At 44.5% G+C, this 144,179-nt stretch overlaps 3 protein-coding genes across 13 annotated transcripts; all 3 read right to left on the bottom strand.

Annotated features, from left to right (window-relative positions):
* Window positions 1–33,322: 33,322 nt before the first annotated feature.
* Window positions 33,323–42,156, bottom strand: eif5a2 (eukaryotic translation initiation factor 5A2). 4 transcript variants are annotated; one of them, XM_048253036.1, is made up of 5 exons: window positions 42,083–42,156; window positions 40,654–40,846; window positions 40,411–40,515; window positions 38,351–38,482; window positions 33,323–33,573 (listed from the first exon to the last, which is right to left on the bottom strand). In XM_048253036.1, exons 2-5 carry the CDS (start codon window positions 40,819–40,821, stop codon window positions 33,511–33,513), a joined length of 468 nt encoding a protein of 155 aa, XP_048108993.1. In that variant the 5' UTR covers window positions 40,822–40,846; window positions 42,083–42,156; the 3' UTR covers window positions 33,323–33,510. The 4 variants fall into 4 exon arrangements, with proteins under 4 accessions (XP_048108993.1, XP_048108996.1, XP_048109004.1 ...); XM_048253039.1 differs by having other exon boundaries at window positions 40,654–40,843; window positions 42,083–42,154; XM_048253047.1 differs by lacking the exon at window positions 42,083–42,156 and adding an exon at window positions 41,906–42,009.
* Window positions 42,157–42,841: 685 nt separating this feature from the next.
* Window positions 42,842–54,106, bottom strand: slc2a2 (solute carrier family 2 member 2). The gene is made up of 11 exons (XM_048256528.1): window positions 54,019–54,106; window positions 52,743–52,838; window positions 48,986–49,191; window positions 48,569–48,693; window positions 48,195–48,310; window positions 47,744–47,906; window positions 46,989–47,176; window positions 46,694–46,798; window positions 45,971–46,072; window positions 45,428–45,631; window positions 42,842–44,258 (listed from the first exon to the last, which is right to left on the bottom strand). The coding sequence occupies exons 1-11, from the start codon at window positions 54,031–54,033 to the stop codon at window positions 44,055–44,057; spliced, it is 1,524 nt and encodes a 507-aa protein (XP_048112485.1). The 5' UTR covers window positions 54,034–54,106; the 3' UTR covers window positions 42,842–44,054.
* Window positions 54,107–54,625: 519 nt separating this feature from the next.
* Window positions 54,626–138,215, bottom strand: tnika (TRAF2 and NCK interacting kinase a). 8 transcript variants are annotated; one of them, XM_048256456.1, is made up of 34 exons: window positions 137,826–138,215; window positions 130,108–130,173; window positions 101,177–101,233; window positions 99,067–99,192; window positions 94,247–94,357; window positions 93,299–93,389; window positions 91,645–91,775; window positions 89,354–89,408; window positions 86,876–86,954; window positions 85,610–85,785; window positions 83,869–83,935; window positions 82,917–83,115; window positions 81,774–81,890; window positions 77,992–78,078; window positions 76,333–76,542; window positions 75,327–75,716; window positions 71,783–71,947; window positions 71,147–71,380; window positions 70,502–70,614; window positions 70,156–70,283; window positions 69,466–69,563; window positions 68,227–68,250; window positions 66,777–66,946; window positions 66,526–66,619; window positions 66,240–66,410; window positions 65,101–65,203; window positions 64,473–64,643; window positions 63,883–64,026; window positions 63,072–63,206; window positions 61,945–62,045; window positions 61,432–61,581; window positions 60,410–60,569; window positions 58,844–58,983; window positions 54,626–57,264 (listed from the first exon to the last, which is right to left on the bottom strand). In XM_048256456.1, the coding sequence occupies exons 1-34, from the start codon at window positions 137,880–137,882 to the stop codon at window positions 57,181–57,183; spliced, it is 4,404 nt and encodes a 1,467-aa protein (XP_048112413.1). In that variant the 5' UTR covers window positions 137,883–138,215; the 3' UTR covers window positions 54,626–57,180. The 8 variants fall into 8 exon arrangements, with proteins under 8 accessions (XP_048112413.1, XP_048112422.1, XP_048112439.1 ...); XM_048256465.1 differs by lacking the exon at window positions 68,227–68,250; XM_048256482.1 differs by lacking the exon at window positions 75,327–75,716.
* Between the last annotated feature and the right edge of the window lie 5,964 nt (window positions 138,216–144,179).

Below are 144,179 nucleotides of genomic sequence, written 5' to 3'. Positions count from 1 at the left end.
CGAACACACCACACAAAAATACATCAAGTATTTTATTGTAAATAAGTATCATTATTTTTGGATTAATGACACTGTTACAATACAACGTCCACTTAACGTTATATCTCGAGACATTGGGTGTTGCATGATTCCCACTGACAGTAAATGATGCTAGGCTTTCCAGCTAGCTCAGAACCCTCCCTCTGGACACTGTACACGTGCATTTGTTTTGGAGCCGAAAGACTAGCAGCAGGCAAAGACAATCTCCAAAGAGCCATATCTGACCAGGTAATGTTTCACGGTTCTGGCCATCAGCCAAATTGTAAGGCTGGTTTTCCCCCTGCGAGGCGCTGCCAGCTACAGTATGCTAGCTGCAGGATTCTCCCCATTACAAGTTTGTTTACCATCATAATCAATTCCAAGCTGTTATATTTAAAAACTTCCAAGGTGCTGCTTTAATACCATGGACAAGATCCTAAGCACAGACACCAGTGGGTAAGCTCAATTCTCCTACACGCCACAACATGGCTTAAGTTGCACAACATGCACAACATTATTCTCAGTGAGAGCTCCTTGCCCACTATAATTTAAAATTAGGCCCCACTGTTTTCTTGTTACTCAAATTCAACAAGTTAGGCAGTGCTTTCAATCGTCAGTGCTTCCAATGCTTCCAATGGTCAGGCCAAAACCTGCTGGAAGTCTTTGACGGGGGATGGCGGTCCGACTGTGCTTGTCCACATTGTTGGAGACATCTAGAGGCGCTCCTCTTGACTCCAGCATATCTCAAGGACACCCGAATCCGTCCACCCCTTCTGGCTCCGACTCACCACAGCCCAACTCATTCTCAGGCGTCCACACCACACAGTGGCCTTCACACATGCAAACTCCCATGGACAGGAAGAAAAAAAAAAAACATCTTGTTTTTCCCCATCCCACACAACCTGTTAAACACTCCCCTGTTATCTGTGAGGGCCCTTGAACAATAGTGATGGCATGTGAAAGGAAATAAATACAGAAAGGGTCAGAGTCAACAGTCCAGTGCAGGAGTTGTTTGGGCTGTGTGTGTCTGTGTGTGTAACTGGGGGCTCTGTCAGGACAGCGGGAGCCATGGCCTGTAACAGCAGAGAGACGAACGGGCAGCTCAAAGAACTGACTGGCCCCTGACTGAGGGGGCAGGGTAATGAGTGTGTAAACGAATTAGACTTTAACAATGGAGATGAGCTGCTGAAGAGGGCTTCAACACACACACACACACACACACATACAGTGTATGCATACACACACACACACACACACACACAGACACATGCCCACCCCATGCTGAGCAGATGGAGGCTTCTGCCTTGCTCTTATATGTTCTCTCTCTCTTTTTCCGTCCATCTTTCTCTCTCAACACCCTGGCTAAGGCTAATTATAGAAGAAAGGGAGAGCAATAGAAAGGGTCTCCATTGAATCTCATTATCCCCAGTGTGTCTGTTTGTGCATATGTCTGGGAGGCAGGTGTGACAGACAGAAAATGGGACAGAAATGATTACATCTGACAAGGAAAGACAGCCTCTCTTTTTTTGTTAACCATAGATTTCAGAGCACTGTGGTCTATGTGAAAGTGTACACAGACTATTAAATGAAAAACTGACAGACTATGTTTATCTTAAAGAAAACAAGCTGGTATCTATTTTGTGATAAAATGTCCTTCATCCTCATTGTAAATAGGCATAATTATGCACCTACACATTCCAGTTTGAGCCTTGAGAACAGAACATCTTGGCTCAGAGTATGGGCTCTCTTTTTCTCATGTTTATTATTCACACATAACCGACAAGACAGATGGAATCAAGAGTTCTCCGAGGCAAGGTAGTGGTTCGTTTTCTTGGAGGAAACCCAACTTCAAAAGCTACACAGAACAAGCCTCCATCTTGATAAGGCCTGTTATCTTGCCGCACTATCAGCTGTGGACAGAGAAATGAAAGGGAGCACCTGTGCTGAGCAAACACGGCGCCATAGAAACAACAACGCCCATGACAGTGTGGAGAGGAGTGGACAGGAAATTAAACTTCCAGGGCAAATAAAGCCACACAGGAGCTCAGGCCAGCCAGCGTGATGCAATTAGCCACATCTCAACCAGTCTCCACTGACGCTGCGCAACTGGACACAGTGAAGCACCCACAGCATCCATATACACACACACCTCAGTTTACATGTTAACACAGCCGGAAAAGGCTGACTCTAGGGCTTGTATTTGGTCTCATGGACAAAATAGGGTTGCTTTAAATAATCACACTGTAAAAATAGAACTTGCCTTTTGTTCTGCTCAAATAATAAAAAAAAGACGTGGTAAACTAGATAGAACACTTATCTCAACTATTTTTCATCTGGCAAACTTGTAAAACTCAACTGACTCAATTTAAATATTTAATTATTTGCATCAGTGCAAGAATCCCAAAGTTCACTAGAAGAATCATCAAGTATTTCCTTCAGTTACTTCAACTTAAAAACACATTTTCAGAGTATTGTCAGGATTACCATTGAGGAGAAGACCGTTATTAAAATATATGGACATATTAGAGAGTTGATATCTACCCCCTTGGCGCTGTCACAAAGTTGGGCACTCAATGCATATTTGCATTATGTGTCTGCAGGGGCACTGCTAGAGAATTTGAACTCTATGACGAACTATAATTCTGCCCCCCACCTCCACCCCCCAACCAACCACGGGGCAGCTGTGGCCCACTGGTTAGCACTCTGGACTTGTAACCGGAGGGTTGCCGGTTCGAGCCCCGACCAATGGGCCGCGGCTGAAGTGCCCTTGAGCAAGGCAGGCAGCTCACTGCGCCGGGATTAGTGTGTGCTTCACCTCACTGTGTGTTCACTGTGTGCTGTTTGTGTTTCACTAATTCACCGATTGGGTAAAATGCAGAGACCAAATTTCCCTCACGGGATCAAAAAAGTATATATACTTATACTTAACCACTTGCTCAGTTATTTGTCAGAAGATATATCATTTGGGTATAGAAGACAAAATGTATCCATAAAAGCAACAAAGACTGAAACAGAATCTCAAACCATCTAAATAAAGTCTGTCATGGCCCTGAATAGCTGTTTCTGTCCCTGAATCATCTAAAGAAAACCAGAGAGCCAGAGTTTTCATCACCCTCTTTATCACATTCTTCACTGCTGCCTCTCTGGGGTCTGGTGGCCAGAGGTTGCTTTGATAGAGTTCAGGGACTGAGAGCGGTGTGCTGCTGTCAGCTCTGCTTCATCCAGAATGCTGGCGGACAGTCCTGGGGTTGCTCCTGTATACAGGACACTGTGGGTGGGACTGCACCGAATTGACCTAATAGTTTCCTTAAAAGACATTCATAAATGTGATGAGTCACGTCCTATGGGTGCTGACAAGGTCAGATGAAAACAAAGGGAGTCAGAAGCAATGGATAATGAGATGACCACTGCAAGACCACACCCACTGCATGCCACTGGCATGGCATGCCCCATGAAACAGGAAAACATTAAGCATTCACAAGGCCAAACAGTCCCTGTGATGTGTCAGACAATAAGAGGCTCAAAGACAAGCCATTTACAATGTACACTGTAAAACATAGTGTGGCAATTGCTCTGTCGCTAGCCTTGCCACTTTTTAGAGTTTATCGCGGTTTTAAACTCGTGTTAGACTAATACGTCACGTGACTTCTTACTCCCCATTGCTGTGTCATCAGCGCCTCTGGTTTAATCAAAGTCCTTTAAGGCAAGTCTATCCACTCAACGGCCATATGAATACGAAACGGCAAACCTTTGCAAGATGTGTCCCTTGCGGTCCACAACTTCAGCTGCTGGCTGGTAATAGGGGCAGTCTGAAGCTGTTTTAGCATGTCAGCTCGGCTGGTCTGTTTGTCTCCTTGTGCCTTTCTGGAAGGGGAAGTCTGCTGAGACCATCAGCATTTGCAATGGCAAATAGTTCTTTTCAGCTGGCAAAAATGAGTGGAAGGCAAAACAGGCAGGTCTCTCAGAGTCGTCCATCCTATGTGATAAAACCACTCCTACTCCATATGGAGATGAATCACAAGTTACAATTAAGGTTGGATGAGGAGCGCTGACGCTGACAGCAAGTCTTTTGACCTCTCATAGCACCACTTACAACAAGTCTTGCTAATCCTAGCACTCACCAGCCGTCTTGAACTGACGCGTAACTGTTAAAAACAGCACTCACTGATGCACTTATTCTTACTTTACCGTTTTTTAAATTGTCCTAAAATTGTTGAGAATTACTTTAAAACTTAAACTGTTTACCATGTTGTTAGTCGCTTTGGCTAAAAATGCGTCAGCCAAATGTAATGTAATGTAATGTAATGACCTCTGGAATGCTACATGTTGCTGAGAACCCCACCCCCACTTTACCCCAGCCTTTAAGTGGCCATGCAAGGGGCCAACACTGGACAAATCAGGAAGGAATCGGCCATAGTAATTGATCGTTCCCAGGTAAGCACGCAGTTCGGTAACATTTTTGAGCTCTGGTGCCTCCCTTATAGCTCTTACTTTCTTTTCCAAGGGTTGGAGACCGGCGGCAGATACCCGATGTCCTAAATATTCAACTGCTGGAGCCATGAATTCACACTTAGGGGCCGTTTATACGAGAACGATTGCGAAGGAAGACGACAAAATATTTTATCATAAGTGCCTTTCGCTTTTACCGCGGCGACCCGCCATCGGGCTTGAAGACGAAAAAATCTGAAGACTCCTTCCAGAGTGTAGAGATTTGAAGACGACCCAGGTTGCGTCTCCGTCTAAACGGCTAAACCAAAGATCCTTGGTTACCTCTCTGGCTAAACTGTCAAATTAGAATGCACCCCACCACACAGCGGTCTGGAATGCATATCCAATCGAATATCACATACTCTTGCGTCTTCATATAAACAAAGATTTCCCCCTGAGAATGCTCGTCTAAATGCGAAAAAAAAAATGAAGACGAGACACCACTTCTGGGTCTTCTCTTTTCATCGTCACCGTATAAACGTAGCCTTAGACCTTTTTAGTCTGAGATCTGCTTCCTCAAATCGTGTCAGAACCTGACTGAGCGTTTATATGGGCTTCTTCTGATGGTCCTGTCACAAGGATATCATCCAGATAAACAGTTGTGTGTGGAATCCCTGCCAATTAATTCTCCATGGTCCTCTGAAAAATTGCACAAGCTGAAGCAACTCCAAAAGAGAGACGTGTGTACTGGAATAACACCTTATGAGTGTTAATTGTCACCAGTTTACGCAAATCTTCAGCTAGAACCAACTGTTGGTAGGCATAGGACATGTCTAGAGTAGCTTGTGCCCTCAGCCAGTGTAGCAAAATGCTCCTCTATTCGTGTTCTAGTCTTGAAGCTACATTTGTGGTTAACTCGTCTCCACAAATCCTAACAGTACTGTCCGGTTTCATCACAGCCACGATGGGCGTTGACCACTCAGAGTGTGTAACAGGTTCAATGACCCCTGCTGCTTGTAGTCTGTCTAACTCCACTTCAATCTTAGATCGCATAGCGAAAGGCACAGGCCTGGCCTTACAGTTGCGAGACTTGACAGATGGGTTAACATGGAAACGCACTTCCATACCTTTTAAGGTCCCCAGCTCATCTCTGAAGATCTCATTATGTTTTGAAAGGACGTGTTGCAGCACGTTATCTGCGCTATCTGTGTAATTTATGTTGATGCATCACACCATCAAGTAGATGACTATCCAAAACCATAGACAAACACACTAATCCTTTGAGTAACACACAGTCTGAAACAGTTGCAGAAAGATACACCTGTAATATATCCAGTAAACATGTCAACAGATATACTGTCTCTGCTAAATTACTGACATTAAGCAGGTGTGGGCTTGGTTAGTATTTGGTTGGGAGACCTCCCTGGAAAATTAAGTTGCTGTTGGTAGTGGCTGAACAGGTAATGGCACTCTTCTGTATGGTGAAAAAAATCAATAAAAAATATTGCAATGGAGTTACTGCGACACTGAAGGAGGCTGCAGGAGGTACAGTATGAAGTATACATTCATTTTAGGCAAGTAATCTCAAAAGACAAAATCAACAAAAGACACAGACTGAGTTATACTTATAAATATTTATGTAAGGATAGATGATAGATTTTACAGTGTATATGTCAAATGAATCACACTGTAGGGAAAAATGTTTGAGGTGACCATGTAACAGGCTCTTTGAGATAGATTTTTCCTTTGCCTTTTTAAAAGCAACAACAACGGCAAAAAACAAACAACAGCACACAAAACCCCAAACTCCTCAGCTTGCATGGTATTTATGATATATTACATTTATTCATTTAGCAGACACCTCGAATCCATCCAAAACGACTTACAGAAAGAGAATAACATTCAAGCTAACATTAGCAGTTTTATGTAGTCTTGCACGCTCGCTCTTATACTGATGACAATTGCGCTGCGTAGATGTCATCAGAGGCCCAGCTCTGAGACATATCAAAAGCCCTACTGTGTGTGTGGAGACCTAAGATGACCCCATCCGCTTCTGATGTCTGTGTAGACTGTAACACTTACATATACCCTCTCTCTCTCTCTCTCTCTCATTCTTTCTCTCTCTCCTCTCTCTCTGTCTCTCATTCTCTGTGAGTGTGAGGGATCTCTTTGAGAACATGTGGAGCTCATCGGTATGCATTATAAACTCCTCTTTGTTAGTTAGCTGAGACAGAAGCGCTGTCACCCGGCGGAAGGTGAGAGGAGGAGGTCCCGAACAAAAAGCAAACACAGAGCTTCTCTGACAGCTGGACAGACAGAGACTGTGGGAAAAAGACCTTGGACATGTGCAGGGCGAGAGGCATGTAGGCGTGGGAGCGATGCCAGGGACCGCCGTAGAGGACCATCAAGGAGCTCACTCTCACAACATCAGCCTGCTATTGATGAGTCAAAGAGAGAAAACAAGTTGTTCCCAAAAAGGAAGGTATACGACTGTGCAGAGATTCCTGGTTAGAAATGTTATTCTAACAAAGATGAACGGAAACCTTTACAAAGACCTGGCCAATTGTTTAGCATTGAAGAATCATTGGTAATTTTACATAACTTAACATTTACATAACAAATATACCCTTGATATGAACCACAACCATAGACCAAATAGGGACACGCAATCCTAGATGCACACAAATCACACCGAGTATTAGTACACCACACATCTGGTCAGGAGCTCTTGTGGAAGTGAGAGCTCCCCGTAGTGTGCTCGTGTAGGGGGGAGAAAGGCTTGTGTGTCCTGTTTGCCTGAACTAAACACACACCCTCATTTCACCAGGGGCTTACACACACACACAAGTGGAATCTAACAAGCCAGCTGATTGAAGCTGAGATTTACAATACTTCTCAGAAACAATGAATGGATTCCCCATATTGATTAAAAAGGGGGAATTAGTTATGGGCGTCTTTTATTTCTGTGTCTTTAAAACATGGTGCTCCCACAGCAAGATGTAAGGTAATTGTTTTTTTGGCAAGACAGCAAGACTTCCTCAACTGTTGGCAACGCATACTGAGAAGCATAACCGATCCTGTCAATACTCTTAAGTTAACCGGGCTGCCGTCCAAAAAATACTCAAGTGCATCAAGACAGCACATGATTCCTTTATCATTGATCAGCATAACAAATCAGACTCTCATCAGCGCGGCAGCATCTCCTCTCATATATCACAGCACATCCCTGTAGAGTAGTTAGTTACTCAGGAGATTTGTGTGTCTTCTTCACTACAGTATGTTTACAGTAAGCACAGAGAACTCTTCTGTTCCTACTGATAGATAAGCCCTGCAGCATATGGACATCTTCCATGTAGAAGATGATTCCAGCAAAGTAGATTTCTTTGATATGTGATTGTAAAACCTTCACTCAATGATCTGATTAATAACTAGATGAATATTTAGGATTTAATAAACACTAATCAGTATTTTCAGTCAGATTCAAATTTAATGCACTGTTATGAATTTGATACTTGGACAATGGACCAGGGGGAATTGCTGTATTTACACAGTCCAATAAAAGTTTGACACAAGTATCTTGAGGCCGGCACATCTCTGGCTTCAGCTTTGTTCAGTTTTATAACCATGTACACGGTGTGCCAAGCTCAGGTCTGTAGTCATAGTGAGGAGTTGTATAACAGAGAGCAGTATGGTCTTCTGATGCAACCGTAGCTATTCTATTTCCACACAAACCCTTCCCTTATAGATCACTCCAGCACCATCGGTTACGAGTGCTCCAGTGTGCCTCCGCAATGCTGCAGCCTACACACAAGCACAGTCAGGTATTTCTGACAGTTTGGAAGGATGCATAGAAGAAAGCTGGGAACATACTGATGCCCCTTTCAAGCATGCAAAATATGATAAATTACCACCAAGTTTCAGTAAAATAGTATTAAAGATAGAATTATAGTGCTATCATGTGATTTCAGTAAAATAGTATTAAAGTACACTAGTGCTATCATGTGATAACATCTGTGTGAGGAGCAAATGCATTGTCAGGACAGCATGAAATCCTTATAAGGGCTCAGGTTTCTGATGTTTCTTCTTCTAACATCACTTCATTTACTGTGGATATTATTGTGCCCTCCATGTAGGAGTTGCCACTTAAGAGCCCAGGTCAAGGAAGAAGTCTGCACAATGCTTAGCAACTCAGCTCAGCACCTTCTGGACTTGATCTTTTCTGAAGAAATAAAGATAGTTTGATTCACAACAGTTATCAAATGTAACGGATTAACACAAAAAAAACGTTTTTCACACTCCCCTGCCTGCATTGGATTGTATATCTTTCCTTGCATGGTTTGTAGCCCTTTAATTGTCCACACACACACTGAAACGCTGATGCTGCACTTTTGGATCGCGCCGGCCCGCGAACCTTCATTTGCAGCTTGCCAACAAAAACAGACAGGACAGAGCCTTGCGGGCAGTGACATAACAAATACCTCGTAAAGGTGGGCCTGCCTGAGAGATGCATCATGAGAGATGGAATTCAATACCTTACACATGAGGACAGAAGGGCCTGCCAGTATCATAAAACAGCCATCCATGATAAATTATGAGAAGATCTACAGTTTTTGAGGACAATTGATCTTGACATAGGCATATGGACTGACTCCTACAGGGCGTAGGACGCCATGTTGGATATGCATGTATGGATGAGCCCTGATGCTCCCCTGTCTCTGTGCATCATGATGGAAACAGAGATAAATGTTGAGTGAGACATCTGCCATAAATCACTGACCAGGGAAGGCTGCACGTGTGTGTGTAAGGACAGTCCACTGAACAAGGAGGTGTGTGTGTGTGTGTGTGTGTGTAAGCCCACTGACCAGGGAGGGTTGAACATCAGTGAGGTGTTGACTTTTGGGAGTACTGTGGGAGTGATATGGCAGTGCATCTGGAAAAAGCCTCTGCCTTTCTCGGAGTCTTTCTCTCTCCAATAAATAACTGTGTCCTGAGACAGAGGTTTGCTGAAAGCACACTAGACATAACACATAACTCAGATCTAATCCGAGATTTCTATGTCTGAAAAAAAAATGGAGAACAAGTAAGCCTGATCTGATTTCACAAGTACATATTCACACATGGCACACACACACTCACATGCATCCCCACATCCATTCTCTCTCTCTCTCTCTCTATGTAGCATTTATCTATGAGACTCAAAATCAAATACTTTAATATTTGATCATATTGAATTACTTCCAATGAATTCAAATGCAAATCTGATAATGAAACCCAAACAAAGCAGCCTCCCATTAACATTTTTGGATCATCCATGTAATGTGACCCCTCAGTGAGACGGATGGGGATCTCTGCCGTGTCTAGACAGCTCTGCTCTGGATGCCTCTAGGCTGCCTCGCTGGTTTAGTCTAGGCCATTCTAGCCAGCCACCCGACTTCCCTTCTCCACACTCCTCCTCCTCCCCCTCTCTCCACACCCCCCTTTTCCTCCTACTCCCTCTCCACACTCCTCTTCCTCCCCCTCCTCCTCCATCTCCTACTCCAATTGACTTGTTGGTGTGGCTATTTTTCTCAGACTATTTGAGACCAACATCTGATTAGATGAGGCCCAGTGCTATTTTTCTCTCTGCAGAACTGCTGACCATTCTGTCTGACTCACAGCCATTGGCAGGTGTTGACATGTGGAATACGCAAGAGCAATACATAAGATAAGAAGTGAGAAATAGCCTGGTCATGGTCGATTAGTCTCAACTTTTGGGCGATTTCAACAGAATGTCTTTTGGACCCTCAAGACAGGATGTTTACATAATCTCACCACCACAACCTGAATTACCTGCAGATAAATGGTATTGAGAATGGACAAATACCTGCCTCCCTTCTGTGTCAGATTCTGCAGAAATGGCCATCGTACCTTTGGCTTGAGCTTCTCAAACAGAATGTGAATTGACTGTAGAGAAATCTCCTAATAGGGCCGTGCACTCTAGCTTGTCACCAGTGTTATTTCACATTTGGGATCTTAATCAGTAATCCAATTTCTGAAATCTGGAAATGGTATGGCAGGAAATGATTAAACTGATAAGGTCAAACCTCCATTCTCTGACTGCATTCTGGGATGTCAGTATCTGGAAGCTTGTGCAACTTTGTGTTAGTGAATTCAATAGGGGGCAAAATTCAGACCATATGAAGACTATCATATTCTGCTAGTGTAGGCGTTAGGGCCATTTGGTCTCTAAAAACAAAGGCATTTAAAGCAATTAATCGTGGACTCTTGTTTTGGCCTGGGAGAAGTTGTTGGGACAACCCCAAGCTAGCAGAGGTTATGACCACTTTAATGGACCATCACATTATGGAAAGAATTTGCAGAGAGAGAAGGAACAGAATTTATTGCTCAGTGGTCTGATACAAAAGAGTGAACTGCTGGTATGTACTTCCAATGTTTTTATTCTGAGGACTTAATATCAAAATATGACTAGGTATTTGCAAGTGGCAACAAGCAGTGTAGATTATGATTATCAGAGACAATCTTAGATCGTTTTTTACAGAGCACCAGAACTCAAAGATTGAGCCATGCATGTGTGGGCAAATTCTGCATCATTACCAGATGCAAAATCAAAGCGACATTGTTCTCTCAAAGAATCACAAGAATCATTCCACCTGGGTGAATCTCTCAAACAAGCATGCTTCAGAGGAAAGCAGTCTTCGAATGCTGTCCACCTTGTGTGAAAGAACGGTCCTTTTAATCTTCCCCTGGGCCTGATTCTCTCCCATCGGTCCTTGCACATCACAAGGGAAAGAACAGAAGAGTGCCGGAGCTGGACTGAGTATTGTTCACAGAGGTGAACTGAGCCGTTGTTATTAATGACATGCTGGAGATGGTAATTCAAAAAGATATGAAAAAGGGCAAACAAAGATTGTGCTGAGAGGGCAAATAGCTATTTTCCCTGTTCTGATCGCAAGGTGAGATTAAATCTTCTCCAGAACGTTGGTTTAGGCTTAGGAAGGAAATATTAATCACCTCTCTCAGAGGGCTCCGTTTTGTTTGAACGATAACATTTGGATTTGACACAATCTCTGCACTGGGCTGTACTTGAGTCATTGGACAGCCAGCGGAGATTGACGGACAGCCTGCTTTTAGCATAACACAGTGTGTTTTAAACCCATCCACAGAAATTGCACCAATTACAGAAATCACATAATCACAGCAATTGATGGGAGAGTGAGAAGAACACGCTGTCCTCCTCTGCAACTGGCACCGACTACTTGCAGGCTGATCAGTGATGGTAACTTAAGTGTGAAAAAATTACATAACCTACGCAAAGCCTGAGGGGCTCTGAGACGTGCAGTTGAGTCACTCTTACAGGAATATTTTCCCACCGGTGAGTCGATAAGCTCCGTAGATGAAGTCTAGGCGGACAGAGTGATGCGCAAGGGCACATTTAATTTCCAGCGCAAAACAAACACTACACGGCGCAGCTGGGGGGTATTTGGACATGACCTGGCGCATGAAAGGGAGCACGTTGTGGGAGGGAAAGGCAGCATCACGCACATGGATCAATGCGTTCCGCCAATGCCAGCAGAACACTCACAAACTAACATTCCTTCTAAAAATACGCACCACGGAGGTGGACGATGACTGGCCGCTCACCAAGTAACTCTAAGATCCCAACGGTGACGTGTCCACATTATAAAGGCAAGGAAAGAAAGAAAGAAAGAAAGAAAGAAAGAAAGAAAGACACACACACACACACACACACACACACACACACACCACCACCAAAGAAAAAAAAAACATATACTGTTCATCCGGTTACAAAGCGAGAAAAATCAAAACAAGAGTTGAAAGAGTTTATTTTATAGCAACAGAAAATTCAATCTATCTCAGTCATCAGCTCGAGAGGGGGCCAGCTTTGAAGTTGGGGCTGGGGTTGTTGCAGTGGAGATAGCCCACAGTGAGGGATAACAGAAGACGGCAGCGTAGGGGCCAGGAAAAGCTCAAGCACTGGAAGGCTGAGCAGGATCCCAGCTGTCCTCCAGGGCTCGGCGTCCCAACCCCTCTCCTACTTCAACTGCCAGACTGTTTTCTTTGCACATGCACACACCTTCCAGGTATGTCAAACATGTTTTGGAAGGGAGAGGGGTGCACACAGTGCCTTATCCCATGCTGAAACCCCCAGTGGACAGGCAGGCCTCCCACCAGAGGCGCAAACAACTGATAGAAAACATAAAAAAGGCCTTGTTCCCAAAAAAAAGCTTTTCCTGTCTCCTTATGCGTGTTCACACCATGTTAGCCTTGTCCAACAGCCATTTTAGTACATCAGATGTAAATGGCAGTGTGGAGGCTTGGGATATGTTGCCTGAGTAATGTCCAAGCCTCCACCACCCACTCACCTAGATAAAGTCCTGAGGCCAAAGTTTTATCACATATAGCCACTGATTTAGTGAGCTGGCCCATTGTAACCTGATACATTACTCCAGCCTTGCAACAGGTGCAATGTATGGGATAAAAACTAGCAGCACCTTTACCATTGGATATATTCTCTTCTCTCTCTCCCTCTCTCTCTTTCTCCTTTTCTTTACTCATTTCTTCTCCTTTTCCCCCCAGAGTTATCACACACGTCCTTTTCTTGCTTGAATTTCCCCTGGGGATCAATAAAGTATCTATCTATCTATCTATCTATCTATCTATCTATCTATCTTTACAGGCCTTTTTGTTTTTCCTCCTCTCCTCTCTCTATCCTTCTCTTTCAGGCCCAGGCAGTACTGGCTTTCTGGCGATCATAAATCCTTTGGTAAATGTAATGTCCCTGTCAATGGCAAAAGTGAAGTCACAGCTGCAGAAATGAAAGCAATATTTAAGACCTGCAATGAAACTGTCATATATGCTAATTTGCAAATGAAGAACACAATCAGCTTTTCTCCTTTCAGGGGACTTCAGGCGACCAAAGTGGCAAAAACTGCATTCTGTTTCCTCATAGTAATTGTCCAGAGAACTGTTGTGTGTCACATTTGTGTGCAGATGAGAACAGAAGCAGTGAGTTTTTGAATGCAAACATTGTTGACTTATCTTGACTTGAAGGAAGTCTACGGAGGTGTAACGAGCTCAAGGCCACTGAAATTCCTTCACTCACACCGAGGAGGGTTTCTTGATCATGACAAAAGTGCTGTCTCGACTCCACTGGACACAGGCTCAGATCAGCGACACCCCTCTACATGACCGCGTCCTCCTCCCTAGCAGCAAAGCCTCTTCCTTCAGCTTCCTGTGCCAACCCCTCATCCCCTCCACCCCCAGCTTGGAAACTCTCTCCCCTGAAGCTCTATCAGGATGTGGAGACAGAGGGATGGAAAAAAGGAGTGGGAGAGAAAGAGAGAGGAGACGAGCCTGGCAAAGCGCTCAGCAGCAAAGGCTGTGTGTGTTGGATGGATGGATGGTCAAGGCAGCATGGGGCAGACTTCCTGTTTCTGCCTTCCATGGTAATACTGTGGTACTTGACTCCCAGCTACATCAAGATTGGTCATGCGGTAAGGCCATAATTCACTCAGCAGGAAGCCTCCTTCTGGACGTGGTGTCATTCTGTTCTGTAACACCAGGCGTGATTTCTGGGGAAAGAGAGAATGATTTGGCCACACCATGCGATGTGGGGAAGTGTGGCAAGAGTGATATCAAAACAAGAGCCCATAAAACATGTTAGGGCAGAGACAACTTCCTGCTCACCCACTGCTGCCAAACCAAATACCAGGCAAAGCACGAGCTACTTCATCAGGGCTAATGTATGTTGGCACGGCCAGTCCACATAGACCTGGGAAATAACTGTTCCTCCAACAAGTTTTTGGCAGTGACCTCACTGTTTAGAGTTGGATCAATAGTTCATTTCTGAAACTCCACTACAGTTATTACAAAGAATTTGTCTGAGAGGAGGAACCATAGAGTTTGACTTTTATGACACCAATATGAGTAAGTTAGTATACTGCTTACTTTCCATTTGACAACTGACGGCTGACATCCACATTGTGTTTCAGTAGACCAGCCAAAGAGTATCCTCTCTCCAAAAATCACTTTTGAAATGGATCTGATAGCTGTGGCCAAATGCGGGAGTGACACAGAGTGTCTAGCCTATTTCCATCAGTCTTCAAAAGAAATCACTGATGGAGTCAATCTATTCTTGGCTTTGCATCTATGGCAATGCTTTGGAGGTTCTTGCAAACAATTTAGCAGTATGGTTAGCTTCAAGTTGATAATGTGAAACAGTCACGTCAGTACTGAAGAAATGCTTGTGCAACGAAGTGGACAACTAGGTCCCTTTCAATTCATTAGTCCAATCTAATGCAGTATTATATAATCTAATACTCAACAGTATTAAGGCCCACTAGAACATATCAGCATACACACAGGCAAGGACGTGTATAAACATCAGTGAAGACTATTCAGAGGTGCAAGTGATCATTGTTATCCCTCTAACATTCAGACTGATCAGTACATGCACAGGTTGTGAGCTCTATTTCCTGATAAACTAGATATAAATATAAACTGCTATAAACTTCTGATATAAGCCAGCTCAAACAGCTTGTATTATCGCAACTGAATACATCTTTTTTTACATGTATAGAAAAATACAGACAGAACGAAAGAAAGAAGGAATGAAAGAATGCAAGGAACAGGAGCGATTCCATCTACCCATGCTGCTCTGAGGGCTCATTCATGAGGACTTTCGTGCGCCTCACCAAGAAGACGGACCAGATTTCACCCCAATTCAAATTAATTCATGACATGTCTAATTCAATTAAGCCTCCCAGGTTTCTTGGAATGGGTATGACTCATATTCTCTCTCTCTCTCTCTCTCTGTTCAATAGGAGCCTTTCTCTCTGAGGAGGAAAGTCACCCTGACTCTAATGCAGGGCCTTCAGTAGTTTGCACGCTCTAGTGATGACTGCTGGCCAATCCTTTGCACAACTCAGTCCCCACACCTCCTTCACACATCACCGCCTGCTCACACACACACACATGCACACACACATGCACACACACACACACACACACGCACGCACATACATGCACACACACACACACACACACACACACACACACACACACACACACACACACACACACACACACACACACACAAAGACGGAGGCATGCATGCACAAACACACAGTATAGACCTATCTCTCATCTAAACATGCATACCAGTTGATTCAAATCTGAAATATTTCAGAAGTAAAAAAATCTTCTTGTGGATATAATTACACAATGTTTGGTAACAATGTGTAGAATGAGAACTGGAAGGAAGGGCAGAGAGCCCCTCATCAGGAGAAAGGCAGAGAGAACGCCACTGATTGAATCTACTGACAAGACCGGTGAAGGAAAAGGGGGTTCAAAACTGTATCAATTTACTCGGCTTTCAGGCCCGTCCCCCTGTCCCTCTAATGCAGAGCTGTTGATGCAGCAGATGTTTTGGGAACAAGGCCTGAGAGAGAGGGCAAATGGTCCAATACCTCAATCAAGAATCTGAACGTGTTCCTTCTCTTCCGCACACGCACTGACAGGAAATACTGAAGTTTCCCATTCCCACCTTCTGTAACCCTCTAAGATGTTGTATAAACATGAAAGAGAGCTGATGGACTGTTTTGACATTTGACTTGGCCTTTATTATTTGACACAGGCAGTGATGAGGCCTACTAAACAATAGTAAGATCAGCGAGAGGGCCTTAATCAGCACATGGCAGCTGCTGGATGGAATATTCCATCTGGACTTGTTTTCCCCTCGGCAAAATATTATCACCGCTTTTTTCTTTTTTTTCAAATAGGATGCACTGACCTCACACTCACAAGGCTGAGTGATAAGCAAACTCACAGGCTCTGTGACCTTTTACTATGCATGTGTGTGCGTGCATGTGTGCGCGAGCAAAGAACAATGTCCTGGCGGGCGTCTAAAGGAAAGCATGTCTAAAGTGCCATGCTCATATGGATGTTACCGCACCTTTGGTGTTAGCTGGCACCCTCTTGACAGCGGACATCCTTTATGACTTCACTTGAAGTGGGTAGAAATGAGTATGGAGACTGCACTGTGGAGTAGTGTAGATGAAGTAATACACAATACAGAAGTACTGATTAGCAAAGCCATAACCATGGAGTCAACATGGTCAACAATGTTAATGTCCCAATAACTGTCCCAATAACTGATGGACAGTAGCAGACAGTAGTATACTGAACTGCAATCAGTAGAGAATACTAGATGGACAACACAGCTGGGTAGAACATATTTTTTGTAAATAACAAACACATTATTTGTTACAAAACACACATACATGCTAAAGAGTGCTTGCTGATTTTCATTCAGTCTTGATTCTGACTCCAGACCTTCATCATACCTTTATTGCAAAAGGTTCTGGTTGATTGAACCATGCAAAAATACTATGCCTAACAAATTAAACAACTTGCCACTTTTTGAAATGTGCTTTTATCCTGCAAGTAGTTTTGGTATCTCCTTCAAATTAATTGTGATGATGGTTATGTAAAGGTTAAATAAACACAAGTGTCTCCCAGCTCCTATCAGCAATCCAGGATCTGCACTATGCAGTTCTGTGTTTCAGGTAGAGACAAAGGTAGAACCAAAAAGTAAAAAAACATTCCACAGCATGACTTGCTTACTATATTGTCAAAAAACACCAGTTATGTTAGCAACCCTCTAGGAGTGCCAGCAAGGCTCTGTATGGTGTTCATAAGGTTTTACAAGTCTTTTGGGTAGCTAGCTCACTAGCTTTAGACTAAAACTCACATTGTGCTGCTTTAAGGACTATCATACCCACCTCTGGAGCTCTCCCAGTGTCTAGAATGGTTCAAGCGCTTACAGGTGCTGATGAGCCCTGGGTGTTTACAGCCCGAGAGAGCTGTCCTGGCGGCTGTGCGTTGACAGGTGGGCGCCAGATGTGAGTGTCGGAGTGCTGTGCACTGTTTGATTTCTCAGGGCAACCAATTGTTTTTAGATTACTGTTTTAGGTTTTTCAGTCATACTTAGGCCAGCCATTAGAATGTGATTCCTTATCCATGCACACCCTAGCACCACTAGTGAAACATACTAATGATGGGCCTGTTTACTTCAAAGCTTGTGTCAAAATAGATCTATTTTACCAATCCCATACAAAAAATGTAGTCAGACATTGTCAACTGTCTGCCTGACTGTCTGCTCTCCTGTGTGAGAAGTGAGAAGTATGCCATCTACTGCGGGAGGTGCAGATTACACATCTACTGCAGCGGGAGCTGATAACTCAGATAATCACAGACTATTGAACCTGTTTATCTGTGTTATTTACTTCTTAAATGACAGTCAGTCATACTCTAAAACACAGACCTTATTTGACTTGGGTGTGGCTGAAAATGAGTTCTCTTTTTAACTTAATTGGTGAATTAAGAGAGAGCTATCGAGGCCCACTTTCACTAGACTAGAGGCCGTTGAAAATGTCACTCTGACAGTCTTGAATTTCCCCTTGAGGATCAGTAAAGTATCTATCTATCTATCTATCTATCTCTATCTGAAGGGCTCATCATCTGTCTATGCGTATGCGGAGCATCCGATTCACAGGAAAGGCAAACAAACTCCCTGTGTAACAGTGAAATCAGATCTAATTGAAACATCATGTCAGGCTTGAGTCACGAATTACACTTCAAACGGCTTGCTAGGACTGCCGTTTCTCCCAGCGCCTGCTTTTTGCTGCTTTGCTGATGACGCGCTCTCCTTGTCATCCGCTCCCCACCGTGAAAAGCAAAAAAACGCCAATACCACACCCATGGGGGCATCGACCTTTGACCTCTACGTACTGTACTTTGAGGTTGCGCTATTTTCTTAACTTCACCGTGACTGAGCCTTTCAAAACAAGCATGTTGCTTGCACATGTGTGCTTAATTTCGCCTGAAGTATGTTTCATTCAGTCAGGCGGGGCGAGGCAGCCCAAACTGGTCCGAACAGACAAATATTCCCCACGTATGCACTTATGTAACAGAATTCTGCTTCACCTGTAAGCTTTAACAATATCGTGTCCTTGGAGTACAGAGTTATATACACTAGAAAGTTTGAAAATATGAATGAAAGTTTATTATTTACAACTGAGGTAAGAATAGTCTTAAGAAAATTAACCATTTGAGATGGGACAATGCCACACATCTCATTAAACAGACTGACGATCTCTAGAAAGCCATCAGAACATAACTTTTAACATATTGGACAGCCATCCAATTGATCACTTGAAAACTAATGTAGCAATATTTTATGACTGTGACATGGACAGGGATTTCAAACCCATTATTCACAGTAACAGCATATTGCATTTTCCCTCAGTACAACCACAGGCATGTCTGTACTATAGAGCCCTTGAGCAAAGCCCATCCAGCAAAATGGGCATTGATGTAACTGTTGGATCTGAAACTAAAGGTGCTTTAATCTTTAATAGAAATGCCTCAGCAGCAGGAACAAACCCCCTCATCTGTAATAGGTTCTTCATACCTCCTCTGCACACATGATGGCATTTTTTACAAGGTTTGCCATGACTACTCAATGAAATGGTAAATGACAACTATGAAAAAACTATGAACTATGAAAACTATGAAAAAACTATGAAAAAAAAAAACTATGAGTTGCAGTTTGTACAATTCCACTATTTGAGCTGCTTGGATGCTAATGAATGTAATACACCCTTCTCAGAAATGTTGAAACTTGAGCACAACAGTGGTAAGAGCAAGCCAGCTGTCTACCTAGTGACTGCTCGACAACTTTTCAAACCATGTGTAAGCCTTTACACAGGAGGCAAAATGCCCAAAAAGCATCTCCTCGCATGTGTAACTAAACAGGAAAATGTGGAGAAAAGAGGAGTTGTGTAGTCTTAGCCTGCTTAGAACTGTCAGCTAAACCAGCTAATATCATTGCTCCATACATCTTAACAGATTTCAACTATTAGCACTAGAAGCGTTACACTGGAAGGTTATATAGGAGGCTCATGCTGGAACTGAAATACACTGTTTCAGTTTTATCATAAGTACTCTCTCGGCCGTTAACTCACAGACATGAATAGACCCTGGAGTATCCCTGCAGTAGCCGTAGCCTAATTGAAGAGGCCTCTAAATCTGTCATCAACAGTTTCCACTATCCCTGGCTACTCCTCCTTTTCCGTCTGCAACTGGCCCTGATGTCGGACGGAGTGTTTCCTTTTGTCAGCTCATCAGCTCAGCCCGTGATTACAGTCATTATACCGGTCTTTAGCATTGAGCTCGGTGGTGTGATGGAGATGTCACTCAAGAGCTATCAAGGCCCACTTTCACTAGACTAGAGGCCGTTGAAACTGTCACTCTGACAGTCTTGGATAGTGCATGAATAACACAAACATAAGAGGAAAGCTAAACGACCAAAGGAAACCGCCTTTCCTTCATGAAAGGATTGTTGACATAAAAACAAGAGGTTTAATAGCAAAGCAAGCAAGCATTAGATATATGCTGACTGTAGGGATTATTTGGATATTAGATTTGGAAGCATATTTTTGGATGGCATTTTGCCTTTATTTGAATAGGACAGTGAAGTTTGACAGGAAGTACTGTAAGTGGGAGAGAGGAAGCGGGATGGGGCGGGATCGGGAAATGACCGCAGGTCGGATTCGAACACCTTTGACCTTGACCCGAACATGGTATGGGCGCTGTAGCCAGTAGCGTACATTGTAGGTACACACAAACAGACTAAGCAATTCCTGCACACACACACACACACACACACACACACGCACGTATACGCACACACAGAGAGAGAGACACACACACACAGACATGTATGTATGCACACATATGTAAACACACACACACACACAGAACACAGCAACAGAGAGAGCATTCTATCGCTACAACAATCTGTTTTCAATCTTGCCACACCTCCCCTTGACCTGAAAGGGCTCTCTCCTTCTACCTATCTTTGCTCTCTCTCTCTCTCTCTCTCTCTCTCCTCTCGTTGATTTTGATCCAGAGGACGGACTGAAAGCCAGATGTGGCCAGGCTCCTCCTCAGCTAGAGCGCCTGAGGGGATCTGTGGGAGACTCCCTGCTGGGGACAGCCGGGCCCGCAGACGTTGCGTTAGCCGCTGGGCCGCAGGTGTGCTAATGTGGACACTCATCTGTAGCTCATCAGCCCCCATAAACTGGGCTGGGGGAGACGCCTTTGGGGACAAATGGATACACGGAAAGATCTGATTAGTTTATTTTCATGGGCTAGAGGAGAGGTTTCTATGAAAGGTAACTGAGTGGGCTAATTAGTGTGCGGACCTAAGAGGGGGCCTGCTCTCAGTAGTGACATGACATATCACTTAGAAGCCAGAGACAGACCGCTATGGCAAGGTGAAGTTTACAATTAGGTTAGCTTGGACAGTTTTATTCAACATGTCATATCTACCATTCACATGATTAGGCAATTGAGACATTGTAGAAGTTGGGCTGCTGTCAAGAGAATTTGCAGCTGTTGGAATCATTTGTGGTAAATACTCATGATGAGTCACCACATGTGGATGCACAGTATCTCATTAGCTGTGTTCACAATATCCACTCATTCACTACATAGTGCACTATAGTGAATAAAATACAGTATAGTGCCATATGTATTGCGCAGCTATTGTCTACATCATCATAGTGTTTTCTAGAGAAGATGTATTCCATAAGTCCTATTATGCCAAGCTAAGCACAGCTCAAGAGAGGACTCACTTCTCTCCCATATGTTAAAGCTGCTGGTGTAGGAATACTGCTGTAAGGGCCTCTGGAACATTCTCTGAGAAAGAAAGAATATGCATACACCGGTCACAGTCATTGGGACTATTTCTCAGTGATTTACATTCCCAGGTGCTATTTAAAATGTATTATCGGTTACCAAAAATGTATGTACCCTGTAAATACAGTCTCTTCAGCACTTGATCTACTTGTGCACATTAAATAGATGTTAAACTGCTTTTCGATGTACTGGTAGGTTACTTGTACAATGACAATAAAGTTGCATCTAATCTAATCAAATCTCACCAAATTAAGCAGATCAAAGCAGACGGCGCTTGTCTTTTGTAAAAGAGAGCAACTACAGACAGAGGTGATGTTTCTTAAGAAAAAAGAACAACAGCAACTCAGCAGTAATTGGAAGTGAGAGCAAAAATCTCACAGCCAACAAGGAGGGTAGCAAGTCAACTCTGACACAGGCTCAAAGCTCCAGGCTCAGGAAATGTCTGGATGGTGTTAAATGGGAAGGAATGCGATGTGTTCTGGGGCCCAGAACTCCGTCTACCCAGGAGCCTGAGCCCTGGGGCACTATGGCAACAGGCGAGACGAGAGGAGAGGAAAGCAAGCTTCTGGATGCATGCAGAGCAGAGGTCGTCTGTGATCTAGCACTGTACGGGGCCGCAAGGCCCGACACATATCCCAAACTAGAGACTGGTGTCAGGATACTCCCCAGTTGACACCCAACAGCAGCAGCAAAGAGGTGGCAAATTCCACATACTATAGTGCAATTTGATGCTGATTTTAACACAAAATCAGATGCTCTACCACAGTTCTCGGTGAAAAGACACAGTCCTGAATATTACACAGTGTTGTCTTTCTGACAACAAAACAAATCTGTATATTTCAAAAGTCTCCCAAAAGTCCAGAAAAGGTCCAGTGAGGTTGCCTAGGAACCATAGCCTGACGAGCCAGACCCACATTAAAATGTAGGGTCTGAGCACTCACCGTTCGTAGTGCTCAGTCCGAGGGGCGGGATAATCGGTTGTCTTTCAAATTCCCTCTGCACACAATAAGACAGTGCTGAGTCTTATGCGTTTTCCCACCAGCGGAGCTAGTTGGCTAGTTCAAACTTTTGCCAACTTAAAACAAGCTTAACTCGTGTCACACACATCCATCTTCTTTGTTTTCAAGTAGCAGGGAATTCAAGCCAAAATGTTGCAACTCTGCCATCAATCATTATGTTAAGCCCGCCTAACGATTTGATTGGCCTGATAGAAGTTAAATTTTTCGAGCTCACAAGCCAACGGAGAGTTGCTAGACTAGCCCTGGAAGCAAATGTAATATGCTGCCGCTAGGGTGCGTCTAGATTTCTAGGCTATAGGAACCAGTGAGGTAACACTATCTGAATGTCCTACTTTCCTCATGTGGCAGTGTGGTCATCGCTGAGACCTGGCTGAGAGCCAAGCCTTTGTTGAACCACCCTACACCACCTACACACACACACAGCTGTACTGCATCAGTGGGGTCTCCAGTTCAGGTCCAGGCCCTGTTTTTACAAATCTATTTCTAAAAGCATGCAGCCCTGAGGCCCTACTGCTGCTTTCATTTTAGCCTCCGAGTGGAACTAGGCCAGGGAACATCGTTCTCTACACCTTTAAAGGAACAGGATGGGGGGATTCCCCTTTTCACCCATTTTTAACATACTGGGTGGGTACCCATTTAACACTAAAGGGGTACCCAATGCTAGCCTGGTATCACCAGACCATTCACTTTGTGAAGACGGTCTGGACACTCTCCATTGGGAAATGTTTCCAATCCAAGTAACATAATGTGCGTAGACTTTGAAATCATCAGTCCAGCCTGATAATAAAGTTACCACATCGCCAATGAGGAAACAATTTAGATACTTTTGCTGTATAAACTCACACATTTTTCTCACTGCAATCCTTTGAGGTTTGCCATTTACCACTGGCACTTTTGATTTCAAACCTGACGCCATCCCCTCTGGACGCTGATTGGTCTGACATCCTGGTGGCTACAAAAACAATCATGCTCCTAGTCGGGAAAACACAAAGACAGCCATGCTCCTAGTCGGGACAACACAAAAACAACCATGCTCCTAGTCGGGACAACACAAAAACAATCATGCTCCTAGTCGGGACAACACAAAGACAATCATGCTCCTAGTTGGGACAACAACTTCGGAATAGATATTGTAAGTCAGTGTGGCATCAGAATGAACTGTTACTTTAAGGTAAAAGAACTTCCTTGTGTTGCCTAAAAACCGATGAGAGCTCATTGTACTTCAGTTGTTTTCTCTCTAGGCTAGTCAGTCTCCCTCCCCATCATATCTGACTGAGCCCCTTCTCAGAAAAGGGGGGGGGGGTTAACCCGTGACTTCTGCAGTGTTTGCCTGGTCACACTCTGTATGCTGACTTCAAATAGTTCGCACACAGTGGGGAGGGAGAAGGAAGCCCAGGAGCTGTTATTAAGCTTCAGGGACATGCTGCTCCATACTCCCTACAACCTCCCCCGCCTCAGCACACACACACACACACACTGAATCAGATACTTTTTGGACTGGATGCGGGGAAGCTGACCTTGGACACAAAGCTGAGGCACAGACTTGTGAACGCGTGGGGGGTCATCCTTAGCCACATTGAGAAGGCTAAGGTTGACCAGTCACAGGACTGTCCCTAAGACAAAAATAACTAACAGAGCTTAACTAAAATGTACTGATAGAAGGCACTGTTCAGGACATCACAAAGAAACCTGGACGCACAAATTACCCAATGAGTTGGTCATCCATGTATTGCTGGTGAATCTGTCTATAGGTCATTTTTTGTATACTTGCAAATATTTTGGGGCTCATACACCTGTAGGCCACAACGAGAGGTTACATAAACACAGTCGATGTACGGTACTTAAGCTTTATTTTTAAACAAAATATCTTTCATGCTAAACTGGTTCGCTGTTGAGCTTATATGTGCTGCTACCTTCTTGTGCAGCTTATGTAATTTTACATAACACTCCCGAAGTCGCTATGAGAATGTCTCCCTATGTCTCTCACCACCAAACCTGAAACGTGAACACTGACAGTTTCTATGTCTGGGAAAACAAAGTCCCGAAGGCAGAGAAATAACTCCTTCAATTACCCACCTGGTCCTTTAAAGGAAAGCGTCTGATCCCCGAGAAATCTGTGCAGAGCTGCGGAGGCCTAGCGAAACTGGCCCCCAGACAGGCTCCCCAGGGCCCAGCGTACGGGGGCGTGCACGCAGGCACAGATCTGCGCGGGATCGCAATGTAATCCCGCCGTGAGGTCCATTTTATTAAACACAGCGTTTTCATATGCGGCCACGCTGTGATTTCTTTACCCCCGCTCAGGTGTAGTGTGCAAACTTCAAACACTGTGGGGATTTGCGCAAAGCAGCCCTCTGGTGTATGGGGAGGCCATGGATAAACCACAGGTCTACCCCCCAACCCCATGTGGCTGTAAAACACTCTGGCTCACGAGACGCATGTTGTTTTTGTTTTTGAAATACTCATGACATTCTTTCAGGCCACAGGAAAAGTGTTTCACATACTCTTGAACACACTATAACTGGCCTACTATTTACTGGAAATAGGCTACTTTCAGTGAAGGTCAAAACACTCCATGAACACGTCAACAGTTTTCGAGGGACGGTGGACACACCGCTGATGACAACAGGCTGATGAAACGGAAAAGCTGAGGCAGCTGTGACCTGTGGGAAACTCAAACAGCCCTTTGAGCGGCCCGACGCAGCCCAGCCCACTTCCTCTACAGCCACCAGGACAGGAGAGCCGCCCAGCCTGCCAGGCACGTTTCACCAGCACAGAGAGATAAACTTTAATGTTTATAAAGAAAAGGCAAAAAAAAAAACGGGAGCCACATGTGACTTATTGTCTTTGTGTAATTTGGCCAAAAACGACCATCCCAGAATAGGTGAAAGGCTAAAGAACTGGACTTCCCACCTGCGTTTGTTCTGGATGAGTCAACGCGTTGTGGTCTGTTAGGAGGTTCAGATAAAGCCAGGGCAAAACAACCTTAACGGAAACATGGGAGACTGCTCCAAGGGCTTGCTTTCTCCAATCTTATGCAGATGCTGCTCCAGTTAGGGGAGCACCTCCAAGAGCTGATGTTTGGAGCCAACCACCCCCCACCCGAGGTCATAGGTCCCTCCGTCAGGAGCCAGGGGGGCCACAGGTGGTCCCGTGAGCAGAGGTCAAGGGCAGGCAGCCTGGGCTTCAGGATCTACGTGAGGGTCCTGTCTGTCAGTCAAACAACTCAGGAATGTTATGTTTTATCATGCAGCTGCATTTTAGAAAGCTTCCTTTTGTACTGACAAAATTAACTGTTTTTCTTTCTTCAGTGTAGATCACCTGATGACCTAGACTGTAAGATATTTTTCTGGACAAATCTGCAATAAAACTAGACCCTTTGTTTTGAAAAGAACATCTGTGGTTATACTGTGCTTCACTGCTTAAGATATAAGTGAAACTTTGTGTTTCAAATACGTAGTGTGTAGCCATTTACTCTGGCTAGAGAACACCGATTGCATTCCTCACTGACATCCTTTAGAACTTTCAGACATTTCTCCGATCCCCGACCAGTGGGCAGCGGCTGAAGTGCCCTTGAGCAAGGCACCTAACCCCTCACTGCTCCCCGAGCGCCGCCATTGTAGCAGGCAGCTCACTGCGCCGGGATTAGTGTGTGCTTCACCTCACTGTGTGCTGTTTGTGTTTCACTAATTCACTGATTGGGTTAAATGCAGAGACCAAATTTCCCTCACGGGATCAAAAAAGTATATATACTATACTACTATACTTACCAATGCTGGGATGGGTGAGTGTGCTAAAGCAGGGTACTCCGTATGGACCCTTTCAAGAGAGTTCCATTATCAGCATCATAGTTGGCCCCACAAGACTTCCTTTTTAACATTACATATGTTATCTTAATGCAGAGGAAGTAGATTGGGGCCCAAATAGAACGTTCAAGCATTGTTTTTGTTTTTATTATTGAAAGGGTCCACACGGCCTGCGAGGGTAACATACAACCCTCCCTCTGCACTCCACCCAGCCTGCCTGCCTGCTGCTCTGCTCCAAATGAGGGAACTGATCTCAGAGTACAAAAATGTCAAATCATATGTGTATGGAGCCCCTCCCTGGCCTCAACAAAACTACATGGGACCCCAGTGGCCTCAATGACTATCAGAACCGCCGGCCACCAACATGCACTTGCACACACACACTTGCTTGAATCTCATACTGAGAACAACCCCACAGGTACCACCTATGCTGTGTCGGCAAATGCAGAAAAGCACGTCTGTGCATTCTTAGAACATGGAAGGCTGTGCTATTCTGACACCTAGTGTTCATATAGCACAATGCAATGAACTAGGCATACTAGCTGCAATGCATTTAGGGGGAAATTTAGCTTTTAGAGTTTCTTTTATTTTTCATAACATAATTTCTTACTCACCATAGTGTCTGTGGCCTTTTGCGTGCCCGTGAGCAGCTTGCATGTCATCTGTGGAGAGATACTGCACTACTGCTGAATGATCGTCTCGGGGTGGCCTATACTGTATCTAATCCTGTTCTCACACACAGGCATTAGTATTTTAGCCTGGAAAAATCCAAACTCATTCACCAAGTGACTGGAGTCTGGTGACTCATGATTGGGATTATTTTCCATTGCACTTGCATCGCGACGGGCACCAACTTTGAAATCATTGGTCCAGCCTTACCAAGCAGATTGATCAGATTCCTGACGTTACTTCCTACATCGCCTTAACTTTACAAACTGACAATGAACAGCATCAACAGTCAGGAAACAATGCATGTGGGTCTACATTTGATGTAAGTATTTTTGCAGGTATTGCTGCTACTGTTTAGCACAATACATTTTGGTTTCGTCTTCCCCTCTCGTCGCTGATTGACCTGACATTTTTCTTGTCTGAGGGAAACGTTATAGTGAATTATCGTGTCCCAGACTACAATCTCCCTGAAAGAAAATCTAGAAAGGGCAGGGCCAGGCCAGGCTATTAGTATCTAGCAAATGGTCAAATTGATCAGCACATCCCATGCAGTCAGACACCAGATGACAGTAGCTCTGACTAGCAGTGAAACAGAGGTCTATTCAGCGCATCCTCGTATCCTAAAATTCAATTACGCAGGATTTCCCTGAAATGGCTTGTGGGGTTTATTTTCTGCTGTTAACATGTGCCTGAACCTCCTGCTGGTCCTCTCTCTGGACCCAGACTGCCTCAAGGCCAACAATCAAGAGTCCCTACTCTCTGGTTTTTAATGGGTTTCAGACCAGAAAGAAAACTAACAAGAATCTGTGTCCAACTGCTAATTGTCCCACACACCAGACTTTTTCTAAGGCCACCCTCTACTTTCAAACCTTAATTTACATTTAATTTAAAAAAGGAAATCTCTTTCTCCTAGTCGGCTTTTCCCTTTCAGGCAATGGAACCTTAGGATGGCGAAAGGCGTTGCATAATTTAAATTATTTGTTGTGGAAGCACATTTTTAAGGTTTCTCTCCATTATTGAAACAAATATATTATTCCACATTTTTTTGTTTGATTTTGATGCATTGAAGTATGCCTTCCAAATATGAAAATCTAATCTAAACGTGCCGTGCTGTGAATTTTTTTTATTTTTCCTTTATTTAACCAGGGGGGTCATATTGAGACTAGCCTGGGTGCCATTGAGACTAGTCTCTTTTTCAAATGGTAATGCTGAATTAATTAAACATATAATTTATTACATAAGCCTTGTAAGATGTTCAAGTCTGTGGGACCCATTTTCAATGTTTGCTTAAAGAATAAATATGCTTTATTATATCATTTATATATATATTATTTCTCCTAACTCAAACTCATTGGCCTTGGCTCATTTTCTGTGAGGAACACAAAACACAACTTATTTTCAATGACTGCACACACAGTACACCTCCCCGACACACATAACCATTAGATAGATGTTTGGGTCTACTAGGTGCTATTTACCTTTACTGTGTCCTCCAACTAACTGGGCCTGCAGTGTATGTGGGTGTCTGAGTGTAGGTGTGCTGAAATGTTTTTTTTGCACCTGCTATACCAAAATTGTTACATTTCAAGCACTTACACCTCTTCTGATTAAGTTCTAAGAAATAAGCACCAATAATGAATACATTTTGTTTCTATTTTACTTTTTTTTTTATAATGGAATTTCCTCATTTTATCACAATAAACAAAAATTATAATATGATCATAAATGTGATCTCCCAGGGGGAAATGGCAAATATGAACCATAAATGATGTCTATATCACTGGGAATTGAGCTAAAGTAAACATTTGTTGAGTATTTTTACATACATTGTTATGGCTGTATTGATCTAAAAGCCTATAATGTGGTGGGTCCACCAGCCCCAGGCTGAGTAACAAAAATATGAACACCTTACAAGGGTTAAACAGGTTTCTAAAACATGATCCAAGCCATTTGTAATGCCCTTAAACAGGGTATAAAAAGGTGCTTTTGTTTGACAGTAAGATACCCTGTTTATCACTAATACATTTTTCTTGATATGAATTATCAGTGTCCCTTTACTTCAGTTTAGACTATGAGGGACCTTCCTTTTGGCAGTTACACCCACATTTCCTTGACTTCCAAAAAATGAGACAGTACGTCAACCAAAACAGACAAAAAAAATTTTCCCAGTACGTTTATTGCTAATTAATTCCTTTTTACCCTCCTATCCCACCTGGGGCATGTAAAATAACAATGTTCATCTTTATTACAAAATTGCAACCAACCAACAGTCTCACTGTAACTGTACTAGCAGGTCCAATTTGAATCTAGTCATCTGACACCTGGGCACAACTTCTGCCTAGTCTCATCAGATCAGTTGACTGCCAGTGGAGCTCTCTGCCATCACCTCGCAGGGTAGAGAGGGTGGGAAGGGGCCCTCATCTTGGAGGTGTGGTTATGACATGATCAGAATTTTGACATGATCAGGGCTTAAAAAGCAAGGAAAATGTCTGACTAAAATCAGAAATCTTCAAAGTCGTCTTGTATAGTTACCTATTTTGAAATCTTAAAAAGTCGGTCTGGCCCACGCCTAATTTCAGGCACAGCATCTGACAACTTTAAGCCCTGATGGGCACAGGGGTAACAACTGGCTCCCCCTGCAAGCACCATTATCATTGGAAGATCAATGAAGTAGTTTCAAATGGTTACATGGATGGGAATAAGTCCATGTTAGGAGGGAAGATAGGAAACCAAACACAACCATCACAGTAGAGGGTACCAAGGAAGAGCAGAGAGCTCCATAGGCATCAGCTGGTTTGAAATGATAACGGACAATCATTGAACCAAACATCCACATTATTGATTTACAAGGATTTGAGCTGCTGTTAAAAGAAATGCATGTCCAGTGATATCTACTGCCATATGTACATCTACATAGTAAACCTGAGACAACCAGGATGCTCAGCGGGAGAAAATAAAACATTTCGTTTTTTTTAATCTTCATTTTTATAAGGTAAGTCTCATGCAATACTGCCAGTAGTGGGCTATTGCCAACGTGATTAGAAGCAGTCATTCCAATTAATAAGATCAATTACCTATACATGTTGTTGCCATAGTCATCCTGATCTAACAAAGTTTGTATTCAGTTCAAACAGGTGTACAAGATGAAGGAAATAAGGCAGGACACTCTGAAAAGATCTGGTAAAAAAAATTAAATAACAAAAAAATTAACAAAAAACCTCAATCAAATCTATGAAACCAAGTAGGGCAGTTGCCTTCCCTCACCTTATTCAAGAACATTAATGAACCAGACCATTTGAAACACCACACTGGGTGTATTTTTCTTGTTTGAGTCAAAGGTGCAGCATGTAGGATTTAGTGGCAACTAGTGGTGAGGCTGAATATTGAAACCAACTGCATACTAGTCCACGTCCAAATGCGTAGAGGCAGTGGCGGCCAACAGGGCCATAGAAAGTCCCTCTAATGCAACTGGGGAAGGAGACCTGTTCCCTATGCTTAGACAAAGGGCCCCCTTTTAAAGAGACAAAAACACCATTCGTAGTCACCAATGATTATACACTACAGAACATAATTATAAAATCCTACATACTGCACCTGTACCATATACAAACTCTCATCATGATATAGCAGGTCCAAACACGGGGAATCGGTTGATTTTTTAATGAATGGTTGTGGTCAGGAAATGCAAGCACACCCATACTTTCCAATGACTAAACAAGAAATGACTTGCTGGGACCTAAGGTGAAGAAGAAACCATCTGCCCTCAAGGTCACAAAACCAAAGTCTTCACAGAGGAACACGCCAGGAATGGAAACTGATTGGAAAACCAAATGATTTGTCCTTAGTGTCAGTCTTGGAGAAGAGAGAAAAAAAAATGGCAGCAGACACGCATACAAACATTGTCATGTCCATCAAAAGCAAGCGCAAAGGAATTTCAGTCAATGAGCATCTCCGACAAACCTCTCGATATTGTAGTGTTAATGCTCTCAGGATGAGTAATTTAAGTATTTACAAGTTAAGATCCTACAGTGCTATGAAAGGGCCAAAATGTGTCCCAAGATGCGATACAGGCCACAGAACATACATCAGATAAATAAGGGCCATCAATGACGGCAGTGAAATCTATGCCCATCCTCACAGAAGCTTGCTTAGATCCCAACTCTACATTTTGCACAGCCCATGTGAGTTTCAAAAACCTTATCAAGTGGAACATTCCAGGTCCTTACGCAACACTCCATGCTAGGATATCTGCGATGTACGCCTTATATTTGATTTTTCTTCATGCAAACCATGTAAATACTAATGTTACAACAAAAGTGGAGGGGGGAAAGTTCCATGGGGTACAGTGTGAATTAGAAAGAAAAAAAAAAATCCAGACGGAATTGGTCACTGGAAGCAATCTGCAAAAATGTGGGGTTTTAACCAAAAATAATAATAATAAAGAAAGCCAAACAGCTACTTATCTACCTGTTAATACCCCAATGGTAAATGGGTGATGGTGTATTTTGTTGGTGCAGTGTCTTGCCAGATCGAGGGGGAAAAACAAATAAAAGATAAAAGACAGTTAAGCTCTATAGCAGAGTGCAAGCTTTGACCTCAGTGGTTTAACTGAGAGCTCTACTTCTATGGCTCCACCTAAGATATGCAGTGACGGGGTAAGGAATGCTTGATAAGGCTTCTGAAGTTGTGAGTGCCATTAGTTTTCAGCTTGTGCTTAACCAGTGGCTTCCCAAGACAAGAGGACGCACTCTGCAAATCACAGTGGAATGAAAACGTACAGTTTTGGTTGGGGCAGCAATCAGATTTACTATTCAACATTTTAAAACAGCAACTTTCAGAATCTCCTAATATACATCCTTCTACAGGTGCAGAAAATAAAACATGTTGACGCTCTACATACAGTACATGTTGAGCTATGTTTAGTTTTTTGGGAGCTACACACTTGCATACAACAAAGCAAGAAACTAAGGTACCAAACTGAGCTCTCAAAAAAAAAAAAAAAAAAAAAAAAAAAAAATTAAATGTTCCTTTTGAACATCAAGTGCTCACAAAATGAATACGACCACAATTTAAACTTGAGCTACAGGACTTCAATATTACACATGAACTGAAGATACCATTGCTTCAGTGTAATTTTAATATACAGTCTATCGGCCACTACAGGAAGGAAAAAAGAAGAGTTTACACATTAACCTCCAAAAAGAGCCAGGCTAATGAAGTGCTAAGTGTTTATGACATTGAAGTATGGCTTAGGGCACACTGCTTAAGTGTAGTGGTCCTGCAGGGTCAACCCATTGCAAATGGGAGCACTGTTGCCTCAAGACTGGTCAAGTGAATCCCAATCAATAAAAAGAAAAAATGCAATTCCTCTATATTCTGACAGGTAAGGAGGGGGATGCAATTATCACAACTGTAACGTAATTACTGCAATCTAAGAAACAATCCCCACTTCTGTAAAAGCCCAAGATTCCAGGGGCCAATTGAGTAGTCCTTGGACTGCTCTAGTGGGACAAACATCAAATACTGAACTCATGAACGTAAACAAGGCGACTTGCATCGCCTCAATTTCTCAATCAACGTGGAAAAAAAAATTGAAATACTTTTTGAAATAGTATATTTTTTTGGAGGGGAAGGAGGGGGTTTACAGTTAACGTTAACTCTCCTTAGTCTGGTGACAAAAGGCCTCGAGTGAGAACAAAAATGCAAATATTCATTTCTCCTGGCTGCCTTCTCCTCAAGCCCATAACAAGGTGCCAGTGCAACATTCAAAATAAAAAAGAGCCTAGCTACCTAGATGACCGATACAGGCTTTGAGCATGGTGGTGGTAGGTTTTGTTATAGTTTTTTTTTTTTCAAATACAGACCGCCACACCAACTTTTTTCGTTGTCGTAAATCAGAGGTAAATTGTGCATGGGGCAAGCTCATCCGTGGCTGTTTCTTAGGTTTCGTTTTCTCCTTCATTTTATTGATCTAGACTAAGAATCTGTTTAAGGCAGACTGGACCGTGGGGGAAACACTGCTGCCAATCAGGTGGAACACACTGGCAAGGTGATCACTGCACCGTTGCGTCTGCTTCAGAAAGCTTGCTACCTATGACCAAAATCAGTGATGGAGGTAGGTTTGGGGAATGTGTCGGGGAAGGTGGTAGCTCGGTGGCATAGGCCACGGGGCAGGACTGATCTGAGCAAACATGCCGGGACTGAAGCCTGCCATGACAACAGAGATGCATCCGCTGGATGAAGTGCTCTCGCAGCATTTCACAGCTTCCGAAACCAAGCATGCTCCCCACCGAAACAAGGAATGACAACACGGCAAAGAAGGAAAGGAATGATAACACGGCAAAGAAGGAAAGGATACACATTTCATGTACGTTAATTTGTGTTTTTCAAAGGGAATGTTGACGCGGGGAGGGGTGGGGGGGGGGGTAGGGGTGCAGTGGATATTAAATGATTGGAGTGGAACAGAATGGGAAGGGTGGTGGTGATGTATGTGTGTGTGTGTGTGTGTGTGTGTGTGTGTGTGTGTGTGTGTGTGTGTGTGGTGGGGGTGTGTGTGTGTGTGTGGTGGGGGGTGTTGATGAGGTGAGAAGGGGTTTGGGGGTTCTGGAGATAACCAATTCGCCATCAGATTAGGAGACGGTATGGGAGAGGGTCCAACGCGGTTTTGGGTTTGAACTGAAATGATTCAAGGTTGTTTATCCAAGGCCGTAGCTTTGGTGCCACTTCAAAACCAACACTTTATACTTTCTGGTTATAGGCGTTAGCCCAATTAGCCTGCCCCTGCCTGGTTACTTGGTCATGGCCTTGACCGCAACAGCACACTCCTCTCCCATGGCAGACAGGACAGAGATCTAGAGAGAGAGGGAGAGAGAGAGAAAGGGAGAGAGCGCAAGACAGATTAACAATCAAAGATAAGCAAATTTCACAATTTCTGACTAAACTTCATAAATTTGATTGCCATTCTTTCAGTGTTATGTTGGTAAATACATTAATAAATTGACTTAGATTTGGCAGTTGGTGGTCACATCTGGGGACATTTAAAGATTGAGAACAATCAGCTCAAGAGTCTAGTAAACTGAATCAACAAAATCTATATATTACTCCGGGGCAGATAACAGAACGAGTGGTTTAGATTTAGACAACCTTCTTAACAACTAACATCGATAGGCGAGATGGATTCCAATGAGATCTGTTGCTCCATGACTGAATTACATCAGAAATGGTTAAAGTTGGCATTAGTAATCAGCTCATAGCAGACAAGTGACAAATGTCCCAGGCTTCTGCTTGGACTAGTGAGTCATTGGAGGATACTAGTCAGGCCCCATATGAAGAACATAAAGGAAAAAGAAATCAGTCACGCAGGAATTTGTCACATATGCTCAGTATTCTGTGCACACCTGACAAAGGGAGTAAGTGGAGGCAAAGGATTGTGGTCAAATAGTCTTTCAGCTAACATTATATAAAATAGACAAGGCTTTAATTTGACATAATTAAACATAGACCAGGCAACTGAACGTTTCTTAAAGGCAGAATCATGATATCAATCGTAACCGCTTTTGTCTCTGAACACGACAAAACGCACCAGCCCAGTTTAGGAGCAATTCATTCAACTGTTCAGTTATTCACATTAGCCTTTGCTATACCAGGGCTCTACACGAACATTTTCTTCCAGGAGCACTTGTGCACCCAAGTTAAAAAATTTAGGAGCACAGACAAAAATTTGGGCGCACAGTCAGTTCTGTACTTAACCTACACATAATCTAACATTACACATGTACGTTACACGTTAAACATGCCAGTGCACCAATTGCAAATATTAAGAATGACTGACAACATTTAGGCTACAGGACACAGGATTTTAAAGATCAGTGCCCATTTTATTTTCAGTCTGTTCCATTTTCCTACATTTTGTTAATGTAAAAATAATACATTGCCATATTTGCCTTTAGCCTGTATATCAAGTATCCTGCCAAATGTAGGCCAATTTATTTATTTGTGAATCCATCTGTAGCTAATCAAAATATGCCCATGGTGACCTATCTGACTGCATACTGCCTAATCCTACTACTAAAACAGTCCATTTTCTCTTCCACAAAACCCAACATAGGCTAATCAAGGATTTATTTTTATATATATATATATATATATATATATATATATATATATATATATATATATATATATATATGCTTTTTTATTTGAAATATCTGCATTGATGGGGGCAGTAGGCAAACATCAGAGCTACTTTCGTTTTGAACTTCAGCTTGTATTCGGCGTAAACAAGCATGCGTGGAAGCCTGGAGTTGTCAGTAGCGTTCTACCTTTGAATAAAATAGGAGTATTATGGGAGGCTACTTTTGTGCCCGTCTGTACAGCTATATTTTGCATATTGCAGCCAATACGTCAACTGGGCTAAAAGGCATGTTAGGTTACCTTTCCTTCCCTCACTGCATTCTCAGAATCTCATCCTGTTCCTCCTATATCCTATGACTTCAGTGGATAAGAACAACTAATTTCTTCAATCTTTGCATCTTGGCTGGCTAGTCTAACTTTCTGCTTTTCCTGCGCGCTCTTGGATTTGATAGAAGCGACTACTAGCGATGTTGCGGTGTATTTTGTAGACAAACATTAACATGGTTAGAAGTCATTCGCACCAGTGCGCCTAAATATTTTTTTGCACTCGCACGCCATTATTTTTACTCGCATGTGCGAGTGAAATGGGCGCACTGTAGAGCCCTGTATACTGATTAAGTCTGCCTATTTGCTCCATCTTTTGCCGATCTAAATGTTTCAAACTGCATGTATATATCTATAAATGACAGAAAGGAAGTAAGGAAGGTCCGTGCGTCATTTGCATCCCTCTCAAACCGTTAGTCCGATTGACTTGAACGTGGCCGGTGTCTTGCTACAGGCATGAGTAAATGCAGTGCCAAGTTTGACGTTGTTTGGATAAGTAATGCAAAAGATGGAGCCTTTCTCCGCTCTACTGTAGCCACTCTCCCGCTCACACAGCACAGGGCAGGGTCAGAGACAGAGAGGGTAGGTGGAGTTTCAGCAGCACGGATTCAGGGCACAGCGTGGGTCAAGATGCAAGATATTTGGATGATCATCATGTCTGACCTCAACAATACAGACTCCATGCAGTTTGCTTACAAAAATGGTTTCTGCGGATTTTGCAACACGCCAACAAACACGGGTATGCAGTGGTTATTCAAAATGACGTAAAAATGATGTGCAATAAACTGACACTTTGAATAGGCCAGGCTACATTGGACTTGAGACTTTGAATAAAGAAACGACAATTCCGACTGCAAGGTCCCAAATTGAAACGAGCGTTAGGCTAATGGTCCCGAATTTAATGACGTTAAAGAATGCCACACAGCTAGACAAGTGGCAAACAGAGCGACATGTCACTTATGCTACCAAAGACTTTTGAGTGACATCGTTGCAAATCTCATGATGCATCTTTCTACATAATGGTTTGTCTTCTATATCATTAAAGGACAATATCTTTATATTGTGCATACTGTACACTTTACTACACTACAATATTACTGTTACTACTCTGCACATATCTGTCTATACTTTTCATACTGAATATCTATATTTAGTCTGTTTTATAAAATTAATATACTCATAAATCATATACAGTATCCTCCAGAATTATTGGCACCCCATACTAAAGTTGACTAAAATCTGGTATAAAAAATAATCTGTTGGTGATTTATTGTAATCTCACAATGAAAACAAATAGGAAAAATACAACCTTGAAGGGAAGCAAATTTGTTTTGAGAAAAGGAAAATATCATAAAGAAATAAATATTTTTAACAAAAACACGTTGCTCACAATTATTGGCACCCCTGCTTATAATACCTTCTTAAGCCTCCCTTTTCCAATAAAACAGCTTGTAATATTCATCTATGACACCCCATACAGTTGGAGAATACAAAGCAAGAGATTTAAGACTGTTGGTCTTTACAAAATCTCCCCAGATCATCCAGATTTCTAGGTCCACACTTGTGCATTCTCCTCTTTGACTGACCCCACTGTTTTTCTATGGAGTTTAGATCAGGGGGCTGAGATGGCAATGGCCGAAGCTTGATTTTGCGTTCAGTAAACCATATTTGTTTTGGTTCATTGACCTGATGAATGATCCAATCATGACCAACGTTTAGTATCTTGGCAGAGATTGACAGATTTCCTTTAAAAATGTTCAGGTTTTTTTATGTTGTTTGTGATACCATGCACCTTAATTAGATTCCCAAGGCCTTTGGGAATAAAAACAGCCGCACAATAGCACAGCCTCTCCACCACAGCAAACACACGTAAAGTGTTCCTAGCCAAAGAGCACAATTCTCATGTCATCTGACAATAGACCACATTTCCAGACAAAGTCACTGTACCATTCAGTAACTCCTGCCGTTTACATTGGTAATTAAATGACTGGACAGGCGTTTACCTAGCATGCCCTCTAAATAAGCTATTAGCAGTGAGGTCACTTTTGAAGATTGTTTGGGGGACTTGGTGACCCCAAGATGACACATTTGTCTGTAACTTTCCAATAGTGGTCCTTATGGAATTTTTTGCCTATCTTACCATCCTCCATACTGTATGTGGGGGTAAGATAACCTTGGGTCTTTGTCAAAGCATGTTTGTTACATTTCCAGTTGATTAGAACCTTTTAATCATTGTTTTAACTGTAAATATAGGCATTTTCAACAAAGTACCTAGTTTTTATAGACATTCACTGACTTACAAATGTCCACACTTTCTTTTTATTTAAATTTAATGTATTCTCTTGTCTTTGATGTTCAAAAATGACAAGAGGATTTAGCCTCCGTTTCACTTTATTTTCATACCTTAGTGAAAAACAAAGTAACGAACTACCTCTGAAAGTTCAGACACTCTGATTAACTTAAATAAGTTGAAATTAGATAGGGAAATGCTTCTGTTTTATATGTAAGATTTTCTAGGGGTGCCAATAATTGTGAGCAATATTTATTTCTTTATGAGATTTTCTTTTTTCTCAGAATACATTTTCTTCCCTTCAAGGGTGGATTTATCCTTGTTGTTTTCATTGTGAGAGTACAATGAATCAAAAGATTATTTTTTTATGCCTGTTTTTAGTCAACATTACTAAAGGTGCCAATAATTCTGGAGGGTACTGTATACACTTTTATAATGTTACTGCTACTACACTGTCCCATATCTGTACATGATGTTCAAACATTGTTCATACTACATATCCATATCTATTTTGCGCTTATAAGGTTACTGCTAATACACTGCAGATATTATATTTAATGTATATTACTGTAAACCATACCACTTTAACTGCATACTACTGTCTTCACTGCACTATGTTTTATACTGTTTATACTGCACCACCTGTCTATACTGTGTATATCACATTGCACTTTTTTGCACTTCTGGTTAGATGCAAACTGCATTTCATTGTCTCTGTACTTGTACTCTGCACAATGACAACAAAGTTGAATCCAATCTAATCGTGAAATTACCGACATGGCAAACACTCACTTACTACTGGCTTCACAATACAAGAGTTTGAAGTAGGTGTTTGAGGCAAACACGAAACAAAACCTTTAGAACAGACGAGAACTGCTCACCATAATGTCTTCATTAGCTTCGAATTTGCTCTCAATCTCTTTTCCCAGGTCACCTTCTGGCAGTCTAAGGTCCTCACGAAGATCTCCGTTGTCTTTCAGGAGGGTGAGGAACCCATCGGAAATGTTGACCAGCTGTGTGAAAGAGCACATGGGTGAAGCTCTAATCTTATTCTTACCTATATTATATTCTTGGCTACATGGGTATCCTGTGTTGGCCATGCAAACCTTTAGGGCTACATTTTCATTGTCCGTTAAAAGTACTCATTCTAAATTTTTGCTCACATGTGGCACAGTTCACATGTGTATTATGGACGTATAAAACAAGAAAGAAAAAAAAAAAAAAGAAAAAAAAAACATGGATTTGGATGCTCTCAGATCAATTTCAGGTCTCATTCATACCTGGAAATAAATCAGATCAGTCAGACAGATATTCCCCTCTCATTTAGACTGGCATGTCATTGGAAAAAAGCCCAGTCTTCTACCTTTACACATTTAAATTACTTGATATGTTATTCATGTGCACAACTGGCAGAATTTTGAAATTCAAATGAAGATGGAAACTGCACTAAGTAAGGACCAATTTGTATTTACTTAAATTGTGACCTTCTACAGCTACGTGAGATTAAAGTAAACAACCAGCCATTATTATAGCACAATAATGCAAGCCTGCATTATTTCCTGCGTTTGCTTTCATTTTTGTAACAATTCTTGTATGCATGCGAGCTGTCAAGTCTTGTAAACACACATATTGCTGATAGTAACTTCTGAAAGTAAATGTATACGTGTGTGTGGGGATCTGTGCAACCGCTGCCAGTGTAAATGCATCCTTAAACCAAGACATCAGGCTTAAAATGGGGTGTTCTAAAACAAAGGGTACCCTCTTGCAGCCCTGCAATGTCAGCTTAATGCATTCCAAAGGGAGAACAAATCTCCAGTCCACTAATGAATATATGTGAGGTGTCTGAGAGCTGAATTCTCTTGAGGAACGGCCCCAACTCGGTCAGCAGCACAACTGACAGGTGTGGAGGCGAAGTCATTAAGACTTGTATTTGTAACAAATCACTCAACAGACATCACCAAAAAAAAATGTCTAACATCACATTATCTTAAACTTGTGCAAGCTGTGAAGACTGATGCAGACTACAAAACTGAAACAAGCTCTTCCTCCAGAATGTCAACATACATTTCCACCCAAGCACAGCACCTTAAAAATAGACAGCTGGTACATACATGTTACGATTATTGCTACACATTTCCCTGTCTGGTCCTACAGCACAAAAGTGTCAAGTCTTGTGTTTTGAGAACCAACCACTTACTTCTCTTTGAGCAGAGGCCAAATGTCAAATTACCCATAGTTTCCACAATGTGATAAGGTCTACATGGTTATACATTGACAGGCTGAACAGCAGGAAAAACTTGTGTTATCAAAAGTTATTTTAGGCTATTATAGGTAAACATTTTCAAATCTTTAACAACCTGGCCTACACCTGGCAGTGTACCCCCCTGCAAGTGGGGTCGGTAAACATTTTGACCTGATTAAATGTTGTTGATGGTCCGCATATCAATATTAAGGACATTTTTGCCGCACCTAAAGACATCTTTTCCTAAAGTTTTAGGGAGTAAGCCTATTTTATATTTCAATCACCAAAAATGATAGTTATTATAATAATAGTTATTAAAATTATTATTGGAAGATAATAGTAAAGATGTGCTTTTCCTTGACGATAGGCATCACATCTATGAAAAATACCAACTAAACCACTGGAAACTACAATAGAAAGAGGTAATGTGTCATCAGGGTGTAATGTACACTTGTCAGCGTGTTTGAGTAATTACCTCCCACCAAACACACACACACACACACACACCTTAGATCTGGCCCTGGGATATGCTTGCTTTTTGACCAAGCGTCACATCCGTTCCCATACACAACCAGCCGTGTTGTGAACCTGTGCTACGTTACTATGTAGGCACAACATGAGTTTCCGGGAGGGCTCCACTGGAGATCAGACCGCAGAATTCAGACCCAGTCATGAACAAAACTGGTCTTGCATGCTTACCTGGTAATCAACCCTTTTAATATTAGGAACATCCATGTTGTGGGTGGAGGGGCAAATATCTTCATTTTTCTTGCCAGTGAAGATATCAATTCCAACCATATGGACCTAACAAATTCCAAACACATAATTAACCATCATTATTAATGGACAGCCATTTCAGGTCCAGTTATCATTCACATTCTGGGCCAACTGCCCATCATCTCACCTGGCCTCTGAAATCACAAGCACAATTTCAGTGTTTACCTTGGCATGACCATGCTTGCCAGTCTTGGAGGTTGACATTTCCACTATCTTGCATGGACGTCCTTTGAGAACGACAAAGCCGTTCTTGCGCAGGGCGCTGCATTGCATGGGGTAAGTTGTGGAAGCCCCAGAGTCTCCACTGGTGAAGTCATGATCATGATCTGCCATGATGGTAGGCTAGGTGTCTGGGCTTCTGAAATCAACAAAACTAAATTAGTCACGTGCTTTCAGCCGCATTAACCCAGTGTCAAGTCATGTCAAAACCTCACACATTCTTGCAACGTTTACAGATGGTGGTGCCAACTAAACTCTATTTGGAATACAATGTTGACACATAAGCGTATGTAGTGTTCTAGTGGTGCAGTCAGACGCATGGCAACGGTTCTGACCGTATCCTGGAGGAAGCTGCTGATTTAGCTAACCTATGCATGACAAACAGCGAAAGACCAGGACACAGCAAGGATAGGTGAACTGAAATTAAGCTGTCAAACTAAACAAGGCTAAGGTTAGTTCGCGAAACTAGAAACTTGCAGATGACGTCAGACCAACATGTCAGCTGAACATGTCAAAACTTTGCCAAATGTCATGCAGGGCAAACCGCTAAATTGAGTCCATCTGCCGAGTTGACAAGCAAGAAGGCGAACGTAGCAGGAATGTTACAGCTAGCGAGGGGGGCGATTCCAGGATTTAACGTTACCAAGCCGATTGATGGGTTAACGTTATGCTAACTTAGTCACGCGGCCTTCATTTAACACATATCTTCGACAACACTTCTACTCCACACCATTTAATTTCATGACTCATACAGAGACTTGCTAAATGCACTGCAAGTTGATGTAACAAGTTATCTTATCAACCAACTTAATTACAGTGCTACATTTGACATGGCAAACAGCTAACGTCGAAAGCTAGAATGTTCAACGTTAGCTCGGAGGCAAGTCAACTGCAACATAGTTTGCTAACTGATAACGTTAGCATGTTAGCGCAAAGTAAATCCCCTCTTAAACAGTTAGCTAGCAGTTGCAGAATAAGTGCAAAATACAGACGTCTTGTAGCTCAACAGCTTTGCGGGTTCAGGCTGATCAATCAGACAACTGTGTAGAAAAGTGCAATGGCTCATTTCAGTTTCAAACTAAATATTAAAGTGTTTTCGAAAAAGATTAACGTTAGAAGGCCGCATGCCCGTTTTTCACTTCATCAGCTCGAGGGAGACAAATAATAGCTAGCAAGTTAGCACGACTCCACACCCTACCGCGTTCTTCGGACAAGCTGCGTGGACTGGGGACAGGCGACAGTTGTTTGCATCGGTAAACTCGCACTTTTGTGTTGGAAAACTTCACTTCTCTGCATAGCAAATGTTTAAATGAAGATTTCAATGATAGCAATAACATAAAATGCAAAGGGAGGCATGCGCCATGCCATTTCTTACCTTCCAACAAAAGGGGTCCTTCAATGCGTAGACTCGTCTACTTTTACTGCGGCAGGTTTTTCAAGAGGGCGGGGTTTCGCTTAGGATTCACTTCCGGTACATGACGTAGCTGGAAAGAAAAGCTCCCAAGTCTATTTTGAGTTTTGAACCAACTTGCCACTAACAAAAAAAATCAACTTTATATAGTCTATGTGTGTTTGTTGGCCACTTGTAAGTCTATGTTTTGTTAGTAAAGCCAACATGCCAGGTTTGGAAATTGCACAAATTTCATTTTGTAGACTAATTTTCAACCTCCAGCAAGCATTGATCTTACAGACATGAAGCAAACCCAGACCAACCTGGGGTGTTTCCCAAAACCATTAGCAACTTTGTTGGTTGCAATGCAATTTCCCATTGCCAACCAACTAAGTTGCTAACAGGTTAGCATCTATGGTTTTGGTTAACACACGATTATTATTTCACCAATATAACATGTTAATATTGTCTATTATTTTCTAATATTATTGTTTATTTTCATTATTGATCAATGGTATTGCATTGACATGTGCACTTTGGGTTGCACTCTGTAGCCTACATAGAAAAATGTGCTATATAAATAAACGTGACTTGACTTGACATAATTGTTATTTTTCTTAATGTAGCCTTACCAACTTTCAGTCAAGTGTCTGCTAAATTCCATAACCATGATATTATTTTATAGGCCTTTATAGAGGACAGTAAAACGTAGCCTAGGAAAATGTGCAAAGACTAATCACAATCTAATTTTCCTTAGACCTTTTTTTATTTAGTAATTTTCATTCAAGTTACGTAAACTCAGAGTTTCATTCATAAATCATTTTAACAATTTACCCTTCATTAATTTTGAATGTTAATTCAGTGCTACCACATTTGACATCTTTGCTTTCACAAATAACCTGTCTTGAAAACATTTGGGATATCAAATGAATATTCTCAGAAACCTCACATGACAAGCTAGGCTATGTGTGCAAGAATTATTGAAGATTCAGCTAATTTATTAGCATTTTCCATTCCCATAACAGGATCTTTGAATACTGCATTGGCAATCATGAAATTTCCTTCCAGTTATATTAACAAGATGGTACTGATGCTGTCGCAAACTTACTTAACTTTTAGATGGAAAATGCTGGTTTTAATAGGCCAACTGATCTCAAAAATAACAAAATAATGAAATAGCAATACAAGTTTATGGCATACATGTAAATCACCTCTCTTCCTGTAAACATTAATGAAATTGTCTGCTTGCTCTGAAATGCCTTGTATAAATACACAGTCACACCAACTTATATTGCCTACATTGCAACATGTACATTTAAGCTTGGACAGAAATCCACATGATTGACATCAATCATTACAGTTACATATGAAAACATCAGTCAGGGGCATCCCACAATATTAAAAACAGCACACTTAAAGGTACAGACAGCAATTCTGCAGGAAGTTGCATTTGTTTATGTTAACCAAGGACCAAACAAAACACACCAGAAAGGTAGCTCACCCCTCCCTATAGTATTCCCAGAGAAACTGCACAGGGTTTCGTTTTGTTTGGGGGACAGGCTGCCCCCACTTCGTTTCCAGTTTTAGAAGCCTGGGCTGCCTACAGAGACCAGGTTTTTTACAGTGTACTTTCAGAATGGGCAACTAGCGGATCATGAGTGATCATTGACTGCGCCTTTAAAATGATAAGGCAAACATGTTGAGCTAAATATTGAAATAAAAATATTAACATAAATTTAAAATATATAGAGGTCTTTAGTCTCTCTCCAGACCATTATTAGGTTTTGCTTTCATCTCACTCACATTTAGCTGTAGAAATGCATAATAGTATTGTTATGTAGATGCATAACATTTATATTTATGCCAATGGTAGCAGGCAAAAATTCCACCAAGCTTATTTAAAGTTACAGTAACAGCCTGCATTCTCAATATGCAAGAGGATTCACTGTTTCCATCCTCAGGCCTCTGCAGAAGACTTGAGCTGCTCTAATTCCGTCGTTACACTGGCTCCTGCTGGTGAGCCTTTCCGCTTCCGCTGGAACACGGCAGCAATCTCCTCAAAGGTCTTGCCCTTGGTCTCAGGGACACGAAAGTATGTGAAGAGTGTGAAGATGGAAAGAAACCCAGCAAACAGGATGAACACATAATTCCCAAGCAGAACCTAAAACGGCAAAGTCAAATGGTATGGCAGTGAGCAGAGCCGGACAGCAACGGATTACATTTACTTGAGTACAGTTAGTACTTGAGTAAAATTTTGAGGGATCTGTACTTTACTCGAGTATCATTTTTGGGGAGTACTCATGACTTTAATCAAGTACATTTGAGAGGCAAATATTGTTCTCTTTACTCCACTACATTTCTATCCTTAACCATGAGTACCCGTTACTACTTCTAAAAAAAAAGGAAAAAAGAAAAATCTCGGAAACCCTCAATTTGTTGTTTCCCTCTCAAACGTGATTGGATTGTGCAGGCGCCACTGATTGGGACAGCCTATCAGCAATCACCTTCAGCTTTCCCACCAAAGTCAACTCCATGGTCAGATTTAGATAAGAGACGAAACCATGGACGAAACAATGGATGAAGACGCAGCAGGTCCATCCCGGGAATGTGCCAACCTGTGGCCCCACCTCGCCAGACTATTTCAATTTTAATGATAAAAAAAGTTTATAATAGTTTTCACTTCAAGTGTTTCAATTACAAAATAGTATTTTGTATTTTAAATACATATATTAGAAATACTGCCCATCCCTAGCAACGTGGTAAAAAGATGAAAATGACTTGATTTTACTTCCAATTCCTTTTACATTCTCCAAGGTATTAACATTAACATTTTTCATAACTCCATGTAGGATGTTTCTGTACATAAATGTAAGCACTGTGGCAGTAGTAATGCAAAAATGTAGGCTACTCTTGTACTCTTGATACTCAAGTACTTTTAAAAACAAGTACTTCAGTACTTTTACTTAAGTAGACATCTGACTGTTGTACTTTTACTTGTACATGTACTTGAGTAAAATTTAGCAAAGGGTATCTGTACTTTTACTCAAGTAATGAAGCTGTGTACTCTGTCCGCCTCTGGCAGTGAGACACTACAGTCACTACAAGTCCACTAGAGTCATTCCACATGTCTATGTCTTCAGGATGTCTTATTTCCAACTCTCACCTCTACAAACAGTATACGTTGACAAGAGCCATAGCACCTGTCTGTGTCTTCAGACACAAACATAACAGATTCTTACCTCTAAAAATAGTGGAAGTTGACAAAGGCCATTTTGCAAATATATGTCTGTGTCAGACATGAACGTACAGTATCTGCATCTTCAATATTACCTCTACATAGGGGAAAAACATGCCAACGATGAAGTTGCTTGTCCAGTTGCAGCAGCCAGCCAGTGCAATAGCAGCTGGACGGGGACCCTGGCTGAAGAGCTCAGCCACTATAAACCATGGGATAGGTCCAGGCCCTATCTCAAAGAAGCTGACAAAAAGGAATATGGCTGCCATGCTCACGATGCTCATCCAAGAATAAGTGTGCTGTGAAGACAGGTGGATGGAGATATCAAACACTGAATTCAGTCAGTGTATCAGATAATGAAAGTCAGATAACTGCAATCAATTTTATTACACTTTAGTCTATCGCCTACTAGCCTGATTCTCAAAAGAGAGTTGGTCTGGGAATGGTTTGTTCACTTTAGATTTCCAAGGGCCATAGCCAACAGTGAAATTAAACTTTAACAGTGCTAATTCCAATAAAATTGGTGAAATCTGAAATCAAATTCCATGACCATCTGTGTTAGGCTTGGACTACCTTATCAAGACACTGCATGTGAGAGTTAACATCATATTGAAATGTATTGTTCACAATATACTTACCAAGTAAACTAGGCCCACTGTCATGGCTATGGCACACAAACACATTCCTGCCAATCCAATCAATGTTAGTGTCCGTCTACCAGCCCTGTCCACCATAGCCACCTACACAGACCACAGATGTACAGGCACACACACACACACACACACACACACACACACACAATTGTGTTATTATACAATTTCACAACCATCTTATGCGATTCATACTTCACCTTGACATTTGGATTAGTTTAATCCTGTTAAGATCAGTAGCTGCAGCTCTCTCGCTGGTCAGAGTTGTGTACATTTGTCAGTTTAGTTTGTCCTTGAACAGGGAGATAAATGGGCCTCAGTTTCCTGATAAAACCTGGCAACAATCCATGGACCGCTAGACAACACTGCAACACTTTTTGAGACTAAGCATAGGGCGAGTCTGCAGTGGGTTACAAAACCCTCACATATTTTATTCTCACCCCTCAAGTGGCTGAGATATAAACAATCAGCAATCAACACCCTACAGTTCTGAGACTATGCATACAAAACAGGTCAAAACCTATGCTGCATAGGGTGGCAGATGCAGCACTTTGTAACTCAGATTAAGGAAAGAGTGTGTGTGTGTGTGTGTGTGTGTGTGTGGTGGACGTGGGGGGGGGGGGTGTGGAGCTGAGTGAACAAACTTCTGTGTAACCTAGAGATGAGGGCATGCATGTATTATGCTCCATGTTTGACTAGAGGCTTGCTTACCGAGACCATAGTGAAGACTAGGTTTATGACTCCAACACCGATTGTAGCATACACAGGCTGTGTGACTCCTGCTTTGTAAAAGATTGCTGTGGAGTAATAAAAGATCTGAAGTAGACAGACAGACAGACAGGTGGATAGATATGATAGAGAGGGTGAGGCACACCAACCAAAAGAAGGGAAAGGCAACACAAACATTATTGTTGAATGAGAGAAAATGGAGGCCATAAAAAAGACAATCAAAATGATAGGCACTGTAAAACAAAATTGTGCCTGTATAAAGAGAATGATTTCTTACGGCGTTGATTCCAGAGAACTGCTGGGACAGATGCATCATCAGGGCCACAAAGAGCTGCTGGCGGTGCGCAGAGGAACGCAGCAGGCCCAGAATGGTCACAGGTCTCTCCTTCATCAACTCATCCTTCTCTGCCTTCATCTCCGCTATGTCTTTGGAGGTGTCGTACTCACCCTTAAACCTCTTCAGTGCTATGGCATACAAAGCATCAGCCGATCACTAAGGGGCCAGAATCAACTAGTGTGCCACTGCAATACATCTGATTATGATCCACAAGTTTTACAGGTCTACTACTTTGTCATCACAAGCCTTTGTACTTCAAAGACTCACTGATGCACTTATTCTTACTGTACTCTAGCGTTTTTAAAATTGCTTTAAAACTTAAACTGTTTACCATGTTGTTAATCGCTTTGGTTAAAAATGCGTCAGCAAAATCTAATGTAATGTAAATGTAATGTAATGTAAAATAGACCCCAAATAACTCCAATCCAAATATGTAACCTTTTGCCCCTAAGGAAGTAGTGTAAAGGGCCATGCTCCCACCCCTGCCAACAACGTTACATAGTGCAATACCAGGGTTCTGAGCATACATCGTTCCATTATCCATATTGTAAATCAGTATAGCATACAAATTAGTTTGGAGCCATTATTCTAAGGGAAAATAAATACATTGTGTTGATACTAGAGCTGTATCCTTCTGTTTGAAATGCCTTCAGAGTTATGGATATATGTAGTATAATATATGCATGGCTGCATACATTTGCAGGCCTCCTGCTCCTTGCCCTGTTTGATATAGAGGTAGCGTGGACTCTCTGGACACAGAGGGAGCAGTAATGTCTGCAGGATGGCTGGGGCACCAGACAGGCCAAGCAGCAGGGGCCAGTAGTCATCATTACCCAGCAGGAAGTCCAGGCCAATGACCTATGGACCAAGCAGAGAATACTTAGATGAATTAATCTGGATTAACTAACACTCCACCAGTGGGGTAACATTTCAGTTAGTGTCACATGAATTAAAATATGCTGTGATAGATTATTCTTTTGATCAGGTTAGTAGAATTTGTGTTACTTTAGAAACAGTCCAACACAATCATAATATTGTAAAGTTGGCAAGCAGATAGCCAAAAAAGCATTTATGTACTGGGTAAATAGTTGATGGATTGTTGGATGTGATACAGCTGTTTGAAAATCTTTTCATTCCAATTCCCACCTGACTGAGGAGAATGCCTGTTACTATGGCCAGTTGGTGAAGTGTTCCTAAAGCACCTCGGTATGCTACAGGAGAAATCTCTCCAACATACATGGGGACCAGTCCAGATGAGAGACCTGAGCGGTTAAAGAATCATCAATAACTTAGTTACTTTATGCAATCAATGGAGCTGATAAGTAAGATGCAATTACTTTATGCGGTCAAAATAGAATATGTTAGATAGCTCTAACACTCAACCTATGTGTTCTCTATGTGACTATCGATTTTAAGGCACAGGCTCAAAAATATGTGGTAGATAATGGGCCTATAGAGTAGTATCTTTAGGACATTCTAGTGTGGAAAAAAACCAAAATGTACTTTGCATAACTTCTTACCGCAGTAGAAGCCCATGACGGCACGGCCTGAGAGGACCATGATGTGGGCTTTCCCCATTTTAGCCAGGCCCATCAGAAGGCCTGCAGCAATAGCCAGGACGTTCACAACTAGCATGCCTTTAATCCTGGTGGGCAGGGAACGGAGGAGGCGTTAGCATCCTGAAAAACTGGTGAGGGTGTGTCTCGTCCCACCATTCATCTCACTGCTGGGGTGATTATGCATGGCAGTGTGTTTTTTAAATTATTATTAATTTATTTCATCCTCATTATTCCACTCTAGGTTTGAGTGCTAACACATCCCAGCAGATGAAGATATTCACGTGATATGACATGTAACAAAGATGGACTAGAAAAAACAAACCAACAATATCAGATTCTAGTTCTGGGATGGATTTCCCACTAATAACCAGTGCTCACCTTCCTCGGAAGTCGGCCACAAAGCCAACCAAGAAGGAGGAGAATATTCCACCGACAGAGAAAATGGCCACCGATAAAGACCAGTACATGACCACGGAGGGGTGGACCTCCTCTGGCTCGGTGGTGTTGCCAAGCACTATGCGGTTACTGGCCAAGTCATCATCAGGCACCACGCCAAGGGAGCGGCCATAGTGCCTCTCGATCACCTGCCAACACACAGAGAACACCACACTCTGAATACATTCACAACCCATATCCACATCAAACCTATGCTTTGGACAACTAGATGTACCGCATAGCGGTACAAAATATGACCGCCGCTCAGTCCTGTACATCCGTTCCGCGAAAATAAATCACACTTCAATTTGTCTCCATATTTTACTCCACCCCCCACTCTTGAAACTTTTGTGTATGCTTGTTTGGCATGCCTGAGTGTGTGTGTGCGGCTGCACAGAAAGTACCCTACTGGTGCTGAAAAGGTGAATAGATTGTAGAATAGCCAAAGAAGATGTAGAATTGTTATAAAACCTTTAAAATCTCTAAACAATCACAAGTAGGGCAGTTCATCACAGTTCATCCATTGCAACTGGATTGATGAAAGGTCACTTACACCTGTAGGCTACATTGTATTTGGGAAAAGCAAAAGGTATCAGCATAATGTTATTTATTTATTTATTTTTTATGTATTTATAAACAAAAACATCTCTGTCAGTTCCATGCCGTTTTCAACAGCTATCAAAAAACAAAGGTCATTTTTGGATGGATGGATTTTTTTGTGAATGTTTCTTCTTCTACATAAGATTTTAGTCATCTTTAGTTCATGTAATACTTTTATTGTCAATGCACAAATTAAGTAACAGTAGTCTGAAACGTTATTGTTAATGCACAAATTAAGTAACAGTAGCCTAGTCTGAAACGAAATGCTGTTTTACATCTAACCAGTGGTGCAAATAACTGACATGTCCAAATGGGCCTTGATGAAATGCGTCATAGACTGTTCATACACATTTTAACGGGCCAAAGTTGAAAAGCTTTTGTCCGCTATTGTTAGTGCAAATATAGGCTGATTCATGTTCCCTTGCATTGTTTAACTGAGGTCCATGGCTAGTCTGGCTTTCATCAGACCAAGCTCAATCTTTTAAGAAATCAAAAAATAAATAGCGGGCAGATCAGGCTGGGTTCACCCAGCCTAGTCCATAGGCACCGATATTGTTTAATTTTCCCGATTGAGATCTACACGCTCTGGCTATTCTAAATGCAAAATGCATCAGGGAGTTATGACAAAACGGTAACTAACAAACTAGATCCTAATAGAAAGTTGTTAGCTTCCCTAAGCTACAGGTAGGATTATAAGGTAGGCCTATTGACAACATAAATTGTCAATAGGCTATGCTGGCGACACAAATAAAATCTCCTTTGAAACCAATGGCTTACGCCTTACAGTATCAAGCCGGACTTAAACTGTCATATCGCGGGCGAAAAGTTGTAATAACATTCACGCAGCTCCATGAGTCAAGGAAAGCGCCAATGAAGTAGCCACTTCTAAATGGGACCCACTACACAGTAGCTTAAGGTGTTTTGCTAAAGCAGCCATAATGAAATGAAGGTGTCATTGTTTGGATACTTCACACACACGTGCTTTTTAATTTCACAGACTACAACTACCAAGCTGTAATCAAAGCACATCGATTCCCCTCTCACCCTGCACGCACTTAAAACAAAAATAAACAGGCGCCTCAGTCTCACGCGATGTATAGGCAAAACTGTATCAGACCGGTGTAACGTTGGTAAATCTTCCATTGCACAGAATGATTTTGTAGCACGTGCAATAAATGACAGTCGAAAAGATACAAACAGTGCTGCTATCAATTTGCTTGGTATAACCGCATTTATAGTTTTCTACAAATGCAATCAATCAAATGCCTCCATCACTCAACCAACGCTTAACGGTAACATTACCTAGGTCCTTATTGATATTACAAGATTAACGTTACCTGCAGTAAAACCAAGCATGTCCGAGAAACATCCTTAGATTTATTTCGCTTCAAGAAGAAATGGAATTACACTTCATGTGAACATCGTCCTATCCTTATTAGATGTTCGCTGCGGTAAATTACAGTCCTTGTATGAAGCGTCCATTGTTTTTTCCAACCCACTTTTAACTTCCAACAAAATTACGTCTCACTGCAACTATGCGCCATCTAGTGGACAAACGACTACTTCGCCAATACTGAAAATGCAGCCATGATGATGATGATGAATATTTATTTTGGCTTTCTTTTAATCCTACTGATTTTCATTTTTTACCGGGGCAAATCACAAATGAGTGATTATGAGCCAGGTTGATGTGGGCCCTTGAGACCAACATACCATAAAAGATTCATAGAGAACTGTGTCTGCCCTACCCTCCTTTCGGGGTCCAGTCCAGCCGGGGCTGCAGATGAAAACGAAAAATGACGGTTCCATGCTATCCATGTGGGGTACATGCTCACCAAGTTTTGTGTACCCGGTCTTTCAGTGTCCCGAATCCTTGTTGGTGTAATGCCACTAAATGTACACATAAATTATTTTATTGTAAGGCCCCCATGAACGAAAGTACACAAAACTTGGCATGCATTCAGAGGGTGTCATAATGATCCTACTCTTTTAATTTCGTGCAGTTTTGACCTTGTCAGCCAGAGATATTGAGATGAAAACACCTCATTTTTTTTTTTTTAATTTTTTAACTAGGTGGCGCTATACATGAAATAAGTGGTAATGGGATGGGTTGACATGCCCCCCTTAAGACCAACATACAAAAAAAGGTGGACCTCCTAGGCCCTACGGTTCTCGAGATATTCACAGAAAACTGTCTCCGGCCACCTACAGGCCAGTTGGTGTATAGTAACATAAATTAATTTATTGTGTGGCCCCCATGAACGGAATTCCACAAAACTTGGCGTGCATACATAGGGTGTCATAATGATCCTACACTTCCAATTTTGTGCAGTTTTGACTATGTTAGGTCACAGATACCTTCAATTACACCACCTCATTTTTACTTTTTTTGTGTTTAACTAGGGTGGCGCTATACATGAAATGAGTGGTTATGGAATGGGTTGACATGGCCCCCTTGAGATCAACATACAAAAAAAAAATGGTCCTCCTAAACCCTACGGTTTTCGAGATATTCACAGAAAACTGTGTCTGCCCTACCCTCCTTTTCGGGGTCCAATTCAGCGGGGGGGCTACAGATCAAAACGAAAAACGATGGTTCCATGCTATCCATGTGGGGTTACATGTCCACCAAGTTTCGTGTACCCCGGTCTTTCAGTGTCCCGGGAATCATTGACGGAAATTTGGGCATGCGAAAAAAAAAAAAAAAAAAAAAAAAAAAAAAATCTGACTAAACCTATATGACCGCCGCTTCGCTGCGCGGCGGTCATAATAATGTACTTCGTCAATACATTAAGAATTTTAATTTAGCATTTTACATGATAGATAACAATAGAACATTCCCTTTCTAATTTATCTGATGAGTAAACGTAATCATCTGATGCCCGTTTTATTTTGCGTAACTACTGTACAGTGCGTCATAACGACTGTATTATCAACAGTTTATCTAATTGAGGCAAAGTGTAACCGGTGTCCATTCTCTGGCCTGAGGATGGGAGGACCATATAAATACTGATTGCATATTGCATAAAAGTTGAAAGGTCCGGATGCAAGGGTGTAACAGTTCAGATATCATGTATTTAAGGAGTTCATCTCGGTTCACCTTCTGAGGAGCGTTGATGACCCCCAGGCTGTAGCCATACTGCAGTGATCCCAGCACCGCAGTGAACACGGCCAGGACCAGAGTCCCTGTGAGCTGCTGCAGAGGGAGTCCAGCAGCAATGCAGAGTGGTTATGCACAGACACACACACACACGGTCGAGAGATTGCATACGGCTATATACAGTAAATACGAGACAAAGGGGCGAGGCTGGGGTTATTATGCCACGTTTGAGGAATAGCAAAGTAAAACCTGAATTCAAGAGTGCATCATGTTAAGCACAGTCAAATGTATGTGCCATTGTTCTCAATAGAAATTAAAATGTCCTTTTGATTTATAGGAGCCTTCTCCAAAACACTCTTTTATATTTTTAATAGTAAAATCTAAGTCTGTAATCACCCCCCCCCCCCCCCAAAAAAAAAAAAAAAACACAACAACAAGTGATATGAATTTAAATTCAAACAATTTTAAAAATGTGACTATCTATTCATAAAACACTGGTAAAAGGCCATGAAGCCAAGTTAATATATAGAGTTTGGTTCAAAAACGCTATATCCTCCATTTTAATGAATTTTCATAAACAATTGTTTTACATTTTTTTTCCCAAGTACTTTCAGTGGAAATGTTTTTTTTTATCTTTACTTAATCAAAACAACAGAACTGCAATTTTATTTACACAATTAAATAACATGACTCATAATGTTATCAAAAATGGATTTATAGCGTTTTGGAACCAAACTCATATATATTAACTAAAAAACAGAACACAGCTCAATGTATTATTGCATACTGTCTATTTTCTGACTTCCTATGTAAATTACATATGTTCTGTATAGCCTATGCACATGCTCATTTATGCAATACAAAATGATCATAGACCAACACATGGAAGAGCTATGTAACAGTTCTAAGACAAAAAGACAGAAAATACAATACAATATATACTCTATAATTATACTCCTTCTGAGCACTGCAAATGGGCATATCACACTCTCAAACATTCTTAGACTTATTTTTTTGCTTTGTTTGATGTTTTTGGCAATTGAAAATCACCAAGTATATTGTATAAACATCTCTAAAATCCTAATTATATTTGTCTGGACACCAAAATAATTTTGACAAAGGTTTCAAGTCTTGATATAGATATTTAGAAACAATATATATTAAAATAAAAGAATGTACTTTGAATTGATTGTTTAAATTATTAATAATTATTGAACCAACTTCAAGGTCGGGTGTTTATGAAAGTCAAAATAGGGATATTCCGTGAGCACTTTACCTTGCCAGAATCCATTATGGGTATAGCTCCCTGTCCGAGCAGGACTACATGCTGCTTTTCCAGGTAAATAATCAATCATGTGAGTTCATGCGGTGGTCACACTCCCAACAGAAGGGACTGTGTCCCCCCCACCTCATGTCCAACCCCCAACATTCACATGCTAGTTTACATTGCTAGTGTTGCACTCATCACTGGATATTACACATTTACTATGATTGGCAAATCAGTCCGCAACCAATCTTGGCATTAACATAATTTTGCAGGAAAGATAATAGCAATTACAAGTGAGCGTGGGAGGATATTGAATATACAAAATATGCTGGGTGCTTATGATATTGGTATAGCATTGGTATTTGGTTATGGTATTGTATATAACTCTGTTGTGGTTTTCAAAATCTATCTGAAATTTGCAGGTGGAGGCAAACATGCTGAAATAACAAGGTTAATGATACACAGCTACAAGGGGGGGACGGTCAAAGTCTGAGGGTCAATTAACACGAGTGATGAGACAAGGCCTGCAAAACACACACACACACGACACACATGCAAAAGCTGCTGTGTCTGTTTTTCATCTCACACAATAGGACAAGAGGACAGGACAAAGTAATACTTATTGATCTTATCTTTATTCTTTAAAATAAAAAAACCTAACCAACAAAATGCTAGACAACCATTTATGCCTCATGTGGGTGGAAAACATGACAATCTCCTTGGGGAAAATGTCAAAAAGTAAAACACTACCCAACCAATGTTTGAAGTGATTAAAGTGTCAATGCCACCAGAGCTGAAAGTAAAACGTGACAAAGCATAGTGACGTGAGAGTCAGAGTCTCTTTAAAACTCTCAAGCACAGGCTAGCACAGTGTTTCTCCCAAACATTAACTCACTCATCACTCATCTCTCTCTCTCTCTCTCACACACACACACACACACGCACACACACACAGCAGGACATCATTATTGCTAGAACTCTTTATCAGGAGTGCAATCACTCATGTCTCTGCAAAACTTTTCTCTTTGTCCATTTAAATGAATGTCTGAAATACAAATATGTACAGTGTGCAAAAATGAAAGATGACCCCAAGAGATGTGCAATGGCAGATGTTTTCAGGGCTTGTGATTGCACACAGGGGACAAAGACAATTTAAGTGTATGTGAAAACAATAAACAGATGGGATAGATGCATTATGAATGTATCAGAAGGAAAACGGACACCGCTCGCTTCAACAAGCGCTCACTTGATGGTGTGAAATATCTATGAAATATTCCAGAGATGTCAAAAAAAGGAAGAAAAGGTTGCCCTTCCCTCCTCCTAAACAGTAGAAAAGAACAAAATCCAGTTGTAGGATTTCTGCAACTCAGGGTTCCTCCTCGTTCGGTTGAACACACTACTACAGCCACAAGATGGATCGAGGAGGTGGAACACACCAGATCTGACCATCTGACCGACACTAGAGGAAGTGGGGCTCTGTGCCTGTGGTCAAGGCCTGAGTGCGAACCTCTCACTCTCTCCCTCCCATCCCAAGGACACTTTCTTTACATGGTCTGGCTAAGCTGCCCATTTTCCACAAGCTCTCTGATCAAACAGTGATGAATGGCTACAGTAGTTTCAACCCCACAAGCAGACCAACACATATCTGCTTGTTGCATTTTGTTATTTAATCAGACTTGACATTTGTCTACTTACATTTTAAAAGTAAAAACACAGTTACTGTCATATAATCTTAGGACACATTCACAATGTTAAAACAAGGTTAATGTTTTTTTTCCTCAGTAAACATGTATAAGAAGGAATTCTTTAGACTATTTTAGTTGGTTTCCACCATACCAGGTGATATATCATCAATCTGCTGAGGACACTGAGAATGCAAAATTATTTCAAAAGGTACCTGTAACAGAAAATATACAATTTTTTTCCCTGCTCAAATCAGAATAACAAATGATCATCTGGATGATGGTATAAGCATTAATGAAAATTAGCTGTAATGTAAGGTCTCTTTCTCAGCCTCTGCGATACTGAAAAGAAATAACCAGACACATGATTACGAGGTAGGTCAATTACAGTCCCAATGTGTACACTAGTTGTTAAGATTCAGCAGCGCACAAGAGGCAGCCGATGTTGACATCTGAGGCTTCTATTGGTGGATTAGTTGTGGAGACACTGGCATTTATGAAGGGGTGGACGACTAAAACATGATTGTCCGAGATACAATCAGGGGCTTGGGAGGTGACTAGGTCAGACTCAGACACGTGGTGGTGCGTCAGGAGGAGTTCCACTCCAGAGACTGGCCTGAGCCCAAAACAGCAGTAGTGATATGAAGGCTGAGAGAAGGATGGGCACAGAAAGAGCACCAGCACCGAAAAAGACCACAGCCTTGAATACAATGTGGGGATTGTGCTCATGTTCACCACAACCACCTGCTGGACTCCTCTCCTTCCTACAACAATGTATCGCAGGAGCTGTGTGCGAGCGAATAACAATCGAAAAACAAACAAACAAACATAAAAACAACCTGATTTGACTGTAGATGAAAACATCAAAGGTCTAGAAGTTTCCCTCAGTCTGAGGTTGCTTTTTTTCTTTTTTAAATCTTTTCACATCTTCCCGACCACCCAACACACACACACACACACACACACACACACACACACACACACATATTTTCTGTACAGCTTGCTGTGATCCTCTCTGCCCCTCTGCAGCTGCAGAAGACAGAAAACAGCGCTTTCTCCCGGAGTCCCCAGGTGTAGAGTCCCGTTGTAAGGTGTGTGGGTGGAACAGCACACAGAGAAGGGGAGAGTCACCACAGAGGAGGCTCCATGGCCAAAGTCTGGTTTCACAGCAGCAAGCCCCTCTGGCTCCCCCTGCTGGAAATGTGGGGAACAGGAGCTCAGGAGTCACTGCTCCAGTTCCCCAAAGCCACTTCTATGGCTTCTTAATCTAAACGCATGATACGAGGCCATCCTGGATGTCTTGAGATCACAGTCTTACACTTTTAAGTGTATCTAAAACTGTAGTTTTTTTTTTCTTTTTCATTTTTATTGTTTTGAACCAGTGTTAAATGTACCTAAAGAAAAAAATAAATCACAGACGCCATCTTGACTCCTGGTGAGTGGGGTTGCCTGCCTCAGTGTTGTGGACCATGACTGGACGTTCACAGCTTCACCAGTTCATCATGGAGTTCCTGTTGAGCGTCATGAAGAACACCTGACTGCTGCCGCCTGTGCGGACTGAGGCAAAGAACACCTGGAGGGGGTCAAATAGCAGTATGGTGAGCAGAGGTTAAATAAAGAGCTAAACTGCAAAGCTCCAGGGATCATGAAATGGAAGCACCTGGGGAAAAACAAAACCTTCTATGGGTTGGTTGAAATGCATTTTTGCGTAGGAAGTCACCTGTACAACAAGTTCAGTAGCATCACACAGCAGGTATTATTACCAAGCCTAGTGTAGATAGATAGATAGATAGATAGATAGATAGATACTTTATTGATCCCCAGGGGAAATTCAAGGTGTATCATTATGGTCTGTACATACAAAGGATTGACCAATAAGTGTCAATCCAAACCTGATGGTGAATGAGTAACCTCCATAATTCCATAATGTGTGTGTCACAGTATGGTATGGCAACTGCTCTGCCTCCGACCGTAAAGCACTTAAGAGGGTGGTAAAAACTGCCTAACCCATCACTGGTTTCTCACTCCCCTCCATTGAGGCCATCCAGGGAAAGCAATGCTTCAGGAGTTGTTACAGGTCTCTCCGCACCTGAACCAGCAGCTTGCCTGTGCCTGTTGAGGTGTCCACGACCATGGCAATATTGACAGGGACAATTAGGACGCGGACATTTTGCCCCTCAACAGCCCCCTCCCCCCAGACAATTGCACTACCCCATCCCACCCATAGTGTTCTATTTATATTTATAAATGTACATACTGTAATTACACTTATACAGGTACAGTACATAGCCATACTCTACTGTTCTTTGTACTATTCATCTTGCATAAACACTTATTTTTACTACTCTTATAATGGTACTGTTCCTACACTGCAATGGTATTGTTACTATACTGCACATAACTGTACATAGCCTACTGTACATATCTGTCTATATGGTTCATACTGAATATCCATATTTATACTGTTTTTCTTATAATATATTACTGTTAATACACTGCATATATCTATATTATTTCTAGTACTCTTATAATGTTACTGCTACTACACTGCACATATCGGTACATGTTGTTCATATATTGTTCATACTGCATATCCATATCTATTCTGCTAATAAACTGCACATATTCATAGTTAATTTATATCACTGTAAACCATTGCACCTTCTTAAATGTATACTATTTGTACACTGTACTATCTTATACGGTTTATGCACCACCTGCCTATACTGTGTATATCACATTGCACTTTTTTGCACTTGTGGTTAGACGCAAACTGCATTTCGTTGTCTCTGTACTTCTACTCTGCACAATGACAATGAAGTTTAATCTAATCTAAAATATTAAATATGAAATTTAGGTTAGCAGTACCTACAGGCTCACCGTACCGAAAATTAACTTCAAAACGTAGGTACGTGTCCGTTACACCCCTAATAATCATCGAAGTAATTCAGAATTCCAGTGAAAATGGAGTTGACATTATAGTCTGACAGTGCCAGCCAGATAAGCCTTTACGGTCTGGTCTGCATGCAACCAACAGACCATAACAGTCTGTGGCCACTCCCAACTACCTGGAACTTTGCACGTGTGCTGCTCTGACCACAGGGACAGCTTTCGGTTCTGCATGAGAGAGCAAGAACAAGGATGGCAGCTACCTTGTCATTCCTCTCGCAGAGGAACTTCAGACGCTGTGCTCGCTTGTGCATGAAGACCCCGTCCAAGTGGCCAGTCTCCACGGAGCGGATCTCGATGGCCTTCTCTCCCCAGCCCATGATCTGGTTGGAGTGGATGTAAGCTGCAAAAAAAACCCCACAAGCAGCCTAAGTCCTGCATCACCAATTTATAGCACAGTGCAGCTTAGGTATTTTTAGCCATTTATTGGATTGGATTGATTTTTTTATCAGTGACTCCTCTTCACGGAGAACCCATAACAGAGAATTGCTCTGCTTTTCTGATAGGGTATGTTATGACAGCTGATGAGTTCATTAATAGTAAACCTCGTTTAGTAATAGTAATACTCATTAATGTCATTATTAATATCATCATTAATAATAACGCTGAAATACAAACCCCAACTGTAAACGTGAGCTGATTTGTTCAGATGTTGATATCCAACTGTAGCATTGATCCATAGTCTAGAGGCCACAGCTAATGGCTAACAAGGCAGATAATTAGCACTACTGCTGGGGTACTAAGCCCTTATGAATTAATAATCCTAATGAAACCATCTGATTCTTAAATTAATTATTCATCTTAGTTTCAACCAGACAACATATCTAAATTCTAAATTCTCTTTTTCTCTAGATTCTCCTATGTGCAATTAACATCAATATACTAGGTCTCTCTCTCCCACACAGACACGCACACACACACGCACGCACGCATGCACGCACACACGGGTGCGCGCACACACACATTCACTTCACAGAGATCCATCACAACAGAGTGAGAGTTGAGCTGGAGTTGGAATGATATTAAACTCAGACTGAACCCCCAGTAATCTGGTCCCACACGGCCTCTGGCTGCCATGTGTTTGGGCTCGCTCGTTTGAGTCCCTCCCATCGGCGAGGTGTTTGAACACTCCCTCGCACAGCCAAGCAGGAATGCACAGTGGACGCACCAAAGACAGAAGGAACGGGAGATGCCTAAACACTATGGTCTTTATCATCCTACCATATCTCTGCCCACAAACTGAATCTGACTTAAACATCTGTTAACTCCAATGGTGTAAACAAGGAGGGAAACAGAGCAAGATTGCATCGCTACAGTTGAAGTTCTTATGTAACTTGGCAGCAATATCCAGGTCAGCTCCAGAGGTGCTGCATGACCCTCTGCTGACCTGCATTGGGACTCTGTTCAGACCTCCACTGGACTGTGTTTGGGGACCATAAGCGGGAAAAGTGGAACAGCGTTCTTTTTTTTAGGTATCATTTTTGGGGCTTTTAGTTTTTTATTTAGACAGGACAGTGAATATCGACAGGAAGTGAGTGGGGCAGAGAGATGGGCTGGGACCGGCTGGGACCGATTCAAACCGGAGTCCCCGTGGGCACTTTTTGTCCCTGTTGTAGCTGTGTGTGGATGTGGACGCGACTACGTCCATGTTGTCCCTGTTGTGGCTGTTGTGGACGCGACTACGTCCCTGTTGTCCTGTTGTGGCTGTGTGTGGCTGTTGTGGACTTGACTATGTCCATGTTGTAGACTGCGACTGAGTCCTCACTCACCGACAGAGGTGGGCATCTCTCCCCACTGCAGCACCACGTCCTTGGTGATGCGGCCGTACGTGTTGACGTAGACGCCCTCGTCCTCGTAGCACAGCAGCATCTCCATGCCGTCCGTCTTGGGGAGCACCACGATGGCGTGGGGCATCACTGTGCTCTGGATCTGAGAGAGGGATAGAGAAATCAGAGGAAAGGGGAGAGGAGGAAAGAGAGGGAGCGGAGGACAGAAAGAAAGAGTTGCCATTAGCTGGGCAGTGAGCAGGTTCTGGCAGTGCTTCATGTAGGCCACCTGATGGCAGTACAACCCCCATCAGAAACGGGAGAAGTCTCATGCTGACACACACACACACACACACACACACACACACACACACTGCAGAGGGTCTTGTCAGCTCAGTCATTCATCTTAAGCCTTGCTTTGCTCACCTTCACAGCACTGCTAGCACTAATAGTTCAATGGGGAATGTGAGATTATCACATGCATACAGTACATACATGCGTAATACAAAAAGGCAGTTCACCAAACTGCTCACTTTTACAGAGCAGGACTAAGGACCTCTTACTGCTTTATGTCAGTGTTTCTGTTTTGTTCGTCTAGAAGAACCGCACTGAGGCAAAAATGTGTTGTGAGGCAAAAATGTGTTGACAATGAGTACAGAATTGAATTGTGTTGAATTGTATTGAATTGCTACTCAACACAAAGGACCCTGTGTGTGTTTGTGTGTGTGTGTTTTCTGCCAAAGGCAATGTGGCTGCCAGCCAGCACTGGGGTAGGAGCCGGCTGCCTCAGCAGAAAGCAGCCGCTCCTCATCAGTCACACAGGCTGCTGTGCTGTACTGTGCTGTACTGTGCTAATGTGCTCCTCATCAGTCACACAGGCTGCTGTGCTGTACTGTGCTGTACTGTGCTAATGTGCTCCTCATCAGTCACACAGGCTGCTGTGCTGTGCTTTGCTGTGCTGTACTGTGCTCCTCATCATTCGCACAGGCTGCTGTGCTGTACTGTTCTGCTCTGGGATGGCTTACATGGGAGGGGATATAGATGTCGTAGGGGTTTCCAGAGTCCACGTCAATGACGTGGAAGCCCACGCTGGAACCGTAGATGACCTTGAGCCTCTGACCTTCCTCCACCGTCAGGTCCACGAGCTGCGGCCTCTGAGGAAGGTCCGTGAAAGACTAGCAGAGAGGGGAGAGAGAGAGAGAGAGAGAGAGAGAGAGAAAGACAGAAAGAAAGAATGAGTGATACAAGGTAGAAGACAAATGGCAAAAGGCAGACAGAAATGTTTGCATGAAGCTTTCAAGCTGAAGATTCAGGTATTAAACTGCTATTACAACCCCCGAACTTGATAAAAAGCAACTTTGCATGGTAATGTCAGGCGCTCAGACATCACCATATTGCTCTGATGATTTATTCATGCTTTTGTTCATTTTACGGCAATTTCCATTTTATAGTCACATCAAAATATGAATGAAAAACAGTGTGATTATGTGAATCAGAATATGAGAGGAGAAGGGAAAAAGTCACAGGACTGTTGTTACCTTGAAAGCCATGAATTTATGGTAGGGCTTGGGGGCCCAGGCGTAAATCTCCACGGAGTTCTTCAGAGCAATAACCAGGAATTTGATTCGCTCATATTTCACTGGGGAGGCAGAAGAAGAAAATCATCAAATCAGAAGCCCCTTTCAATTAAGGGCAGTCTTCCGCTTCCCCAACACTGCCTCAACCAGCTCAGTCACACGCCTGCCCTCTGACACACAGGATCACTGAGATATGGCACGACAGCACAACACAAAGCAGCGCACCGCACTGCACAGCACAGCACAACACAACACAGCAAGGCACTCTGACCTTTACATCACTGACTCACTAACCAAACTGAGGGACAGACTAAAATGTTCCTCCATTGCTTAAATCCTGCCAATAACTAACAATCAGAGGGCTTAACAAAGTCCAGTCTGTGACAGCAGGCTTGTAATGCTTCCTGAAACCTGTCCCGGGGCCAGTCTCAAACAAAGCTTGCACTAAACAAGCTCACTCAGCCCAGCTCACTGAAGCACTCGCTTACAGGACCAATTCATCAGAAACATGTTAGAACCAAAACCACAAGGTTATATGACAGATTATTTCCTAATGATATTGGGCTCTCATTTATTTGGCACAGTATGTGCAATGCAATGTGTTAACACTGACCCACACAAATTGATGCTAATTCAATTAACTGGGCAAAACATTTTAGTGTAACATCATGTAACATACATATATCATTAATAATTAGATATTTATTACCACCGGCAATCTTACAACAATAAGGTTCAGAGCAGTGCTGACACCTACTATAATATATTAACAAATATATGCACTAAAAGCAAGAAGCACATCTCAATGTGTGGTGAAGTGATTTCTGCTAAGAAATATATTATTAAATATTTATCTGCCAGTGCGTTGAGCAAATTTGTCTTGATAAGACTCCTTAAAATAAGTTAAAGTCTTCTTAAATGAAGTCAAAATGATTTTTTGAGAGGGCGCTAGGTAAATCTTTTCATACTAAAAACAATACCAAATAGATTTTTTAATCTTAATATAAGATCAATAACACTTGGTTAGAATTCATTTTTTGCAGTGTAAGTTCCACCCTACAGAGGTTCAGTGAGCACGTGGGACGTACCAACTTTATAGTGCACGCAGCCCTCCAGTTCCCCCACGGTGATCCAGCCCTGCTTCTTCTCCACCTCTGGGTCGTTGTGCAGGATGCGGTTCCTGAGCCAGGACAGGTAGTACACACGCAGCTTGTTCTTCTTGCCTGTGTGCAAAATGAGGATTAAAGAGCATGAGACCAATGGGGGAGGTGTTTCAAAGAGCCGGCGGTGATGGAAGTGACTGAGAGACGGACAGACTGAAGGCCTCTGCACACCAGCGCCGACACAAACACGAGTGTGCCGTCACTTGCCACGCTGACAGGTTGGGGGTTAACTACCTGAGATGTCTGCACCTTCACATGTAATTATGTGCGTTTCATCTTTTAATCTGCTCTTTAGCTTTTTTTTACAATCTACACACAAGCCAATCCCAAACATTCATCACTTTTAATTATTATTATTATTACAGGGTAATAATAAACCCTATAATAAAGTGTTGCATGTCATAACATCCACACCTGTTGTGCACACCTGCAGCACACCTAACTGGCCCCTCCTCAGGTGACTCATTACTCCTAACATCAGCGTGCCGTCACTTGCCACGCAGCACCACCAGCGCTGGCGTTTTTAACTGGCAAACACTGGACAAACAATGGATTTCATGGAGCAGCTCCAAAAACAATAGAACTGAATCATACTCTACGACGGCAAAGTGCGATGCTGGTGAGCGGAGTTGCATTGAGAACAATGAAATCTAATGGAATCGAATGTGGAGCGCGCCGCACTCATGTCAGTGCCAGCAGTGCAGAGGCCTTTACCGATGGTTTTGAGGAGACAGACCTGATATGGTGACCAGCACGTTGAGACCCTCCAGCACGTCCATCTGCTGGAAGCGGCGGCGTGTGATCAGGTTGTAGACCTTGCCCTGGCCACTGCGGTCCAGGAGCATCAGGCCATTCTCTGTACCCACCAGAAGGTTGACCCCTGGGGAGAGACAGGATATTCAGCATCTCACATTGCCCTCAGAGGTTCACTCATCAATACATACAATGCGTCACACACACACACACACACACACACACGCACGCACGCACCCCCGCACACACACCCCCTCTCTCTCTTTCTTCCTCACATACACACATGCACACACACACACACACAAATAACGATATGCTTTCATAGGCAAGATGATCCATACAGACACCAAATATCTCATTTCATGTACAGTACATCTCCCATACGTACACTATAGTCTCACTGTAAAGGGCTTGCTTCTATTTCAGAGAGAAACTGTGCTGAGAAATCACATAAAACAACGTGCTGTTTGGGAAATGAGAAATAGAACAAAAGATCACAGATAATAAAAGGGAGAAACGGAGGTGGGTGTTGGTGGGGGGGGGGGGTTCTTGTGCGGCGGACTGAAGGCTCACCCCACAGAGCGGCGCACAGGATCTCAGAGTTGAAGCGCTTCTTGTACTTGCGGATCTCCGGTGTGTCACTGTGCGGGCGGATGTTGGTGGGGTTGACGTTGACCACGGAGATCTTCCTGGCCTCGCTCAGTTTGGCCTGTTCCTGCCTCAGCAGCTCGTTCGCAAACAGGGCTGCGAGAGAGAGAGAGAGAGAGAAAAAAAGAAAGAAGAGAGTGAGTCATCATTGCCACCACATTCCTCACATGACATTATTATGTGACATGACGCATGACTCCAGGGTCATGTGATCACATTCATCCCACAGTGAGACCAAATCACTCCAGCCCAGTCTTCAGTTTGGCACTGTTTAGGGTTCACACCCCAACACACATTCTCACTTCAGTGCTGCATGATGTTCTGAAGATGTCACTGAGTGGAAGCTTATGTCCATGTGAATTACTGCGGATTATTTATTGCACGGGAAACACTGCTGATTCCATGTGAAATACTGCCAACATTTTTTTCTTAAGCCTTTCTGTTTTCTGTGCCTTAAATTGGTATGCTTTTCCATGCTTTGTATCGAGAAAAGCTGGCTGAATGATTGATTAGTGGATTGATTGACGATGATATGGGTGATGAAGGTCTGTACCTGCGGCTGAGTTCTCACTGTCGTCATCGGAGGGAGAGGTGGGGTAGACCCGCGGATCCACAAAGGGTGTGAAGGAGGACTTAGAACCGCCACCCTTTGCAAACTGCAGGTAAGAGCACACAAGCAGAGTAGAGTGAGAAGGCAAAGGAGGAGAACATCACACTTGAGGGGGTTCTGCAGAGCTCAATCAGTGTCAGCAGGCAAGCTGACAACCCCAGATCATTAGCTGTGTGTCTTGTGCCTCCTGGGCACGTTGGGGGTTAACCACCTGAGACGTCTGCACCTTCACATGGAATTATGTGCGTTTTATCTTTTAACCTGCTCCTTAGCTTTTTTTTACAATCTACACACAAGCCCACCCCAAACATTCACATACACATTTCCAAGTTCCGAGGAAATCTTCACTTCTTAATCTTAATTAGCCTGCTTAAGCATAAAGGAGACGTTTCCCATACATTGACTTATTTGTGGCGGCCCACTACAATATCAACATTGACCACCACACAATGATTTTCCAGGTTGTGCTAAATTGTGCTTAAATCTGGTTAGCATCATATCCACGCTGTGCTAATTTGTTAAAAATTGTTGCATTCAAGTTAATTCTGCAAACCTACCACCACAAATAGAATTCAATTCTGTGGGAAACACTGGGAGATAAGATACCTTGCCAACATACTGACAACTCAACCCATCAGCATTGCATGCCATACACAACCACACCCTCAAGTTCTGACGAAATCATGATTCATCATTTCTAATCACCCTGCTTATGCATTTTAGAGTGTACATCAAAGGCAGGACATAGATCTCAGACACTGCTCTAGGCATGAGAAGGGAAGGATGGGCCTCTGTTCTAGACATGAGAAGGGAAGGATTGGCCTCTGCTCGCCAGAAAATCAACAAACTGTTGACACTCAGTTAACTACAATTTCTGGTTAAGGGTGAGGTTAGGGTTTGGATTTGGTTAAGGTGATGTTCAGCAATTTTACATACTGAACTTGAATCTAGAGGATCAGAGGATCTTTTAAGTGTCTGTGGGTGATCTGACCAAGTCAAGTGTTACCCAAAACCCTTCATGAGGACACCAGCAGGTTTATAGCGCTAGCCTGGGTGTCCCACAGAGCCACTTCTCCACCCACCTCCTCCATGGCACTCATGTCTGGAGCGTGCAGGCCAGCGAGGCGGCCCAGGCCCAAGCCCTCCGTGGGCGTCCCGGCCGGGGAGTGGCTCTGCTGGACCAGGTCCGGCAGGTTCCCGTGGCCAGCAAAACCGTTGCTCTCCGAGTGAGCGGAGCGCTTCCTCTCACGAGTCTGCGGAGGTACACCAGATCAGACGACAGGTGTGTTATGGGAGTAGTGGGTCCAGAGGCATCAGACTGGATATTAGTGGTGGAGGCTCTTACAGAGCAGCACAGTGGCGTCTTACCTCTCCCAGCATCAGGGTGTCATCTTTGGAACCATTATTGAGTGAATCATCATGGCTAACTCCGTAGGACTCATTATTACCCTGAGCTGAAGGCCTGAGGGGAGTGAAAACACACACGCACACACATGTACACACACACCACTCCTTTCAGATCACTCCTGATACATGAGCACACCTGTTTGCGTCTGTCCTGAAAGTAAAGTGTGTGTATGTTTCCATATGCATATGTGTGTGTGTGTGTTGATGCTCACATGATGCGTGGGATGTCACTGACGGGCACGGTGCCATCGTGGGCCCCGTCCTCCTCCCCGCTGCTCTCCGACTCATCGCTGGAGGATGAGTAGTCTGTCACCTTTATGGGGGGACGGGGCGCCTCGTCCACACGCAGCTCACGCAACTCCCTGGCCAACGCAGTCAGGTCCTGGGACAGAGAGGGAGAGACAGAGACAGAGACAGAGACAGAGACAGAGACAGAGAGAGACAGAGACAGAGACAGAGAGAGAGAGAGAGAGAGAGAGAGAGAGAGAGAGAGAGCTGTTAGAACAAATGGGGTAGACAAAAAACTACAAATAAAGTAGGATCAGTCAAGGTCATGCACAACACCAGCTAGTTTTAAGGCATTCACACACAATCAAGGAATCTAACATCATTACAAAATCATTACAGACAAGACTAAAGACCTTCGGCTACACTAAACTACAGACTGTTTTTGTACACTAAACTACAGACCCCATATCTAAACTACAGTCTTCTACACTAAACTACAGACTGCTCCTCTACACTAAACTACAGACTGCTCCTCTACACTAAACTACAGACCACATCTCTAAACTACGGATTGCTCTTTTACACTAAACTACAGACTGCTCTTCTACACTAAACTACAGACTGCTCCTCTACACTAAACTACAGAATGTTCTTCTACACTAAACTACAGACTGCTCCTCTACACTAAACTAGCTACACACTATGGAGGAAATTGTCTCCCACACTAAACACTCTGTGGTCATTACAAGGCTGGAGACCTGTCTTTGGTGTTAGACTGTTCATTTATACACAGACTGAATGCCATCCAAGGTATGTGGAGCAACAGATACCATTTCTTTTTCTGGCAACAAGAGATGGAGACAGAAAAAGGGAGAGAATGCATGTGTGTGTGTGAGTGTGTGTGTGTGTGTCAGTGTGTGTGTGCGTGTGTGTGTATAAGGGTGTGTGTGTGTGTGTGTGTATAAGGGTGTGTGTGTGTGTAAGGGTGTGTGTGAGTGAGTGAGTGAGTGAGTGAGAGTGTGAGTGTGAGTGAGAGAGAGAGACAGTCAGAGACTTTGATTAGCTGTGGCGAATGGGGGGAGTGACAAGAACTATTAACAAAGACTGGACTGATTCAGCCTGGTGAGAAAGTTTGCTGAGTGAAAGAGGAGAGGATTTTCTCAAGCTTAACACAAGAACACTCATGGCCAATCTGCCAAGAGACTCCAGCAAGGTCACAGAGAGAGAGAGAGAGAGAGAGAGAGAGAGAGAGAGAGACACACAAAACACAAAGAGAGAGAGAGAGAGAGAGAGAGAGACACACAAAAAACACAAAGAGAGAGAGAGAGAGAGACTCAGAGACATAACAATAAAAACAGAACAAATAAAAACAGAGAAAAACAAAGACAATTTTATAAAAAGCAAGAGAGCAGAAGGGACAGCTTTGACACTAACCTCGTCTACGGCTTTCTTATAGCTCTGTGTGAAGTCGAAAAGCAGAGACCCGAGTTAAGAGAGAAGGAGGGATAAAGAGAGGTAGAGAAAGACAGAGGGAGAGAAAGAAAGAGGGAGATAGTTAGAGAAAAGAAGAGACACTGAGGGATTGTTAGTGTAGTGTAAAACGGAGAGAGTCAGGGAAGTCCATTTGCATGGGACACGCGTTCAAACATTCATCACGCCACAACAGTTTCCCAGCCCTCTCTGGCTCCACTTAGCGTCCAGCTCGCTAGCGGGGGCTCAAGGAGGCCCACCGGGCAGGGCCAGGGACAGCCACATAGAGTTGATTAGCTGCAGCTCATTGAGGCGTCCGGTCTTGGCAACCCGCTCTTAATGCCAGCCGGGTGAAACTAATCCTTAGATGTCTCCCCAACCAGAAAAAAGGAAGAGAGAGAGAGAGAGAGAGAGAGAGAGAGAGAAAGAGAAAGAGAAAGAGAGGGAGAGGGGGTAGGACAAGATCTCTTGAGTTTCTGAGTCCACAGAGCAAATGTGCACTGAGAGAGTGGGGGAGGGGACAGAGGGAGAAAGAGTGAATGACAAGAAGGATAAAAAAGAAAGGAGAAAAAAAAGAAAGAAAGAAAGAAAGAAAGAAAGAAAGAAAGAAAGAAAGAAAGAAAGAAAGAAAGAAAAAAAAAAAAAAAAGGAAGAAACACTAATGCAGAATATCAGCCGTTACATTCATAACCTTATGAGAGAGTTGGACCCCCTCCAAAATCACCATGGTGACATTTGCAAGGGTCATTTGACGGACAGGACAGCAAGCAAGTACAACCCGGCCTCCGAGACTCTCAATAACAACTTGAGTGCAGGAGCCCAAGAGTCTGACCATTACTGTACCAAATCAGCGCCACCAAACCGAAGTGGACTATGACTAATCATGAGAGGGAAGCCTTGGGCCCGAGCGTGATGCAGTGGACGTTAGTGAGAGTATAACTGGTTTAGCGGAGACTGACGGCATAATCCAGTTTAGTTCTAATGAAGCGGGATCAGAAACCCTCATCCAATCTGCTGCACAACCGCACAATCATGTACTAATGACTGAATACAAATAACAACTTATGTGCGTGTGTGTGTGTGTGTGTGTGTGTGTATGTGTGTGTGTGTAAGAGAGAGAGAGAGAGAGAGAGAAAGAAAGAAAGAAAGAAAGAAAGAAAGAAAGAAAGAAAGAAAGAAAGAGAGATGGAGAGACTGACTTACAGCTGGTCTGCTGGGTCTAGGTGTTTCGCGGGCCTCCTCTTGCTTGGGCTTGGGGCTTTCCTGGGATGCTGTGGGTGACGTCTCCGTCTTGGCTGTATCTATGACCACAACAAAAATAGCGTTCAACTTTTTGCCACCAATGGCATTAGAAAACAATCCCCGATCTGACAAGTCTCATTCACCATCCTTCTCTTCATATCTCTATTTTTTTTCTCTCTCTCTCTCTCTCTCTCTGAGGTAAGGGTAATGAGATCAAACTGAACAGACAGCGAGGAGTCCAGTGGACCTGAATGAATCAGAGTGTAGGTCAGTTCTTCTCAGTCTGGCCCCAGTCCTAGACAGACCCACACTGGACTTACTGGATTAATAATAAGCTCTGTGTGCGGACAAATAAATAATGTCCTCTAAAAATAAATGCCCGAGCAAATCACGAGAACTGCAGACAGAAGTGCCTGGCTCAACAGAACAGAGTGAAACTTCTATGTGGAATTGTCTGGAGTGAATCATTCAATCTGGCTCACAAGCACTGCAGTGAGTAAGAAATAATGAAACAAAACAAAACAAAAAAAAAACATTGAGAGATGCGTGGCACAGATAGCCACACATCCCCCTCTGGCAGCCCAAATCTTCTGTGTGTTGCGCCTGGATCTGGTGTGGTGCAGGGCATGGGGGAGGAGGGAGGGAGCTCACCTCGGATCTGGTTCCTCTCGCTGGAGCCGGGCTGGGAGGTGGGCGTGCCGGAGCTGGAGGAGCTGTTGCTGTTGGTCCTCTGCAGAGCAGCGTCTAGAGACAGCTCCGGCTGCCGCAGGTCAGGGTTACTGCACAACACATAGGACACACACACGCCAGGTCAGGATCTCAGAAACGACAAGGCTCCTCTTACATGGGGCATGCCAAGTGTTTTTATCCAGTATTTTCTACTATTTGCTGTTATTATTTATCAGTGGAGCAGCTATAACACAACAGCACATAGCCACCATGTTCTCACGTGAAACTGGATGTGGTTTGGGTGGATGCCAGTGGAGGTGGTGTGTACCTGGCCCGGATGAGCTGTGAACCGGTTCTAGGCCCTAGTCCTCCTGCACCTCCGTTTCCGGGGGAGTTCTTCCTGACCAGTGCTGGAGAGATGGAAATGGTTCTCTGGGGCACCTGTAGAGTTGGGGGTAGGGTGAGATTCTAGGGCAGTCTGCTCAGACCTAAACATTTTTGCTCTACACACGGAGTCCCGCTTGCACCACATGTCGTGTCACTGACTCCCTCAGTACTGACAGACAGACAGACAGACAGAGAGACAGAGAGACAGAGAGACAGAGAGACACACACACACACAGAGACACACAGACAGAGAGACACACGTGCACATACACACACATGCCGCTGGGAGATGCATCAGTACAGAGCAGCCCACGGCTAAATCTCTCTCCCCTCATTCAGCTCAACTGAAATGTTGGAAAAGAAACACAGTGAGTGCTTGGAGAGATTACAGTGATCATTCTATTCGGTGTACTTGTCGGAGGGAGTCATTTAAACACTCCGCTTCAGGGGGAGTTTAATCCATTTGCAATATACTTCTGCAATCTCACTCAATTCAATTTCTCTCTCTCTTCTTCAGCAAACAAACCAAGACACTACACAGCCATTCAGTTTTTCAATCATCCAAATTCAGCGTGTTGATGGTCACCTTGGGGGGGATGTCCTCCTCTCGGAGCCAGGAGCCCCGCTCCAGCTTGTCTGAGCGGGAGGGCAGTGCTGGGACCTCGGAGGTGGGGTCCGAGTTTTGCCGGGGGGGCATCTCTGGCCGGTGCAATGGCGGGCCCTCCTGGAAGCCGGCGACGCCCTTGGGCGACTGGTCGTGCAGGGACTGCGAGCCAGACATGGTGGGACTATGGGATTTCACAGGCACCAGATGGGCCATCTGCAGCGAGAGGAGAAGTTAGCACTCAGAGAACGAGAGAGAGAGAGAGAGAGAGAGAGAGAGAGAGAGAGAGAGCGAGAGGAGGAGATGCCAGAGATCCCAGCAGGGGTCTCGAGAGTGACAACGGCATGTAAAAATATTCACAAGCCTCAAGAGGATGAAAAGTGGGCAGTGGGACTTGTCACATCACTGTAGTGAGCAATCTGCTAACAACTCACCCAGGGGCGAGTTACCTGCATATCTCTAGTGCTACTCTACTACTCCTTGAGTAAATGTGGGGCAAACTCATATCAGAGGACCACAAATATCACACAGCCACAAATGCACCTAAACGATGACAGACTCATTAGCGGGTGGGTTACCTGTGGCTCTATGGGCCTGTGCATGGGAGGGGTGAGTTACCTGTGGTTCTATGGGCCGGGGCATTGGAGGGGTGCGTGCTGGCTGGAGCCCTCCGCTGCTGAAGGACTCAGAGCGGGGCGGAAGAGAGGGGTCGGAGATCCGGTTGGTGACCTTGTGCTGCAGCGCTGGGGAGCTCTGGCGGTTGAGCTTGGAGCGCTCCTCCACCTGTCATCAGATAGGACAGACGTCAGAACTGGACACAACAGTGCAAATCCCACCTGCCATCGTCTCAAGAGAAGCGACAGCAGTAGAAAGCTTACTATGGGGGATATGACGTGCTTCAACACTCCTTGGAAGGATTCACAAATTTAATGAATACGAATGAGCCATGTTTTTTTTCCTCTCTCTCTGGTTCCACATTACAAAACGGCTGCGAGAGAAGACAGCCTGGGGCTCTTCCTCCTCTAGAATGAAAACATTAATTTGTTATCGTTAGCATGCTGAGGCATTGTTGCACATCATTGCCATTTCACTACTAAATGGACAGAAACTAAAATGGCGTTCTACCCAGCTGTATGTTTTCATTTGAGAACAGTTACAAAGGAGTGCTGCTCACACTCAGTCACCCATTGTAAGCTGATACGCTATTTGTCCTGTCCATCACACGGAACAGTGATCATCTTCAGATACAATTTAGACAGAGCAACAGGGCAACCCACAACACCACAAGCATGAGCAGAGCAATAACGCTCCTTGCAGTCGGTCCGCACCCGAGAGGTCATACCAAGCAAACCCAGCGTGATTCCCTGGCTGAGGCACCCAGAAACACACAGTCACTCTGATGACACTGTGGAATAGCTGCACTTAGACCAACATCTATTCCAACACTGCATTTTACCAGCTGCTGAATAACTCAAAGAGGCATCACTGGAGCATTGAAGTCAGGCTGTGACAGAAGTAGTACAGCTACTTTTGATTTCAGCTAGAAGTAGCCAGCATCTACTATCTATGGTAGAACACAAAGGGCTACATCAGTCATTGCATTAAGAAACTACATATGTTTCTATGGTAGAACACACACACACACACACCACTACATTTGTCACTGAATGACAATCATGAGGAATTGTGTAATGAAGGGTTAGAATCGACTGCATCTGTCCTACAAGGAAACGGTTGACAAACTATATCCAGAGAGGAAGAAGAAACCTGTAAGAGTTGAGAAAAACTGCAGTTAGGCATACAACAGAGTCTCCTTCTGCAGTATGGAAGCCTTTGGGTTTATGGGGTGTAACTAAGATCTAAATGAAATGAGCCTACTGCCGTCACTAACACTACATGCATTACCATAGTATGAAACATTACTGATATAAAATATGGAGGTCAGTTATGAAAAAACTACTCCCAAAGACCCATCTGCGTCAGGAGATCTTTGCACAGAACTTAGAGTGCAGACAAAAAGGCCACATTGATCAGACCCCGTCCTTCACTAGAAACACAAAAACATCCACAAAAGAGAAGCATCCACACATGATGGGGGTGCAAGAAGACGGCAGCAAGCAGAGAGCTCCTCACTGGCGGACAGAGATTTCGGCGACTACAGCAGAGCTAGGAATTTGCCACGGAAGCTGTTAGCGATGAAGCACCTAGGTATTCTAGCTGAGAAGCTGCAGCTGTGCACTTGCAATTCACCACTTGATGCCCCAGAGAAGGACAGACCAGGAGGAGGATCCACCATTAGGGGATTATCACCCAGCTAAGGGACTGAGGGAGGTGGAACGGAACCTTAGGTTTGGAACACACTCGTGCCGTCCAGTCCTGCAGGGTTCTCTGAGGTCCTCTGTCCAGGGGCATGGGCAGGCGTTGACATGGGGTGGGGGTGGGGGGGGGGGGGGGCTGGTGCCTACTGGCAGTTGGGGCAGTGGAGTTGTGGTTGATGGTCATGATTCTAACGACTGGTTCTGAAGACCGCTTATGATGTTTATTTACAGACTATTATCTCAATATTCTACTCTACAATGCTCGATTGAAAAATTATTAACACCAGGGCCTTCTAAGCTAGTCTCTATGCATGCTTCTATTCTGTAAGGTTCTACTTGGAACCTTTGTTCCCAAAGAGGTTCTTCTAAGGCAGTTTTCACACAGAGATGCTTTTTTGAGGCACATTGCAAATATTAAAATGTGAGTGTTAAAAAATGCCAGGTGGAAACTAGTTGTGTTTGGGATTACTATGGTACGTTATACATGGTACTTCCACAGATAGCATAGCATAGACAAGTAGCTAAGCAACAGCCCACTGTTGGAAAAAAACCCCACAATCACGAAAGTTCAACTATTTTTTTTGCTCAAATAAAGGCAAGACACATCACAACAATCCAGCTTTCCCCCTCATCACATCATTCTACATAAACAATTGAAATCAGGCACCTGGACATGAAAAAAGCATCTCCGTGTCAAGACCACCTTAAGCAGAGAACCGTTAGATTAAACGATATGAAGGTGTTTGCTATATGACAGGGATTCCCAAACGGTGGTACAGTGTACCTGTACGTGTACCACCAGTAGTACACGAGCTGCCACTATGGGGGTACGCGAGATGAAAAGGGCAATGTTGGAAAGGTGTTCAAAATTATTTTTTAAAACCTATTTTTTTTGTGTGTTGGATGGTGGGGGTACGCGAGCTGAGTCAGGATGTAGGTGGTGGTACGTGGGGAAAAAAGTTTGGGAACCGCTGCTCTATGATATCCTATATGATATGCTATCTACTATATAGCATATATATACACACACACACCGTATATATATGCTATCTGTTCTATCCTATCAGCTAAACGTATTTAATACAAATATATAATACATTGTCTATGTACAAAATTGGATTTACACTCTACACCAGTTATTTACAGGGGACGGCAGGCTTCAATGTTGCATCATTGACTGGTTGATTGAAACACCACCCGGGTGAAGAGGGGAACAGCGACATGTAGTTTGGGGAGATGGAGCGGGACGAGCTGGGACTGGTTTGGGGTGAGCCCCGCGGAGAGAGCCCCATCCACTGCAGACCAGCACGGATCTGGGCACGGAGCCCCGGGACTCTCCTCCTCTCCCCTCCCACCAACTCCTGACCACTGGTGAAGCTGGACCGCCTCCGCTGACCGTTGAGGGCCGGACGAAGCAGACTGTTCGGGGCGGAGGCGGATAGGTCAAGGGACGGGGGGCTGCACTCAGTCATCCAGCTCGGATCCTCGTCGTCGTCCTCGCTGGGACTGAGGATGAGCCGGGGGCACATCGTCCCCCTCGGCTGTAAGCGGACAGAGGAATGCGGAGGCGGCATGTCTGGGAAGCCCGCAGACGTCTCTGAGAAAGAGCGCCTGTCTCGCGGCGCCATGGGCGGCGAGGGCTCCTCAGGGAACGAGGTGGAATATTTGAACCTGGCAAGGCCGAGGTCCTGCTGGCTGATGGCCATCCTGAGACCACCCGAGTTCTCCCACAGCGGAGAGTCCTCGTCACTACTGTCTACTCTACGGCACGGCGAGTGCGAGACGGGCCGAGGCCTGAACTCTGACGCCCAGGTCGGAGACAGCAGGGCTGTCGCGGAACTAACCACATTGAGGTCGGCACTCTGGGGTTTGAGGTCGGCGGTGTGGGGCTTGGCGTGGGGCTTGGCGTGGGGCTTGGGCTGGCGCTGTGGGCTGCGTCCGCGGGCCTGCTGCTGCTGCTGGCTCTGGGCGCGCTTGGCCCTCAGCTCTCGCCGCACGTGCTCGATGATCTGATCGCGCAGCAAGGGGTCTGGGGACAGCTGGATGCGGGGGGTCTGCCTGGCCTGCTGCTGCCTGCTGGAGAGGGGCAGGTTAGCCGCGTGGGAGGGGGCACGGCGGGGGCCGGGGCCGGGTTGTGGGGCCGGGTAGTTGGGTGGAGGCTCCACCAGGTGGAAGGAGTGATGCTGGCGGAGACCAGAGGGCCGAGGGGTTTCGGCCGCGAGCTGCTTGAGGACCTGGGGTGGGGAAATTGGGAGACAGGGTTGGGTAAGGGGTGTCACAACAGAGGTTAACACAACGCGTGCAAACAATAACGCAAACAGCAAACACAAAACAGAAATGCACAATTATGGCACACGTTCTGTACAAACACACATGCATATACATACAAATGCGTCAGCCAAATGTAAGGTAATAATATACTGCGCTTGAACAAAACATGGCACTCTCACTGATGAGATGAAGTATGAAAAGATCAGCTGATACACTTCAGTTACAAAGACACAAACACACACTTAGCCACACACACATGCACTTGCGAGTACACATGTGTACACACACACACACACACACAATCACAAACATGCTATTTTGACCCTGTGAGCTGTGAAACATCAATGCCGAACTCCATTTGGATTCAGAATCTGCGGAGATTCCCACGTGCTGGGGAAAAAACGGAAGGTGCATTTGATCAATCAGTTCCATGGAAGCTGCGGGGACTGAAATACACATGGAAGATCTTCAGACGAGCCTCGTCATTTCCGCTTTTCCAGTTTCCTGCGAAGTGCTCGATAAACAACACACAGCACGTTTCCACGATCCCCTTCAGCCGTATGGGAAGCCAGTGCCTACCTCCTTGGCCCAGGCGGGCTTGTCAGCGGGGTTGACGGCGTCTTTGTAGTGGTACAGCGGCTTCTTCTCGGCCTGGTGTGAGTCCTGCTGCTGCTGCTGCTGCTGCTTCTGCTGGTGCTGGAGGGACACCAGGTAAGCTCTCTCCTGCTGCAGCTGTCTCTGAAGGCGCTCCGCCTGCCGCTGCTCCTCCAGCTGCTTACGCTTGTACTCCTACACACACACACGCACACATATGCACACACACGCACACATACACACACACACCCACATACACGCACACACATGCACCCACACGCACCCACATACACACACGTACACACACAAAAGGGAAAGAGACAGAGAACAGTTCTTAACTGAGGATGTACAGTGTTGGTTGACGGTCAGTAGGTGAGGGGACAGACAACAGAGGCCCATGCTTGGACATGCAAACATGCAAACACACACTGGTGCTTTGGCTTCAGGGCTCATGCCAAGGGGACAGGGCCAACGATCACATTACTACAATGACCACCGGGACTCAAACACGATCACATACAGCAACATGCATGAACACAGTGACCTTGGCATGGGAGACTTCTGCATGGAGGTGTAGTCCCTAACAAATCCAAGTGTGTAATCCCACAATTGTGACTGAACACAAGACGTGATCATCTGAAGAGCCTGTCCTGACTGGCACAAGGTGAGACGGATGTCTTGACTATGGCGCCTTGTTGAGAGCCAATTGTGAGCGTGAAATCAGTGGCCAAATGGTGATGTGCGGTGATAAATTGGCAGGAGGGCGGCCATATGGCGACTGTCTCAGGCATATGGGCCCACGCGGCGGTGACCAGGCTCATGGCCAACGAGAGGGACGCTAGAGAGAGGGATCTGGAGTCTGCCAGAGGCCCACTTTCCTTCCGCTCCACTCCGCACCGGCGTTTGAAAGGAGGCTGCGGTCTCTGGGGAGTACGGAGAGAACTCCAGTGCACTCTCGCAGCCGCCCCCGAGGAGTCTGAACACACGTCTCCCTGCCGACACTTGCCGACATTGAAAAGGAGTTTCAAAGGAAGTATAAAAAGACGCAGGCCACCCCCCCCCTTTTTTCTGTCACCAACTCTCAGAAAACCCAGACTTTTTTTGAGAAACGCTCCAGTGAAGGTCCTCAGAGACTTGCCGGAGAGAGAGCGCACTTATTCCCAGCGCTCTCTCGTGTGGACGCTGGTCATTTTAGGGAGTGCATTAGAGACATGCGCTCGGCTGTTGCCAGCAGGCTTTCTGTTGTCCAATCACATCGCTGTGTCTTTGTGAACTTCCTTTGAATGCGCTTGCCATCTCTCATCACATGCAGCCATTGCAGTGCGGGCCCGGTCACTCATGGACTGTTTACTAGCGCACGCACTAATCAGCCTGGACCAGGCACTGGTGGACCAGATAGAGAGCTCAAGATGACGAAGCCACAGACACACAAAAACACAACAACACACAGGACGTCACACTGGGGGGCACTGGGACATGAAGAGAGAAGGAAGGAGAGGGAGAGGGAGAGGGAGAGGGAGAGAGAGAGAGAGAGAGAGAGAGAGAGAGAGGGAGGGAGAAGAGGGGGAAGAAGAAGAGAGAAGAGTTGGAGGGGGAGGAAAGAGGGAGGAGTGGGAGAGGGAGCACCTCCCCTGCTCCGTTTACCATGAGGAGAGCCTGCTCCTGCAGGAGCTGCTGCTGCAAGATCTCCAGCTGCCGCTGCTCCTCCTCCAGCTGCCGACGGATATACTCCTGCAGCCCGGCAGCGGTCAGCACGGAGAGAGAAAGAGAGAGAGAGAGAGAGAGAGAGAGAGTGATGGTGTGAATTCTACAGAGGAGAGCAGACGAGAAGAACTGCGGTGTGCTCATGGCGCTGTGTGCCCTCAGACATAAGAGAGCACTGGCCTCAGCAGCCTTGAAAACACACACTACACACTGACAGGGAAAGACAGACAGGAAGGATTATGAGAGAGAGAGAGAGAGAGAGAAGAAAAGAAAGAAATAGAGACTGACATTTGCAATTCACACATCCACAGTGTGTGGAAAACAGACTCCCTAAGTTCCTGTACCTGTGAAAGCTTAAAAAGGAATGATAAAGAGAAAAAGAGATAGAGAGAGAGAGAGAGAGAGAGAGAGAGAGAGAGAGAGAGAGAGAGAGAGAGAGAGAGAGAGAGAGAGAGACTTTGTCTGATTGTGAAGCCATCTACTATGAGGTGCTCTGGAGAAATGATCCCATTAGCTAAGCCATCCATCAAGAGCACGGCTAGATAATTAACCTTACACTAAGAACACACACCTATAATGTGAGGGTGAGGAGGAGCGCGAGGGAAGACCAGAAAAGGAGAGAGAGAGAGAGAGAGAGAGAGAGAGAGAGAGAGAGAGAAAGAAAGAAAGAAAGAAAGAAAGAAAGAAAGAAAGAAAGAAAGAAAGAAAGAAAGAAAGAGAGAGACTTTTGACTTTCAAAAAACCCCTTTTATTGAATGGATCAAAAACCACCTTAACAACCCCCACACACACCCCAGTCCCCATGACATCACCACATAAATGCCAAGGCCCCATCAATAATGGAGACCAGACCCTTGTCAGTACACCATTTCTGTGAGAAAGGATCCACACTGTCTGAAACTTTAAAAAAAAGCATATTCAACCCTAACCCTTGATTCCACCAAAGCTTTAAACATGTCCACAAGGTTGACAATCTGGCCCTCCTCCTCCAACCTCCTCCAACCTCCTCCAACCTCCTCCAACCTCCTCCTTCCATATTGCCAGTTTTGCTTGGCCAATCAAGAAGTTCATGAAGGTGCACAGTTCCCTTTTGTTTTTGGAGTATTTAACCCCAAGGATGAACAGTTCCTTTGAGAAAGTGAACCCCAACCTCTGGCCCACTCCCTCCAACAACTGAAAAAGGGACAACAATTTCAGACAGCCACAAAAAACATGAAACACTGAATCAGGTACATTACAGACACTACATAAAGGTGAGAGATCATGCCTGAACTTGACGACAAAGACCTTTGTGGCCAGAAGTACCCGCCACTGAAGGTCCCCAGACCTTTTTGGTATGGGGGGCTTGTACAGTACCCTCCATGATGGTGACAGATCTTCACTGCCCCCAAAATGACCCCTCCATTTTGTGTCAACCCTCCCCTTAAGCACATTAGCATTAGCAGATTTCACAATGGCATTATACAACATCTTTCTATCCATTGATGTAAAATGTATATCAAGCATCCCCTTAAAAGAAAGCAGTGTCCCTGTAGAGGCGTATGTGGGGCTTTTAGGGGTAATATGTAAATCCGGAAAGGGGACCTCAAAAGGGCCCCCATCCAGAACATGATTGATGAACCTTAATAGAGAGTCAGGAAGACCTGCCTTCAGGCTTCTCAATATGCCCTCCACTACCCTTTTTGACCTGCAGCCCAAAGAGGACACCTGGTCAAGGACAGAGCGCCAGCGTCTATCAGCGAGGTTCAGCAGGTGGCCCAGTGTTGTAATTTTTGCCCCAGTGAAAAGAGACACAATGTTCTTGATATGTCACCCTCCATTGTCCAGAAAGGATTAAAGAACAAAGGTTCATTGAGGCCATAATGCTCCGAACATGACACCCTAAAGTGTCCCCAGGCCTCAAAGACTGAGCTATAGAAACTTTCAGTTTGAGTTTGAACAGTGGCAGTGTGTGGCACCAGGAACAGCTGTCGATCCAAACGCATCTCAGTCCTGGTTCTCAGCATTGCCAGACCGAAATCCACCCATGGTAGATCAGTCCCGTATAGCAGCTTCTGGGCGGACTGCAGCCTCATTGCCTTAACCTTACTGGCCAGATGGATGAGCCCCTGCCCCCCCTCAGCTAGGGGTAAGTAAAGGACTCCTGGAGGTAGCCAATGGTTCCCATCCCAGAAGAAGTTTACAAAGCTTTTCTGTAAGGAGGCGAGCTCAGCTGGCGGGTTAAACACAGTCAATCTGTGCCACAGCATGGACGCTGCCAAATTATTGACTACCAACACCCGCCCTCTGAACGACAACTGCGGTCGAATCCATTCCCACCTCAGCAACCTCCCCAGCACCTTATCAGCCAGCCCTGCCAGTTCCTCTGGATGTACTGCTCTGTGCTGAAGAAGACTCCCAGGATCTTAAGCCCGTCCCTGCCCCACTGACAGTGCACGGGCACGCCCTGCCACCGCCCTAGCAACAGGGACAGACTCTTCCCCCAGTTCACTCTTGCAGAGGTGCCACTTTGAAACAGGTCCAGACAGGCCAACAGAGAGAGAGAGAGAGAGAGAGAGAGAGAGAGAGAGAGAGAGAGAGGAGCACAAAGCATGACACTCCGAGGCGCCTGTAGGAGCAGCTAATTCATCAAAGAGCCCTATGTGTCAGGAGGTGTCATAGCTGATGCTGCTCCAGCCCCTGGGGCTTCCAGACCAAACCAGACGAGACCAGATGAGAGGGAGAGAGAGTTCCTTACTGAAACAAAAGCCCTACTGAGAGAGAATAACTCTAACCACACCAGGCTTCAGGCCCTCACACACACACACACACACACACACACACACTCTTTCTGCCTCTTCCCCTTACAGAATGCTGAAACCAGAAGCTTTAATGAGGAAATAATATAGTTTGTGTCTGCACATGAGTTTGTGAACTAAAATGGAAAACCATGAGTGTGGAGAGTATTGATTTTCTATATGGGACTGGAGGGAGGTTTATCGTTCTATATATAGGCTGAGAATGTGACCGAGTATCATAGCTGCTTACTGTGAGGTGTGTCTTGATGAGTTGATCAGAAAGTTGTGCATCAATGAATAAGGTGTATGTGTGTGTGTGTGTGTGTGTGTGTGTGTGTGTGTGTGTGTGTGTGTGTGTGTGTATGTATGTATACACTGCCATTCAAAGTTTGGGGTGACTTTCCATTCCACTCCATTATAGACAGAATACAAGCCGAGATCAGTTGCATTGTTTTTTTTAATCAGGGCAGCAGTTTTCAGATTACAGTGTGTGCCTACATAATTGCAAAAGGGTTCTCCAATGTTTTCTCAGTTAGCCTTTAAAATTATATCAGATTAGTAAACAGAATGTGCCTTTGGAACATTGGATGAATGGTTGCTGATAATGAGCATGAGTATGAAGATATTGCATTAAGATCAGCCAATTTTTTTCATATACAACATTAATGATGAAAACAAGGACATTTCTAAGTGACTTCAAACTTTTGAACGGTAGTGTATGTGTATGGCTGTGTGTGTGTGTGTGTGTGTGTATGTGTGTTTGTGTGCATGTGTGTGTGTATGGGTATGGGTGTGTGTATGTGTATGGGTGTGTGTGTGTGTGTGTGTGTGTATGGGTGTGTGTGTGTGTGTGTGTGTGTGTGTGTGTGTGTGTGTGTGTGTGTGTGTGTGTGTGTGTGTGTGTGTGTGTGTGTGTGTGTGTGTGTGTGTGTGTATGCACCGTACCTGCTCCCTCTCAGCCTGTCTCCTCTCCTCCTCTCTGCGGAGCTGCTCCATCTCCTCATAGCGTCGTCGCTGCTCTCTCTCCTGCTGCTTGCGGAGCTCTCGGTCACGCCGTTGTTGCTGCACACACACACACACACACACACACAGAGTGACACACATGTGTGAATAACACATCACATTGAATCACCTTCACTGGCTTTTCATCAGGCCCTATAGATGGCAGCAATTCAGACACACAAGCTTGGTGTGTCTCTCTCTCTCTCACACACACACACACACACACACACACACACACACACACACACAGCTAGGCATCTTCCAAATGCACTCTGTCATCAGCCAGCTCAGGTCATGTGGAATGTGGGCCCTCTCCAGCACCCTTGTCATGGCTAATCCAAACAGATGCTGGGATGGCCATGCAGCTAGAGCTTTGCAAGGCACTGCAGCAGAGAGCCAGCACCCTGTCTGCACCGCACGCAGTCCTGCTATACGCCTAGCATTTCACTCTAGTGTTTACACGGCTAATTGGCTGCTAGCGCAGTCCTGAGCTGACCCCTGTGCGGCCATTTTAGCCCGGTGGGGCTCCGAGACGCCCGATCACTGTGGGAATGGAATGTCAGCTGGGAGATTTGTGGCTTTCCATGGTAATCGGGAGTCTGTGTATTTTTAAAGGTCTCTATTTGCCACGCCACAGGAGTGCGTGTATGCTTCTTAGCATTTCCAAACAAGCTCGAACATGCTTCTGCAGACTAAAAACAACTATAGTACTATAAATAACATCTATACGGCATAGACATGCTATGCTACTTAAGACAACTTGAATTAGGTTCATAAGCTCCTGGCCATAAGCATGTACACATGCAAATAATTAGGAGCACATAATTATGTCTGTTTACAGATCACAATAATTTTTGTTTTATCATTGTTTTGTTTTACATTTTTGTTTTATCTATTTGAAATATAAAATAGCAAACTAGACAACCAATAACTCATCTGATTGATTTATAGATAGAAAGATAAACAGATAGATAGATGGCTTTACTCATCCCCAAAGATATTTTATGTCCTCATGTCCTCATCCTATATGTGACCCAGGTCTAAGAGGAGGTCTGGACATGGTGGACGTGGTGGATGTGCCCCTACCTCCTCCAGCCTCCTTCGCTGCTCCTTCTGCTCCTCAATGCGCTTCTGCCGTTCAGCCAGCAGTAGGCGCTTGTGCTCCTCATTCTGCTGCTGCTCCAGCTGCTGCCGCCGCAGCGCCTCTGAGCGCTCCTTATTGGCCAGCTGCAGGCGCAGGAAGTCCCGCCTCAGGGTCGACTCGCCCGGGACGTTGATGATGGAACTGTGCGGAGACAGGCGTTGTGATTGATTTGGGACAGCTCAATGAACCAGCAGCTGTTCCGTCATGGGGCGTGACACACCAGGCCAGTGTGTGTGTGTGTGTGTGTGTGTGTGTGTGTGTGTGTGTGTGTGACTGACAGGCTCTCCGGCTAGGAAAGGCACTAATCTGGGCCACTAATAAAGACAGTGCTCCGGGGGCTCCAGGTCTCCCTCCAAATGAAAACCCGCTCCACTGATAGCACGCTACTGCCCTGGAGAGCCGTGGGAACCGAGGGGAACTTTATCAGAGGCCAATATGGAGACATGCGGAAAAAGCACTTTCTCGCTCTCTACCTCTGTCTTTCAGTTTGTTTGTGTGGTCTCTGTCTTTTTCATACCTCTGTGAATGTTGTACATATTGATTGATTAAAGGTTTTGTAGTCGTTTCTTTGCATATTGTAATAAAGCATCATTTTTAAAATCGAAATCTCTCTCTCCCTAACTCTCACACACTCAGTACAGTAAACAGTAGCAATAACAGAGCATTAACTTATAATTTGACATCTGTGCATCTTGGCCTGTAATGTATGCTAAAGTGTGTGAGCTGAAGTGTGTTTTTCAGTGCTTCAGTGCGTTTTTTCTGACCGTGTGTACGGGTTGTGTGTCGGTCAGTACCTGACCGTGTGTTTGTGTGTCGTTCAGTACCTGACCGTGTGTATGGGTTGTGTGTCGTTCAGTACCCGACCGTGTGTATGGGTTGTGTGTCGGTCAGTACCTGGGCTCTCCCTTATCGTGCTCCTCTTCCTCCTCTTCGCTCCCGCTGTACTCGTACTCCGTCTCATCTGGGGCACAGGGGACAAACGTAAAGTTCACTCTACACACACACACACACAGACAAACGTAAAGCTCAATCCACACACACACACACACACACACAGACAAACGTAAAGCTCAATCCACACACACACACACACACACACACACGTAAAGCTCACTCTACACACACACACACAAACAAACGTAAAGCTCACTCTACACACACACACACACAGACAAACGTAAAGCTCAATCCACACACACACACACACACACACACACACACACACACGACAAACGTAAAGCTCAATCCACACACACACACACACACACACACACACACACACACACACACAAACAATCCTCACTCTACACACACACACACACACAAAATCAATAAAGCTCACTCTACACACACACACACACACACACAGGGGACAAACGTAAAACTCACTTCACACACACACACACACACACACACACACACACACACACACACACAGGGGACAAACGTAAAACTCACTCCACACACACACACACACAGGGGACAAACGTAAAACTCACTCCACACACACACACACACACACACACACACACACACAGGGGACAAACGTAAAGCTCACTCCACACACACACACACACACACACACACACAGGGGACAAACGTAAAACTCACTCCACACACACACACACAGGGGACAAACGTAAAACTCACTCCCCACACACACACACACACACACACACACACACACACACACACACACACACAGGGACAAACGTAAAGCTCACTCTACACACACACACACACACACACGTAAAGCTCACTCCACACACACACACAGGGGACAAATATAAAGCTCACTCTACACACAGAGACACACACAGGGGACAAGCGTAAAGCTCAATCCACACACACACACACACACAGGGGACAAACGTAAAGCTCACTCTACACACACACACACAAACGTAAAGCTCAATCCACACACACACACACACACGTAAAGCTCACTCTACACACACACACACACACACACACACACACACAAACAAACGTAAAGCTCAATCCACACACACACACACACACAAACACACACACACACACACACTATGCTATGGATTTGACTGCATGTGGCATGCTGATCGACCTGACACTGACTTGTGCCTGTGGTTGTGGTGCACATGCAATTCATTTCAAGGTGGCTGCTATGCCTGACATGGCTTCATGGTTTGGCTCAGGGGGGTAATTGGACGTTTCTGTTTTGGCTCTCTTCGAGCTGCCTGCCCTTTGAGGCTGTTAACCAGGCTGGACAACCGCCAAGCCTGGTGACACTAAAGCGGCCGTCATAGACAACGACAAAACCGCGTCGGTCCAGAGACGTGGCCTCAGCTTTCCATGCGGTCACTTAATGCATGCCTGCATTTCATCTGCAAACTCATTTTAGGATTGTTTTATGTCTGGAGATTTAAAGGGAATTCCAAGCGTGTCCAAGTGTGTGTGCGTGCGTGTGCATGTGTGTGTGTGTGGGCATGCATGTGTATGTGTGTGTGTTTGTGTTTGTGTGTGTGTATGTTTGTGTAGTTACATGTGTGTGTGCGTGTGTGTGTGTGTTTGTGTTTACACGCTTGTCTGCCTGTGTATGTGTGTGTGTGTGTGTGTGTGTGTGTGTCTACACATAAAAATGTGTGGTCCATCTGACCTCTCTCCCCCCTCTTCTTGCGCGTGCGGTCGATGTGGTCCTTGAGCTGGATGCGGATGTGCCTCTCGTTGGGCAGCTCCCTGATGAAGGCGTGGGTGAGCAGCTGCTCCGTGCTGGGCCTCTGGTTGTGGTTCTTCAACAGACAGCTCTCGATGAACTGGTGGAACTTTTTGGACCTGTGCAAGCGGAGCAAGAGAGAGAGAGAGAGAGAGAGAGAGAGAGAGAGAGAGAGAGAGAGAGAGAGAGAGAGAGAGAGAGAGAGAGAGAGTGAGTGTGTTAAGCGCTGTAAGGGAAGAAGATAATTCTCAAAGTCACCTGAGAAGAGAGGGGGATTAGGCTAACGAGAGGACAGGGATTTCCCTTAATGCATGGAAAGGTCAAGGTTCCATAAAATCAAAATCCATGCCATAAATACATGAAAAACATGGTGATGGTGACTTTTACGATCCATACTCTTTTTCTGGGCTGCAGTCAGTGTGCTGAGTCAAGGTCAGCATATCTATCAGCCTCTGTCTCCCTTTCATAGTCCATAGAGACACCTCTGCACCTGTCTCTCTCTCATACTCCCTACACACAGCCCTGCACCTGTCTCCCTCTCATACTCCCTACACACAGCCCTGCACCTGTCTCCCTCTCATACTCCCTACACACAGCCCTGCACCTGTCTCCCTCTCATACTCCCTACACACAGCCCTGCCTCTGGCATCCATTGTCTGCATTTTAAACGTCCTCTGTGCAGTCTCTCTCTCTCCCTCTTTCTCTCTCCCACTCACTCTCTTTTTCTCTCTCCGTGAGCTTCTCTCTCTCCATGAGCTACTCCGTCTCTCTCTCTCTCACGCGCACGCTCTATGCAGCACATAAAATCTGCGCGCCGAGTGATTAAACTGAGGTTCAAATTGGTAGGTGTGCCTGAGCTGTCAGCACCATTTTTCACGCCATTCGCCTTTTTGTCTGTAACGAGCCGCCGTCCGCTGTTAAGAGGCCACAAGAGAAGGCGAACGACACTGGCAGGCAGACAGGCGGGCAAAGCTGGCGTTCTCCCCCCCTCCTGTAAAAATGCATCAGCCTAATTCAGATGAGGATCAAAGATGACAAGAGAAGGGCGAATAGTGAAGAATGCACTTGAGAGAAATAGACAGGCTGAGGACAAACTAGCTTTTGGAGATTACTCGACTGACTTTGAGACCAGAGCCAGGACTTGATATCGTGGAGAGATGGAGAGACTGAAAGAGGGGAACCTTGAGCACTGAGATATGGGAGACTCACCACTTCTTGGACTTGAGCCGGGGAGCTGGGTTCCTGGGGATGAGGAAGAGGGCACGCATCGGATGCATGTCGCACAGTGCTGAGAGAGAAAAGAGAGAGAGAGAAGAGAGAGAGAGAGGAAAAAGATAGCAAGAGAGAGAGAGAGAGAGAGAGAGAGAGAGAGAGTGTGTGTGTGTGTGTGTGTGTGTGTGTGTGTGTGTGTGTGTGTGTGTGTGTGTGTGTGTGTGTGTGTGTGTGAGAGAGAGAGAGAGAAAGAGGGTTATTTTTTTCAACTATGACATGAGGCATACAATGTTATTGTATGCCACAATAAAAGGACAAACACACACATATTCTGTTCATTTGGCAAATATTGAGTGGTGTGTGAGCTATTTTAGCTCCTACTCAAATACACCAATACACACACGCTACAGAAAGAACCTTTGGGACAGTGTAGCTCCTCCTATACTAAATATCGCATATGGAGACCTAAATATTTTACATCAATTTCTAATGTGTTGTGATGAGATCCAGTATAAAAGGTTGAGTGTCAGTCTCTGCGGTTTCTCCTGTCTATTTGACCATGAAACGCCGGAGGGGATCACGGGCCAAGAAACAGTGCTTATGGATAAGGAGTAGGAACTGCCACAGTGGCGACAACATGATACCATCATGATGTTTGGGTCATGATATAGTGTCACTGAAATTCCTATTATGTTGTTAGTCACTTTGGTTAAAAATGTGTCAGCCAAATGTAATGTAATGTAATATTAAAAGTAATGCCATTTGAATCAACAATGTACTGGCATTTCTTACTGCCAGATGGGAGTTTCTGCAGCCATTTTGGCATGGTAAATTTGCTCTCCTCTGACTTCCTTTCCAATGTCCTCTGTGACACAAGAGAAGAATTGTGCATTGTGTCTTCATACGCCTCTTAATATTAACCAAATAAATATCGCAATACCTCCTGTGCTGACCCTGCGCCAAAACTATAACAATGAACTTACAACAAGTAGTTTTTCTCCCACCTCTACTGTGCTATGGGAAATAAAATGGCTTGATACTGTGGGTTGTGTAGACCTGCACCTGTAAGCCTGAACCCAAACAGAAACACCACACCATGTTCTTTAATTTCCCCTGCCTGCATCCACAAGCAACCCCAAAGTAATATCCTCACACCTCAGTGTCTCACACATGCCCACAGAACCGGAGTCAGGTGGAGGCCTTCTGCAGAGCATCCCATGGCTTTCACTTTCATCACATTATAGACTAATATGAGCATCTCAATAAGGAGCACACATTTCCACAGTTTTGTACAACCAACTACATGTGAATGCCTTCAGTATTGTACTGAACATTGTTACATCATGAGCGCTGTGGAGTGTGTTTTTTTATTCCAAGACTCTAGTTTGGATGCCCAGAATAGTACATGGTATCTGTAAGCAGCCATTCAAAGCTCATGTTTGGGCACTGGCGGTCAGCCTGCCTCTTACAAGCGTGTGTATCCATTTGTCATGGGAAAATGAGGCAGTGGCAGCTTTGCTGTGTTGGTGTGCAGGTGTCTGTGGGTAGATAGTCTCATAGGGTGGTTTGTTTTGACTTGCAGTGCACACCCAATTCATTCCAACTTGCCAATTTGCCACTAATTACCCTATGTTTAACTGGTTCAGCAACTTAATTTCAATGTTATTCTTCTGTTGCATGTTGGCAAAGCAATAAAAACTGACACCATGTCAGTTGACACCTTTCCACTCATGCGTTTCAATAGACTCCATCTCACGCCATCTCAGACAGAGTTGGTAGAGGAGGACTCTATGAGCTTTACTGGACACTGGCGCGAGCCTCTGGTAAAAGGTACCACAAGGGACAATTTTCAGGAGACCACATGACAAGTGATTTCTCTTCATATGAGACAGAGATAGAGGAGAAATAATTGACAAAGAGTGTACTCCCCCACACACACAGTGTAAGTGATTGTCCCCGATTTGAGGAATGTTTTATGACCTCTGACCCCAAGGTCAGGAGATTTAAGATGAAACGACCCACATCGGTCACTCCAGCTGTCCAGTTACACTGCCCACCACCGAGCTCAACAGCGCAGGGCTGGCTGAGGACTAACACACCAAATCCTCAGCTGTCTCTCTCCCACATGGCTTCACTTCACACTCCCAGGAAAACAGCTGCTGCCCAACCTTTGGTTGGTTGGTTGGTCTCTCTCTCTCTCTCTCTCTCTCTCTCTCTCTCTCTCTCTCTCTCTCTCTCTCTCTCTCTCTCTCTCTCTCTCTCTCTCTCTCTGTGTCTGTGTGTGTGTGTCTCTCTGTGTGTGTGTGTGTGTGTGTGTGATATCAGTGAGTGCCTAAGTATGTATGTGTGTGCTTGGCTGCCAGCTGTGACAAACCTCCTATTGTGACACCCCCCACCCCCACTCTCCCCTGTTAATGCCCTGTGTCTAATGTCCTGTTCTGGCACTCTGCAGCAGGTGACTGCTCTGTGACTTACGTGGGGCTCCCTCGGCCATCTCGATGGCTGTGATTCCCAACGACCACAGGTCACTCTGGAGAGAGAGATATATAGAGACAAAGAGAGCGAGAGAAAAGAAAGAGAGAGAGAAAGAAAGAAAGAGAGAGAGAATGAGAAGGAGAGTGAGAGAAAGGGAGAGAGTGAGTGTGTGAGAGAAAACAAACAAGAGCATTACAGCAATGACAAATGGCAATGGCAGACAGAAAACAAGGAGGAGAGAGAGAACATGAAGAGAGAGAGAAGAGAGAGAGAGAGAGAGAGAGAGAGAGAGAGAGAGAGAGAGAGAGTAGCACAGTCACAAAAGAGGCAGAGTACGCAGTCAACACAATGGGCCCTGTTCACTGTGGGACCTTAGCAGGGCACTGGGGTGCGACCCTGAGTAATCTCCCTATTAAGAAAGCCAGAGTGCCGCACCAGACGCCTTCCTCTACAGTCACTCTACACCAGGGGTGGGCAAACTGCTGCCCGCAGGCCGGATCTGGCCCGCCAAGCACTTTAATCCGGCCTGCCAAGCATTTCATTTGGTTCAGGCTGCTCACTATTTTTTTCCTGCGATACACAACGTTGGTTAGCTTTACTGCAAACTGCTTTTCACTCTTCTTAGAAAACGTTTACAATGTCAAAACATCATGTGGTGGGATGTGCGGCCCGCCGGTCAATTTTCAAAACCCAATGTGGCCCTTGAGCCAAAAAGTTGGCCAACCCTGATCTACACTCTCTCCTGCTCCGTGCTCATCATTTGCTGCTCTGATTACGTTCCTTCTGTGATACCAAGCCACTGCAAAACAGACCCGTCACAGCTGAGCTGAGCAGCTGCTGGATGCTATGGGATGCTAATGTACTTGATTAGGCGGCGCCATCTCTTAACGTGGTCAGTGGAACATACAGTATGGCTATGAGCAGCCCATAATGATGGATGGAGATGGCTCAGGGGGGAGGCCAAAGTGTGTGTGCGTGTGCACACACACACACACACACACACACACACACACAGGGTCTGTGTTCCCTTAACAAGCTATCCTTATAAATCCAATCATGCCCACTCAGACTCAGGAGGTCGTGGAGAAACGTGCACATTCCCACCCGATCATACTTTCATGTTGAAAGAGAAAGTATGAACACAGAGTGCCTCTTTGTTTTGTGGGACGTAATATTTCCCCCGAGGCTAAATCCCACCCTGTTTGTTTTCAACCGTTGCATGAAACTAAGCTGTCAATGACCAACACCTCCCAATCACAGACAACCACAGAACAGCTCTTGTGTCTTGAGGGCTTGGCAGAAAACTTACTAACTTCAATGTTATTAATCTCGGATAATGAGTTTTGAATGATTCCTTCCATGTGACTGGAGTTACTTTTCCATTAAAACCCCTCCCTGACCTACACCCCCCCTGCCCTGGCCAGTTCTGTGGGGACAGGGAGCACCGTGTGCACAGGGGTATTCTGCCTCCACTCCCGTCCGCAACAACAGTGGACTAGGGCCCTGATCTGGCTCTGATCTGGCTCTCTTCTGGCCCTGTTCTGGGAGATCTGTACACTGCAGCAAGAGCTGCCATCTGGAGTACGACACCAGCTATAGCTCTTTCAGCCGGTGTCTGAGGAAGTCATTCGAAACAATACTGCTCCTTCAGGCAGGAGTCTGGGATTTACATATCCCAGAGTGCACTGGGGCAGTGTTTGAGACCGAGCTTGGCTACTCCTGCAGGGGAAATGACATCAGCATCCACAGTCAGCGAGTGGCAAACTCTCAGCTACATCCTAAAACAGCAATAACGACACTCGCCATTTTCATGTAGTCCCACTTGAACTCGAACATGAATATTTTAGCGGGTAAGATGCGGGGGGTTGGGATGCGAATGTGTGTGAGCGAACAGATGCTTACTGGAGGAAGAGAGAGACAGAGAGACAGAGAGAAGAGAGAATATTTCCTCTTATATCCAGCACTAATTAACACAGAAAAACATGGACATGGAGAAACAGAAGAGAGAAAAGAAGAGCAGGAAGGGCTGCAAGTATGCAGGGAATTGAGACTATTCTCTCTCTGCTTAAGAGACTGAGATTAAGTATGCACTGTAAATCTGACAGAACCCTTTTAAAATACCATCTTCTGAGCCTAAAAGGTTTATGAAAAATTTAAAGACTGAATGTCAGTGGAAGAGAAACTGAGGGTAGAAAGACAGATGTAAGAGACCGAGACGGGGAGATAAAGAGAGACAGAGAGAAAGAGAAACAGAGAGAAAGAGAGAGGGAGAGGGGAGAGGGAGAGCACACCTTGAAGTCGTACGTAGCATCTGGGTTCTCATCGCAGGCGATGACTTCAGGTGCCATCCAGTAAGGCGTTCCGATGAAGGTGTTCCTGCGGCCAACCGTGCGGTCCAACTGAGCGCTCACACCAAAGTCCACTGGGTCCCACAACAAAACACCACAAACATTTACTCACACTGCTCACAGTGAGAGGAACTATTCACACTGGACATCAGCACAACACAATTAGAACACAGTGACACTGGGCTATTTATTCCTACTAATTATTCCCTTTATTGTGCTACTGTGAGCACACATAATATTGAAGGAGACCGCATAGAGTAAGGCCATTTGTCACTGATGACCTTTAGCTGTGAAGACTTCAGTGTCAGCCCATTCAACTCATGCCTTTCACTGTGACCAGTCTCAGTCAATGGCAGACAGCAGGCTCATTATTAAGTTGAGCCAAAGCCATGCCATCACCAAGGTGACTGCTCTTACTGACCGGGCAGTAAAACCCCTGGCCTCATGCATAGAGCTTTGAGACGGTCTGTTTGGTCCCTCAGCTGTGCTAAGAGGCCATACGCGCTCTGCAGACATGTCCAGAGGCAACCCAGTTTTTAGGTGTAGCTGGATGAGGAAGGGGAGAAGGGTGGGGGTTGTAAAGACAGCAGCTCTGCCTCCTCATTACAGTTGGGGTGAACAGAGTTCACTGGGAGCCGCGATGCAACGCAACGCCACGCAACAGCAACAGCAACAGCAACCAAGCAGGGAGCCCGGGGATTTCGACAGTGATTTTGACGTCACGCTGCTGAAGCCGACACAGCTACATATACCGGTAGATTAGAATGCGTAGAAATATATTGGCTGTCCATTATTAGCTCTGCAGACATGTCCAGAGGCAACCCAGTTTTTAGGTGTTGCTGAATGAGGAAGGGGAGACTGTGTGTGTGTGTGTGGGGGGGGGGCTACACTAATCCTTTACATGTTACTTTAATTGTAGCTGTCAATCTCTTGTGTTCACTTGTAGACGGGGATGTAATGAGCGCCTCTGATGTGTCGGTAGATCTGCCTGATAGAATGCCGGGGGGAGCAGAGGAAGCTTGCACACTGCTCCCAGATCAGCAGGAGGGAGAGCATACCGACATAATACAAGTCAGCTTCAGGGAACACTCAACAAGAGAGACAGCCATGCTAACAGATTGCATTTTTTATTTATTTATTTATTTATTTATTTATTTATTTATTTATTTATTTATTTATACGCTCTCACATTATGGTGCCACTCTGATGAACATGCCGCGCAAGGCTCCAGGTACAAATCTCCGCCTGATCCTCCATACGGCAACACACGAAACCCTCACTGTACTTACACCACGTCGAGCATTAAAAGCTAATCAATTATTTACCTTGACAGTGCAAATTGATTTGGCTTTAATGTACTCGAGATCAGTCGATTGGTGCGCCTTGAGCTGGGTCGGTGCGACCGGGTCTTATTAACGGCATGCTGTGTGAAGGGTGCATTAAGGCAACGTGTCAGAAATAAAACAAAGAAATGCTTTCAAGCCCAGGCCGCTACTTTGAGAGCGTGCTGGGGCAGAAGAACGGGGGCATTTGTTTGAAGATGTATAGGATCTAAACCGTGGTGGGCTGTGGGGTGGGTGCTGGGCGTAGTGCTCACCGAGCTTGACCTCGGCGTTCTCCGTGAGAAGAACGTTCTGGCCCTTGATGTCTCGGTGGATGACTTTGTGCTGATGGAGGTGAGCAAGGCCCTGTAGAACAGAGAGAAGAGAGAGAAGATGACACTCATTCAATTATAGTGCACGAGGAGACTGGAGAGAGACAGAGAAACGTGAGGAGACACACAAATGCCAAGGAGACACGGCAGAGGACAAGCTGTGGACGTGAGAGGGAAATGGCAAACACTCTCCCATTACATCTCTCTTAGACGGGGAGGGACAACACAGAGCACTCAGGAGAGTTTGGTCATAAAGACATGAGCAATGGAACTTCACTAATTGTCCAGACATCTCTGATGGATTCAGCACATCGGGTTTTCGGGTTTTAAGTAAGAAATTGAGTCGTTAATTAAACAATCAAGTCATGATTATAATCAGGAGGAAGGCCATAAACTTGACAGATGATGTTTGAGGGGAAATGATTTATGCAAGTGCTGAAAGTAGTCCTCCAAGTCCCAGCTCTAGAGACCGACAGATAGAGGGAGAGGAGAAAGGAGCTCATAAACAGACCGAAGTGACGTTCCCATTTAATGTCTTAACGCACACTTTGACCAATCCATTATGACATCCTGACTGGAGACAGAAATTTCACAGAAATCTTCTAATGCACATCCAACTTTGATTGGCCAGACAGGGTTGGATTAACTGTGGATTGACGGTTGTAAGTGGTAAGCTATGCTTGAGGAAAAACAGCTGTTCAGAACTCCCCTCCTTGATAAGGAGTATCCATTTTCAATCCACGTAACACCGTGGATGGAAACGCACTCAGATGCACATTTTCTTTATCCAAATTGTTATGAATGCAAATGAGTTAAATGGGAACCCAGAGAGAGAGAGAGAGAGAGAGAGAGAGAGAGAGAGAGAGAGAGAGAGAAATAAGAAAGACATACCCTCAGGATCTCTCTGCAGATGTAGGCGGTCCACTCTTCCTTCAGAGTGTTCCCTTTGGTGTTCTTAATGAGGTCCGTCACCGACCCCGCCCCACAGAACTCCATCACCAGCTGTACAAGTAGAGGCACACATCAGCATTTCTCTCTTGTGTGTGTGTGTGTGTGTGTGTGACTGAGTATGACATTGAAAATAGTAAACAGAGAGATAGACAGACATGATGACATAATATCACATAAGTTCCTGAGCTTTGTCCACTGTGTGTGGACCTAACAACTAATCTAAATCAGTGAGGTTTTCCACATTATAGCCAAAACTCCAAAAACAACAAAGCAATCCAGACACCAACTCCAAAAACAACAAATAACAACAGCACCAACTAACAAAACCAAATGAACACCAAGAAGAAGTGTCAAACAAAGATGGAGTGCATTACTCAGCATATGTTCAAACTTCTTTATTTCAACAGAAAGAGAGAGAGAGAGAGAGAGAGAGAGAGAGAGAGAGAGAGCACAGATAGAGGGGAGAGAATGATGCAGCCCTTATGAACACAGGAGTTGCATATTCTCATCTATTCAAAGCAGAGACTTTGGCCCGTTTACTGATAAAAACGAATGATAAATATCTTTGCCTTCAACGCAAGTAGGACTTGAATGGGCACATTTATCTCATGGCTGCCACTGTAGGCTATACATATGCACACGGGGACTTGACCTAAGACAAGCCGATGAATATGAACGAGCCGACAGAGGGAGGGCACGGGGAGGGCACGACTGGAGGTCAAAACCTGTTCATCAAACTCTGGGTGAAGCAATCATTTGATGCAAGAGGCAACACAATGTTTTGTTCTGCTCTGAACTGTCTGGTTAAGTGCAACGTGTGACACTTTTGACAAGATAAAATATGACTGACTCGAGTTTATACCAGGTCACTGGGCAGGGTTGTTTTATCAGTGCTATTTATGCCGCATACCGATTTGTACAACGAAAGCACAGATTCAGAACAAGTGAAGATTGGCTGACACACAGCGGCAGTTCAGCAGGTGAGAGAGCATTTTAGAAAGCCCATTACAGCTGCAGGAGAGCCTGACAGATCGCTGTGAGAGATGCAATGTTGAAACAGGAGTGTGACATTTCCAAAGCACACTCTCATTTGTACTGATTCCCCCTTTGATGAAACTTCAAACAGGGAAAAACGACTTAAATGAAAAAGATTATATTGTCATTTGCCTGCAGAGGCTTTTAAAGAATATCCAACTGTGGAAAAAAAAGGAGAATTGCCATCATCAAACATGATGTGAAATAGCCCAGTAATATGTTTTGATAGTACAAAAGGGTGCTGGCGGGAGGAGAAGGAGGAGGAAGAGGAGGAAGAGGAGGAGTGTGTCAGCTAATCCAGGCTCATTCACCTCCTCGGGCTTCTTTTGCTTAGTGGAGGCGGCGAGCCTCTGTAAGGCCAAGCGACACCAGGCTCCGGTGAAAAGGGCAACTGCCAAGCCCTCTCAGCACCACTGCTCAGACACCTCTCCTCCAGAGTGTGTGTCTGTGTGTGTGTGTGTGAGAGTGTGTGTGTGAGCATGTGTATGTGTGTGAGAAAGAGAGGGTGAGTGTGAGTTCCCTACAGGCGCCAGGAGTCTCACAGCCCAGCAGCTCGCTACAGGGAGGGACTCACACTCACTCACTCTCTCTCTCTCACATACACACACATACACACACACACAGACTCTCATACATATTTTTCTCTCTCTCTCTCTCACACACACACACACTCTCTCTCGCTCTTTCACAAACTTTATCTATAGAAATGGGGTAAAACAGCACACACAAACACACACACACAGGATAATAACAATAACCTGGAACTAGATTTCTGCTAACAGTAGATGGGGGTGGTTAAACCTCATTCGGCCCAACCACACTCTCTCTCAGCCCTTAGGTCCACCCTGCTCCCTGACCCCCTCAGCTGTCCCACCCTCCCCACGTAATGGCCTTCAGAGCCTTTTCACGCTACCCACTCGGCCAGAGCCCCGAGAGTGACAGGAGGAGGCCACGGGCCTCTCCCCCTCCGGCAGGCAGGGGAGCGCTGGTCTGGGTGGCATGGCGTGTGTGCAGCCAGCTCAGAGCAAATGTCCTCGCTCGGAGAAGCGCCCTCGGCTGAAGACGCAGCATGAGTTATAATGCATTATTCATGCGCCTTCAGTTTGCCTTCGCCTGCCGAAGAGGCAGATCTGCTGTTACCGAATCAATTTCTGGGCAGATATCCTCCTGCTAGAATAGAATGGGAAATGTTCTAAATCCCAAAATCCGGATGGATGTCACAAACAGCACGTCACTCTTTCATCCAACATTAGCGTTAGCATTTCACTGGCTCCCAGCCTATAAAAAGGGCTGGCAGCGCTAGAGAAAAAGTGAATGATAGCCTATACTATAGTGCAGTGTGTAGAAATGCTAAAAATAACTGACAACAGGAGGAGAAATTGATCGGTGCTTATTGTCGAGATTGTCAGACTCAGAGTGACTCATTCTCAGATAGTCAGCCATCTCACACCCTCCAGGTTTATGCCCCAGCTAATGTATAAAGCATTCAGACACCCCAACGTTTACGGCAGATGCCGAAACTCCCTGGGCTAAATTAAAGTCTCTCTCTCTCTCTCTCTCTCTCTCTCTCTCTGGTAACGTGTCTCTCCTGACTTTAGACTTCTGCTTTCTGCTCCTTGCCAGCTGATTTTCCCCTCTTCTATCTCTGGTCATGAAAGGGGAACTGTGATATCATTTCAGGCCACCGCTGACAGAGCTAGCCTGCTGAGCTGAAGTGCATCTTAGACTGGAACTATTTTTGTGAGTCTGACTCTGTCAGACCACACCGTGGTCAATGATGCAGCACAGCAGACAATAGTGCATCTCGTACGAGTATAAAGTTCTATTTCAAAAGAATTTCAGACAAAAGCCAACAAGAAGACATGCAGTTTTGTTTGTTACCTTCTATGAACCTGGCAGCATGTAAACCTCTTTACCTATAGAGGATTTAGTAACAAAGCATTACAACTGTAGATTTAGACCAAAGTCCAGATATACAATCCCCTCAATTCCAAAAGCATTACAAGTGAAACTCAAAGCATTACAACTGTAGATTTAGACTAAAGTCCAGATATACAGTCCCCTCAATTCCCACTGGTATTCTCAGAAAAGAGTGACCTCAGAAGCAAAGTTATGTCAGTGTCTGTCTTGTTTATCCAGCACCGGCTTTGCAAACAACAATGTCCACAGACAAGGTAGAATACAGTATGTTGCATGATTTACAGTATGAAAGTACGATGTATTGCGACATCAAACGCAAGTCAAATTTGTAGTTTCTTATGTCTCATTCCATCTAACTACAGATCCGCTACCCGATCAGGCAAACTTACACAGTGTGGTTATAGCCGATAGAGGGCTGCGAAGCGAATGCAGAAGTGACGTTCACCCTGTTACAAGTTTATGAAACACTGAAACGATTTTGGAAACATTATTTTAAGGTACAAAAAACTCATTGGTGTTGCTTTAAAGGAGCGCAGTGAATGCACTCAACGCATCCAGGAGGCTCCACACTGCACCCATAGCACCAGTCTCTGTTTGCTGTCTCAGCGTGACCATACACAGGAGATGAACACCAAATGAAGGGATGAGGGGTAATAAGCGTCAGCCGAGGTGGCGTCCAGGCGGGGCTGGCCCGTACGGTGGTCAGAATGCAGAGACAGAGAGATGGGTCCTTAGACGAACTGGCTGCTCCTTCTTCACTAGCGCGGCGTGGTTAACCCCCAACCCCCTCCTTAACTCGCACTCCGAGCTTCGCTATCGGCAGACCAGCCGCCCCCACTGCTGATAAAGCAAATACAATTACCCCGTCAGCTGTTGGCGCGACACCTCCAGATAGCAGACAATCGAGGCACTCTCCCTCGGCTGCTCGGACGGAGTGATCCTCCAATCGATATCACGCACACGCAGAGCACCACTGCCCAGGCGCACACACACACAGGCACACTGCACACACACCTTGGCTCATTCAGCTCTCTCTCTCTCTCTTTACCCTCCTAAATCATCCCATCCTCTGTGGCCACTGCACCGCAGGGACAACCAGTGAGGCATCCTCCTTTTCAACCGCACACTGTCCATCAGAGTCCTACGTGGCTTATGGCTGCAGAACGGAGTCTCCCAGTCTCCCATGCGCACAAACAAACACACACACACACACACACACACACACACTGTGAAACAAACATACACACACATACATTCATATCCACTCTAAAAGGTAGATACCACGCGAATGCAGAGCAACACTGTCCAGGCACACACACACACACACATTCACTCTAAAAGTAGTGGCATAATTGCTGCTCCAAGCAGCAGCCTGAGTGGGCACAGTACTAACATGCTCTCCAGCACTTTTCATTAGCGTAGCCGAGCGGCCGCAGGCCCACTGCACACTGCACTCAGGCCCCAGCAGCCTTCGCTCCCAACAGCACACACAAGGCGGCTAAAAGCCCCTCTTTCCAAATCTGGACTGAAAGAGCTCTCGGCAGGGTAATTAGGCGCCTGGACATCACTCGGGGGCAGCAGAGGCCGCGGTGGTCCCAGGAGATGTTATATTAGGGTATACAGGACCCGGTAAGACCCACAAACAGGCTAGGCAGCACCGGAAGAATAGACAAAAGCCCTGACTACAAAATCTCAGTTGTATGCCAACACCATGTACCGAATAAGCAGAAGTCTAACATAACCTGTTATCATTTATCACACACCCATGTAGACACACACAACCACACACACACACAATCACTTACCCAAAGCTGGTCATCTATGCCTGGTGGGTTCTTCTTGACGAAGGCACCATAGTAGGTGGCGATGTTGCGGTGGTGGGAGTACTTCTTCAGCATGTTAATCTCCGCCTTGATCTCCTCCTCTTCATCCTGCAACAGTGGCATCCATTACTACTGGCATGTGTGGCTCACCATGGGAGCATTTAGCAATCATCTTCATACACTGTAATGGACTGCATGCAACAGCTTGCGACACACACGTTGTTCCATGTAATGTATAGCCCACAACATGATGTAACCACCACAGTGCTTGATGAGTAACGCGTTGTTTCGTTTCTCAGCACAAGGGAACTGGCCTGTGCTGGACCTCCATGTTGGAAGATGGGGCCAGGTCAGGGGTCTGCAGATTAGCCGATCTCAAAGCCATTAGACTCCGCTCTAACGTGCACCTCCGGGCCAGCTAACAACCCCCAGGAGACACATTTCAAACCTTGAATGCACTGGACACAGAGTCATTTTTAACTGCAGCACATTACTACTCTCTCCTAACGTCCTTCCTCTACCTCTGTCCATCCTGTAGGTCCTCATGGAGAGCCGCTAAGACTGACACACATTCATACATACAGCTCTGGAAAAAAGAGACCACTGCACATTTTCTGAGGTCATCCTACTGTTGCTGAGTGACCTTTGAATGAGTTGACAGTCATATTCAAAATTAAGAGACCACTGCACATTTGAATATGACGGTCAACTCATTCGAATGTCACTCAGCAAACCTTACGATGACATCAGAAAAATGTGCAGTGGTCTCTTCATTTTTTCTAGAGCTGTACATACGCACAGTGAGGAGGACAAAGTTCAAGGAAAACATTGATCTATGGTTTCCCGCTCAATGGGCTATTGTATAGATAAATCAACAGGAAATAATGCAGTACAATAAGATCTGCCGAGCTTTCATTTACTCTGGGCCCGCAGTCCTGTGGAGAGCATTAATCATCACGCGGAGCAGAGCAGAGCAAATCAGGGGTCGCATCAAAAGCAGCCTCCTGCTCCTCCTCCTCCTGCGGCTGCTCATGGATCCTGACTCAGCTGGGGCTCCTTCAGCAGGGCTGCTGCAGGTCGTCCATCTGGCCGAGTCAGGTTCCGGGGCTAGGGCTCAGGACTCCACCCCACCTGGTGGAGGGAGGGACCTGCTGGGGCTGGGCTAGAATGCGACGGCGGCGGTCGGCAGGTGAAGATGGATGCTTCTAGGCTAGGGGAGGTGCGGCCAGGCTGAAGGCACAGTAAAACGTCTCGCTGGGACAAAGCCCACACAAACTACAGCCAGTGGTCGGAGTCTGACTGAGTCAGAGACTGTTGCTGCCCATCAAACCGTCCATCACAACTGAGGCCTCTAAACTGAACTCATGGAGCAGGGCTTTCACTCAGGATGTGTTGGGGAAATCAACTGAGGAAAGGAGCATGTTTCTGGGAGGCTGATGGTGGCAGCTTCGCAAATATTATCTAAGAGGCACAACGCTGTGACAAGCGCCGTGACTCAGATAAGCGATTTTTTTATATAATGTTTAATATTATCAAAAGCGGCAGGCAGCCAGGGGTTGGTTGAATGGGCGCGTGCGTGGGCGAAGATGAAAGCGTGCCAGTAGGTTATGGGCACCCGCTGACTCATGCTGCCTCGCTGCGTCACAGGCACAGACTCACAGAGACGCGTCCCGAGAGAGAGAGAGAGAGAGAGAGAGAGAGAGAGAGAGAGAGAGAGAGAGAGAGAGAGAGAGATACTGTAGAGAGAGGGGTAGAGGGCCTGAAATATTCATCTGAGGAGCGACATACACAACAATGCTCTCTGGCAGCCCCTCCCAAACCTGCCGTCACAAAGAGCAGCACGATACATGGGGAGATCGGAAGACACAGGAAATCCATAAATCAGATAAAAGAGGACAAAGAGATCGAAAGAGAGAAAGAAAAAGGGATGGATAGATAGAGAGAAAAATAGAAAGAGAGATGGATAGGTAGAGGTTGGATGGAGAAATGAAGATGTTGACAGGAAGATGGGATGAAAGATGAAATGATGGTGTGAGGCCTTAGATGTGGAAATGGTCAGGACTCAGAGGGATGGAGCAGAAGGCACACTCACCCCAGTCACGTCCATGACCTTGATAGCCGCCAGCTGACCGGTCTTGACATGACGGCCCTGCAAATAAATAAATAAAAAGGTAAGTACATACATACATACATACATACATACATACATACATACATACATATATAAAGTGAAAAAGTTGACACTGTACACAAAACACAGCAAACATTGGCACAGTGGCCAGCGAGCCTTTGTCAAACATGTGAGTTTTACGGTCATTCCAAAAGTCAATATGAGTGTGATGAACTGATGAGGAGTCGCTTCTGCAGAGCTCAATCAGTGTCAGCATGTTAGTAATCAAGGAGGTCACGGTATCAGTGAGCTGACAACCCCAGATCATTAGCTGCGTGTCTTGTGCCTCCTGGGCACGTTGGGGGTTAACCACCTGAGACGTCTGCACCTTCACATGGAATTATGTGTGTTTTATCTTTTGACCTGCTCTTTAGCTTTTTTTACAATCTACACACAAGCCCATCCCAAACATTCACATACACATTCCCAAGTTCGGAGGAAATCTTCACTTCTTAAATCTTAATTAGCCTGCTTAAGCATAAAGGAGATAAGATACCTTGCCAACATACTGACAACTCAACCCATCAGCATTGCATGCCATAACACACACAGCGAGTTTGTGCTTGTCAGTGCGCACCAAACTGCACCAGACTGTGATTGACAGTCAGATCTCACACATCCCTACTCTGGTTGGACCAGAAGAATCGGGAACTGTGGATTTTTAAAAAACAAATAACATGCTCTAGGTGGAGGTAGAAGTGCGGCAGTTTTTTTCTAAAACCGGCTGATTTATGTTGTTCTGTTGGAGCATAGTGTCGGTTTCAGTGAATATGATCAAAAAAATCTTACCAACTGCAGCTTTAAGCATAAAGGAAACTACTGTAGATGTAGCGCTATCACTGGAGTCAATTTGTCTCCACCTCCTAAGTCCATCCCCTTCTCTTGCAACTTTTGTGTATGTAAAAGAGTGTGTGCATGTGTGCGTTTGCTTTTATGTATATGTGCGCTACTCTGCGTGTGTGTTTTCGCTTATGAGAATGAGTATCAAATAAAATATATAATATCAGGTTTTTTCAAACAAAACAAAAAAACAAACAAAAAAACAGTTCTGTCTAAAACATGCCTCCACACTGGCACTGTGTCCATATCTTAATTAAAGACATTATTAACTAGATTATTTTTGCACTGTCTCTCTCAGCAAAATATGACAGGGCAGCAAAACATCCCATGTGACCCTACTGTTAGTTCTAGAGACCTTTGTAAAATTGGTGTGGCTCCTTTAAGAATTTAGAGCAAGCGGCTACCTAGCGAGAGGTAAAGCGAGAAGATGCTTCTGCCAAAACAGAGTTAGTGAACGAGACTTATGCATTGTCTAAACTATTGGCCATTGAATAAAGTGGTGATTTTTTCGCGACATCTCTTGATCTGCCTGTTGCTTATGACTTCAGATAAAGTAGAAGTGAATTGGGCGCTGACTTTGGTCTTGGAGCATATGGGGACTATAATTAAATGATCCGACTAATGTAACTATTTGGACTGAAATACAGGCAGGGAAGGTAACATTTCTCAGTATAAACGACCAAAATGTGTGATAACAAAACACTATGCAAACAACATTTTATCTACTGAAACAGAAACCCCATGGAGTTTGTTTTGTATGCTAGGCTACACTCACGCATAGTTTAGGTGAGCTATAGTTAAAACAGAAAACCATATGTGCAAGGGTATTAGCTGCATTCAATGCAGATACATGAATCTAGCTAGTTGTATGTTCTTTAAGTGAAAAACTGAAATAGCTGCTACGCTTCGCGAGTAGGCTTCATGAACGTGTAGAGGCTACAATAATTTAGGGGAAACTATGTATCGGTGGGTAGTATCGGGGAATTTTTATGTGTAATGAGTATATGGGGGCCCAGTATCGTCCGATCCCCTCATGCCAGTATCAGCATCGGGCCATTACTAGAGGGGTGCTCTGTTCATTATTCATTAGCCTACATACTGAAAGTGGTGTGGCAGCATAGGGGACAAATCCTAGCCAAGAGAAACTAAAATGTCAGTAAAGTCACAAGCCCATCCCAAACATTCACATACACATTCCCAAGTTCGAGGAAATCTTCACTTAAATCTTAATTAGCCTGCTTAAGCATAAAGGAGATAAGATACCTTGCCAACATACTGACAACTCAACCCATCAGCATTGCATGCCATAACACACACAGCGAGTTTGCAGAAAGTTTTGTCAGCGCACTAAACTGCACCAGACTGTGATTGACAGTCAGATCTCACACATCCTACTCTGGTTGGACCAGAAGAATCAGAACTGTGGATTTTAAAAACAACATGCTCTAGGTGGAGGTAGAAGTGCGGCAGTTTTTTCTAAAAAAACCGGCTGATTTATGTTGTTCTGTTGGAGCATAGTGTCGGTTCCCAGTGGAATATGATCAAAAAAAAATCTTACCAACTGCAGCTTTAAGCATAAAGGAAACTACTGTAGATGTAAAGGCCACTGAGTCAATTTGTTCCACCTCTAGTCCATCCCTCTTGCAACTTTGTGTATAAAAGAGAGTGTGCATGTGTGCGTTTGCTTTATGTATATGTGTGTGCTACCTATGCGGTGTGTTTTCGCCAGGAGAATGAGTATCAAATAAATATATAATATCAGGCTTTTTTTCAAAACAAAAAAAAAAAAAACAAAACAAAAAACAGTTCTGTCTAAAATATACCTCCACACTGGCACTGTGTCCATATCTTACTAAAGACATTATTAACTAGATTATTTTTTTGCACTGTCTTCTTCTCAGCAAAATATGACAGGGCAGCAAAAAACATCCCATGTGACCCTACTACTGTTAGTTCTAGAGACCTTTGTAAATTGGTGTGGCTCCTTTAAGAATTTAGAGCAAGCGCTACCTAGCTTAGAGGTAAAGCGAAGATGTTTCTGCCAAAACAGAGTTAGTGAACGACTTATGCATTGTCTAAACTATTGGCCATTGAATAAAGTGGTGATTTTCAGACATCTTTTGGATCTGCCTGTTGCTTATGATCAGATAAAGTAGGAAGTGAATTGGGCGCCGACTTTGGTCTGGAGCATATGGGGACTATAATTAAATGATCCTAACCATGTAACTATTTGGACTGAAATACAGGCAGGGAAGGTAACATTTCTCAGTATAAACGACCAAAATGTGTGTGATAACAAAAACACTATGCAAAACAACATTTTATCTACTGAAACAGAAACCCCATGGAGTTTGTTTTGTATGCTAGGCTACACTCACGATAGTTTAGGTGAGCTTATAGTTAAAAACAGAAACCATATGTGCAAGGGTATTAGCTGCATTCAATGCAGATACATGAATCTAGCTAGTTGTATGTTCTTTAAGTGAAAACTGAAATAGCTGCTACGCCGGGCAGTAGGCTTCATGAACGGTAGAGGCTAAGCAATAATTTAGGGGAAACTATGTATCGGGTGGGTAGTATCGGGGAATTTTTTATGTGTACGAAAGGGGTCTGAGATCGGCCCGATCCCCGATGCCAGTATCGATATCGGGCCATTACTAGAGGGGTGCTCTGTACATTATTCATTAGCCTACATAATGAAAGTGGTATGGCAGCATAGGGGACAAATCCTAGCCAAGAGAAACTAAAATGTCAGTAAAAGTCACAAGCCCATCCCAAACATTCACATACACATTCCCAAGTTCGGAGGAAATCTTCACTTCTTAAATCTTAATTAGCCTGCTTAAGCATAAAGGAGATAAGATACCTTGCCAACATACTGACAACTCAACCCATCAGCATTGCATGCCATAACACACACAGCGAAGTTTGTGCTTGTCAGCGACTAAACTGCACCAGACTGTGATTGACAGTCAGATCTCACACATCCCTACTCTGGTTGGACCAGAAGAATCAGGAACTGTGGATTTTTAAAAAACAAATAACATGCTCTAGGTGGAGGTAGAAGTGCGGCAGTTTTTTTCTAAAACCGGCTGATTTATGTTGTTCTGTTGGAGCATAGTGTCGGTTTCAGTGAATATGATCAAAAAAATCTTACCAACTGCAGCTTTAAGCATAAAGGAAACTACTGTAGATGTAGCGCTTTCACTGGAGTCAATTTGTCTCCACCTCCTAGTCCATCCCCTTCTCTTGCAACTTTTGTGTATGTAAAAGAGTGTGTGCATGTGTGCGTTTGCTTTTATGTATATGTGTGCTACTCTGCGTGTGTGTTTTCGCTTGTGAGAATGAGTATCAAATAAAATATATAATATCAGGCTTTTTCAAACAAAACAAAAAAACAAACAAAAAAACAGTTCTGTCTAAAACATGCCTCCACACTGGCACTGTGTCCATATCTTAATTAAAGACATTATTAACTAGATTATTTTTGCACTGTCTCTCTCAGCAAAATATGACAGGGCAGCAAAACATCCCATGTGACCCTACTGTTAGTTCTAGAGACCTTTGTAAAATTGGTGTGGCTCCTTTAAGAATTTAGAGCAAGCGGCTACCTAGCGAGAGGTAAAGCGAGAAGATGCTTCTGCCAAAACAGAGTTAGTGAACGAGACTTATGCATTGTCTAAACTATTGGCCATTGAATAAAGTGGTGATTTTTCGCACATCTCTTGGATCTGCCTGTTGCTTATGACTTCAGATAAAGTAGAAGTGAATTGGGCGCTGACTTTGGTCTTGGAGCATATGGGGACTATAATTAAATGATCCGACTAATGTAACTATTTGGACTGAAATACAGGCAGGGAAGGTAACATTTCTCAGTATAAACGACCAAAATGTGTGATAACAAAACACTATGCAAACAACATTTTATCTACTGAAACAGAAACCCCATGGAGTTTGTTTTGTATGCTAGGCTACACTCACGCATAGTTTAGGTGAGCTATAGTTAAAACAGAAAACCATATGTGCAAGGGTATTAGCTGCATTCAATGCAGATACATGAATCTAGCTTGTTGTATGTTCTTTAAGTGAAAAACTGAAATAGCTGCTACGCTTCGCGAGTAGGCTTCATGAACGTGTAGAGGCTACAATAATTTAGGGGAAACTATGTATCGGTGGGTGGTATCGGGGAATTTTTATGTGTACGAGTATATGGGCCCAGTATCGGCCCGATCCCCGATGCCAGTATCAGTATCGGGCCATTACTAGAGGGGTGCTCTGTACATTATTCATTAGCCTACATACTGAAAGTGGTGTGGCAGCATAGGGGACAAATCCTAGCCAAGAGAAACTAAAATGTCAGTAAAAGTCAAGGCATTGTGTGGGTATGTTTGAACAGCAGGGATTTAGACTAATCCTGACGGAACAATTCCACGGAACCCTTTAAAAACTGCACAGTGTGACTAGATGTGCAACGGCTTTGGGGCGTGAGAAATGTCTGCCTCACTTTTGTCAGATGGAAATGATTTTCAAAGTCTGTTGATTAGAGAAATGGAAATTGGTGTATGTCTGAAAGGAAACGGGAGAGAACAAAATGTCTGTCATAATGTCGTTGATGACGAGCATTTCTGACACCTCTATGAGGAAATGACTTCAGGTTTTAATGGACCACAGAGAAGACCGGGCGTGGGGGACTCTGTTATCTTAGTTAGCTTGTTACTCTGGGGAAAATACTGTTACATTAGAGTTCAGGCCCATGGCCGCCATCACCAACCACCCTACTTCCACTCCAGCCCGCCCCCCCTATATCCACACTCTCCGCCAGTTACTGGTCACATGGAGATTTTCTGTAGGATCAGTCTGTCCCCATTCCAGTGTCACAAGGATCTTTTGTTCAGAGCCAATAATGGAATTAGCGCTAGCGCTAACACTAGCCCCAGTGTGGCCAGCACAGTAAAGCCTGAGCTTTCACAGTGTGGAGCGGACTCTTCAGAACCAGAGCAGATGCCTTAAGACAGGGAAGGAAGGGGCAGAGAGAGAGAGAGAGAGAGAGAGAGAGAGAGAGAGAGAGAGAGAGAGAGAGAGAGAGAGAGAGAGAGAGAGAGAGAGAGAGAGAGAGAGAGAGAGAGAGAGAGAGAGAGAGAGAGAGAGAGCCAGAGGGCAGAGATGGTGCAGGAAATAGAAACTGCCCGGTGGAGCACGCTGCTAGCACAGGAAGGCTTCTCTGCTGGGTGGCCGAGAGGTTGTTGGGACGGTGACCCTGAAATATGCTTGTGTCCTGGCTATCCAAATCCCTGTACTCCCCCTGCTCCTCTCTCCGCCGGACGCAACAGTACGTGACTGGGCACTCTCCCTCACTTCCCACAGGGAACCAACGCGTTCATTCAGCGCAACCACAAACACAAATTACTGCTCAAGTCTCTGTTGTCTGTGTCTGTGCGCGCGTGTGTGTGTGAGTGTGTGTTCTGTAGGCAGTGACCTTGCTGCTCTGCCATCCTGTCTCGTCTCACACATTTACCGAGACCTGTGCCAGGTTACCACTGAGAAATGGGTTAGAAATAAGACTACTTGGAAGCCACACACACACACACACACACACACACACACACACACACACACACACACACACACACACAGAGAGAGAAAGAGAGAGATACAGAGACAGAAAGAAAGAGAGGAGAAAGATAGAGAGAGAGCAAGAAGGAGAGAAGGAGGGAGGGAGAAAGGGATAGATAGAGAGATAAGAAAAGAACAGGAGATAGTGTGCTGCCACAACTAGTGTGCTGTGGGGAAAGACAGATAGAGAGGTCAGCCTTGGCAGTTAAATATCAATAAAAACAAAATTGCCTTTGTCAAATAACACATTTCCTTAGTGGACATCTCTTTATATCAAACCAGCTACTAATGATTGTTTGTCAAGAGAATTCAGACACTGTCAGGCAAATGACACCACCAATTTCACTGTCTCTGTTCACATTCACACACACGTTCACAAACACACACACACACACACACACAGACAAACATACTGTATATATAAACACACACACACAATTTTGCACAAAACAACAAAACGCTAGAGACTATACTTGAGCTATATGCTCACTGTTACATCACTACCACCCTAGACATGACAATCTCAAAAGTCAAACTATGTCTCCAACCATAATAATTTACAAAGTTCTTTCTCAAAAGAACAGCAGGAATTCTTCCTGGGAAGCAGGCTATTGCCAAAGCCTGCCATCCTGACCTACTTCTGCACAATGCTGCCTCATACATGCCAGGGCTCTGTGAAAGAAGGCAGGGGGTGGGGTGTGTTTGTGTGTGTGTGTGTGTGTGTGTGTGGGGGTGGTGGTGGGGCTAGATTATGTTCCAATCTTACAGGCCGGCTAGATTATGCTCCAATCTTATAGATGGATCAGAGAATAATGCCCAAACTCATCACTTTGTAAATCAAAAGAAGGTAAGAATGAATGTGTGTTTGTATGCTTGTTTGTGTGTGTGTGTGTGTGTGTGTGTGTGTGTGTGTGTGTGTGTGTGTGTGTGTGTGTGTGTGTGTGTGTGTGTGTGTGTTCACTTTCTGTAGGTCTTATGTAAAACAGACAGAGGGTAAGAGAGGTGAGAGGCAGACAGAAAGATTGAAGTCTCCTGTCTAATATGTTGTAATGAAATATATGATTAAGACCCCTCCCATTTCCTTGAACACATAAAGAGAGTGAGAGCGAGAGAGCGAGAGAGAGAGAGAGAGTGAGAGAGCGAGTGAGTGAAAGTGAGTGAGAGAGAGTAAGAGAGAGTGAGTGAGTGAGAGAGAGAGAGAGAGAGAGAGTGCAAGAGAGAGAGAGTGAGCCATTGTCTACCAAGCAACCGCTCCTCTCGCTAATTCACCTGCACCTCTCGGCACTACCAGTCACAGAAGTGTCCAGACTACAGGGGGTCAAATCCTGGTCAAGCTCTTACAAAACCTCAAACCCAGTCCCAGCCAAGTGGAATCTCTGGGCACTAAGTTCAGTGCAGTAGCTAGCCTACATTTACTGTCACACTGAGCCCAATACTACCTCCTTCCAAGGTGGGAATTATTCTTTTGCTATTCCTACAGATGCCTTAGTCCATAGCTATTACCAAGGCTGTTGTCTCAGAGTGGTTCAAGTCTGCCACCCTGCTGGAAGACACAGTCATCCTCAGCATTGGTTGGTGAAGGCCAGCTGAAAGCCCAGCCCTCCAGGGAGCCATCCGCATTTTAAACATTCTGCTTTGGCACAGTGGCTCAGGGTCCTCTCCATCCACGCCCATGAAGGGTCTGTGGGGGAGGGAGAGGAGCATAAGGATGAGGAAGGGACAGCCAGCAAGACAGGGTGCTGGTCCAATACATACCCTACAGCAGTGGTTCTCAAAGTGATTGGGCGTGATCAGCAGACTGCTCTGGCTGGGACTAAATGGTGCTGCGTGTGTGTGGACTGCACCCAGAGGGGAGGAACACAAGCTGTGGGAACCCAGGCATGAATATGAAATGACCGCTGTGACGAACGCTGTAATGTACAACGCAGCGTGGGGCCATGCGGTCCACTGTTAACATCCCTGCGTATGTGACATACTTGAAGTTGTCCATAATCACACAGAAAGTCCTTTCCCCACAAGCACACAACACAATGGGGCTCTCTTATCAGCGTACTGGATTACTCTCACAAACACGTTTATCAGAGGGCTAACACAAAGACCACTCAGATGGCCGTGTGTGAAGGCACCCTCTTCCCTGGGAGAGGAGGCCTTCACACAGATGTTTTCAAAGCGAAAGAGTGAAAGAAGAGCAAACTATGACTTGAGCTATTGAAATAGCACAACAACAGCTATAAGCCAGTCATCTCATGTCTCACAGGCAAAACATGTGACTGCTAGACCATACACATTATTAAAACATGGATACTGACATACATACATACAGAAAGAGGCGTCATCTGGTGTGTGTGTGTGTGTGTGTGTGGGTGTGTAAGTGTGAGAGAGAGAGAGAGAGAGAGAGAGAGTGGATGCCTTGGCTATGGTGGGATCTAAACACTGAGGCATGCGGCCTTTCACATAATTAAAAAATGAGCCGGCTGGCCTCATTCTCCTCTGCAGCTCCTAAATAGGCCAGCGAGCCGAGAGGAGGAGGGGCTGGAGAGGGTGGAGGGGTGGAGGGGTGTGGGGACACATGGAGGAGGGGGATCTCGCAAAACAGCCTCTTCTGATGACACCAGCCCAGCTACTCGGGCCCATCGAAGTGCAGGAAGTGTGGGGTGACCGTCTGCCAACATGTCCAGGGATGGCCAGAGTCAGGCCGATAGCCACCTGAGCATGCGAGTGGGGTGGCGGTGGTGGTGGGGGGGGGGTGATGACCGTCGGCCAGGACAGTCTGAGGTGATAAATAATGAAGGGCCACTGGTCTGGCCAGATGCTGCAAAGGGTCTTCTGTGACAGACACCACATGCTGAAACGCCTCTGAATAACACTGAACTGAGAGAACATAAGGGAGGGAATAATGCTAGCATAGGGACTTGTATCTGGACATAGAGGGAATAATGCTAGTCTGCATAGGGACTTGTATCATCCTCACCTCCAAACACACAGTCACACCTTCACTCAAATGTTCTCCATTTCACTTTTGCTTTCACTTATTATCTCGCACACAATCATACACCCACACACATACATACACCCACACGCATTCACATTCATCTATCTATACCTGCATTACTCACTTGTACACAAACACATGACTGAGTTAGAATAAAATTATACTAAAAGGGATACACATTATTGCACATTTTCACTGTACCTGATACATGATGACTATATAAAACTATTAGAAGAAAACATACCGAGCCCTGCAGGACTGTGAAAACCTGACATTTAGCAACATGCTTTATCATCTGTATACCAAAAGACAGAGCACAAACAGAAGGTCAGTTTTACAGAGATGGTGAGTTTACTTACTGCATTCTGTACAGGTGCAGCTCATGCTTGAACTTGACAGCTTCAAAGAAAATATCAGATTTTCAGAACACTTTATCTTTTCCAAAATCCAAACATTCTTGTAAACCTTGACCAATGACGTCCTGCTGCACTGGCCAGTGCCTCTCACCAGAAACAAGCCCGACCTTCAAAAGGCCTCGCTTTAAATGGACGTGATGTGAGACATCTGGTCTATCTCCAGGTAAATGAATGCAAGAAGGCCCCAACTAGGCGACTAAGGACAGGACAGGTCTTCTGAGGATAGTCAATCCTTCACTGAGGTATCTTGAAAGAGAAAGTCTATTGTGTGAGTCGTTGTGAGTGTTGTGTTTCTTTGACAAGGGCCTTGCCACTAGGGACCTGTGTTGTTAATTTCCAAGCCACTCCAATAACAACTCATTTTCATCAATTAATTTATAAAGCAAGTCGCAGAATTACTAACAGAAAAAAAGCCCATTAAGAAACAATTCCTATCCAGATTTTCTCTTAGCCTAAATGACAATGCAGCTTCTTTCAGAAGAGATCCCATTACGTTTGCACAGGACCCTCTCCCCAGTCTCTCCAATTCAATATCACAGGCAACAAAAACAAACTTGCTTATCTGATTAAAAGGAACAAACATAAAAGAAATGCAGCATGTAGGAGGGTTTTGGAGATGAATAACAAAAGAAAAAGTCAATCCCATCCACAACTAGTTTAACAAGTATCGTCCATGTAAATTAAAAAGACATTCAAAAGAAGTGCAAGTTTTGTTTGTCCAGTAATTTAAATACTTTTTTTCCCTCCAGGCCTCGTGCAGTCTGGCCACAATCAACGTCAGCACTTTCCGGCCACTGTTGCATACAAACACTGCTCTGCAGTGGATGGATTGCTTTGAAAATGCATGGTACTTCCTTACTGTAACCTAGCAACAAATACAGTGCCAGCCTCTGTGTACAGTAAGTAGCCTATGACGGGGTGAGGGGAGAGGGGGACTTTTGGGAGCCCTTCATCAGCTCTGGTGTTTTCTTTGTCTCCACTCGACTCGGTTCAGATAAACAGAGTCTGTTCGGTGGACGCTGTTCGGACTGTGTTCAGGGCCGCTCTTGTTCCAGGCCACTTGCCCTCAACTCAACTCTCTGATAAACTGCCCCTTGTCCCTCACAGTGACACCATTGGCTGTAGGGAACTCGGACAGCTGCTATGAAAGACTAATGGTGAAGTCACTGCTTTGTGAACTCTTGATGTTCAGTTTCAAGACAAACAAAAAAAAACAACCACAACAACAACAGCAGCAACAACAACGAGTCTGTACATAACTTTCTGAATGGATTTGTAGTTGAGGGAACGTTTGCCTCACTTCCTGTTCACCTACCCCACAGACAGGATGCCCTCGGTGGAAAATGGTGCTCATCAGATCCATTGTCTGTGAGCATAGCTCAGCGCTGGCCATGGAGATGGAGAGGGACAATTACTTGTTCATCAGATTAAACAGCACGGCCCAACGGTCCGGCTAGCAAAGCCTGCGCGTGCTGGGGTCCCATAAATACTGAGGTAATCTCCACCGCAGATCAGAAGGAGGCCTTAAACAGAAAAGGCAATCTCCTTCTCTCTCCCTGTTCCTAAAGTGGACTTAAAGCTCCTTCTGCGAGAGCCAATGCTAGAGAGCTAATTAAGTGCAGTGCAGAACTGTTTTAGAGATCTTTTAGGCTGCAGAGAATGTTAGTTTAAGAGTTTGAAATTGGAGCAGTTGTGAAAAATTTTTTAAAAAAGGTTTTTTTTCATAAACAGTTCTTGATGTGTGTTTACAGTGTGGTTTTGCAAACAGGTCACCGTCAGTTGGTGGTATGACTAACCTGTAACCAAAAACCAATGACTCCATTACAGGAATAAGGGTGCAACCACACCAGCAAGACTGTGGAGTGGTACAATCGCTGAGCTACTGGAGCAGGCCATCACACATACCAGGAAATGGACAAGAGAAGAGCCATGAAGAGAGAGGAAGTGGCCACAGACTACTCTGGTGGGGGTGGGGTTAGCGGGGGCAGAGGATGTGACTGCCACATTGGATCAGTAAACAGGAGTAGAGCCCATTGCTCTGATGGGCATGATAACCCCGTGCCTCTCCGTCCATGGTTGAGGAAGTTCCTTTCTGCCTGACCCATGCCATGCCATCCTACTATGGGTGAACTGCCCTCATGGGTAGCTGAGTGGGTGGGTGGTGGGCTGTTGAGCGACCAGCACTATAAACTAGGCCAGCAACCCTGGGAGGACAAGGAGCAGAAAAGGGGCAGTGGCTGTCCCGATGGGGTGATGAGCAGGCCAGCCTCTGTTGAGTGGTGCTCCAAGGACACTGATGGCTAATAGAGCTGCCATGATGTGGAGATGTGGTGGGACGCAGCTTCTGTGGGACCGTGTCTGTGAGTGAAAAGAGGGGTAGGACAGCAAGTAATGTCTATGTATTCTGTATAAAATCAAACCAGTGTTGGCCAGTGTGCGTGCATATCTATGGTCAACACTTCCTCATCTTTATGCACCAGTGAACACTGGAGTTAATGTAGCCTGCTGACCAGTGAACCTTCCACAGTCAGGTTAATAGTTAATTTCACATACTCTAGCAAAAGGTCAGAGCCACACAGAGACACAAAAAAGGGGATTAAAAACCCTGAAGTCCACATCCCTGGAAGGTCTCCATTTTCCAATAACGGCTTTATTTGCTTTTGCTTTCCACAGCTCAACAAGAAACAGAGAAAGAGGGAAAGTAAAAAAAACAACAACAAAAAAGCAGGATCAATGGAATAACTCACACAGCCTCCCGCGAGTCCTGTGGCTTTAATGGGGAAAGTCAGTCAAGCTTGCAAAGTAATTACCTCGAAGACTGGGATAGGGAGGAGGAGGATGAGGAGGAAGAGGAGAAAGGGGGTGGCACTGCCTGGTGACACAGCACATTAGGGACACAACAAAGGAAGTCGCTGACAGACACAGTGTCACTAAAATGCCATCCAATCAAGCAATAGTGCCAGGGCTGGCTGCCCTATCCCAACGGGCAATGGGGGGCCTAGTGCCATCAGCAGATCCTCCATCCTGAGTGTAACACACGAGGACATCAATTGTAATAATCATCATCGGCATCATTTATATCAGTAAACGTTATGAGACAAGACAGACGGCAAAAGAAAACCCTGAAAGTGTGAAGAAAACAGGCCATTTCATCAGCAGGAGACGCCAGCTCCCCTTCTCAGCAGTAAGCCATGTTTCAGAGCCCTACCTATTAGACCTCATCATCAGCACACTTCCGCTCATGGTCCACAAAGCCCAGGCACAACTCGAACTAAGATTTGGGAGTTAAAACAGAAAACAAAAAGTAAAATAAAATCAAACAAAAACACCAGAGGCCTGCGAGCCTGGAGCCAAGCACCAGCAGACGCCAGCGCTGTGCAGGCCTGCCAGGCGCGAAATGGAGCCCACGGAGAGGACCGCTCCAATCTCGCACTCCCCTGGAAAACGGACGCTCTCCTGGGCGGATGAGCAACACCCGCACCCAACACCTAGCTGCTGGACGCCCAACACACGCACACACACACAAAACACGCTCACTCTGAGATTCTGACGCAGGTACGGCACTGCACTGCGCAGCTCTACTGTTTCATGGAGCACTATGTATGTACAAGACCTGAACACTGATGAGTCAGCTCGATGGTCCTACATGACACAGGACAGCTATAGGTCATGCATGAGAACACTGCTTGTTGATAGACCTTGCACTGCCCATCACACACATTTCTTCAACATATCTACAATACAAGGCCAGACAACTGGCAGCCTTATGCATTCAAATCCTGCACAGTGACAAAATGAACACAAAGGGGTGAACAAAGGCTTCTCCTCTAAGCACAGAGCGATAAACCCGTGCGCTGATTAGTCAGACACACTTGAATGGCAATAACAGAACCCTGTGGGAAGCACGACAGCAATAAATAAAGCCGTCATGTAAACACTGTCTCTCTGGAATGAAATGGAAATCATTGTGCCTCAGAAATGGCTTAATTACAGAGAAAAGCCAATTATAAGCCCAGTGCAGCAATGTGAACGGGGGGAAGGGGGTGCCTTGAGTCCATCTTTCATTCTTGAATCTTTACTATGGTTTTCCATTTCTTAATCTTTCTCTAAAATTCTTGCTCAGTTTTAGAAATCTTTCTCATTCCATCTCTCCCTCTAGGTCTCTCTCCCTCTAGGTCTCTCTCTCGTGCTTTCTGGCTGGGGTTCGATCAATAGAAATTAGATTTTACACATCATGCCTGTGTGATAGATGCCACAGTGCTATCCAAGACATTGCAATCACACACAATCGATTTCTGTCCACACACACACGACAAAAAATTATTTTTACCCCTCGGTTGCATCTTTGTGCATCCTCAACAAATGGTTACACATTGGTTAATTTGATACTGCACACAAGACTTCTCTTATAGCAGTCTTCCTTTAAATGCTCTATTGACCATTTTAATGAGCTTTTCTTCACATTGCACTCTTCGACCAAATCTGCAATACGCCATTAAATAATACATCAGCCACACCACATTGAACGCTTCCTCAGAGATCACACACTGCACATTGATTGTTGTCCTTACGCCTTCAGCCTCCAGATTAAACGAGACCCATCTTACTAGCAAATCTCTGGGGTCTAGGAGCGCCTACCATCGCGCAGAGTAAACACCCGAGCAAAGGCCGGGGCGAGTCCTCCCCACCTGATCGACCCCGACGCTGCCCAGATACGAGCTGCCGTCACGAAGGGCCTTCTGGGGCACGTGCTGCTATGGCGACCGTCTGCGGCCGGATCGATTTAGTGGTTTGGAGCATCGGAGACGACGTACTTGGCCCTGATGGGTGAAGGAAGGAGCAGTGGAGTAGTGATTAGTCTGTGTGAGGTCAGTCCTGCTGCTGCACTCTCTGTGATGTCATTCCTGTCCATCAGTCAATTCCTGCTTTGAACTCTACTGTCTTTTTTATGCGTGTGTTCCGGAAGGTTGGAATCCATCAAGTCTTCTTTTTGACACTCTTCAACTGATGCAAAGAGGTGCAACATTTTTCTCTCACTGTAAGAGCCTGACTTAAGTGAAAAATGGGGGCACTTTGGAGATCTGACAACTCAGATCTCAGTGTTTGGGGAAGTGGGGTGTCACCTGAGGGTCTTCTCTATTTGTTTTGCAACTTTGAGCTTGGCAAAAACAGAACAGAGAAAGCACTTCCAACACTAATTTCTGTAATAGATGTGTACTGTACTGAGAACTGGTGGTATGTGTTCCTAAAAAAGATTTGGAAGGGTTGAATATTTTTTTTCATGAACACATGTCTGTATTGGATTACTGGAGGACCACACACTGGCTCTGTTTCACAACTCATGAAGAACAAACAAACAAACAAACAAACAAACAGGTAGAGGCGATGAGAAACGAGGTGTGTCCCCATCCTTTCACCCTCTCCCACTGCCTTCTTCCACACACCTGTCACACTCCATCAGAGTGGCAAGTGCAGTGTCACACCTTTCCCTGCCCTCCCGTGAAGCGCCATCGGGACAGAAAAGCCTGGAGCACAGCCCATCACATCTACGTCTCTCTTCGTTTCCGCATCTCTCTCTCTCTTCATCTCTCTCTCTCTCCCCCTCTCTCTCTGTCTCTATTCATCTCTCTCTCTCTCCCCCTCTCTCTCTGTCTCTATTCATCTCTCTATCTCTCCCCCTGTCTCTCTTCATCTCTCCATCTCTCCCTCTCTCCATCTCTCCATCTCTCCATCTCTCCATCTCTCCATCTCTCCATCTCTCCATCTCTCCATCTCTGCCTCTCCCAACTTTGCCAAGGTTCCTCCCCTTAACACAAAACTCCTCTCTCCTTCAAATCTAACTGGAAGGATGAATGATATTTTGGAACTGAAACAGCCAGACCCGACATGTCTGGCAGCTAAAACGTCACACACACACACACACACACACACACACACACACACACACACACACACACACACACACCTAGGACTGGCTATTTCCTGTTGCTCTCCTCTCCTCTCCTCTCCTCCAGAGCATTCCAATCCTCTTTCCGTGTAAGAGGACAAGAGTGATGAGAGTCGGCAGTAGCCTGCGGTCCTGATCCTCCCCGGGTGGGTGGGAGTGTGTGTGTGTGGGGGGGTGAGAGAGGGACGAGGTGGCCTGAGGCCCTCCAGTATGACAAGGCCTCCTCTAGCTCCTGGCTGAGTGCTGCTCCTAATCCACCAGCACAGAGCAAGTGGACTGCCAATGTGTACAGCCACAGCAGTGCAGCAAAGCCATTTGAAGAGTGAAACATTTTTTTTGGAATTAAACTTGCTTACAAGTACACACGTACACACACGCACACAGACACGCGCACACACACACACACACACACACACGCGGCATTGAGGAACAAGAGGGCCCACAGACAAAAGTGTAAAAATGGCAAAGGAAAGTGGTGTGCATCGGCAGACTTGACATCAGGAGGAGTGTGGAAATGTTCACAAGGATGTCTGAATCTGTGTGTGTGTGTGTGTGTGTACTGGGTATTGTGGGTTGATCATTTATGCATGCCATCCGAGCCTCCCCTGCCTGAGTGGCTGTTGACAGGCTGTCTACGGCTGTAGGACCTGCCTGCTGCACCGTCACCACAGACAGGCACGGCTGGAGGGAGGAGATGTGGGGGCACCCCTCACCCTCCTCACCCTCTCTCCCCCCTAACCGCCATCCAAACCTCCCTGCCTGCCAGCTTGCCAGAGGTGTGGGAGAGAGGCAGGTGGAGCAGCACGCCGCAACACTCTGGCAGCGCTAGAGGTCAGCTGAATGATAAAGCCCTATCTACATACCACATGAGGAGGAGGATAGTGAGAGAGAAAGAAAGAGGAGAGAAAGAGAGAAGAGAGAGAGAAATAGAGAGAGAGTGTGAGGTGTGTGTGTGTGTGTGTGTGTGTGTGTGTGTGTGTGAGAGAGTGTGAGTGAGTGAGTGAGTGAGAAAAAGACAGACAGAGAAAGACAGAGATGAATAGGAAGAGAAGGGGGAAGAAGAGTGGAGACTAGTCACAACTAACCTACATGAGCAGAAAGGGAAACCCAAGCAGGGGAGAGTGGAGCGACTAGACTAGATTAGATTAGACTAGAAGGACAACAAGCAGGGGACAGTGGAGCGACTAGATTAGACTAGACTAGAAGGACAACAAGCAGGGAAGAGTGGAGCGACTAGACTAGACTAGACTAGAAGGACAACAAGCAGGGGACAGTGGAGCGACTAGACTAGACTAGAAGGACAACTAGACTAGACTAGAAGGACAACAAGCAGGGGACAGTGGAGCGACTAGACTAGACTAGACTAGAAAGGACAACAAGCAGGGGACAGTGGAGCCACTAGACTAGACTAGAAGGACAACCAGACCAGACTAGAAAGGACAACAAGCAGGGGACAGTGGAGCGGCGACCAGACTAGACTAGACTAGACAAGAAGGACAACAAGGGGACAGTGGAAGCCACTAGACCAGACTAGAAAGGACAACCAGACCAGACTAGAAGGACAACAAGCCAAGGAGAATGAAGCTTAGACTAGACTAGACTAGACTAGAAGGACAACAAGCAAGGGAGAGTGGAGCGACTAGACTAGACTAGACTAGGAGGACAACAAGCAGGGGACAGTGGAGCGACTAGACTAGACTAGACTAGACTAGACTAGACAACAAGCAGGGGACAGTGGAGCGACTAGACTAGATTAGACTAGACTAGAAGGACAACAAGCAGGGAAGAGTGGAGCGACTAGACTAGACTAGACTAGACAACAAGCAGGGGACAGTGGAGCGACTAGACTAGACTAGACTAGAAGGACAACAAACAGGGGAGAGTGGAGCGACTAGACTAAATTAGACTAGACTAGAAGGACAACACTTTAGAGACAAAGGAAATGGGGGAGGGGAGGGGCGAGGGGCGAGTGATGGCAGCAGGCACGCAGCAGAGCATCGTGATGAAGCTCGGTGTCCTGCAATGCCTCCTGGACCTTTCTGAGGAGTCGCCCAAGCGTTCCTAAGGAGGTCTTTATAGACAGCTAGTATTGATGGTGCTAGGGCGAGATGGAGGAAGAAGGGAGATTACTGACAGCAGGAGACGTTAATTGACCCTTGGCTGGCCTTCAGGGCACTGGAATTGCATTATGGCTAAGTAGGGCGTAGGTGCGCTGCCAGGGGTGGTGGAGATGAGCGGGGGGTGGATTATACTGGCACCCTGATGCCAGGTGAGTGACTGGCACACCAGTATGCCTGATATTACCATGGCAACACACCAGGCTCTTCAAGACCGACCTAAGTGGCTGTGGGTGTGTTATTGATTTTGCAGTCACACATGTGAGCGAATGAGAGTGTGTGCTATTACTGTAGCCAAATCATGACCTTTAGGTCCACACGAAATCGGCGACATCAAAAGCACTGCCGCCATTTAAGACATTTAAAAACACTGAGGCGGCATCAGTGAGTCCATTTTAATTTATTATTAATACCAGACAGTTATTTGTCTAGGGCGTTTTCTGCCCTTCCTTGCTAACTGAAAGCACGTAAAGGGGATAGCAGAAAATAATGAGTTGTTTTTCCCCTTAGTATCACACGTAAGTTCATAATCTGGAAAATACACCAATTAATCAAAATAATTACTACAAGCCGCAACACTGCAATGTTTTTAAACACTATGCTTCTAACACAAGCAAGATCCAATCCAATCACCTTTGAGTATTATTCCAAACAACATAAACATCCAGAGATCATTAAACAAAACAAATCTGTTAAATAGTGCAGATTCTGAACTAACTGAACTAACACAAAGCCCATAATCTTCTCCTCATCCCTCTTTAGAACATTATATGGGTACTCACCCAAACCACAACCTCAATTCTACCTTAAATACCAGTCATTTGGAGTTGTTTGTTCACAGACAGACATATTTCTTTGTTGACAAAAAACTGTGGGGGATTGCTAAAGGTCTCTAATAAAATAAATAAATAAAAAATAATTAATTAATTAATAAACAAATAAATAAAATTAAATAAAAAAAAAAACTGTACAATTTCAGTGTTTCTGTTCTGCCGTAATCTCTGGCACTGTACAATGGTCATGCTTGAGCAGAGGCAGTGAAATACACCCGATGTGGTCTAGGTGCCCCTGGAATGCATGGGACATGGTGGCATCTCTTCCAAAAACACCACTACACCCTATGGTAACAATGCCTGACACATTCCTAATGCTTGACAACCTGCCCTAACCACAGAACTAAATCAGTTTTGAGTTACCAAAAGCAACTGTACAGTCTCATGTGGTTATTCACGGGATAGCCTATAACTCAGTACACAACCAGTACACTCATGCTAAACTCACACAACACACACACACACACACACACACACACACACACACACACACTCTCTCTGTCTGTCTCTCAGGGAGCCCTGCACAGCCCATTTGCTTAACCTACACTTGCAGCTCTGCTGTGCAGAATATTAAATAGGAGTGTGTGTGTGTGCATGTGTGTGCATGTGTGTGCGTGTGCGTGTGTGTGTGTGGGGGTAGGCTACCAATCACTGAAACGAGAAGAAAAAAACTTCCCTTGCGCTTCACCAGCCTTTGGATACATTACAAATAGGGCAAAACTTATGTCTTAAATTAAATGATTTCGTAATGACAGAAAGCTATGTAAATCGCGTGGTAATTACCTTTATGTTAGGGTAACTTGTAACTTCTCACATGGAGCTGGTAATGTTAAAGGAAAATTCCAGTTTTTAGCACTTTAAGGCCCTTTTCTGCTTTGTTTTGGATGAACTAGAGTGGTGAACACCGAAATTTTGACGATTGGTCCTGTCTCGACTTTTCTGACTCGTTTTGAATCGCCTTTGACTTCTCAGGGTGGCTGGCAATGGGCATACTGTAGTAGGCTACTCAAACATGTCCTAAAACAACCCTTAACATTCGTTTTCAAAACTGTGTAACTCACCGAGTGGTTAGTGGTGTTCGTTGATTATTAAAATCAAATATATCGGCGCAATGTACGATTTCCAGCAGTCATATTTGCTATTGTGGAACTATTTTTTCAGACACCTCACAACCGCGTATAAACTTCCGCTCAATTGTGAGCCTGAAGCATAGACGGTGGCGCAGTAATATCAACGTGCAACGAGTCTTCCAACAGAAACCAATGGGATTTTCCAAAATGGCAAATAAAAGACGACAGAAACTGTATTTCGCTACACTACTTGTTTTGGAACATCAACGAACACCACTAACCACTCGGTGAGTTGCAACATTAAGGGTTGTTTTAGGACATGTTTGAGTAGCCTAGGAATTTTCCTTTAGGTGCATAGACAGTAAAAGAAAGTGTCAACGCTAACCAGGCTAATAAACAAACCATGCTACGGTGAGTTAACGTCGAAGGGCAAAGTCACGTGACTTCTAGTTGTAGTCTATTTATATCGTTTTTTTAAAAGAAGGCAAAATAGTGTGATATTTTCACAGTTAGTAGATTATTACTGTACACACACTGAAAAATATTGAGGCAAATTGTAGACCCTTCCATATACAACTAAACACGGATGTTGAAGGTTTTGCTTAAGTGGATTTTTAAAAATCATTATTCTTTGTAATTTGCACTTTCAGAAATAAGAGATGCTGTAGGCCTATTTTGTTTACAAGTTACAGATGGAATCTGGGTACTTATTGCACTGTTTAGCTTACATCTTACATACTTCAGGCTGTTGCAGATAGCTCAGGGAAGAGACTGTATGACACTAGGTGGTACAGCCTGAGACATGCACAATAAAAAAAATTGCTTTCTGCATTTTTGTTTTGCTTTTCCCTCCATTGTACCGAACTCGTACCGAACCGTGATGTCCGAACCGAGGTATGAACCGAACCGTGACTTCTGTGTACCGTTACTCCCCTAGTGTGTGTGTGTGTGTGTGTGTGTGTGTGTGTGTGTGTTTCCTTTAATTGATTTCAAAGAAAGAAAGAAAGAAAGAAAAAGAAAAAGAAAAAAAGAACGAGAAAGAAAGATACTTTGTCTATAAGGAGTGGAGGTGGAAAAGACAGAGTTCAGCTTTTGGCCTTGGATTAGTGCATCTCATTATCATCTCTCCACACAGACACAGAGAAAAAAAGAGAGAGCCGCACACAGTCAAAAAAATAAACTTTCCTCGTCAATATTTGATGAGCTTCCCTAGGCCTTGGGACTAAAGAAGGACTTGTTCTTCCATCAAGAGGAACAAAGCCTCTGTTTTACTGTTTTACTCTGGAAGAGAGCGCGAGGCTCCCCTACCTCTTCAACTTCCTTTAGAAGAGCCAGAGACCCTGGGAGCCTGCTGCCAAAAGAACTGGCAACGCTCTTCAGTAGCAGCCCATGTGACCATGGGCAGCTTATGGACGGCTAACGTACACAAGGCTCATTTGATAACTCATACAACTTTAATCTGTTGCTAATCTACGGGGCCCCAGACGGCATCATATACTGTGTTTAAATAACAACAACAACAACAACAACAAAACATACGGAGTAGACAGGAGGGAGGCGCTGGCATCAGGCACAGTGTGATCTCCCACATTTCATCACCCAAATTCACACGTACAGCCTGATTGGTGCAATTCAAATGGTGCATAATGTTAAAGTTCTACAGAACATACAGTTCTACAGTGTGTGTGTGTGTGTGTGTGCTCTCAGTTAAATATAGCTAAATAAACCTAATGAACAAACACAGTATGAGAGTTGTTAGAGATAACGTTTGTGGAGAAACTTAAAAATAAAAACTAGGAGAGATTTGAATTGCTCTGATGTAAACGCAGTCTGACAAAATCCTTGAATGTCATGAGGAGGCGTTTCAAAGTGTCCCAAATGATGGATGGGTCCTGTTCCATCAGGGTCTCCTTCCTCAACGTGACCAAAGCCAGTGTCCTGCATCTCTAGCCATCCCCCTGCCCATCGGCCCAACTGATGTGTGGGTGTGTGTGCACACATGCCACGAGCACGGCCTCATGACCAACCATGTGCCTTCAATGACCAACGGTTATGATCAACGTTCCTGCTGTTACAGTCCCCCCCTGAAGATTCCTTTTCATTAAATTTGAATGGTGCGTGTATAAATCAGTGGAGCACCCTACGACTGGAGGGCTCACACAGCACTCATATAGGGCTGTGTGTCTTCAAGAGAGAGGAGCCAGAATCTCTGCCTTTAAATATTCAAGGCCATGGAAGAGGAACACTCAATTATTTAGCACTGGAAAAGTTTTCTATATTCAGAGCTACCAGCTCCTCTAAACGACTATATATAAACGCCTTTATTTCCTGCAAAGTACAGTTATGAAAAAATATGCGTATAAGCAGAAATTATTTAATAACTAATTTGATATTGACAGGAGACACACTGAGAAGCACTGGCAACAGAGATATAAAGATCTCTGAGAATAGCAAGAGGAGTGATGACTATCAGCTAGAGCAGAACATAAAACTAACATTGGATGAGGACTTGGCATCTTATCTGGAAACCAGATGAGTAACAATTGTGTTAACAGTCTGTGTGTGTGTGTGTGTGTGTGTGTGTGTGTGTGTGTTTGTTTCCTTTAATTGGTTTTAACGGAAAAAAGCATGTATGAACCTGAGACAAACTGGTATTTCCTCATACCAGGGTTCCCACTCACTCACTGACATTTAAACTTTCCATAGCTTTTCAATAACCTTGAATGAAATTTCCATGACTTTTGAGCTTGTACTGGAGCACTAATAACTAACTAATTGACACCGCCAGGTCTGCATTGCCCATGCACTGACTACACAGAACGTGATGGGGACACAGGGGGTCGTAACAAACACCTCGATCTGACAGGCTGTTCTGCTATCTCAAATTCAGTGGCTTGTTAGCAAATGACACACATTGTTACACCCCGAAGGCACTTTAAAAACAGAGTCGTCAACATGTTTTGAAACAAAACAAAAAATCTAATTTCGTTCCAGCCACCACAACACTCTTTTGTGAAAGTGCAAGACTCCCTGATGTTCTCTGAGGTCCATGACTGATCGCAATCTATTATCTAGTCAATGTCCACTCTGTAATGGGCTCATGGTCACACAGAAATACTAACTACCTGGGGTTCAAAAAACCAAGGTTTTGACACCACAACATGACATGTTCATCATCACATGAACCATCCACAAGTGTGTGTGTGTGTGTGTGTGTGTGTGTGTCCCCAACTTATTTAGGGGGCTAACTCGGGGATAGGGATAGGAACAAGTGAACCTTCAACTGGTGGGAGAGAGAGAGAGAGAGAGAGAGAGAGAGAGAGAGAGAGAGAGAGAGAGAGAGAGAGAGAGAGAGAGAGAGAGAGAGAGAGAGAGAGAGAGAGAGAGAGAGAGAGAGAGAGAGAGAGAGAGAGAGAGAGAGAGAGTGTGTGTGTGTGTGTGTGTCCCAACGGTTGTGCAAGACCTGTGTAGACATGTAAGAGCTCACATCTGAGCAGGTGTTTCAAAGGTGAGTGTGTGTGTGTCAAATTTCCGATCACTTTTCCTGAGCAGGTGCCTGATTGTGAACTGTCTTCCTGGGAAATGTGCAGCAGATATTCTTCTGCAGAAGCGTAATAAACAACACTGGATCTTAGAGACCAGTTTTACAGGCGACAGCTCTCACAGATTAAGACGATGGAGCACGAGGCGCCGTGCACCATTCTTGTCTAGGAACGGCGTCTAGTTTCTACTGGATCCCACTGCTCGCAACATGACGGGGCAGAACCGTGACGCAGCGTTTGGTGACAAGCCAACCAAAGGCCTCTGCAGACTAAAGAGGAAGAGGAAGGAGACGGAGACGATGGCTGCTGTCAAAGACCCAGACAGATAGACACGGCTCAGTGTTGGCAGGGAGAGCATGTCACCAAGGAGCTTTGAGAAAGTGAAACGCCTCTCATTCACCGACGAGCAGTGGAGGTGTATTTGCTGCACAGTGGCATGGCTCAAAATAGGTCAATGTCATTTCAAAATGCCGCACAGCACTAAAAAAAGAAGGCATAGTCTACAGTGTGCTCTTTCCACCAAGACCACTTCCTGCTTGCTCTGCACAGCCTCTTAACAGCACCTGAGAGCAACTGGGGGTATATTGCAAACTGCTTTAAAAGGTCCAGGTCATACAAGACAGGACGTGGGCATTGGGACACAGTACAGGTGGCTTTACAAAAAGCAGACCACCAAGCCTGAGGAGTCTGTTGGCAACATGCATTGTTGCTAAGATGTCATTTGTAGTGAGAAGCTTTAGCTCATGCTCTTCGGATTCTATGAGTCAGACATGAGTAAAAACAGACTGAGGGCCAGATGTACTAACGCTTTTGCGCCCACTTCAGGCGTATTTGTTTCGCAATGTGCGTGTAAAATCATTGCGAGGTATGTACAAACAGGCCGCAATGATGTAACAGCACAAACTGCCTGTCGCTGGAGTTGAAAGTGGCAGAGTAAAGAGCGCCTAATTATGTTTTCCGCGGTATGTACAAAGACTGCTCCTGAAAGCGCACGTCTATTCTGCGCCTAAATACTTCCGCATTGTACTGTAAAAGCAGGTGTTAATCCAAATTGCAGTTCAATGCGTCAATAAGAGAACCTTTCAAAGACAACAGAATCACTATTTAGAGCACCAGTTTTGTAAGTCTTTGTACTATCAAAAGCAACATTCATTGGCCTTTCGAATGCCTTTCTTTCACTTTCACGTCATTCACTTAAACTTTCCTACTTGATAGATTTGACCAATCTTCCATAGCCATAGTGCACAAGTAGTTTAAGTAGAACTACTGATCTTCATTATCTCCCTGCTTGTTGACATCTTATCATGTATGGTATTATTTCATGATCGCTAAACGTTTGATTCTTTTAATGTTGTCATCAGTTAACTTCATTCTACTGCGCTTGAAGGCGCTGCCATTCAGTTGTGGACGTTCGTAAATTGCGTTTATGGGCGGAGAAAGGCACAGTTTACACTAAGGATTGAACGATTGATAAATACGACGGAAACTTGGGTCTGAAAGCGTTCGCAATCTGCGGTTTGTCCATGATGCTGATAACACTACGTTCGCAAATGTACATACATCTGGCCCTGAATGTCTACAACAACCACTGTGCTAAATGATTATGTCTTGAGGGCCCTTGTACACAATGGCTAATCTATGATCAGTCATGACACAACTAGATATAATACATTTTGACATTTTGTGTGTGTGTGTGTGTGTGTGTGTGTGAGTGAGAGAGAGAGAGAGAGAGAGAGCAGTGAATCTCATGATTCAGCACACAGAGACGGCGGAAGAACCTCAACTGGGCGACACATGAGCGCGCGGATGTGCCTTCCTGTACAGGACTGAGCGGAGACCTGATGAGGATGAGGCCATCAGAGGAGCTGACAGGGCCTGCTCCTCCACAAGACCGCCATGCACCCCTCCCCCCTCTTCCTGCCACACGGGAGGAACTGGGACCTGATCGGACTCCAATCGACGGGAAAATTGGACGCGTGGCTACAGAGATAGTGTGGTCAGCGCAGCGAGAACCCAAGAGTCACTGTGACAGGCAAGACAGAACACACAGGCGTACAAACACACAAACACACACACAAACCACCACCTCACACAGATTTGCATTCAGAGCATACACTCAAATACCACCCCCACACACACACACACCACATATACCGAGCACAATAGCGGTCTCAAACACAGGATATGGCTCTTATCACTTCCGGTGACCTGATTACAAATCCCTCTGTGGTATGTGTGGTGGCTTAATCAGGAAATCGAAAGAGAAACAGGGAAGCTCGGAGAGACACGAGAAACTTGTCTTTCAATACTGATGAGCGCTCGTCAGAGGAGCCAGCAGGTTCCCTTTAATGAAGCACTACCCATGTCCAGCAACAGCACATGACCAGCATGGGGACTAACTACACAAACATTCCCTCTTCTCCCCCAGGCCTCAGACGGAGGAACAGAGGGTCTTTCCAGGTTTATTTAGGGGGATTGACAGAGCCAGAGTGCCATTGTGTGCCACAAGGAACTGAAACCCTTGCTGGAGCTCTGAATTTGCCCTGTGTGCAAATCCTTTATTTGGTAACTTGCCCACTAAAGTAAAGTCAGTGAAGTACAAGTTCCATTTCTTTCATTTGAAGTCTTTGTTGTCTCTGAGAGTCTACTGTGGAGACATGCCTATATTTTAGACACTGTGCACCAACAAGGGAGAGGTGCGCATTAAAGGTTCTCTAAGCTAAAACATCTCGTCACATACAGCAAACATCACCCCACCATCCGTTAGCTGCCTGTCCCCTGAATACACTGCAAAAAAACGCGGTCTCTGTGGACAGCCCAGGCTCCAAAAACGCAAACAAAATCAGCCTGGTCCAGCCTGGACCACGAAACATCAAAACTGTTCCAGCCAATCACGGACGAGATGCACGTTCAGGAGAATTTCAGTTTCATTGGAGGGAGGGGCAAGCTAGCTCTCTGTTTTGCTTGAACATCAACAGAAGTGACGTTACCCAACACCGACTTGAGCTTCCAAAGATTCAGGAAGTCATTCATTTTCAATGAAAGCCAGCTTCTCTCAGCTGCAAGAAGCAGCAAATCCGTCGGCGTCGCGTTTTGGGCATCTTGAGCAACTTGAGCGTCAAGCAGAAAGTTGAAAGAAAGTCAACTTTATGGTAATGAGCTATGACGCGGTTCAGCAACCAACAACCAGCAACCAATCGGAATAGACGGCCTTTAAATAAAGTAGTAAGATAGAACATGATCGAACATAGAATGCTGCCACGTCACAGCGGCCAAAGCGTCCCTGTACTTTTTTGACAAGCATCCTTGACAGGGTGACCCGAGCTTCTTTGGAAGCTCAAGTCGGCGGCAGTGTGTATGTACAGTTAAATAAACCGGTAGAGGAAGAAGAGGAAGCATACCTCCACTGTAGACTGAGGCCAACAACCAACATCTGACACCTCACTCAACTCACTCAAGGCCCTCTTTCAGAATCAAGACAGGAAGCTACCCTGTAGCTAAGGCACTTTGCATCTCTATGCATCGGTCTCTGTTCTGTTTGCTACAGATGGGACTCAAGGCTGTGTGGAGTGAAAGCTCTTCATTTGTATAAGCCACACTTGTGCTGCCTTCCAGTTGGAGCCATGACCTTGCCTGTGGCTGCAGCCAGCACCACACTGGACTAGTGAGAAAGCGAGAAGGACCCCCCCCTCCCTTCCCCTCCCGTCTGGCTGGTCCAGTGAGTTGTATGGTAGACGAGGGGAATATGGTGGACCAGGGGAGCTGCATATTGGGAGCCAAGGGGAACTGTATAGTGGACCCTGGGAACTGTATAGGAGCCCAGGGGAACTGTATGGAGGAGCAGGGGAACTGTATGAGGAACCAACTGTATAGAGGATAAGGGGGGTGGTTTGGCCTCAGCAGTGCTGGAGGCAGGCGGCTGGTGAGTGCCAGGACATCCCCGGTGCAGTTGGCCCATTCCTCCCACCAAAGGGCTCATTTCAGGACTCTCTCCCAGCACTGGCCCCCAGCCACTTAACTGGCCTCTCTCTGGGGAGAGGAGCAAACACAGCCTCACAGTGCAGACCGCTCTCACAAGCTCCACACATGAGAGAGAGGAGCAGGAATAAAAGGAGGAGGAGGAGGAGAGAGAGAGAGAAAGAGAAAAGCAGAAAGACAGAGACAGAGTACAGAGGGAGTACAGAGACAGAGAAAAAGGGAGAAAAAGAGAGATACTGAGAAGAGAGAAAGGGAGAGAGAGAGAGAGAAAAAAAAAAAAAAAAAAAAAAAAAAAAAAAAAAAAAAAAAAAAAAAAAAAAAAAAAAAAAAAAAATTGCCTCCCCTCGTAAATTTGCCCCACTGAATTATTTAGCACTATCAGTAGTGGAGCTGCTTTCACTGCGCTGCCTCGCCACTCTCATGGCATCTGTGCTGTTAACAGACACTGGGCAGGCTTTAATCACACCACATGGCCATTACTAAAAGAAGTTCCACACCAGCCCTGCCCTGCCTCCTGCCACCCACCCCACCCTAACCCTCCCTTTAAGCTGTGGCGGGGAGTAAATCCAACTCTTTTAGGAGCTTACTTTTTTCTAGCAGGATATAAAAATATAATGATATTCAGCATTAATTCAATGTAAGATGTGATGTATGGTGCACTGGCTTTATAGAAGAATGAAAGCCAAAAGAGGGTTAAACAGCACTGGCATTCTATTAGGGGGAGAGAATGTTTAACACAACATTCTATTAGGGGGAGAGAATGTTTAACACCACATTTGAGCACAGTCGGCATTTCTTTTCCCCATTTTTTTTTCAGCAAAAAGATAGATGAAGCGATGGAGGCTGCTGGTGAGGGGTGCACAGCTCCACATCAAAGGCAGAATTAGAGGGAGCCCACCCTCGGGTATTAACCAGGAATACCAGCTCCAGCTCAGGCCCCAATGACAACACACAGAAACACACCGGCATCCGGAACATTCCTTTGTACTCGCGCTGCAGAGGAGAGCCAAAATAACCCAGCCCTTTCAAGTCTCTGACAGATACTTCATGCAGCCCCAACATCAAGTGCTTCTCCCTGTTTCTTACTGTCCTCCTTCTATAGCCCTCCTCTTGGCAGTGATGAAATGAGGGTGAGCTAGGAGTTCTTCTTTGTGTGTGTGTGTGTGTGTGTGTGTGTGTGTGTGTGTGTGTGTGTGTGTGTGTGTGTGTGTGTGTGTGTGTGTGTGTGTGTGTGTGTGAGAGAGAGAGTGAGAGATGCTAGTTAGTTAAAGTGGTACAGGGGAGAGAACCAAACATATATCTGGGGAAATGCCACTCTATCCTCTCAGAGCTGAGGATCAGATAAGAAGACCCACAAAATCCAGAGAGCTTGAAAACCATGGAGCAACCCGAGAGAAAGACACACCTTCAAACACACACACACACACCATCACCAACTCTCAGAGCAGGCAGCGAGATTGGCACCACGTGGTGAACAGTGGCCAAGCATTCGAGTGGTCACCTACCTTGTACACTTGTCCGTAGGTGCCATTGCCCACCAGTTCCACCAGCTCAAATATCCCTGCCGGGTCCTGTAGGAGGAAAAGGAGAATATGGTCAGTGTTTGGCCAGGCAGCACTCAGAGGGTAAAGAGCTGGAAGGGAGTGGAACTACCACACTGTAACCAGCAAGTGGTGTTTACCACCACCGCCACGGCACCACCAAAAGAGTTGTGGCTACCCCTGTGGCATGCCCGAATCCAATTACAATAACAACAACAACAACACACAGTGTTAATATAGCCATTTTCAAGGCACCCAACGCGGTTTACTACTGCTAACTACAAACTAGCACAGACCTGGGTGATGCACGGCAGCCATTATATCCTAGGGCACTCACCACACATCGGCCTGAGGTGTTGAGTGAGGGAATGAAGAAATGAATTACTCCCCAACTATTTTACCACTCCTCATAGCCACACTAGCACCCGCAAGCAGTCTATTCTTTGTGAGGAGTTATGGGTTTAACAATCTATTGTTTGTGCTGATATGTAAGGAGTTATGGGTTTAACAATGTGGGGAATCCGGTTCCCTGGTGTTTGGGGCCGGTACAATCACAACCCTTTCACATTGGATGAGTCGAAGAATTTGGATGGAGGCGTGTGTGTGTGTGTGTGTGTGTGTGTGTGTGTGTGTGTGTGTGTGTGTGTGTGTGTGTGGGGGGATGGGGAGTTGGTGTTTCCCTGAATGGATGACATTGCTGAAAGGACAAAACAAACAGAGTCTGAGCTACGTGAGTCCACTGGCATAAACGCTCAAGAGCCGACGGCCGATTTCTACACAGGCGGGTATGACAGAGGAAGAGCAGCCAAGCAGGTGGCAAGAAGCTCGCCATTTGGAATGGCATCTGGGATTGGCTTTTTTCATTTCAAGTTAAGCAAATATTATATTATCAGCATATCTAGGGGTGTGTGTGCGCGCGCTTTTCTGGATAATCTGTGTGGATAATCATCATCTGAGGGATGCTGCCATCACACCAAGTACCTGAACACATGGAAATACTACAGAAGAGGAGAGGAGTATGTGGTTGTGTGAGTGTGAGTGAGAGAGAGTTTAGGGGGGGTGGCAGAAAGGAAATAAATGGACAGTCTGCTACAACTCAGCCAACTAAGTAAAGGGAACCTTGCAACAGCTGCGGCCTCACACACACACACACACGCAGAGTAATCCATAGTCTGGGGCAGTGGCACAGGGACTGCACTGAGCAGCAGGTGTCCAGACAGTTTTTTGCCCTCCACCCAGGCTTAAAAAAACATGACTGGCCCTTCAGGGGGCCAGCCATCCCTAAGTGAACTTAAGACACACACAAAACCTCACACACACACACACACACACACACACACACACACTCCAGCTGGACAGTCATTGGTAAAGAGCCTCAAACACAAAGCAAAATAGATACAGTAACACTGTAAGGCCTCCAGAAAAAGGTTTATAGTGATTCCAAAGACAAACTAGAGTTAGAGCTACATCATGTCAAGTTAAGAGCTACTACATGTCAAGGGAAAGTCATTGAAATTGTACATTGACAAAAGCCTTTTTAGTATTATTGAATTCAAAATAATTGCTAAAGTAATTCACTCATTTTGTCCCAGGTCGCTGGGTTCATCTAAAGAATCTTTCACGTGAATTATCTTTTCATAGCAATCCCAAGTCTGACAGGGAAGGCATCTGTCACAATTTGCCATTTTCCATCATCCACAAATGTCTTTGTTTTTACTTCCCTCTCTTGCATCCTTCCTGTAGAAAAAACAACACAAAAAAACAGTCTCTCCACAGAACTAGTGTACACCTTCACCTCCTCCCCTGCCCCCTGGCTCTTTCAGCCCCACCATCTCTCGCTACGCCTCGTCTTTGTCTTTGTCTGATGAGACAGGCTGACACCGCGGCCGGCCGCTGTGTTCTAGCTGAGTCAGCAGACATGCAGGCTGTCCGCTCCCTGGCCTGTACATCATCTTCTTGTCCAGCTCGGGCTCGCTCACTTTTTTTATTCTCTCACCCGTCTTTTCTGAGGCTTTTTTTTTTTTTTTTTTTTTTTTTAAAAAATCAGGCAGACTTTCATATATTCCAGACACATTTTCATTCAAGTCAAGAGGGCTGACAAGCTAGTTTGAGAGAGAGAGAGACAGAGACAGCACAAGAGATGTGGGTTTAAGAAGTACAACCCTGTTTCCAAAAAAGTTGAGACGCTGTGTAAAATATAAATCAAAACAGGATGATGTGCATATCATGTAAACCCTATATTTAATTTTGAATAATGCAAAGACAAATAAAATAAAATCTGTATCCTATCCGTCGTACCGTAAGAGACTATCTAGGTGAGTGAGGATGAGGATGGAGATAAGACAGCCACATTTCAAAAGGTCTTCAAGTGGTGTTGACAAACCAGATCTGCACTGATTTACAGTCACTGAAACCATGCTCAAAACCAATTTGTGGTTTCATTTTAAGTGAAGGATACAACCACATTAGAAAACCACTTCTCTACTGCCAAACCTGGTACCCAGATTATAGTTTTGTTGAAAAACATGAACTCAAGAAGTGAACACAGATAAATGTGGATTTTTTTGGGTCTCTGCCTATGAAGCTGGAAACATGATTAAGCAGAATCAGTTGGAAAAAACTGGTCACACTTTAGAGTAGTCATGATCACACTGTGCTTGGGTCATCTAGACATGGGCGGATTATGAACTTTTTTAATTTGTTTGATGTGATTTCCTGTATTCTGGTGCATTTTGGGGATGGCCAATACTAAATTCAATCAGATTCATAGCCTACATCCTGATTTGTTGATATTGAGGCAATGATTCCATGCAAAGGCTTAGGCTTCAGGGCCCCCTGACCCCTTGGGCCCCTGGGCCTGGGCCCGGTAGGCCCGTGCAGTAATCCATCCCTGCATCTAGAACCCCAGCTGGGCTTGAACACAAATGTAGTATCTGAAAACCAAGGCAGTCAGTCGCAGATTTGTTTGGAATGACTAAGAAGTGAATGCTTGAATGGGAAGTCTAATGAGAGCTCTTCTTGATTTCGTCCTCACTACAAATAGATGATAGCCATTCAGCAGTTATTTTTTGTACTACACACAGAGAGTGAGCAGACACACCATAATGAGTCAGCTCACCACCACGCTCATGTGGTGTCTGATGCAGGGCTGGTGCTCACATGACATTACTCAACCACCCCCCACACACTCCCAGACTGGCAGGAGATACTTACGTCCTGGTTTTACAACTGGTTTCTCCACATCAAGACACCAGAGGGTTTATTGGAAATGTGGAAATGTAGTGTAATCCTTTCCACCAGCATCAACCCCCATCACCTTCTAGATCCCAGACTAATACGTGATGCATTTTAGACAGACATGTAATAATTGAAGTCCAATGAAAGTCCACCAACAGGATTTGTTCCACATACATTTAAAACCTTACAATGATAGATACAGTAGATACATAGATACTTTATTGATCCCCAAGAGGGAAATTTAAGAATAAAAGTAAACCCTCAGGAAACCTTTCAGCTATGAAGCATCTGACAGTTTGGAATGCCATGATAACGGTCGTGGTGTTAAAAGGACTAGCCATTTTGGCCTATTCTCAGATTAAAGGGACACCAGGCAACGTTTTCGTGTTAATTAATCATCTTCGTAAGTCGGTATATGGTTAAATGACTCATTACAGAGCGAATAAAGACTCTCTTGCCCACCCCTACTGCCTGTAGGAAGAATATCCCGCTTGCAAGTTCGGTGTATCCGACCCGCCGACCTTCATTCTCACAAAGTCTCAGACATCGCGAGAAGCAGGATCAGTTTACATCCTGCATCCCCAGCACAGAGGCAGGATAACGAAACGCTAGCGATTGTTGCAAACATGTGTATAATGGCAGAGCCGGCGAAGAAGCAGCGAAAACCCTTGACAGAAGATGCAAAGTAAAGGAAAAGAGCTTCAGATCGAGCGAGGGCTCGCACACGTATTGACACGTACAGACGCTAGGGGGAGCTTCGTAGAGAAAAAGCATCAGGCTTGCCTGGTGTCCCTTTAACCTGTCTATCTATGCATTTCTCCTCAGTTCACTCTGTCAGCTGCAAAAATAGATAGCATGGTGGTCTTTCTACATGTTGATCCAATGCACCCAACCCCCTGTGCGAGGTCATTCCTAACAGATGGACATCTTGAATGGGTTATGCTGTCTCTTTTTGCTCACCCATGTGACAATCTCAAGGTAACATAATAGTACATTTTTTGAAGGTTGTTGTCAAACGTTTAGGTTGTTGTCAAAACACAAAAAAGTGGGATACAATTGTATTATTAGCCTACTGAGATGGGGCTAAAGTAATCCACACATGTTATTCCAACAACAGTGCTAGACAAAGAAAACAACTACATGTACATAATCCTTGGGCCAACAACACTGATATCTCACTATAAATATCCACCTCAAAGAAATGAAGATAACGTTAAGCCCTGCGGCAGATAGCATCCAACCTCCTGTCAGGACTTGACAGCTATTAGCTTCTAGATTTAGCAGCAGAGTTTCATTTATTTGGAAAAAAGGAAATAGGCGCCAAACAAATAAACACAAATAGCAGCATCCTCACACTCTCCAGACAGGAAGTGGGTCAGCGGGCGTCGACCAGGGGGCACAGAGACAGTGGGGAAAGGGGGGAGGAGGAGAGGGAGGAGGGAGGAGGGAGGATTGAGGACAGTAAGTGCTTCAGGCTAAAAACCCACCCAGTGTAGTGAAGCCAGACACAACAGCCTAAGCAAGAGAATAAGTGAGAGATATTGCACAAGTCCCCCTCACTATCAGTTTTGGGAAAAGGACACATCAATGATGTCTACATAACATGGGCCAACGCACATTAATCCATTTTCAAATTGCACAAATTGCACTATTTGGAGATTTCACCCTTTCTTACATCCTGTGAAGATGACACATCAACTGCAGTTTCAGGTCATTAAATGTTCCTTAAGCATATTAGATTAGATTAGATAGATTCAAATTTACGGTCACTGGTCAAGTAAAATACCAGTATGAACAGCAGGGTTGTGCACAATTCGAATTGCAGTTCTGCTTCCTGTTTTGCTACCTCAATTGTAATGCAAGTTAAATTCCAATTGAATTGGAATTTAAAAGCCAGTTTCAATTCAATTCTGGAATTTTGCACAAGCCTGACGAACAGACAGTACATTTAATTACATTTATTGTTCTGACCTACACTATACTACATCAAAACTACAAAACTACATCAAAACACACCATCACACACACTACACGCACCCAAACAGCCACCTGCCTACAGTAGCCTGTTATAATGCGTTCAGATCAGTGGGCTATGAACGTCTGTTTAGTCTTGTCATGGAACAGTGTGTGAAGTGCTCTTCACAGGTCACGCTGCCCATACACACACACATCAGTGCTATCTTTCATTATATGAGCAAACAAAGAGGAGGAAGGAAGTGATTCAAAGAAATATAAAAGCGTTTGTTTCCACGGTAATATTCTCATCATGCTCTTCATAATGACTGACGGAAAAAAATAAAAAACTTGTCCATTTTGTTCTGTTTATGCATATGACCTCGACCTTAATAGTGTTACTAGGCAGTCTAGTGCCATGGAGGTACATAAATCCAAGAACAACAGCCATAAAGGTATCCCCCCCTTGTATTTGTCTCAAGTAACCAGAGAGGATATTTCTCATGTTTGAGTGTGTGCGAAGCTGTGGCACAGGGCTTGATTCTAAATGTTGCATCTGGGAGTGTTGTATATGGCCCAGTGGAAAGCTTGCCAACTCCTGCTCGTGATGGTGCTCCACTTCTAGGTGACCTACTTGTCCAATCTTTATTTCTAAGAGTATGTAGCTCTAACATGTACACTACACACACATATGCAAAGCTATAGAATACAGGGAAGCCGCAACCGAAACAAACAAAACAAAAAGTCCCAACCAACTCATCTCTAGCAGTCATTAAAAGACTTCCATGGAAGAACATGTCCCTACAGCCAATGAATGAGAAAAATATGGGCCAGTTGTTATCTCGTCTTCAGAAGCTTATCTGCCAGACATAAACAACCAATAGTAGTAGCAGCACAGCATTCCCAAGGTTGATTGCAGTCACCAGATATTTCAGTGAGATTTAAATAGAGACAAGTTTGTTAAAGGCTGACATTTAAGCCATACGATCAGGCATAGCAGAACATTAACAGAACAGACTATTTTACACTGAATTGATTCCTAAAAAAGGCCTTAATAGAATAGCAACAGTGCCACATTCAAATACACATGAATTGGGGAGATGTGGTGACTGAAATTTATTTGATAAAAAAGGGTGTATATTCTTAAACAAATATGTGAAACTAATGCAGATTGATTGATTACAGAGTATTGTGATGACAATTCAGACATTCTCCTACACTACACTGAAAGTCAGAATGCATCATCTTTGCCTGCTGCCTTGGAGCAGGCAGACACCAGTGAAGTAGACACAATACATTTCTAACACTCGTCAGTGCCAACAGTTAACTGCTTGTGCTGGTCTAACTGCTCATGAAATTAATTAACGATTAAATTCCTATATCTATACTATCATTGCTAGTAATATTCAAACAATCGTTAGGCAATAACGGCTATTTGGGCGTTATTCTCACAATTTACAGAATTAGGCTACAACAGCCCGGTGTGGCGGGGATGGGGCCCAACAAGTAGGTATACAGTCTGTACACCTGTCACTCGTTTTACGACCTAAAGAAAGGGGACAGGAGAGGGCCTACAGACTAAAGGCTACGTGATCACTTGTACAACCAATAACAACGACTCGTTCATAAACCTTTCTGTTACACTGTCAAATGTCCGAAAATTACAATTCGCTTGAACACCTCAATAATCTTTACAGAAAGCATTCAATGGTATTTTCAATAACTCAAACCATCACCGTGAGGCACTACAGCCGACATAAATAACATGTGCGCTACCACCTACCCGGCCCTTGCCAGTGTTCAAGGGGGATTTTTAAGCTAGGCGAACAAAAGAATTGGGTCCAGCAGTGAGCGCAGAGCCTTTACGCGATGGAAGACAAGGGATACGCGGGATTCGATTGGCTTTCAATATATTAATTAATAAACAAGATTCTGTCCAAATAAGCATGTCATTCTTTCTATGTTGTAGTATTTACATAAAGGCAATACAACAGTGTTATATGCTACCTTTCATCAGTGTGGCGTGGTAAAGGCTTTTGGAGAGTATTTATCACCGCAAATCATTTAGACTTCAATCTAATCACGTCTCACTGTAATCACATATAATGTCCATACAAATAATTCTTGTCAGGAAGAGCTTTGTTTTTACAGATTGCAGGTTTCGTTAGACAGTGAGTTGCATTTCGGTGGTGTACGAAACGCTAACTCATCACAGGCTGATGCGGTAAAAATGCGAGTGTAAGAAGACAGCTATTTGGGACAAATCTTCTGGAAAAATAACATGCTGCATTAGGTTACAAAGAAACCGTTTGGTTGGTCGTCAATGGAGAAATGGGGTGTACTGTAATGCAACATTTTTACTTAATCAGATCGTCTTTAAGCAACACTTTCTTTGAGCGTTTTAGAGGCACGGACGCTATCAGGTGCACGTAAAGTGTAACACACAACAACCGTTAGGTTATCAGTGATTGTAATTGGATCTCTAAACTTACCCTCAGCATGGAGAGGTCTATCTCATCCAGACTTCGTGCCGGGGAGTCACTCGCCATGTTTCAAACGTTGCTCCAAGCGAAATGACTTCTACCTACGGGAAAAGCTAAGCGAATCCTTGGCTGCGACTATTCAATCACTTCGTTGCAAAGAGCCCACAGTGAATTCAGAGGAGGTAGAATAATCTGATAAACACACTAAAGGCTACGGTCTCGCTGTAACACTGGTCGTGGCTTACAGCCGGTCTACACATGCATGCATGGAGCGCGAGCATTCTATAGAGAACATGTTCACTGCACCAAGAGTAGATTCTGATGTGTTGTTGTACATTCACAGCAGCAACCAAGCTACAGTGAGAGAGCAGCAGGATCAGTCGTATAAACCAGGAGTGATGTGGTTAGTGTTGTGGGCGGGCACAGCACACTGACCCGCCCAAACCCTCCTCCCTGAAATGACATTTCGGGATTGACAAGATTCCGACTGCCTTGAGTCACACACTAATGAACAATTAATGAAGCGTTAACGAATCGACAATCGATTTGAAAAAGAATTTCCAAGACAAAAATAATAAAAAAAATCATCAGACTGCGTCATTTGACCAGTTTCATTTAATATAAGCATTTCAATCATAAGCATTATTTATTCATTGATAGAGTTGCCTTTTGTTTTTCTTCCTGCTTGATTCAATTTCTAAGGATTCAATGTATGTTTCCCCAGAAAGGAAGATAAAAGTGAATCAGTGGTAACCAGAAGATTTCATGTATTAGGATGAAACAGTTCACATTACAGGTGGGTCTCAAAATTGCATTGGTAGGCTGGTATCTATGGCTATCTATTGGCCTATCTATCACAAGATACAACTTGAGGAGACAATGTGCTCTTAAGTTATTCTTTAAAATACCATTCACACTTTTTTTTCAATCTTTTTTTCTTATGTTGTGTGTTTGTTTTTATGATTGCTTCAAACATATGTATCTATGTACTCAGCTGACTAATGGTAATTAGCTGACTGTTATCCATGTTAGGGATTGGGTGGGTTTGGGTGGGGTGGGGACGTGGGGTTATAAGGGGGAAATCCGACCACTCTACTTAAGACAAATTCTCTGTATACGTCCCTATGTTCAAAATGCAATAACATTGCAAAAAAATAAAAATTAATAAAAAAAACACACTTGTTTTTGTCTCCATTTTTCCTGATTTGAAGTACTGTAAATGTAATATGTTACTGTAAGTAAAATATCATAATCAATATAGGAGAGGCGTGGCATATCAAAACATGCTGATTAAAAAGTACTATATTTGTGAGCACTGAGTGAAATAAACTTTTTGTATGCATAGCAATCATAGAAATGTTACTCATAAAAACTCCTGGGACACAATTTCATAGGCACTAATCTAAGCAGTTAGTTGGGAATAGCAGCTATATATAAGCAGACAGTGACTGCAGTAGCATGATCCAACAGCAGATATATAGAATGGGTGGGGGACAGTGAATGATGGTGATGGTGATCAGGACCAATGCTATCACAGGCATGAACATATACAGGTAAAGATCTTATTAAGGAGACAACATACGTGTCAGCAAAAAGAATGCCATACATACATAAATGCATATTATCTGAATGTGTGTGCACTGACTCCTTTTCGTATCATCAATTTTCTTATATCCATGTTCACCAATGATTTGTAGCCTGTTTCAGCTCAATTCATTTTGCCATGTATAAACACATGGGAATGTTTCATGCCCATATGGAAAGCTTATGAGCTTATATATGCACATACATTATTGTGTCCAAACCTCTCAGCAAACATTTAAACGACTAAGAGGAAGGGGCACATAATCAACAACATCATGTTATCATAGCCATGTCTTCTTCACACATCTCTAGTTTCAGAGTCACTAGATCAGGATGTGATCTCCATCCCACTGCAAGCATTTCTAACTTCTTTTGATGATATTCACAGCTGACTAGGACAACCCTCTACAGTGTGTAAAATAGTAAATATTCCCGTCTATCTGGTGACCCTGTTTCTCTCCTCCTTTTTTCACATGTGACTCGTGCATCACAAGGACACAAGCTGCACTGTAGTCACAGGGACTAAGGACTGGGAGAGAGAGACGCATAAAAGGATACGAAAGTGACTGACTGCGAGGATGAAAAAACAGGCAGTGAATTAAATAGGGGACAATGGACACTTATGACCTCAACAAGGCTTGCTTTCAAAAGCTGCGGAGCTTTGGGGAGAGAGTGGAATTAATGATGTCATCTGGACAGTGCTTTTACACTGTGGTGCTGGTGCATTACACACAGTGATGCCCAGAAACACAGCATCAAGTCAGGAGAGAGAAAGATAGCGCTCTGACATCCTGCTGGGTGAACTTCCATGTGAATTAGCGATTAGCCACATGCCATTTTACTCGACACAAACAACTCTCCTTATCTGTTTAGCTATCTATTCTACCACAACAAAATATGTCCCTGTATAAAACATTTCCTCCTTCCTCTCACTCCCTCATCCAAGGTGAATATGAGCAGCTTTGTCTTGGCCAGTCATTGATTCTTCTGCATGGAGGCACTCTGAATGTTGTAGTTCCTCTGGCTTGAATCTATTTACGTTAGAAGTTTGTCTGTTTGGTGTCCTGTATTAATGTAATACGTTTTAAAAACACATTCCTCTTGGAATATTGCTGGCTTCAATCTATTTACGTTAGAAGTTTGTCTGTTTGGTGTCCTGTATTAATGTAATACGTTTTAAAAACACATCCCTCTTGGAATATTGCTGTGGAAAGCATTACTTGGGTGTTACATTCACAGTTGCACACAATCTTTTCCCATATTCAGAAGAGGTTTTTTGTTTTTTTTTGCTTTAGCATGCTGCAGTCAGGTCGTGTATTTAGCAGTGTCACCGCCTGCAGCACTTAATTCTTGGCAGCGAGCCCCAAGGGGCACTAGTATAGGAGACATCCACAGCAGCATACACTAAAAGTGAGTATGCATGAGACCTCTTTTGCCTGCGATCCCTCAGGACATAATCATGCCCACTTGGTTCTCTCTCTCTTTCTCTTTCTCTTTTTCCTCACACTTCTTTCTGCCTCTCTCTCCCCATACCCCATTGTTCTCTTATGCATTCTCTCCCTCCATCTCTCTCAGAATAGAGTACAGTTTCAAAAGGAGTGAACAAGCTACAGTGTTAGGTTGTTGTTTGTTGGGGATATCATGCGTGTGGTCACACTGAGATGGGCTTGGTGCAAAATTGTGTGTTTCAGATTATGTCTGATTTGGTGTGTGTGTGTGTGTGCCTGTGTGTGTGTGTTTGTGTGTGTGTGTGTGTGTGTGTGTGTGTGTGTGTGTGTGTGTGAGAGTGCGGGTGCGTGCGCATATGTGTGTGTGTGTGTGTGTGTGTGTGTGTGTTTGTGTGCAAATATGCATGTCTAAGCCTAGCAGGTGCAAAACTGCACTGCTGTCTAGTCATATTGAAATGCATGCTTATTATCTCAGATGCCCTCCTGCTTAATAATATATTATGTGATCATTGTGTGTGACTAGCACTGTGTGCTCCTCATAATCCAAGGTCATGAGGAGGAGGAAGTGGCATGGTGTGTGGACTCTGATAAGCCTGGAAACTCTAAACAGGAAGCAGAGAATGCAAGCCATGTGGTCCCATGCTGACAGACATATCTCTCTGCAAAGCCTTATTCTTGTGTGTTGGATGATACAGCATTTTCCTCATGTCAAAAGGGTGTTTTTCCTCAGAGTGGGTAGATGAATGACAGGCTTTCCTAATCAAAATAGACTTCTTTAGTTCTTGTTCCATTTCACACCCAACCAATGCACAATTAAGGCATTTAGGTATAAAGGTGCTGCATTCTGTGTTTGAACTTTTGGTGAAACAATTCAACTGAGCTCAACAATAATAATTGGATCAAGTAGAAACAAATCCTCTGACATTTCCACAAACCACACCGCAGGGTTGGGCTTCTCAGGATAGCTGGTAGTTTCTACTGTAACCTGCGCCTTCATTTCCATAGCCAGGAAAGTATTTCCTCTGAACACTATAAGTTCAGCCAATTATTTGGAAACGCTGTGGTTAAAGTATTCTTATGGTACATTCTGCAGAGACTCGTATTTCAGTTTGGGAACGTGCGCACATCTATAAGGTGAGCCAAAAAGTCCAAGATCCAACCTAACAGAGAAGGTCTGCACACTCGCTCTCTGTTTTTTTTTTTATTTGAGTTTAATCTCCATGATGTTTCAAGCCCTTCGCTTCTTTATCAGACTTGCAGAGACACATTCAGACATCAGACATTCAACAGGGACACATTCAGACATCAGACATTCAGCAGAGACACCATGACGTTACCATGGCGTTGTTCTGTTGCTCCCTTAGGCAGAGGTTGGATTAGCAGATTCGAGTCGAGTTTCGAGTTATGGAAAGGAAATCATTGGCCTGCCATCTCACAAAATTATCAACACCTACTTCATAATACATGTGTGTGTAAGCTGTCACATTCAGTGATTAAATGTTTTACCCTCTTTAACTAATAATCACTAATCTTATTGTCATGCTACACATAAAATATTACTCTCATGTGTTTCATAACATTCATGTCAATTTACTGTGTCAGATGAGCAGAGCTATTTTGCCTAGTCGTCTTGGTTTGATGCAGTGGGGTTTACAGTCTGCACTGAGTGCCAACACTTTTACCTACCTGAAGGGTCATTTGAAAAAACGGGTATCAATTTCACTGATAGATATCCTGTGTGTTGATGTTTTCCTCTTGAGTCAGTGAATGTGTTACAGTTATTAGGTATTGTTGGAATTATTGTTGGAGTCGGCATTATACACTGTCTGAGGGAAAATGTCTGACCTCTGTTCACAAAAATGGACCCAAACACAGGCTTTTGGGATAATGGCAGTGAACCACATTTCAGCCTGTTGATCACGTGACTATAGTGCTCACCTATGCTTCCCTGACCCTGGCCTGTCACTCCACCTCCTGTATAGACCAGCCCATTATCATGACTAGTGCTGTCTGGTTGAGAGTCGTGTTAATGTCCACAATGTCATGCTTAGATTTCACACTTGTCCGTGACTGCACTGAGATAATTAGGGGCAGCCGTGGCCTACTGGTTAGCGCTTCGGAATAAGCCTATTTCACAGTGTCCAGGTGTCCGGCCTCGTGTATGTTAATGATGCCTTAATTGGCAGGGTAAAACATCTTCCTGCTTATGTCTTTCCTGTGGACTTTTCTTTTGCTGTCTATGGGACAGTGCTGTTCCACAGGAAGTTGATTTACACAGCGGCCCCATCTTGTGAAATGGGCTAATTGTAACCGGAGGATTGCCGGTTCGAACCCCGACCAGTAGGCCCGGCAGAAGTACCCTGAGCAAGGCACCTAACCCCCTCCCTGTTTCCCGAGCGCCGCTGTTATTGCAGGCAGCTCACTGCGCCGGGATTAGTGTGTGCTTCCCTTCACTGTGTGCTGAGTGTGTTTCACTAATTCACGGATTGGGATAAATGCAGAGACCAAATTTCCCTCACGGGATCAAAAGAGTATACTTATACTTATACTTATACTTACTTAATACAACATGGACACCTTGTGCAACGGCAAAACATTTGCACATAATATTTTACAACTTATCAGTAGGAAACTCTTCCTATGTGCCCTAGACAGTCCATGGAGAACATTTCTTTTTCCTTTACATATCATCCCCAAGGGTGGCTCTCACGTGCCTTAGGCCATTACTGTGACACATGGAGACAGCTCCCCCCTCTGGCAGCTGGAAAACTAGCCATGACAGGAGCCCAGTTGAAGGGGTGCCAGGGGCAACAAGATGACCTTGAGTTTTTCTCCCTTCACTGGAAATGCAAGCTGGAGGATCCCAAGTGCCACTCAAACTTTTTTAGTTTTTTTTTTACAGTGGACCAACAGAGCACGCTGAGAATAGCACACAGAATAGGTGTTTATAAAGCCACCCTATGATCTTTCACAGCAGAGCAAAGGAGTAAAGACTTCTTGAGCAGGTCAGAACAACTGTGTCCTGTAAGGCCTGTGGGGAAGAGGCTTTAGTGGAGAGACATCAGTGACTTCCGATACAACTGGAACATGATATCTGCACAATGAATAATTACAAATAATAAAAGACAAAAGGAGACTGGAGTTATATAGAATAGATATTCTGAGGAACAGAATGCCATCTCTCCGAGACACAAAATACCATAATCTAGGTTCAATATTCTTGGAAGTTGGGGGTTACATTTGGAATCATCAAACAGGGTTTAAAACTGCAATCTGATATTTCATGTGGAAATAATTCAGATGACTGCATGGAGGAGCATTATCACCCCAT

This window comes from Alosa alosa, chromosome 1 (assembly GCF_017589495.1).
Source record: "Alosa alosa isolate M-15738 ecotype Scorff River chromosome 1, AALO_Geno_1.1, whole genome shotgun sequence".
NCBI classification, from domain to species: domain Eukaryota; kingdom Metazoa; phylum Chordata; class Actinopteri; order Clupeiformes; family Clupeidae; genus Alosa; species Alosa alosa.
This window is presented reverse-complemented; position numbering and strand designations above follow the sequence as displayed.

Excerpts from the sequence above, each read along its gene's own strand:
- slc2a2 (XM_048256528.1), bottom strand. Across the intron at positions 46,799-46,988 it reads AGTTCTCTGGAATCAACGCC|ATCTTTTATTACTCCACAGC; the intron begins GTAAGAAATCAT and ends TGTCTACTTCAG. Across the intron at positions 45,632-45,970 it reads CAGTGGGCCTAGTTTACTTG|CACACTTATTCTTGGATGAG; the intron begins GTAAGTATATTG and ends CTGTCTTCACAG.
- tnika (XM_048256456.1), bottom strand. The coding sequence starts at position 137,882 with ATGGCGAGTGACTCCCCGGCACGAAGTCTGGATGAGATAGACCTCTCC. Across the intron at positions 81,891-82,916 it reads AGCGAAGGAGGCTGGAGGAG|CAACAACGGCGTGACCGAGA; the intron begins GTAGGGGCACAT and ends GTGTGTGTGCAG. Across the intron at positions 62,046-63,071 it reads CTGCGTGCACTATAAAGTTG|TGAAATATGAGCGAATCAAA; the intron begins GTACGTCCCACG and ends CTGCCTCCCCAG.
- eif5a2 (XM_048253036.1), bottom strand. The coding sequence starts at position 40,821 with ATGGCAGATCATGATCATGACTTCACCAGTGGAGACTCTGGGGCTTCC. Across the intron at positions 40,516-40,653 it reads GCAAGCATGGTCATGCCAAG|GTCCATATGGTTGGAATTGA; the intron begins GTAAACACTGAA and ends GGAATTTGTTAG. Across the intron at positions 33,574-38,350 it reads AAGCTAATGAAGACATTATG|ATCTCTGTCCTGTCTGCCAT; the intron begins GTGAGCAGTTCT and ends CTCTCTCTCTAG.